At 30.4% G+C, this 132,783-nt stretch overlaps 9 protein-coding genes across 15 annotated transcripts in view; 3 read left to right on the forward strand and 6 right to left on the reverse strand.

The window, feature by feature from the left end:
• The window catches only part of LOC123294282 (phosphatidylinositol N-acetylglucosaminyltransferase subunit A), a 3,746-nt gene extending 189 nt beyond the window's left edge, over positions 1-3,557 (forward strand). Inside the window, exons 2-8 of the mRNA XM_044875408.1 lie at positions 8-135; positions 226-434; positions 1,241-1,605; positions 1,692-1,859; positions 2,115-2,212; positions 2,455-2,626; positions 3,266-3,557. Of these exons, the coding sequence (XP_044731343.1) occupies positions 8-135; positions 226-434; positions 1,241-1,605; positions 1,692-1,859; positions 2,115-2,212; positions 2,455-2,626; positions 3,266-3,557 (1,432 nt within the window). The remainder of the gene's footprint in view (positions 1-7; positions 136-225; positions 435-1,240; positions 1,606-1,691; positions 1,860-2,114; positions 2,213-2,454; positions 2,627-3,265) is intronic.
• Positions 3,558-12,150: 8,593 nt separating this feature from the next.
• LOC123293894 (progestin and adipoQ receptor family member 4) lies at positions 12,151-16,852 on the reverse strand. Its single transcript, XM_044874884.1, has 5 exons — positions 16,403-16,852; positions 13,624-13,839; positions 13,456-13,559; positions 13,031-13,168; positions 12,151-12,497 (listed from the first exon to the last, which is right to left on the reverse strand). The coding sequence occupies exons 1-5, from the start codon at positions 16,740-16,742 to the stop codon at positions 12,252-12,254; spliced, it is 1,044 nt and encodes a 347-aa protein (XP_044730819.1). The 5' UTR covers positions 16,743-16,852; the 3' UTR covers positions 12,151-12,251.
• A 4,746-nt stretch (positions 16,853-21,598) lies between these two features.
• On the reverse strand, positions 21,599-70,230 carry LOC123293886 (dual specificity protein kinase CLK2). Of its 7 annotated transcripts, none has more exons than XM_044874868.1 (13): positions 70,144-70,230; positions 69,357-70,013; positions 66,570-66,703; positions 48,316-48,526; positions 27,889-27,967; positions 26,512-26,578; positions 26,281-26,394; positions 24,844-24,934; positions 23,583-23,753; positions 23,312-23,441; positions 22,996-23,140; positions 22,817-22,922; positions 21,599-22,367 (listed from the first exon to the last, which is right to left on the reverse strand). In XM_044874868.1, the coding sequence occupies exons 1-13, from the start codon at positions 70,213-70,215 to the stop codon at positions 22,164-22,166; spliced, it is 2,181 nt and encodes a 726-aa protein (XP_044730803.1). In that variant the 5' UTR covers positions 70,216-70,230; the 3' UTR covers positions 21,599-22,163. The 7 variants fall into 7 exon arrangements, with proteins under 7 accessions (XP_044730803.1, XP_044730802.1, XP_044730808.1 ...); XM_044874867.1 differs by having other exon boundaries at positions 48,316-48,529; XM_044874873.1 differs by lacking the exons at positions 69,357-70,013; positions 70,144-70,230 and adding an exon at positions 67,127-67,318 and having other exon boundaries at positions 48,316-48,529.
• Positions 70,231-72,026: 1,796 nt separating this feature from the next.
• On the reverse strand, positions 72,027-75,907 carry LOC123293890 (thiamine transporter 2-like). The gene is made up of 3 exons (XM_044874876.1): positions 75,553-75,907; positions 73,909-74,113; positions 72,027-73,318 (listed from the first exon to the last, which is right to left on the reverse strand). Exons 1-3 carry the CDS (start codon positions 75,877-75,879, stop codon positions 72,516-72,518), a joined length of 1,335 nt encoding a protein of 444 aa, XP_044730811.1. The 5' UTR covers positions 75,880-75,907; the 3' UTR covers positions 72,027-72,515.
• Positions 75,908-78,735: 2,828 nt separating this feature from the next.
• On the reverse strand, positions 78,736-82,720 carry LOC123294283 (NADP-dependent malic enzyme-like). The gene is made up of 9 exons (XM_044875409.1): positions 82,601-82,720; positions 82,292-82,450; positions 81,791-81,972; positions 81,360-81,669; positions 80,715-81,120; positions 80,130-80,272; positions 79,895-80,065; positions 79,351-79,474; positions 78,736-79,004 (listed from the first exon to the last, which is right to left on the reverse strand). The coding sequence occupies exons 1-9, from the start codon at positions 82,718-82,720 to the stop codon at positions 78,736-78,738; spliced, it is 1,884 nt and encodes a 627-aa protein (XP_044731344.1).
• Positions 82,721-91,838: 9,118 nt separating this feature from the next.
• Positions 91,839-109,353, forward strand: LOC123293888 (NADP-dependent malic enzyme-like). The gene is made up of 9 exons (XM_044874874.1): positions 91,839-91,918; positions 93,500-93,755; positions 105,110-105,268; positions 106,754-106,935; positions 107,082-107,391; positions 107,723-108,274; positions 108,436-108,606; positions 108,896-109,019; positions 109,126-109,353. The coding sequence occupies exons 1-9, from the start codon at positions 91,860-91,862 to the stop codon at positions 109,239-109,241; spliced, it is 1,929 nt and encodes a 642-aa protein (XP_044730809.1). The 5' UTR covers positions 91,839-91,859; the 3' UTR covers positions 109,242-109,353.
• A 1,364-nt stretch (positions 109,354-110,717) lies between these two features.
• LOC123293884 (gamma-tubulin complex component 3 homolog) lies at positions 110,718-117,083 on the reverse strand. The gene is made up of 11 exons (XM_044874860.1): positions 116,924-117,083; positions 115,633-115,820; positions 115,279-115,515; positions 114,356-114,479; positions 113,879-114,289; positions 113,438-113,660; positions 113,225-113,373; positions 112,981-113,167; positions 112,367-112,502; positions 111,882-112,304; positions 110,718-111,662 (listed from the first exon to the last, which is right to left on the reverse strand). Exons 1-11 carry the CDS (start codon positions 116,994-116,996, stop codon positions 111,246-111,248), a joined length of 2,568 nt encoding a protein of 855 aa, XP_044730795.1. The 5' UTR covers positions 116,997-117,083; the 3' UTR covers positions 110,718-111,245.
• Positions 117,084-118,398: 1,315 nt separating this feature from the next.
• On the forward strand, positions 118,399-123,948 carry LOC123294290. The gene is made up of 4 exons (XM_044875421.1): positions 118,399-118,426; positions 118,500-118,662; positions 119,397-120,396; positions 120,680-123,948. The coding sequence occupies exons 2-4, from the start codon at positions 118,537-118,539 to the stop codon at positions 123,946-123,948; spliced, it is 4,395 nt and encodes a 1,464-aa protein (XP_044731356.1). The 5' UTR covers positions 118,399-118,426; positions 118,500-118,536.
• Positions 123,949-125,233: 1,285 nt separating this feature from the next.
• On the reverse strand, positions 125,234-130,670 carry LOC123293883 (exostosin-3). Its single transcript, XM_044874859.1, has 4 exons — positions 130,623-130,670; positions 127,145-129,151; positions 126,244-127,010; positions 125,234-125,821 (listed from the first exon to the last, which is right to left on the reverse strand). The coding sequence occupies exons 2-4, from the start codon at positions 129,093-129,095 to the stop codon at positions 125,717-125,719; spliced, it is 2,823 nt and encodes a 940-aa protein (XP_044730794.1). The 5' UTR covers positions 129,096-129,151; positions 130,623-130,670; the 3' UTR covers positions 125,234-125,716.
• Positions 130,671-132,783: the final 2,113 nt, after the last annotated feature.

Genomic DNA, 132,783 nt, shown 5'->3' on the forward strand with positions numbered 1-132,783 from the left:
TTTTTAGTATGGCTTCGGATTTCTTCTATCCGAATATGGGTGGAGTTGAAGAACACATTTATAATTTATCACAATGTTTAATCGCTAATGGACATAAGGTGATTGTTCTCACCCATAGCTATGCGGATCGTGTAGGTACGATTTTATATTCTTTGAGAATTCGGGGGGTAGATAAAGATCTGTTTAATAAGGGTATTTTTCAATTCTTACAACATTTTTTTAAAGGCGTTCGATACATGACAAATGGTTTAAAAGTTTATTATTTACCAATAAAACCATTCTATCAACAAAGTGTTTTACCAACAATGATTGCAAGTTTACCATTAATTCGTTATATCTACATTCGTGAAAATATTCAAATTGTTCATGGACATTCAGCATTCTCAGCGCTGGCGCACGAAGCAATGCTTATTGGAAGTTTGATGGGATTGAAGGTAAAAAAACAAAGAAAAGTAGTTAGTTAGGTCTCTCAATACAGAAATCCAAGCGAAATACATTTTACTAGCCCCCTATTGAATAGTAGGAGTTGCAATTCCGCCATCTGGCGATAATAATTTGTACTAATTAAAGCAGGAAGTGGACCCGTTTTCAGTAGTTCCAATTTAGAATACCAGGCTACTCCTTATTTGTTAATCCATACGTAGTCCCCTAATTGTAACGAATACGTTCGATAGAAAGCGATTCTCCTTGATACATTTCGAGTTTTTAGCGAAACTGATTATTATCTTGCTTCACCTAATCCAAACTATTTAGAAGACCCTGTTTCAAAATTTTATTATTTTCTCTTCTTCGCAAATCATTTTTCATATTCCGTACCCCCTCCTCCCCCACCCTAACGTGATCTCGACGGCAAGTGCTAGATGTACTTCATCTCCACCTAATTTCAATAAAAAAACATATATTCAAAATTCAGCCCCCTTAAAATTCACTCTCAAAAACGTTTTGTATAAAACATTTTAAATTTTCTCGAAATTTCAAACAACTATATCTCGGTGAAAAATAATTGGATCTGAATGAAACAAATCCGATAGCTTGCACTTTCTAGTTTTTCTAGAATCAATATCTCAAACATTTTTATCATCGCTTAATATTTTATGCGCGGTGCTGTTTTGTCGGGAAAATTAAATAGTGTTCTACTTTTTTTCGGGGTAGTATAGTTTCGCTTTAATGTAAGATGGGGGGCAGTGATTATTTTAATTAAATCGACAAATTAATTAATCGAATCAAAATTTATTTTTAGACTGTATTTACCGATCATAGCCTGTTCGGTTTTGCTGACACAAGTGCAGTGCTAACAAATAAATTTTTAAATATCTGGCTATCGAATTGTAATCATTGTGTTTGTGTTTCACATACTGGTAAAGAGAATACAGTGTTACGTGCGAAAGTTCAATCGAATCGTGTATCTGTGATACCGAACGCTGTGGACACGGTCCTCTTCACGCCGGATCCAAGTCAACGATCTAGATCATGTATAACAATTGTAATTGTATCACGACTTGTCTATCGTAAAGGTATTGATTTAATGGCAAATATTATTGCAGAAATATGTCCAAAATATCCAGAAGTGAATTTTTTAATTGCTGGCGATGGACCCAAAAGATGGTATGATTCATATTTGATAAATTTATATTTTGGATTGAATTTGTGGATTATTTCATTTTGTTAACTTGAATTGTTTGTAATTTTAGGTTGTTAGAAGAAGTGCGTGAACAAAAAGGTCTACAAGATCGTGTCACATTATTAGGTAGCTTAGAACATTCCCAAGTGGTTCATGTATTACGGAAAGGACATATTTTTTTAAATACGTCGTTAACAGAAGCATATTGTATGGCTATTGTTGAAGCTGCTTCTTGTGGGTTAGTTAATCATTTTATTTTAGGTATCAGTAGTGATATCAATTTTCCGAAAATACGTGAGTTTGGGAACAATCAAAATATACAGATCGATCGAAAACTTTGAATTTTTACGCCCGATAACTTTGGACTCAACTATTTTTCTCTAAAAAAACATAGTTTCGAATAAATTTCAAAAAATTGTTGATTTTTTCCGAAATCACTACATATATTCTCTTGATAAAACAAAATTTTATCTAACTTGATGGGACTATTTAGTTTGCAGGTAGTCTCAACACGGGTCGGTGGCATTCCAGAAGTTTTGCCATCAGATTTAATATATTTATCAGAACCAAATGTGCCAGATTTAATAAAAAGTTTGTATATTTCTAATTATTATTATCTAAAACAGTGTCCATCTTTATTGGGATAACCTTCTATGGATTTAAAACCAAAGAGTAATTAGTTGACAGTCATTTCAACTTTTTCCCAAAACAAAAAGAGTCGCGTTACGATTCGCGAAACGATTATTGTCAAATAACTACTCATCGACTTTCATAAAATTCATAGAAGGTTACCTCAATTAAGATATATAATTAAAATTATTTCTTCTCCGTAGGTTTAGAACAAGCGATAAGCGATTTTAAAGCTGGCAATTTAGTATGTCCATTTTTATGTAATTCTCGTGTTAGTCAATTATATAATTGGGTTGATGTTACATTTCGTACAAATGTTGTATATAATATGGTGGCGTCTGATTCAACTAAATCACTTGGGGAACAACTTGCTAGGTAAAATAATCCACCCTGTATAATTGTCATCAGATTATTGTAAGAATCGTTAGTTTATAATATTCACTATTCTAATCTATTTTAATGGATGTCTCCATTAACACTGCCAAACAAGAGCTGACTATGACGCGTCACTGCGTCTTGTGCGGCTGCAGCTGGAAGGAGCCGTGCGGCTTTATACATGTTTATGCGTGATTAAGAAATAATTATTTGTCAAAAATGGCTTAAAAAGTAGAGGTGATAGGGTATTGATGTCTGTATGAAGGTATGTGCTTCAGCATTACCATCAAGCATCAATTGTTCCAATAGAATTTCTTCTTCAATTTCATCCAGCATTAATAGGCGTAATAGAATATCGCGATCACTCATTTTACTTCACAGTCAAGTATGACAGCAGTCCGCGTCAGACACTTGTGTCAGCCGCAGCATAGGAAACAGTCAAGTATGCGTTTGACGCAGCATAGGAGGATCATACCTTTATTCTAGCCACATTTGGTTGCGTTGCGTAACCGTTACGAGAAATCCCTGCCTATATTACCTGTATCAAGATTTATTATAAACTAACGATAATACTTGCACGTTAATCCGGTGACATAAAATAAATGTTAATTAAACTAAACGATGTGTTATTTGCTGTAGTTATTTGCAGAGTGGTGTATGGCCATTTTTATTAGTTGTATCATTATGCTATTTAATATTACAATATTTAAATATATTTATACCTGTTCAGTATATTGATTTGGCTAAAGATTATCAAATTGATAAGAAAATTAATTATATCACAAATACAGTAAGTAACAACAACAGTGGTGATATTATTGGAATTGCAGATGGATTAGAGCAACATGGTACAATCATTAATGGCAGTGGAGACATAGCAAGCAAAAGTAAAAATAAACATCGTAAATCGAGTAGTGTTTATACATTTTAATTTACAATTATTTTATTGTTATGTATTTAAAAAAAATTAAATTGTTGTTTATTTATGTAAAATTTATTCTTATTGACTCTCTGAAACTCGTGAGCAATAGAGATCATATTTTCTACCACAATATAGTTAGCGTGGAATATTAATAAAATTTATTAAATCATATATCAAAAAATTGCTCTCTAAATGCTCCATGAGATTCCACAATTGCTCCAATTATTAAATTATCAATTATTTAAATATTTGCAATTAAAAATACAAAATTTTATTTTCCAATATCTCAGTAAATTGAGAGAGGAGAGATTCACAAGGAGAATGTCATAAACTGGGGGGAGCGGGAAAGGAAAGAAAAACAAAAAAACAATAATAATAGAAAATAAACAATCATATGTATCGGCGGAAAATATCAAAAAATTGCTCCGTAAATACTCTTTCAGATTCCAAAGTTGCTCCAGTTATATAATCAATTCAATTTTTAAACAAAACTTTCCATTTTCACGAAATTTCCGGAAATTTTTCATCGATGTTATTTGGAAAAACATTCTAAGCAAGAGGTTCAGGAGATGCTCAAAATTTTCGTCCTTTTTGCACTAATTTTTCAAAACTAATTTCATCACAATCTTTTATCAACTTAAAGATTATGATGATTGTGATTATTATCTAGGTATCATCAAAATAGGTGAGTATTTCGAACTTCACGATAGGTAAGTATTTCAAACTTCGTTTGCCATTTTTTTTTGTAATAATACTACTCAAAATTTTCCGAAAATGAGTTTTACTTTTTGTTATAATTTAAGAAAGTCGAAAATATGAATATAATTATTTATTAATACGAATAACAGAGCCCTAATGGTATAATGGTTAGCGTATCTGACTTCGAATAAATAGTCCCTTGGTTCGAAACTAGGTGAGGACATATATTAAAAAAAAGTTCATTAAATCTTTTAAGCAAAATCTGATTTTTATTTTCATTTTTTTTCAAATTTCCACCACAGCATGTTTGCCTAGTAAATGATGAAAAAATTAGTTTTTTTTCGTTCAAAAACTTCAATTTTTTTCACATTTCTACTAGGAGAACATCAAGGACGGACGGAATAAGTAGTACCTGATAGCAAGGTAATTGTTGTCACCTCGTAAGTCAGAAAGTTAGTGGTCTGCACACCCGTGTTTGGTGAGTGTGACCTCTAGTGGGCAGACCAATAACTTTCTGCCAAAATAAAATTTTAGACTTTCGGGGTGAAAACACTCACTCACCTTTCTCCTTATCAGGAACTACTAATTCCCACTTATGTTCTCCTAGTACAAATGTTGAAAAAATTGAAAATTTTTTCGAAATTATATTATTTTTTGAATATAAAAAAAATTAAACTGACCAATTATTTATATTAGCTGACCAATTATCAGCGAATGCTTCCCGATCGCGCATAGGTGGAGTTTTTTCAATCTTTAATAAAAAATTTTCTGATGCTGACCAATTAATGAGACCAACTGACCTTTTATGACCAATTTCTGACCTTTCAGATGGTATAATTGGTCAATCGAAATTCCGCACATGAGGTGCTAAGATCGCGGAGCTCACCAAAAATTATGAAAATTTATAACATTTGTATTAGGAGAATATAAGTTACAAGGGAAATAGTAGTACCTGATAGGGAAATGGTAAGTAAGTGTTTTCACTCTAAAAACCTTTTTCTTTTTTCTGGTAATAATTAGTATAAATAAAACTTTTAACAATTTGTTCGTTTCGTTCCATTTACATAGCGAGTTATTTGCACATAAGGAAAAAAAAAAGGATAATTGTCAATTTGATAATTTGTAGTACAGAAAACATAACATAGTAAAGTATGAATTTTAAAAATTATTTCAGTGAAAAAACTTAAAGGATTACAAAAACAAAATACATCTAAATGCCATCTATGTTAAACTTGTTGAACTAACATCGATTAGTTCAACAAGTTTACCATAGATGGCACCACCATCGAAATAAAATGTTAGTTCAACAAGTTTGCCATAGATGGCATTACCATCGAAATAAAATGTTAGTTCAACAAGTTTACCATAGATGGCACTCCCATCGAAATAAAATGTTAGTTCAACAAGTTTGCAATAGATGGCATTACCATCGAAATAAAATCTTAGTTCAACCAGTTTGCAATAGATGGCACCACCATCGAAATAAAAATTTTGGTTCAACAAGTTTACCATAGATGGCATTTAGATGTATTTTGTTTTTGTAATCATTTAAGTTTTTTTTCACTGAAATAATTTTTAAAATTCATACTTTACTATGTTATGTCTTCTTTACTACAAATTATCAAATTGATTTTTCCAATCCTTTCTTTTTTTCCTTATGTGCAAATAATTCGCTATATAAATGGAACGAAACGAAACGAAACGAACAAATAGTTAAAAGTTTTATAATAATTAATACTAGAAAAAAGAAAAAGGTTTTAGGGTGAAAACACTTACTTACCATTTCCCTATCAGGTACTACTATTTCCCTTGTAACTTATATTCTCCTAATACAAATGTTAAAAATTTTCATAATTTTTGGTGAAATTAGTTTTGAAAAAGTGGCATGTGACATCACAACTAAAAAGAATTATGCAAAGTTAGTAGGATTCAAAAAAAATTCTAATAAGAAAAATTGTTCCAGTGAGGTATGTGGGAAAAAACTAGGATATAGACTAGAAATGGAAAAATTGGTGAGTATATTTAATAGTGATTTGTTTTAAAATTTAATTTTATTTATTAATGCCGAAAATACTTTTAAATTACAATGTGAAAAACTTCTTTTTTTTTTTTTACAAACTAAATGCAATATTATTTCGTGTAATACTATTTCAATCGTCGATTTTATACTTTTGTTTAAAAAAAATCTGTTTACAATTCTTTTTTAAGGACAAATTCGTGTTTCTATGTACAATAACAAATTAATCTGCAGTTTATCAGTGAATTATTTATTATTAAATGTGATATGAACAAGAGTCGTGTTCGCTTTAGTCCCCAGGCTAGGAATGTCGTCAGCCTGAGTGCAAGGAGTTTGCGCAATATTCATTAGACCGCTTAGAAAATTAGCAATCACAGATATCGAAAGTGTTTGTTTTTTACTAAACGGCGCCGTTCTACTCTTCGGCCTGAATGATACACTCTCAAACAAATTAGACTTTCTGAAATTTCGTCGCCATATTTTGTATCTAAGTACTAAAATTCTTGCAGTGAAAACCTTTTTTAATATACCATACTTAGTTCCAACTTTTTGTCAACACACTCTTCCGTTGTATTTTCTTTTTTTTGCGTAAACGCAATGAAACTGAGAAATACCAACAATATTTTTGCTTACCGACGCCATATTAAAAGTGCGTGGGTTTCAGAGCCAAGTAGCAGAAAGTAGAACTAAATTTAAATGATTAGGTTAAACAAGTAGTTAAAAGTTATCGATCTAAGTCATTTGCCTAGCTGTTTGATTGAATATAGTTGAGGCCGCTAGTTGAACGGAGCCGTTTAGTAAAAATATTAGGATGCTAATTGAAAGGCTAATTAAGCCAGTTGGCTGCGGCATACATATGACCCTTATCCTCAGGTTGAGGATATATTCAGCCTGGCAACTAGAGCGAATACGATTAAGATTATTTGCTTGTTATTTGTGGTTGTATTAGCTGAATGACTAATTTCATTTTATTTCGTTTTGTTTTCGTTTTTATCGTCGACCGCGATATTATTAATTTGGTCATTTTTTTAATGTATGTTTTCTTTTCAATACTCTTAGCTTAGGAATACTTCTTTTTATTACTATTGGAACTTATTGACTGATCTTACTTTACACCAAAGACAATGACGCCGTCTAGAAATACAAAAGGCCACGACACCTAACTCATCTCTCCAGATATTGAGAGTGCTGAATGTCTGTAGAAAGTCCTATTGTATCTCCCTGACTTTGACGAATGTATACATAGACTGCCAATATCCATGTAAAACTTCAAGCAAAAATAATTTCTAGAGGCAGCAAAAGGTTGTTTTGAGAGTTCAAAATGGCTGTGTTTGTTTTGTGACGCACAACATAAAAACATCCAGCCAACTTACATGAGTTTTGATATTGGAAAAGCTAGTCTATCTTACACAAATATTGTCTTTGCTTTACATAGTTCTAAAATGAATTAGCGGATAGGAATGGGAAAACAAAATTATAGTAGACCCGCGGTAAATGGGTCTCCTTGTAATCCGACATACTTATAACAGTAATTACAATGCAGATTTATTATAAATTCATGAATGCTTTGTGTCTGAAGTTAGGACTTTTAAGGTACACTTTTTTAAAAAGTTCCATACTACAGAGGGTCTGTGGCGGTACTCCGGTACGGGTCCAACAAATTCGATAATACCTTATAAAATGTTTGTCAAATTACCGTGGGTCCTATAGTTTTTGAAAATAGTAGGTTTTAGGACTGTATTCTCTAGAATTCGATCTATTAATTTGGGTGGTTATTTAAATCAATTTCGGTTACATTTTTAATTAATCCCTGACACATAGAGCTTACGAATTCAGTAAAAAATTAATTCCGTTAAAGGCAGCACAAGACTTTTTGTTTCGTTAAAAATAATATTTGCCCCTCTGTTGGGCTCTACCAAGGCTCATTTTAAAGGTAAAGAAGTGAGCTTGAAGATGCGTTACTCCAATTTACTCAAGACCATTTGTAAAATGAAAAAAATTTTAAGGTTTGTCCTGATAATGTAAGGCGTAATTTAATATGCCCTAAAATTTAAATATCTCAAAATACCTTCAAAAATATGCCAAATACGAAAAAAATTCTTAAATTCTCTAAAAAATGATCCTTAATTTTCTAAAATACTGTGTCTTATTTTTGACAGGAATCGAGTAAATATATTTTTGAATATATAAGTTTTCATCATTTCACTAAAATTGTACGGTTTCCACTATTATAAATATCCTCATATCTCGACATGAAAAATCATACGACTATTTTTTTCCTTTTATATCTGGAATTTCCGATTGCCATAACAACATTTCGAATCCTAAGAGTAAATTGAAGTAACGTATCGTCGAGTTCATTTCTTTGTTGTTAAAATGATTCCCGGTAGAACTCAAAAAGACCACTAGGCTGTATAACAAAGTTTCATGAAGGCAAACGGGATTTTTAAAAAAACAAAAAGTGTAAGAATTTTGATTCTCAAGTCCCAAGCGAAATGTATTGAAATTAGTTTTCTTGAACTTTAATATTATTCAAAAAATTTTAAAAGTTTAAAAACTGTTTTAGTAAGAAATTTTTTGAAAGATTTGTGTTAGTAAAAAGTTTTTGTTGTCTTATAATTGTAGCTGTGTATAGCTTATTTTGTATAATAAAGCGCGTTAATTCACAATTTTAAAGTTTTCTTTGTTTAAATTAACAAAGTTTATTTGAAAATTTGTTTTATTATCGAATTTTTATTTTAAGTGAAAGGAAAAATTCGAGTACATATATCATAACAAGTAAGAATATTCGTTTAAGATGAATTACTAGGGACATCGTTCAACATTCAGATTCAGTCCGTGTGCAGGGGGGGGGGGGGTGGTGGTCAAAATCTTGGTGGCCATTTAGAATTTCTTCACATTAAATTTGAACTTACAATATAGTCCTGTAATCGTAGAGATGCATGTATATTTTGAGCTCGGTACATTCTTTGACATTGTCTTTGAATCGAGTACAGAAAAACAGGTCTTTGGAGAGGTTAATGAACTGGCTGATGGTGCAAAATAGATTTTGATTGAAAGAAGAGGAAACGCTGGAGAAGAGTTCAGAAAATTTTTCAAAATCGTGAGAGAAATCTGCGATGAACACGACACGGAATTGCTGAAGCGAAAGCTTGCGTCGAAACCGACTGAATGCTCGAATCAATCTCCAATGAAATTTACAAGACTCACAAAGATCTCGTAATCACATTTGAATCCACACAATATCCTTATTGGTTGTGACATATGTACTTCGGAAAAGTACTACATTATTAATTATACGAACCGTATAGAATATTTTTATCACATACTTGAGAAATATTGTACTGCATCATAAGTACATGATAATTTAGCGATATTTTAATATTATAGGTACATAATTTAACGTTTGTTTTGTTTTGACAAAGTTATTAACATATTAATTAAATAGTAATAATTTATATATAAATATGAGCGTTATAATGTAAGCATTATTGCTTTTGAATTTATTACTGTATGAAATATTTTTCATATTTATTGCAGGTACCACTTTGTTTTCATCAGAGTATGCTTAAATTATAACGTTTATTGTTTATTCGTTCACTAAAAATGTGTCTAAAATTTTTCTAATTATTAATCAATCGAGTATTCGAGCAGCGAACATGCTGAATAACCTTGTATTTCACTCATGTGCCAGTAAAAACGTCCGATAAAATTCATGCCATTCACTGAAAACTGTTTTTCGAATTTTACTTTTTGAGGGGTAAGATATTGACGGCTAGGAATCCAAGCTCTGCTGCTTTTATCTTAAGAAAAAGAGACAACTGAGATTTTGAACTGAAAACTTTATTGGTTCCACGAGGAGGTTCCACAGCATGGAAAGGCACCTTTTTTGTAACGAAATACAGAGCCGTTTTAACCATATTAGGCGCCATTTTTACTTCGTAACTTAACGTGGTCTATCTCAAAAAATTTGTGTCTCTTCTCCCATTTTTTTAGTCTTCGTAAATCAATTTAAAACGATTCGGCGTCCCTTAAATGTCGCCGAGCTGGACCAAGGCATTACAGGCATACGCCTAAATCCGCCTCTAATCATATGACGATTGTAGTTGGTACGTGAGTGGAATATAAGGTTAATTTAAAAAAAAGATTGACTAATCTAGGTATATCACACGATTTAAATGAAACAATAGTTTATTTCAACTAATTAATTAATTAAAAGAAGGAGGGGAGTTTTAAAATATATATAGTCCCCTGACCATTCAATTTTCTATCCCCAGTGCTTATCAACTGTTTAATTAACACTTAAATTTAGCCTTCATAATATCTCTTTTTTTCTTCTACTTATGCCGAAATTATTTTCTTGAAAAGCTCTAATATTTTTTGAAACAAAAATCTAACCTACTTAACATCAAAACTTATGGTAATTAGGTGAACTTAAATCTTACAATATTCATTTGTAAAGAGTTTCGTTTAAAAAATATTTTAGAAACTACCTTTTATATTTTAATTACAAATTTTTCTCACAATATGGACTGGACCGCCGATAAAGAAACCTAAATGGTACTTTATCTGCCGCCTCTAAAAATGAAACTGAATGAAACTTAAATTTGATTTCGTATTAATATCGTTGGTTAATGCGAAATTGCTCGAAAACTCTTCTAGTGTTTTGTTTCATGTGTTTGTTTCTTTCTTACCACAGACTTACAAAATATTTATAAATGTTAAAGCCATAGACAAATCTTAATAAGACAGCGTAATATGTTTAAAATTTTTAGAAACAAACGTACGCTAGCGATACTTGTGTGGGTTGCTCGAGTAGTACGCCTCGAGTAGCCTTCACGAGATACGCTAGTGTCGCTTATTTCCATTCCATCAATTAGATTAAATTGTCTTCTTAAGGTTTGTCTATGGTTAACGAATTGTTTTAAATATTGAAATAAAAATTTAGGAACATTTAACAGTAAAATCTATTTCGAATTATGTTCTTTCCCACAGATTTAGTCAATATTCTGATTTACTTAACAATATAAGAATGAATAAATGAATTAATTAAAAGTTTTTGGCTGATAAATTTGGAAGATAAAATTAATTTGATTGTCCATCCTTTAGTTTTAGTTCTTTGTAGAATTTGGAATAATATTTTGTGCGTAATTTTCATTCTCAGTTACTTTGTCAGATAAATTAATTTTGATTAAAAATTTGGAATTTGTTTAGGAAGATCAATTTATTATTATGGAAGCTTCTTATCTAATAAATATTCTAATTATGAAAAATAAAAGTTCTAAAGTATTTCTAAATAAGAAATTCTTGATACAAATTCCTCACAAATTTTCCTGCAATCTAAGGAATTAGTTACATAAATATTCAAGTCACACGGCTTTCATAGTTCAATTCGGTATCACAGAACTTCCGACAGTCTTTAAATGAGTGGGCGGAACAATTGGAACATTCCAGGGAATTGTGAAGCCGTCCAGTTTGTTAGAAATGGCAAGAGGCTGTCGGACACAAGCATTAATAGCTTTGCCCTTGAATGCGGATATCTTAAAAAAAGGTCAAAAGCGTCCCGAAGAACTTGACATCGGTTCGAAGGGCCTCTATAAACAAAATTATTATTTCAATAAATATAAAGCAATTTAAATAATCATTATTTCGAAATGATTAACCTACAACTTTCCGATTATTTTTCGAAAGTTGATCAAGTTTAAATTTTAAACACCATTGTCATGATGAAACAACAGTTCCCAGAACAATGGTAGGTATCACTAAAACGTGATTGAAAAAGTAACCATCTCATGAAAACTTGTATATTTTGTAAGTCTATGATTTCGATTATTATTGTTCTCCTATTAAAATAAATGAGAAATAATTGAAATTATTCATATCGTTTATATCAACGTAAAATTAGCATTTATTTAACTTGAAATTAAATAATTACTGTTATTAATTATTAAATTTCTAGAAATATTATGGAATCACTAGAGATTTGGTCAAAGCTCAGAGTGTTCTGTCTCTGAATGTAACGTTGACTGGGCAATGTTCGTAACACGACAATGATGGTTACGTGACATCCATATCAAGTCTAGAACGGTCGCTTGATACATTGAATAAACGGCTAACACAACCAGCACGTGCATTATATTGTGTGAGTTCAGGTACATATCCACTTTGCCAGGGAACCATTTTTCTGGAATATGTAGTGCACCAATTGCACCACCAATTATTGCTACTAAATCCTATAAAAAAATATCAAAATTATTTATGGGTTTGAAGAAAGTATTCTACGAATAATCGTAAAATGTCTGGCCATGAAGAAGTTTTAAGGTAGTGAAACGTCTAGTCGAGAAGGGGTTTTAACTTTGAGCATAGTTTAACTGACCAGTCAGTGAAAAGTATTCCCTTCTTTTATAATAATAAGATTTTCTAAGTCTTCTGTCTGAAATAATTCCACAAGGGTGGAGTCGAAATTGATCAATCAATAACCTCTAGTGGTCAAATTAGCGAACTGGGAATTTGGAAATTGATGACAGACATTTATCATAACCTAGATATTTCGATTCCTCAAGAAAACTGTTGCAAATACTCAGCAGACATCAAATTGGGATAGTTCAACATTCCTTGATCTTAACCTGAGAAGTTAGGGCGTCTCAAGAGTTGATTTCTCTCATCAAAAATGTTACCATGACTTTGATTTAGTAGGGCCATTACTTAACATTGGATCAAGAAAAGAGGGGATTAACAACTACACCTTCTATTGAAATATAATTACCTGTAATATTATATGTGTGAGTGCTGTTGGTGCTCCGCCAGCAAGTTTAGTTACACGCAATGATCCAAGCATTACGCGCATTGTAAAAGGCATTAAAAATGATAATCGACGTTCCCATGGGGACCATGCATTTAGGGCCTGAAGAAAAACATAATAATATTAGAATGGAGGCAAAAAGTATTTGAAGAAAGAATAAGTCTAAATAAGTCTTAGAAATTCCGAAACTCTGAATAACCGTGAATTTCTGAACGTTTCTGTCTAATTCAGAGTTATCCAGACTTTTAAGTCTGAATTAGACAGTCCAAAAATGTTGAGAAATTGAGAGTTATTCAGAGTTCCTAAGACTTTCTCAGAGTTTCAAAGAGTTATTAAAGACTTATTATTTCTTCAAATATTTTTTTCACCAGGATTTGTATCTTAATTACCTTATAAAGGCCCCATAAACTAATAAGGCAGTAAGAAGTTATAATTATCCAACGAAAGAATATAGGAAAACAATAAACAGTTGCTGTTAACATTGGGAGTGCACCTGAAAATAAAGGAACGTTTTGAATTAAATTGTCTTGGAAAAATGATTCAAGCAAAATAATTACCAAAACTCTGACTGATCCATATTCCAAGCATATCCAATTGTAATAATCGATAATAAACAACTTCACCACATCTTAAATTCATAAATAGATGGTACACAAAGCTGCCAACCCAAGGTGATACACTTCCTAGGATATGACACCAGCATAGAAACCATGAATCTGGTCCCCATGGCATTGATTGTGGTACAAATGTGAGTATATATACAATTGGGATTCCTGAAAAACAAATCGAATGAGAATTTTTAAGATTTGTTTCTAAAAATAAAAACTTATAGGTCTGCGGCCAAGCTTACTTTTAGGGTCATTTTAGAAAGGCTGAAAATTTCATAGATGTTAGCCAGAATCACACATATTCTTTGAGTAAAAATCTACCTATAAAAAATTTTATGCCTAGAGATAAAAAAGAGTACCAAAGTTAAATTATAGACGGGTACTGGAAATCGAAAGTTCCGGTTAAAAAGGTTTGAAAAATCCTTTTAAGTGAGGCCAATATTCTTTTTGGATCGTATTAGTAGAGCCTATTAGCAGATATTATAACTCTTCTAATATGTTGAATATAATCGTTATATTAAAAATTTTCTTGTTTAAAGATTTTATGTCAACCGTTCGTGTAACCTTTAAGTGACCTTTTAACAAATAATTAGTTTAAATTCATATTATCAATGTTTATTTCCGTTAAATTTTACTAGAATAAACATTTACTAATGTAAGCCGTGTACCGTGTACCGCGGGTACTGTGTTTTTATTACCCTGCAGTGACCAGAACTTATATAGAGTGTCATAGAAAAGTGGTAAAGTAGTTTCAGCTTTAAAGTACAATTCAACTTTCTGAAATCTTAAATTCTTTCTGGATTAATAGTCGTATCAAGGAATACATAAAATAACCATTCTTAGGAAGTCCTCGATAGCAGCTCCGATTTTTATGATTTGTTTAAAAATGTTTCTTTTTTAATTTAATGTTCCGATTGATTCGCTAATGATAGAAGTTTATAATTTTGAGAGAATATTGAGTCTATACCTACTGTAGGAGTCATTTACAGTTAAAGAATTTTTCGAAATTCATTCACCTAGTTTGTTTGAAAATATATATAAACCGATTTTAAGAACTCTTTCACCCATGCTTCTTTGATTTTGAACCAAATAAAGCTACCCAAGATTTTTTGGGTAATTTTACATCAAAAAGGCTGCTTGTGATTGTTTCTTAAAGTTCACCGTTTTGAGTTATTAACAGTTTAATGTTTGAAAAAATGAATTTTCAGCTTCGAAAATAATCTTTCTGGAGTTTTTCCAAACATTAAACTGTTAATAACTTAAAAATGCTGAATTTTAGAAAAAAAAAACACAAGGAGTCTTTTTGATATAAAATTGTCCAAAAAACCTTGGATAACTTTATTTGTTTAAAAAAATTGACGTTTCTGTGATGGGTTAAAGGATATACAAAAATTCGACCAATAGGATTTCTGGCAACATCTGGAATATTAATCTAAACTCTTTCTGTGGCCTGTTTGCATACTATGGCAAAAATTAAATTTATGCAAAAATAAAAAAAATATATTTAAAATAAAAATACATAATTTTTTTTCTAATTTAAATATCTTCATCATTAGAAGTATTTTCATTTTCATATACTTCTGGCATTAATATTTCATCATCAGAACTACTTTCATTTTCATATACTTCCGGCATTAATACAGGTAAACCAAATTCAGGTGTTTCCGTAATTGTACGTCGAATTAATGAACGGATACGTTCATAGTGTAGCAACAATAAATAATTTCGATAATTTCTACGTACATGTATCCATAAATAAATGATTAACAATATCCCTAATATACAATAACCAAGACAACCTTGACGTTTTACTGTTACGGACCAATAGTTTTCATCTGTATTTAAATTTAAAACATTTGTTATGACACCATTTAATAAAAAACGTGATATATTTGTATTGATTACCCCTTCTAATTCCATAATTATATGACTATTAATTAGCGATTAAAAAAATAATTAGTGAGAATTAAATATTTGTACACATGATATTTTTAGTTAATAATTCACCAAATGTTTGTATTGATTGTTGAATTGCTATGGAAATAATTAATTAAGTTAAGAGCTAAATTTCTATTTCGAGATATATTTTATAACGAAAGAGCCCAGCTAACAAAATTATCATAATTGACCCAAGCTGAAAATTGTTCTACAGATTGTATATTGCATATAAATAACAGTTACTGACTGTCAGTCAGTTAAATTTTAGAAGAGGGCTGGTCAGTCAGCCTTCATGTATGTACAATAAATAAATAAGATTTAGTTATGATTGCCGTGGTATTTAAAGTATTTTCTAGACGCGTTCACGAGTAAACAGTGACGTTTACGAAAAATATTTCCACCAGAGAATTTATAAACCACGGAATTGTTGGAAAATTTAATTAATTTTTAATTTTACACAAAATGATGTAAAAAAATAAATAAAAATTAAACTTTTATTTAACACAATTCATTAGCAACAAAATTTTTAATAAACTAGAAAGTAAAAAATAAATTTTCCCGTCTTAAAATAATTAAAATGAACTGGAAATTGAATTTATCGTTTAAAAATATTGAACGCTTGAAAGTTTTATTCATCGTCACAAAATATATTTTCTACTTAGTTAGTGTAAATTTTATTTTCTAGTCCAACGTGTTAAATAAGAGTTAGTGTTTAAAAAATTTTTTGTCTATTGTATTACAGTGAAACATGAATATAAAATTGATTAAGTAAAAATAAATTAGGACTTACCATGTGTAATAATATTAACAGTTTCATTATGCATGTAAAATAAACTTTTGATTGAGCCCCAAAATGTTAATAAAGGCCTATAGCCGGTTAAAATATATGGATTAAATTGTAAATGTTTTGGCATATCCTTCCATTCTAATAAGTTCACTTTAACAACTTTATGCCGTTTAAACCATATACCCCAATTATCACACATTTCAGATTGTTCATTTTCGCAAACACTTCGATATTCAATATTTTCCATTGAATTATCCGCTGTCTTATAAACATCATTATCCGTGTTTGTTGCAGATAAACGTAATCGTGCAGCATGATCATCTGAATTATTTTCATGAAACATGATCCTTTCAGAGTATAAATTTTCACACAAAAAATATATTTACTAAAAATAATTTGGTTAATAAAAAATGTCGTCACCGAATTATTAATGTTATTTTGGAAGACATTCCGTTTTTTACGAGAATCTTTGTTGAGAATTGACGAGTACCTGTAAAAAAATGAAAATTTATGCTGGAAGCTCTTTTATTTAAAACAACACGAGAATCAAATGCTACTAAAAAAATGTTTTTCGTTACCTTCTAATAGTGTTTAAAAAGAGTACCGACAAGTTTTCATTATCCTATTATAAAATGTTCAAGGAAAATAAGGATAGATATACATTGTGCTATACAGTGAGCGAGTATTGATTGTTTGAATTACTATAAGCGCATACAACTTTGTGCTTTTATACTGTATGACCGTGAGGTAATGACATGTTTAGGTGTCTCATTTTCTCTTTTATACCATCGAGTTTCAACTTTTGCCACGTGAAACAATGCGAACGGAGGGGTGGGGGGAGTTGAAGTTTGGGGATGCCCGATTTTCGAAAGACCTGACAGAATCTGCGTTGACAAATCAGCGACCAAAAATACCTTTTTGATAGTATAATTTGGACGATAAATACTTAGTTTACCATTTTTGTGCTAAAAAGTGGATTTCCCGGCCAAAAAAAGAACGATTTTCGTAACACATGGCAGAATCTGTGATTTTAATTGAAAAGAGAGGAAACGCTGGAGAAGAGTATAGAAAAAAATTCAAAACCGTGAGCGAATTCTACGATGAAAACGATATGGAATTGCGAAAGCCAAGACTCGCGTCATTACACAAACCAACACATGGTGGGAACAGATGCTTCATTCATCCTGAACCTTGTCATCCCCCGAGCTAAATCTTTGTTCTTGCCTGGGTTTACCTGCAGTACATGGATGTAGCCACCTCGGGTTTATAACGAGTATGCGTTTCCACGGCGTAAAGTTTGGCAAACGTCAGACGAAAATCATCAAAATCAAACAATATTCCGGAACCTCACAAATTTTCCTTTTTTCTAGTCAAAAATAATTTTCAATCACCTTCGAAGAAGAATCGAGACACCTTGAAATGTCATCATTTTACGGTCTATTACCGTTAAATAAAATCATTTGATCTGCGGAATAAACAGTGAACAATTATATTAGTCATTTTTCATTCAATGTTCTATATGGCATGGTTTTTTTACATTATCCTTTGTTTAGATTAGGATTTCCTGTTTTAAAAGATTAAGGAATGATAAGCTTTTCCCCCATATTTAAAAATCTTGTTAAAAAGTATTACGTGGAAAAGAAAAATATTTTGTAACACGTTTAAAGCAAATAACTTGACGTTGTCGGTGAATTTGACGTTGAAAGCTTTTTTATCCTTATTTTCCTGAATTTAACAATAATACAGAAGTCCGTTACTCTTGTCCTCAATTCACTAAATTACAGAAGTTTCTTTTTGTTGTAAATAGGTTCAGTATCATGTACTAAATGCAAATACACAAAATCCTTACAAATTTGAAAAGAGGGAGTTTCGCCAGTTTGAGAAAAAACAGTTTTGTCCCATATCTGCGTAACCGTACCTTTCCGCGTAGAAATATATTTTTTGTATCACTTACCGTTAACGACTTATACGACTATTACGATTTATTTATTGGCTTTTTGACCGAACCAAGTCTCTTCTAATAATTTGTTAATTACAAATTTCCTACAACTTTTACTTTAAACATTTTTTTCTAAAACGCGATCAATGTAGCAATAACGGGTACACAAAGTTAATGAGAATTAGGTATGCAAAGTATACTAATATAATGCAAAGTATAATTATAAAAATTAATGAAATATGTAAACAAAATGACAATGAAATAATTAGCAATAAAGAATTTGCCTTTGTACTTCAAAAACAACGATTACCCGTTAAAATTTTTTTTTACGATACAAAAAAAATAAAAAAATTTTACAAAAAACAAGTGAAAACAAAAAATTGACTGAGTTAATTGTTGAAATACCATGTATAGACAGTTTTGATGACGCAATCGTTTGTTTTTTGACGTCCCGTAAATAAAGATTTCCACTCTTAAATAGCCACATACACATAATTGATATTCCCATATTATAATACATACTACAAAATTTTCACCTAATTAGCGCCCTTGTGGGTAAACAGTGATGTTTACAAGAAAATGTTTCAAACAAATTTTTTATAAGGAACATTTTTTACATTTAAACATTTGTTCTATCTCTAACGGTTTACAAGACCCAATTGACCTATGTTGCTCATTTACGAATTCGACCTCATTTTTTATGTCTTAAGTACACTATAAAAATTTCAGCTTGCTATCTTTTTTCGTTTTTGAGTTATCGTGCCCACAGACGGACGGACGGACAACCGGAAAGGAAATGGACTGATTAGGTGATTTTATGAACACCTACACCAAAATTTTGTTGGTAGCATCAATATTTTTAAGCGTTACAAACTTGGGGCTAAACTTAGTATACCTTGCATATTACATATATGCATGGTATAAAAATGTAGGAAGTTTAAAAATATGAACCCAAACCAATTTCAATATGGTTGAGTCATTCAGCTGTTTTTCAGCACTTCCAAAATAATTTTTTTAGCCCTTGAAAGTAAATGAATTGCTGTTCATCTGATGATCAAAGCCTGTATTTTTTAAATAGAAAGAATTAAAGCGGATTACTTTGTGGAAACAGACTACTTTTCCATAAAATGGTTTCAGTGTTTACTGGTTTTTATTTCGAACTTGTTTTGAATTGTCGTTAAGGCAACCATTAAATAAACATAATAATTTTCGAAAGGAATTTTCAAGTTTCGCGTGACGAATTAATAAATTTTTTTTATTTACAATTTGCGTTTTAAATTACTGATATTAAATGCATTACTTACTTATCAAATTAAAAAAAATGATTAAATTTTTTCATAATTTCTAAATGTTTAAAAAAAAATTCCTTAGTAAATATAAATCGTTTAGTAATCATTGCAAGGTTGCAACGAAATTTCGTAGTGTCTACGTGTCTGCTTGGCTGCCGAAAAAATTTTGGATTTATTTTTAACCCTTTTCCTGTAATCTAATCGATATGAACTTTTGCAGGAAGATTCTTGGCGATTTATTTATGATATCAACATAAAAGGTTGATAACTTAATCCAATTTTAATACCAGAACTAATCCAAGCCCACAAAACTTTTTAATTAGGACATAATGTAAGTCAGATTAGTCCTTTAGTCGATTTGTACCTTCTTTGTACCAACTACAAGATCCTTATTTTAAAATATTACAGAAATATAATACTTACCTCTAAATTTGTTGTCCATTCATGTAGTTTGCGCAACTTCCCCCAAATTTATATACAGTATACGAAAGTTCCAAAAAATTTTAACTTTTTATTTTGCTTTTCATTTAGGCCATTTTTATTCTTAATACACTATCTTGTTGTCTTAGTAATTAATGTAAACAAAAATACTCGAATTGATTTCTACGATATCTATCCACAAAGCACAACTTGTCACTAATTAAGTTTTTTTCGTGTTTATTGTCTCTCGTCATTTTCGATCATTTTAAATTTACGCCCATCATTTTAACACTACAGCACACACTGGGACTTGACTGGGTCCATAATTTTCAGCCACTTCTCTCTATCCTGGCAATGGCAGTGTTCATTAATTTATCTTGGATCTACCTCTTTTCCTGGTTCTGTATTATCTGGTGAACGTTCACTTTTACACCATGTTGTCATCATCTGTTCGCATTATTTCTGGGTCAAATTTCTCTATCTTAGCACAGGTCTATAAATTAACAGGATAATTTCCCTTACAAAGATATTTAGCGCAAATTCATCTTGTTTATTCAAGGCACACGTTTCAGATCCAAACATTAGTGCTGGCCTTTGTAAGCATTTTGAATAGTTAGACCTTCGTTTCTTGGGATATACAGGGTGAGTCATTTTAATCTATAATGGCTATTAGGTCGTTTTGTAGTTAGCCAATCTTGAAATAATTTAAGTAAAAGTTGCAGAATTTGATGGGGGGCATCATGTTCTGACATTAGATTGGGCCTAGTTTTTATCAAAAATTACCAGACATTATCTGTTGAAAATTGCATACTTTATATAGATCTACCACTAGGCCTTGTATTTGACAGTCATTTCAGAAAGATTGGATATTTAAGGGCCAAACGAAGGCAAAAAATTTTACGCCAGTTATTTAAACATTTTCTTGGAGTATTCTGAGATACATGTTTTTGACAGTTAATTAACGTCTGGTTCTCAAAATGTACAATGCTGTTGAAAAAAAATGTGAAAGTATTTCAAATGTCGTAATTATTTTATTTACAAATTTTAACATACATTTTTTTATACTTAATAACTCGAGAAAAAACTTAAATTACCAACAAAAAAAAAGTGGATTTTTTCTTATTTTTAAATCGACACTTTTATAATTTGTAAATGAATATTTTTTATTTTTTATTTTATTCTTTTCAGAATTCGATAATAATGTCTGTCATTATTTTCAATATAATAAATATCGCGATTAATTTTATCTGTGTGTAAATATAAAAATTTCACAATTAAAATTCTTCTAAATTAGCATACTAATTACTTTTTTGTGTCAAATATACTTGTTTTTTTTGCTAAGTGGCCATTATTTTGATTTATTTTTTTTTTTTTTTTGTAATTAGAAATATCCAAAGATTAAGCAAATTTTTTTCAAGTCTTAAATATTTTTAATATTAGAAAAAATTGTATTCATTTTTTTTTTAAAGTAAAAACATTTGCCTAACTTATTAAATCTAATTTGTTTTTTGTTTTAAATTAAAAATTACCTTAAATCGAACAAAATTTTTGTATAATAAATTAATCGAGGGGGTGGGGTTGGGGGCGGGGTTGTAAATGGGAGGGTATACTTATAAATCAATCACATCAACTAAAAATTATACATAAATTTGTAACCAATACTCATTTACAGATCATTTTAGTGTATTTGTGTATATTTGGTGGAGAAATTTTACACTAATAACTAATTAAAAATATTTTCCCTTACATATAGAAAAAATTATTTTAGGTTACAGAATTTTCTGGATTAACAAACAGAAATTATCTCTCGTAAATATGGATAGTTGATGAAGAAATTTCAACGTTTCTCTTAAAGAATGCGCGCGTAAAGTAAGAAATACGCTCGATTATAACGTAGATAAAAAACTAGAGATGTTACCATCAAGGTTTTTTTATTTATTTTGGGACTAAGTTTATTTTTTTAGGCAATTACAAGTTTTATTAAAATAATTTTTTTGTTTATTTTGAAATTGGACAAAACAACTTTATGGTGAAGAAAAATTTTGTAGACTTTTCACATATGTCACCAACGTGTTTTTAAAGGCATCGCTCTCAGGTTATGAGAGCTGCCAGACCTTCACCGTGAAAGTGAATGACTTCGTTCGCGTCCTTGATCTCCTGCACCATGTTCTCCAAGTCTTTGATGTGCAGGTATTTTGTTGAAGAATGGATGTCGTAATGCATCAGCCAACGTTATACGTTGAGCAGGATCGTATTCTAACATTTTTTGGATAATATCGAATAATTCTTTATGATCATCATCGTCACTTGTTTGGTATCGCTGAAAATTAGAAGAAATAAAATTGGTAAATATAAAAAAAGGATTAATTTCTAATCTGAGGGAAGAATATATAATCCTAGCATATTCTATCATGTGAAATACTGTTTCGCAAGTCTCCAAAAATTTAACTTTCGAATAGTTTTCGTCTTTTGATCAATATTAAAAGAGATAAAAGCAATTACTGTGGAGTACATCAGCCGATCTTCTCAGAAAATTAGGCCAAAATTTGGACCGTTGAGGCTTTAAGATTCCAATCGAGGAGTCTATGCATGCTTCGAAGAACTGAATCGCCAGGCACTGAATAACACAATCAGACTGATCTAGGTATCGGGCCACTCAGGCGTTAAAGGGAATGGTTCTTTCATATGAGGCTGCCATTCCCATAGTAAGATGCTCCGTAATCTACCAATTTAAGAATCTTACAAAATTTGAAATACAAAAATACTTACAACTAATGGTTTACAATTTTCTCGAACATATCGTCCCGCAGAGCTTTTCTCATCCCAGTCCAATTTCCCATGATAAAAATATTTTGTTTTGGTTTTCCTCGCCATTCTGTAAAAATAATTAATTTTAGTAATTTGTTCAGATTAAATAAAATTAATTTTTGGATATTAAAATGGCTAACCTGTATGGAATTGTGCCTAAAATACGTTCCATCATAGCAAGATGTTCTCTATTATCGTGTGTTTGAAATAACGTAATTCCTAAATATAATTCGAAAATAATACATCCTATTGACCAGACGTCACACGGTTGAGCCCATCCTAATTCTGTAAAATATAACAAAATTTTATTACGTAAAAGTACAAATTTCTAGAGAGTCTTGGAATAGTTTATACTTTTGTAAAATCTTTTAAATGTAAATTATTAGATGTCTCGTGATGAATTAATGAGTGAGTCAGTCAGTGATGTTTCGCTTATAAAAATAAAGATTGATTTACCTAAAATAACTTCCGGTGCTCGATAATGCCTCGTCGATACAATTGTGCTATGATGTTCATGATCAAATGTGGCACTTCCAAAATCAATAAGTCTTACATCACTTCGTTTTACTTTCCTGAAGTCCCGTCTCTGGAAAAACAAAAAAATATGATTAATTATCATATGCCTATATCGAAATGCCTTTTTTTTTTACATATCAATTGCTCAAAGAATCTGGTTCTCTCATTACAAATTAGGGGGAAAAAAGAAAGAAAAGATGTTATAACTTACTTTTTTACTATTATATGTTGTATCGTATTCTGAATCAACAAACAGAATATTTTCAGGTTTAAGATCTGTATGTGTTAATTTATTGTCGTGTAAAAATTTAACTGAATAACACAGTTGGTATGATATATGACGGACATGTTCCATAGGGTATGGCTGATAGTTGTTATCTTTCTGTAAAATAAAAAACAAAAAAATTAAATACGATTAGAACTACTGAAATTTTATTTTTATTTTTTTAACAACTATTGAAATTCGATCCATCGAACTTCGACACACCGGATCTGGCATTCTTCCCAATTAAGTTATGAATATTTCATTAGGATGATTGTCAAAGGTATATGGCTCGATACCAAAATTTCCCCTTGTTTCAGTAACTGTCACATATTTTAAGATCCGTTTGAAAATAAAATATTCTTGAGATCTTTTACTTTTTGAGAATATAAGGGTATACGAATACGGTATTTGAATATCAGCAAGTATCTTTTATGAAAAAAGTCTTTAATATTCTACCATTTTTATTGGTATAGACAGACACTTCGATCGAAAATAAACCGGATCTCATAAAAAATCATATATGCTCGATAGAATTGCAACCTATTCGCATAATCTGGACTAATTTCTAAGATTACGTTCATAGACTGTAAGCTATGCTACTGCTTCATTTTAATGAAAACAGATTCATGTCAGCAGAACCGAAGAAATGGGGCACCTTGACCTGTCATTTTACGGTTTATCAGTGCTAAAATTATTTAATTTTAAATCTCTATCATAAAATACTGATTTCGAAATTGATATAAACAAGCAAAGTATCAAAAATTTAAATTTGATTAATCGAGGAAATATTTTAATTTATTATAACATTTAGGCTTATGACCTCATTTAAGAATGATGTTTTCGAAAAATTTCCTCCTACATTTTACAGAAAAAAATATTGTAAACAATTTGAGGATAACATTCTCATCTTTCAAATTTATTTACGAAATAAAACAAGCTATATGTGACATATTTACGTAAAACAAAATCATTTAATTTTCGATGCATGTTTTTTTTTTTTTGAATTTTTTTCTTGTTTTTATACATTTTTTTTTCATAAATATTACAAAATATCATATAAATAATCAATGGACCAAAATAAAATTTATAAAAAAATATATATTTTGAGTCCAAGGTCACGCACGCTGATATTATAACTAAATAATTAAATATGTATGTTACGATGAAAGTATTTTTAAGAAAACGAAAAGAAACAAAACAAACTTACCAAAAAATCGAAAACACTCAATCCCAACATCTCGAATGCTATACACATATGGCCGTAGTAGTTGAACCAATCCAGCATCCTTACGCACAAACTAAGGAAAAAACAAAAAATTTAATATAAGCAAGAAGAATTCATTATAAAATTTAACTAAAAATTTGACTAATATAAACTACGAAGGTTCGACGAATATTCAGGGATCTTTTTTGTCTCCGTTTGTGAATTTTCCATAGTAATTAAGACCCAAAAGTAGCAAAAATTCAGACATAGTTATTGGAATGAAGTAAAGTCCGACAATTATCGACACCACCTGGCAAAATATTTGTTAGATTACTGCGGGTCCACTGTAACACCAGAAATAGAAAATGCTATATCGTTCAAAATCTTTTATTTCGACAGACGAAAAGTACTCTTAAAGTCGTCGAATGAAATGGATTTTTGAAATATGACTGACAATTTTGTTTATATATATTTAGTTAATATAACCGATAGTGGCCTAAAAAGTCGAAAAAATTGATTGACAATCGACAAATGTTTAGAAAAAATTTTTCGGAATCATTTTTTATTGTAGCATACTTTTTTAAAATTTCTTTTTTTGTGACAGCGTTTGATTTTAAAAATAAAAATTTTTTAATAAACGTAACAACAGACGTATGTTTAAAAAAAAATTAGGCACGCTCTAATTGAAAAAAAATTTTCATTTCAAACGTAATGTCAATTTGAACATATTAAAAAAAAAATTCTAATTCATAGTATAAAGCGAAAGCAATGTATAACGTTAAAGAGAAATAACGATCAGTGTAGATATACATTTAGGATTCCGTATCCAAAAAACACAATTACAGTCTCAATTCTATTAGAAACATTGATTCAGATTTTACTTATTCAGTTGAAAGAGCGAGAGAGGTAATTTAGTGATTTATTCCAGACAGATTTCAAACGTCCTTAAAAAATTATTTATGCATTTTGTTTTGTATGAAGACATCGAATTTTTGGAGAATATGTTTATTATTCTCAATCCTGTGAGAAACTATTAGCTTTCAGTCACTTTGTGAAAGTAGTCCTTCCCTGCTTGAGATCCAGAAAGGTTCTTTAAGCCCTTTGGAGCCTTTTTTTTTATCCAGTGCTTGAATTTTAGTCAGATAAAATTTGAATTTAATGTTTCAATAATTTCACACTTGAAAAGCTCCATCAAAAGCATCGAAAATAACATTTATAGAACCCTCAGGAGAGTAAGAAAGATTCCCTCTTGGCCATCTTCACTTTCTATTGTCTTATCCATTGTGTGGTGGCAGAATATATTGTCAAAGATTGTCGTTGTTCTCTGGAGAAGACAATTGTCTCGTTAAGTGGATGATATATTGTCTTGTCCCAATTCTATTGTGCCCTTAAAGATTCTAACACGTATTCTAAAATGATATTTATAAAAATATTACTCACTGTTTATTGTCAGGATCACATTCTGCAATCTTCTCTAAAGCATTTATTTCTAATTTCGCAGCTTCACGATATTTTTCTACATTTTTAATAATTTTCAAAGCCATATAGTGATCCCTAAACATATGAAAACATATTAAAATAAAATTATTCCAAAATTGAAATTAAAAATATATTATTTTAAAACTGATGGATTGATTTGTATACTGTTTTTCTTATAATAATTATACTTACAATTCCAAATCTCTAACTTTAACAACTTTTCCAAAGGTTCCTTCTCCCAATGTAGCGAGAATTTTATCTGCAAGAGATAATTTAAAAAAATTCTAAGTAACTGTGACAAATAGTTGACTGCGTGTATCAGAGAGCACATCTCAAAACTGTGATTTTAATATTGTAAAAAAAAATAATAAGAACCCAATTTTATGAGACCAAAAAAAAAAAATCAAAAAACCTAATTATACTAAAATGCCCTCTGAATACTGCAGTCAAATTTCAAAAAAAATAATAATTAAATTTTTGATAATTTTTTATAAAATTAATTTCGAATATAATTAAAAATATTTCTAAATGAAAAATTTGAAAAAACTTACAAAATATATTTTTAACTAAAAAATATATATTGGGTTATTTTTATTTTTGTAGGACCTAGCAAATTATCAATTCCGTACTTTTTTATCATTATTTGAGAGTAACGGTTCAAATTATTTATATTTAATTAGTTTCAATTTCAAACAAATTGTACAAGGTGTTACATAAAAATCGAACCAAAAGTTTTGTATTGACGTCCTTTGATTAAAATAAGAAAAAATGCCATGTAAACGAAAAACAGAAAAGTTTTTTTGTAGACTTTGGCTTGGATAAGAGGTCAATTTAACTAATAGGGAACCAAATTTGATATTATCGTGAATCAGAAAAATTGATTTTGAGAAAAGCTCATACCTCAAAAGAAAATAAAAACTTAACAAATGTTATAATTTATAGTACGGGCGCTGGATGGGGTTGATTGTGCAAAATATAAGTACCGCATTTTGTCAATTGATTCTTGTTTAGAAAAGTTTATAGATTAATATTGTGGATCTTGCCAGAAACCTTATTGGTCCAATTTTTGCATATCCTATCCACAGAAACAGTTAAATGACATTTTTTGAACCAAGTAAAAGTTACTCTAGGTTCTTTTCAAAACTTACTTCTATCAGTATGACTTCACTAATTTTATGAATGCAATTTATGTATAATCGGATCAAGTTTCAAAAGTTAAACGAAACGTTGCCAAGAATTGTTAAGTTTTTTATTAATAGGCGCAAACAATTGTTAAATTTTTCAAATGTATATCTTGTGTCTCAAAGACAAAAGCTTTTCGGACTTTCATCTACGTGACATTATTTTTCTTATTTTAGTGCTTTCCATAATAATTGGTAATCTTTTTATGTATTACTCTGAATGATTTTACCTTAAATTTGTTGGAAATTGTGAGTTTTTGTTTGATAAATGAAAAAAAATGAAAATTTTTGAATTGAAAAATTTGAACCGTTTCAGTATCATAAATAAAATTTTTAGTGTACTCTTTGAAAAAAAAAACATTAAATGTGTGTGTTAGTATTCACGAACATCTATCTTGCAGAACATCTCCATTTCGGTATATCAGGTGGCCATCTTCGTCGTCTTCCACCGAGGGTGCTCTCGAGCCCTGTTTAGTCGATGTCGGGGATGTGGTGGCCGTCGATTCATTGATTGTAGAGGTCGCGGTGGTGTCGTTCGTGGCAGTCATCGACAACGGATCATCGCGATGACAGCATTGGATGGCGGGGGATGATGAACAGCATCAGCACCGGGTCGCGGATACATCAGCATACAAGGGTTACATCGTCACCAGATCATTGAAATCATCACGTCATCAACCACACAGCCAAAATGATAATGATGCACCCAACAATCAGACAGAGGGGAAAAGGGCAATTGGAATTGCCAAGTCAAACAAATTTGTTATTTTCTTTCTTTTTTTTTTTTGACTTTTGGTATAGTTTTTTTTATATAAGTACCAAGATGAAGGTATTTTTTTATGTATTTATTTTTGGAGAGTAAATATAAGTGTAGGAATTTGTGTTTTCAAATAGTTTTTTTTTTTTAAATTCAATATTTTTATTTTTAGTCTGAACTTTTTGGAATTGTGAACTATAACCATGCGTCTATTTGTCCATATCTGGAATTTTATTTCATAACAAAATGACTCATTGTAATTATTTATACAACCTTTTAATTATAGCTCTAATAAAATCAATCAATTTTAATCAATAAATACTTTCATCTGAGTCCGGTTATATTCTTTTTTTTTTGTGGTTTAAATTTTATGAAATGATCAGATCAGAAAAATTTTCACGTATGTATTACTTGGTCATGGGCGGACTAGAAGTCTTTTCGAGAGCGACCCATCCATGTCAGGAAATTAAAAAAAAAATTTTTTTAACACATAATTTATAACGAAAGAAACATAGTTTCTACCGGGTGCTCTCAAAACATTTCGCTCTTTAACTTTGATTAATTTTTCCTTGATTTTTATTTAGTCACAAGAAAATTTGATTACACGCGATGAAGTAACGAAAAGAAAAAGTGAACACAGTATACAACAATAAAAATGTATTTGATGTATACTTGTGGACAAAAAAATGCGACACTTCCTTCAGATATATATTGATATATGATATGCTTAGTGCCAACAAATGTCACATTTTTATTGACCACAAGAGTATACTCTCTTTAAATAGTTCGAAAGTTCTAAGATTTATATTTCTTATCTTTTATTCATACAATCATATCGAAAAATTCATAATTTTTAATTCATAAATTCATAAAAAATATTTATTATAATTCCAGCAAAATTTGATCAGGTCAACGTCAATTTTGATAATTCAAAAAGCCTAAAATTTATTTCAAATCTTTATGAAACACCCCCGGATCAATTTTCTAAAACTTTAAAGAAATAAAATTAATTTAAAATTCGCAAAATAGTTTTTAAAAAAAAGTTTTTTTGAGTAGAAACACCGCCCGCTTACATATCCGCAATCTACCGTATTATCACGATGTAAAAAACCGAAGATTTCGAAAATTCAAGAGCATGACCTCACAAAAAAACAACTGATGTTTTTCAAAACACACAAAATTATTTCAAATAAACAGAAAAACGAAAAAGTAAAAAAATCGTATGAAAAACCGTTACTCGAATCACACGTTGTTTCGAGCGACTCGTGTCGCTCTACATACTGCAATGAAATGTAAAAAACAGTACGTAAGGTTGAAGGTCAAACAAATTCAAGGGCACACGGTCAAAATGATCAAAAATCAAAATGTACTCATTGTCAAAAATAATTTTATCCACAAAAAAAGCTTCAAAATATGATAAATTTTTGAAAATATTTATTCTCAAATAAAAAACTCTGAATCATTCCCTATTTATCAAATTAAAAACAATTTTTCACTGATCAAAATCATAATATTTTCTTAAGTGATTGAAATTTTCGATTAATTTCATTTAAATCGAAAATTAAAATCACATGGTTTTTCTAAATCACAAACACCCCATCCAAATATCTATCACATGCTTAAAAAGAAAAAAAAACTAAGTTTTCCATTCAACATTTAAAAAAAGAAAATTAAATGAAAATATTTTAATTAGTAAAAATGTTTACCTAATGTGCACGACGATATCCTTAAAATGTCACCGAACATTGGATACGATTTCATTATTTGCGGTTATTAAAAATGTTATTACTAATCCACACATGATTCAAAAAATAAAACACAAAAATTAAAACGGAAAAACAAATGAAAATTGTGTTAAATGCACTGCGTCAAGTCTGCGAATGAATAATGAAATGCATGATTGATAATAAAAAAAACCTCGACTATCACTTTTTATTTAAATTTAAAAAAAATGTGACTTTTTATTAAAGCCTGGTGTAGAAAGAGCATTTTTTTGAAAATCTGTCAGATGGTCGCAATGCAGATGACATTGCGGTGTGCGAGGCGTCAACATAACTTGTATACGCTATAGTCAGACGTTATGTTTTACGTTAGTACCGACACAACCGAACGATGGTTCTACCATTCCTTCATCGACGGTAGAATACAGGGTCATTAAGAAAATTTGAAACATTCAAAACTTTTTTTTATCTTACGATTGACTTTCTTTGGTGTGTTTTTTTGGTGGCAGTTTTTCTAGGAAAGTTTATCAAAGACCAGCAGTTACCCACTCGTTTTGCTGAATTTTAAAAGTAAAATCAATTGATTTTATAATAAAAAGAGTTTGCGTGTTATGCATGAAGGGGATAAGTGAGATCGTTAATCAAAGTGGAGCGAAAAAGGAATCACGTTGTCCCATACAAAATTGCCCACGTTTCACTCCCTTAGGAGTAGAATTTTGGAATTCTTAATGGTCATACTCTTCAAGTTTCAGATCTCTAAAACAAGCGATTTAGGCTTTGCGTTGATCAGTCAGTCAGTCATTCAGGATAAAACATTATATATATATATATATATATATATATATATATATATATATATATATATATATATATATAGATAAGCTTATGAAGATGTCAGCAAAGGTCGAAAGCTCATTAAAATTCAATATTTTACCTTTTTTTCGATATTCGTGGCTTTTAATATCATAAATTCATTCTAAAAGGTCAGACACCAATAAAGAATACAATTTGGTCGTAATAGGAGAAACTATCGCAAATAACTTTCGTCCAAATCTTGCGTTCTATTTATTAAAATTTATAGATTTTACTGTCGTTGGATTTGTCTGTGTATTATCTTCAAAGTCAAAACGCAATTCATGTCAAAGTGCAAGCAACGAATGATAAAAAAAAATTATTCTTACGTTTACAAATCGTAGCGTGCACTTTGAAATAAATCGATTTGAAGATAAAACGCAGACAAGCCCAACGACACCAAAATCATCAAATTTTAATCAATAGAACGCAAGATATAAGGAAAAATGGAAAAAAAAGTAATTTTACAAAATTCGCGAATACGGAAAATCAGATTTAAGGTTTCTTAAACAAACTCCTATCGAATGAATGAATAAAAAAAATCTAGTGTCACAAACTTTAGCCGCTTATGAAAAAAAAGTGTGTTGGTTATGGGTTCACACCAAATTCGGAACGAACGACATGCTCATCAACAAAAAACTAACTTCTGTCAATCGAAAGGTAAAAAATCTGGAAGTGTTTCCATTTTTCTGAATGGCCCTGTACACAAAGAGGGTAGCACAAGCAATAACACACACCACACACTAGGTCGAAAATTCTCAGTAGTAGTACCCGACAATCGCATGCTTTACACGACTTACAATCATTTTTGTGGGTACTTTAATGTCTTTATGTTGATGGTATTTCATACTATAATTTGTTACGCCATTTATTTTTGGTGGAGCGACCACGGCATTAGTTCCAGTTGGAACTGTTGTATTACTGGCAACACTACGATTATACGCTTCATCCAGCGCGGAATATTTCATTATAAGACTTTGGATTTCTTTACGCTTCGCTTCACGCTCAGATAATTCTTCATCGTTATTATTTGTATCCGCTGTAGAAGGTGTTGGGGTTTTATCCGGAGAGACATATCTTTGATGTTGTTGATACGAGGATGTTGGTATATCAACCGGGTACATTTTAAATAAATTATGGGTAGCACTTCGACGGTACTTTTTATGATCCTCGGGAGCATACAACTTTGAAGATGATGAACTAGGTCCAACTGATTTATCAATTTTAAACGTTGAAGTTTTATGATGTCGATTTGTTAATCTAGGTTGATCATATGCACTTACATACTCCGAATACCCGTAAAACGGTTCGTTATACCCAGAATAGTATAAATTTTTGTGTCGATCAATTCGATGAGGTGTTTTTTCTTGACGTAATGTTGGAGATTTTTTTACAGATGCCGTCGATACATACGGATAAGATTTTTCCGTTAAAAATACATTTGATGTGGTTGCACTTTTCACTAACGAATTACGTTTTGTGGTAGATGTGAGTAGAGTTCGGTCGGGTGAACAAGGTTCAATTGTTCGATCACGATCAAATTCTTCGTTTTCATCATCTTCATCCTGATTACGACGTTTTGCTAATTTATTTAATACTGATGAATATTTATTTTCTAACCGACTTCGTGTTGAACCTAGTGAAGTATCAACAATCGGAGCAGCAGCCACTGATAACGCACTATTTTCAAGAAGTTTTGTAGGTGTTTTAGTGGTCGCTCTTGAATGGTTGTTCGATCGATCTGTGAGCGAAGATGATCCACGGACACGTGTTGCGATTTTATTCAATAAACTCGAACACGAATCGGTTAACATTTGAGTAACACTTGCTGTGGTACTTGATCGCACATATCGATTTCGACGTGGTGCCTTTGGTGAAGTTGTATCCATAACTGGTTTTAGCACATCACTTGTGTAACGACTATGATAATCCGGTGTCCTCGACCACAACGGTGACAAAGTACTTTTTACAAACGGCGGATTCGTCGACTTGTCATATGTTGAGGTACGATTTGGATTTTTATAAAATCGCGAATATCCACTCATTTATTTTATTTGATTATATTTTTTTGGTGTGTGTAATGTAATGGCACTTTGTAATGTTTGTTTGTAACTAAATCCGAGTGTCCGAGAACTCGGTGGTGGTGCTTAGACAGTATGACAGAATCTCCCACGTTGATATTAGAGATATATTTATTATGATATACATATATATTACAAGGATGATACTAACTTAAGATAACCGAGTAGGTACTACTCGCGAAAGTTCGTACAATTTGAATGCCAATAATTAGATTAAGAATAATAACGTCTTACGTCCCACCGCAAGCCACAGCATCTGTGTACACCTCGTTTGTAAGTTCGATATAATTATTGTTGTGGCACTGTCGTATTTTTAACTAAAAATATCAACTGTTGGATACCTAGCGAACAGAGTACGTAGGATCGTTGGCAGTGAACATTATTGAAACGTTTGCTTGTATTCAAAATATTTTTTAAGTCATATTTTTCACGAAAATATAAACTTATGCACTGTTCCGGAGGTAAACGTAAAGGGGAGTATTGGTGCTCTTTAGATCCATTTTGTAACCACCAGAATCTCATTTATGTCTAGGGTTTTTACTCCAATCATCTTAGAGTTTCACCTCGGAATATAACGGAATAAGCTGTACAAACATTTATTTTGCTAGTACAAATGTTGTCTCAAAAGTCACATATGGTCACAGATATTCTAGGTCGAAGGTCTCGAAAATTTTATACAAATTTTGTCTGAAACTTTTGTACGTTGGACCGTTTTTGCAATAGAGGTCGCAGAATATGGTGCGCTCAGCTTAACAAGGGCACTATTTATAAATATAAGGTATTGAATAATTCTTTAAATAGTATTTAATAGTATTATGGAAAAAAAACCGCATTATAGACTGTGATTCACGATTGAACCTGTCTATTATACGGTTTTTTCATCCCATGGGGGCTTTACCCATCTCCATTTCAATAGAAAACATCATTTAATAAGAATCATCCTACTGAGGGGTAAATATGACCATAATGATATATCTCTGCTGCTCATTTTTTTTAAATATTTACTTTGTATATAAATATTTCTTCAATAATAACAGAAACAAATTACGATATTTGAAATGAAATGTTTTATTTTAATGTTGAATTCTAAAATAGATTAAAATTAATTATTTCGTTCATAAATTTTGATTATATGTATAATAAATATTGTATGGTCGTCAATGTGGCCAAACTGTCTATACATTTTAATTATGCGATGGATAACTTTCGTTTCAAATTTCTAATTGTTATCGTTAACCAGTAATATTCTTATTTAGTCTTTAAGAATGTATGAGCATGACAACAATGTTTGATTTAAAGGCTCAAAATTTGTTTGTAGGTAGTCTTTTACTCAAAGAATATGTGGTTAAAATTTCAGCTTAGGTATCCGTGCAAATTTTTAAGAAAAAAAGTCATTAAAAATCGATATAAAATACATTGGCTCTTATGGAGGAATATCAAAAAACGACATATTTTGGAAGTTTTTGATAATTTTCATTTGGAATGAATGAAAACAAATTTAAAAAAAACTTTTTAATAGAAAGTAAACATATTAGCAATGAATTAGAAAAGAAAAAAACTAAGTGTCACCGTCCATATAAGGGATGTAAGAGCAGGGTAGATTAAGGGTTGAAATTATTTTTATCTTATTTTCAACTTTGATGATGAATTTTGTTATAACTTCATGAATGTAGACGAAAAATAAGAATAAAATTTTTCGATATGTGTCTTGGTTTTCGAAATATCGAAAGCTAAATAATTAAACAAAATTTTCAATTTTCGATATTTTGAAAATTAAGCCAGATATCGAAAAATTGTATTCTTACTTTTCGTCTTATATCGTCAAGTAATAATATAAATTTATCATCAAAATTGAAAATATCTATTTTTAAATTTGTGCCCCCACTACCATGCTCATACATCCTTAACAGAATGGAGTTTGAAATCTGGAAATTAAGCTTTTTGTGCTTTCTAGAGCTTTTTACTGATTTAAAAGAGTTTAATTTCAAAATGTTCAAGGGGCGACCCAAAACTTTTAAAAGATGTAATGCTTTTTCTTGGTTCATCCGATCGAAAGCTTTGTTCATCCCAAAAAAAAGTGGAAAATTATTGCAAAGTAACGAAAAGCGCCCTCTTAACATTGTGTGCTCTCTTGGAGTTTCGTATTTTAAGGATTTAATCACACGATTAAGTTGTAAAGTTATTTTTTATATCGCAAGCTTTATTTTTCACGAATTTTACTTCAGGTATCATTTAATATTAGCCAACCTGTTTTAAAAGACATGACACAGATATTTGTGTTTTTCATCATTAATTACATCCAACCTGTTTTAATATTAAGACTTGTCCCAGATATTTGTGTGTTTAAAATAACGACGAGATTTTGTCATTCAAAAAAGGATTATTGAAAAAAAAATGAAGTCATTCCGTTAACTACGATAAATATAACACAAGAGTTATTGGATTAAAAAAAATGTTTAAAGCAGTTGAAAGTTTCATTTGAATATGTGTTACAAATGATTGCAATTCTAAATGTTATAAATATAAGACGGCTTATGTTTAAATTATTGTTTCTTTAATTGATCTTGAAACGACCATGAAATCAGATTTCAATAAATAATATGAATTTTTCTTTCCTTAACACCATAAGTAGATAATTTTATTATTTAAGGACATCTAGAAATATTGTGTTATAAGAGAAAATATATCCAATTCTCAAATAAAACGAAGATCTTATATCGCTTCCAAGGGCCTCTATTAGTAAAATTGTTGCGGCTATTACAGAACACTCACTGGGCGGTAGGCATGCTGAACGCCTGGGCCTGACAGTGTATCACCACTATTGCAGGAGCTGTCACAGTGTGAGCTATCACAGCTCTTACCATGAGGAGGTGGACTTATAGTTTGACTCAGTTCAGCCTCTCTTTGACGACCTCTCTGAGCTAAAGTCCATTGACGTCAAAGCACTCCTGCTGTGTACAGTTCAAAATGGTTCATGCAGTAGTGGGCAATCCTTTTTCGTTCCACAACGGACCCCTTGGTCTAAGTATGTCCCACTTCAGGGCAACCCGTTCTAACCTAACCTAACCATGTAATATAATTAAGAGCCTAAGTGGCCGAGCAGTCTAAGGCGATAGACTTTAACCGTTTGTTTACTTAGAATTAGATTGCGGGTTCGAATACAGGCAGCGGCAATGTGAGAAATTATAATTAATGGGTCGGTAGAATTGATCACATTGTCGTCGCTTGGGTAAGAACGAAGTAACCAACTTCACCCACATCATAAATGTAATTCAATAAAGATTAATAAATAATGATGGGGTTGGTCTCTGTTATAGGCATATATGTCAGAAAAACGGAGGTTTAAACCCCATTATTATCATAAATATGTTATGAAAATAATTCATTCGTACAATTTTCCAAAAATTACTATCGTGATTTGTCGTAATATGCAAAATATTGTTTTATAAAATTGCAATATTTAACCACAATTTATAAGAACACAAACTTGAAATGGTTCAATAAACAGTACGAACGACTTTGTGTTTTGTTTCAATAGCCAAGGTAACAAAAAACACAAAGGAAATCTGATAGATATGATAACTCAGTTAGTTGTTATATTAGGTGTTAGATATCTAACTCTACGCAATTACAAGAAAAAAAATATGTTCGTGATATTGAAAATTTTGTTCCGCATTTAATAGAAAAAAAATTATTGATCCCTTACCAAAAAAAAAAAAAAAACTAATGAATCCTTGAACAGTAATTGATACAAATTAAGGGTATGCGAACACTGTACAGCTTTAAAAATGAACTCATGACATACATATTAGTGCGTTATTCGTCTGCTCTGTTAGACAGTTCAAAGCCTGTTGGTCCTTTCTGGTCCTTGTGATCATATTGCCATCAAATAAAGCTTGAAATGATCACTGTTGATATGTGATGATAACTTTTACAAAGAAATTAAAAATGCCTCATATTGTGATAAAATTCGATAACTTTTTCTGGGCTTAAAAGTAAAGATCACGCGTTATAGCCTCCACCTCTCTTGCTCTCGCTTATCCTTTTTCCATGGCACCCTGCATAGCAGTAGGGATTGTTTTACACAGATAAAATATATGTACAGAATTCAATTTTTGTTAACATGTTATACAGTCTTGATTCATTGAGTGTATCAGAACAGGTGGCCAAATAATTGTACTTCGTTCACAATTTTATAGAAATCTTCAATTTATGTTTCAAAATGATGCTCATAGATGGTGTAGTAAAATGCCATAGACTAAATCTAATTTTTTTTGATTTTGAAAAAACTATATCTTTATAAATTCTAGCTCATGTGTTAATCTGATGTTTTGCGTGAAAATGTAACAAACACCTTGCTTTCACATTTATAATATATAAGGATAGAGATTTAAAAAAACTACATTTCGATATCTTCAGTAGTTTTAGTGTGATGTACGAACAGGAATTTATTTATATACAAAGTGATGCCAAAAAGTTAATTCTACAAATTTAAGTTTCTCATAGGAAAAAAGTCGTATCAGCAAAAATATTGAACGATACAAATGAAAAGAATGCATGCTCCTAGAAAATTCTAGGCTTAGACAATTGAATAAATCGTTTTTATGGTTAAAACATAACTATAAAAAGTTAAAAAATGATACAATACAAATATAAAGCAGATATTATATATTGATCCAATAAACCAAGGTGAAATTATGTTTCAATGGTAAAATGACGATAGCCTCTGATACTAGCCAAGCATGATTCAAGCATGTATTGCACGCATTAGTACAATAAATCACTTATATTATTTTATTTATTTTATCATTCACAATTATTTATATCTAAATAAATATTATATCTTTGAAAGATGTTGAAAACTTTAATTGGTTCTTATTTGATTAAGACTGTACGATCGACAGCGAAATTTTGGAAAAAAAGAACCTCTGTGCAGTCCGCCAACAAATTAGCAACGAGTAACATACATAATAAGAGTAATTAAGATTAGTTAATTCATTACTGATGATGGCTACTTGGTAGTCGAATTACGTATTTCTTAAATACAAAAAAATTGATCTTGGAGGAAATTGGGGCAAAAATCGAAATTTAGGTTGAATGAAGTCCAAATTTGGATTCGAACAAGTCCCGGCGGTTGAACTCTTCGAGGAAATAATTTGCATATCGCTAACTCTAAATAACAATTCAAAATCCCATCTTTAGCAACTTTCCACTACGGATCGTATCTGAAGTGACTCGCTCTCTAGTCCTTTACAACGAGTTGTTTGAGTTGAGTTTGACGACTATAGGAGAAGTTGGTTGGGTTCTGAAGTTTTTAGTCCTCGTGTTCAAAAGTGGGACACTATTCTAGAAATTTTTTCCGGTCTATTTTCTAAATCTATTTGACAACTTAACGTATTTTCATAATTATTTTTGGATATACATAGAAGAATTTACTTTTTCGCGTAGATGGACGAATTTTTCGCTTTCGCTTGTATTCTTAGAGAAACGCAAGTAATAACAAACGCGAAAATTTCAAAATACACCAGAAATTTATTTTAATGATGCCCAAATACAGATTCGAACAACAAACAAAACTGAATTTTTTGAACTGTGAAGCCGGTTTTTTATCATTTTACATTTTAATTCTAAGCGGTAACATAAAAAACTATTTTGCAAAAAAGAAACTTGACACTATATAAGGAGTTTGACACTTAAAAATTATACTGACCACATGTCAAGTTAAAATGAATAAGACTTCGAAAGTAAGTGCCAGAATTTATCGATTAAACAAAGAAATTTACATTAAATAAAGAAAATCATTCTTAATGGAAAATTTTCGTAAAAACTTTAGTTTCTAATTAAAACACAAAGTTTTCCGAAGTATGTGACACTTTGAACTTGATAAAACATTAAAATTAATTTAAATAGAATGACGATTCACAAAACTCAGAATTCAAAATACTTAAAAGTTAAAAATGACTTACATATTTCATAAAAAATATTTCAACATATTTCAAAACTTTATTTGTAAATAGATAAATTTTTTCAACAATAACTCCAAAATCAAAAAATCACTGATACGAACTAAGTCAATGTACGAAATATTGTTTGAATTTGAACACAAAATTTGATTTACTAATCAACACTTATTTTAATATAATAATATTTAATTAAATCATTGTATTTATTTAGACTTTTGAATTCATTAAGTCAAACTACTAAGTGTGGAGTCAATAATTACTTCGATTTATCTGTGTATTGGAATAAGACTTAATAATTATGTCTAGAATATTGAATTACGTCATATTATCAATATATTAGCCTTCATAAATATGTAACAAATTCATTTTTAAAAAAGGAAATAAAAAAAACGCACTTTCATTCATCAGTTTTATGTCGAGTGGTTGGGCACATGATGTAAGCGTGTGTTTTACTTTGATTTCAGTTTATTTTTGGCTGATTGGGGTTGTGTATTGTTTAAAAATTCTTGTTTTTGGAAATTCTTGGATTTAGTTTAGGTAAAACTGAAATTTTGTAGAAAATAAAAGTTAGTGAAGTTTAATATTGAACGTGAATAATAAACTAGGGAAAGTAGATAAAAGTCATTACGCCCGTGTGATAAGAACTACTTAGCCCACTGTTTTTCGTGGAATAAATAGTCTATTACCACACGCAAACAATTGACGGGGTTAATTGTTGAAATACCATGACGCAATCGTTTATTTTTTTACGTCATGTAAAAAAAAAAGATAATCGCTCTAAGATAGCCACAGTTTAGTATATATAACACGATTGTAACACGATTGTGGTGTTACACACACATAATTGAAATTCCCATATAATATATATTATATCATGTTTTAACGTAATTTACGCCCTCAAGGGTAAACAGTGATGTTAAATGTTTAAAACAAAGTTATTTATTTTTTTATAAGGAACATTTTTTACATCTAAACTTTTGTTCTATCTCTAACGGTTTACAAGATGGGTCCTACCGACCCAAAACCAATTGACATGTGTTTCAGCTTGATATCTCTTTTTCGTTTTTGAAATATCGTGTTTACAGGCAGTCGGAAATGGAGTAATTAGATGATTTTATGAACACCTATACCAAAATTTTGTTCGTAGCATCAATATTTTGAAGCGTTTCAAACTTGGGACTAAACTTAGTATACCTTGACTTATACCTAAACTTTTCAGAATTACTTTATTATAGTCTCCTATTAATCTAATTGTCAAAAATTTTATCGCAAATTTTAATAAATAATTGACAATTTGAAGAGATTTGACACTTTTTCTTGGTAAAATTATGTTTGAAACAAGAATTTGAGAATTAAGCAGAAATTACCGAATAACTATCCATAAAATCATTTAGAATTTAGATCGAGAAATGAATTCGTAATTTTCAACAATAAAAGAAAATTTCCGTCATGTTTTAAATCAGCGAATATAAGAAATGTAATGGAGTTTATTTTGAGACAGCTGCTCATGTAACGAAAATTGTTTATAAAACTGCCACATGTTTCATTGTTTACATTTGGATAATTACCTCATTTACAATTGAAAATAATTAATGAAAAGTTTAATGAACCGGGACATATATTGACTAATTAGTCGTTCTGACGATGTTCATTTTATTTAGCAAAAAAAGCAATTTCATTCTAGAATAGCATCCCACAAAGCGGATAAGAAAAATAGGAAAAGTGATCCCTAAAAAAAGCTGCTAAAACTAAAGAGTGTATAGAAGCTAATAAATACCTGAAGCGGTCTCAAATAATTCGTTTGGAATGCTTGTGAAGTGATTTTATTCCGATTTTTTGTTCGAAATATGTTGAATTTTTTTTCATTTTTATTCGAAAATTTTTTTCTGGTCAAACTGAATTTTGATTTTAATTTACTGTATATTAAAAAGTTATAAACCATAATTTATCCCATAATGCAATTTTTCCGAATCACCTTGGATTGGAAACAAATTTTATCAAAATGTTATAAAGACCATGAAAAACTCGGAAGAGCTTTTTTGTTTAGTAGGTGACTCATCAAAGTGTAAAATCATTTTAAAGTATTTACAAATAAAATTTTCAAACGACATTCAAATGTGAATAAATTTTTTTTCTATTTGTAATGAAAATATTTGTTATGGGGCATGCGTACACGATTGCCAATAAACGAATATCGAACGTCATAAAATCGTTTTCTATTTAAAGAGTACTTTTAAAGGCAAATAATAATCGTTGCTTTGTTTATATTTAAATTAGGTTTATATTTATTTAATATGTCTTTATGGTAGCCATGAAAACATGGGCTCTACCAAATAAAATAAAGTTTTGTAAAAATTTTTTATATTTTAAAACTTTTTGCTTCCTGTTTTGTGTATGAACAGATTATTATTTAAAAAGTAATAAAAACTTTTCAGTTTGTTAAATATTTAATCTAAGCACGTATCGGCGCAAGAGTGTCGAAAAACAAAACACCAAATGTTTATATTGATTGGTTATTTTTCTCAAAAAAAGAATTTTCGTGCTTATTTAAGTTTAAGCGTACTTGGTAATACTATGATTTTGGCGTAAGTAGGCCAAATAAAGTAGTTAGTAGTTATAGTAGGCTAAATAAAGTACTAGTTAAACAAGGCTTTTCCTTGCAAAAAAAATTGCTAGGCTTAGACTAATCGAATTAGAATTTGACTCGGGAAAAATTAATAACAGCAATATTCCTTCGAAAATCGCTGGAAGAAGGGGGTTCTCACTGGCAGTCTAAATTTCGGCTTTCGGGATTCCAACAATATTGCGTCATCAATTTTACATGAAAAATGGTCATTATGAAAGGTTTGAAATTAAATTTTCTACATTTTTGGCCCTCATAAATTTTTCCCTAGAATCATTTTTCTTGTTTCGACAGAAAAAAATTTGCGTGAATTTCGCCCGAATATATCGTACATCTTCGATGCTATTACTTTAGAAAGGTGTTACAGCAAGAATGCACTACTTTCTTGATTTTTATCCCCAAGAAATCATAAAGGGGTGCTGAGTCAAACGTTTTAATACTTTTATTTTGATTTTTCGAGATATTCTGAGAAGTGTGTCTTCAATAGTGTAAGACTCCTTCGTCTAGCTGATAAAAAGACTTAAGTTTCGCAAAGCAAATGTTTTTACGTTTTAGTTTATTTATAGAAATATGACGTAGGTAAATTTTTTTGCGAGGCTAATTTTTTTTCATATAAACTCATCAAAACCGGAAATATTTTCGATTCAAAATAACACATTTCAATGTTTTTTTTTTTTAAATATAAACTTTATTTTTTTAATTTAATGTTTTCGTAGTAATGTGTAAATGACTTAATAGATAATTTTACTATGCGAGAATAGACAACACGCAAAACACATCACACATCACACATACAGTAAAGTAAAGTAAATCTTTTAATAAAATTATTATTCTGAGAATAAAAATATGTCTATAAATATAGATTTATATTTATAATTATAGAAACGACTTTTAAAGTGATTTGCCAATCCAAATATAAAACATTATGAAAATGTGTGCATTTAAAAAGAAAGCTTATTCAAGTGCGCGTTCATCATCATCCAATTTTATTTTATTCAGATTGTAATAGGTCTAGAGCCAGTCGTAGTATTTGAGGATCATTACAAGTAGTGTCCCCAGTAATTTACAGTCGTGCTTAAGGATGTATGAGCATGACAACAATGTTTAATTTAAAGGCTCAAAATTTGTTTGTAGGTAATCTTTTACTCAAAGAATATGTGGTTAAAATTTCAGCTTAGGTAACCGTGCAAATTTTTAAGAAAAAAGTCATTAAAAATCGATATAAAATACATTGGCTCTTAAGGAGGAATCTCAAAAAACGACATATTTTGGAAGTTTTTGATAATTTTCATTTGGAATGAATGAAAACAAATTTAAAAAAAACTTTTTAATAGAAAGTAAACATATTAGCAATGAATTAGAAAAGAAAAAAACTAAGTGTCACCGTCCATATAAGGGATATAAGAGCAGGGTAGATTTAGGGTTGAAATTATTTTTATCTTATTTTCAACTTTGATGATGAATTTTGTTATAACTTCATGAATTTAGACGAAAAATAAGAATAAAATTTTTCGATATGTGTCTTGGTTTTCGAAATATCTAAAGCTAAATAATTAAACAAAATTTTCAATTTTCGATATTTTGAAAATTAAGCCAGATATCGAAATATTTTATTCTTACTTTTCGTCTTATATCGTTAAATTTGTGCCCCCACTACCATGCTCATACATCCTTAACAAAATTGAAAATTGTGTATATCAAGAGAGGGTGGGTGGAGGCTATAAAACGGTGGTTTTTACTTTTAAGTAGTTTTTAGTTATTCGAAAAATAAAAAACAGCAACTGAAAATTCCAGTCCGTTGATTGTTAAATACCACACACGGCTGGCCTTAGCTCTATAATTTTATTAAAACACATGGAATATTCAATTTAAAGTGTGAAAAAAACCATACTTTTAAAATTTATCGTCACATTCTGCAGTTGTATGTTTTTAGTAACTAAAGAGATAATTTTTTAATTGCATTTTATTTTCAGTTAATTTGTCAGTTATTTAAAATAAATTTGCGTCTCAATTTACAGTTTTAATTGAGAAATAAAAAGTTTAACGAATTACTTATTTTAGAGATTAGTTTTATCGTTGTTTTCTAAGCTCCTTTTAAATTTTAAAACGTTTTCCCTTAAGCAGACGGTTTTGTAAATCTATTTACTTACTGTCCAGAACATGTTAATGTACTTTTTTTTAAATGTAAGAGTACCTACGAGTTGTGAGAGTTAAACGATTAACTCTTTCAGTTGGTATACATGTTAACAACAAATTTTTTTAGTAAATTGGTAGTTTTATCCTTAATTGCTATGTCCAAAGCGAATACCGATAAATCTACACATATAAAATGCTTTGTCTTGAATGACTGACGGATCAACGCACAGCCTAAACCGCTGATCCTAGATATCTGACACTTTGAGAGATTTTTTTTTGTATAACGTAAGCATTCGGTAAGAAAGGATTTTACGAAATTCTACCTCTAAGGAGGTGAAAAACGGGGACAAAGTTTGTACGGGACAACGCAAGTCCTTGATCCAATCTACTTCAAATGCATAAACATTCTTTAACAGAATATCCAGCGAAGCGGGTGGGTATCATGCTAATACACTCATATCGAAATGAACAAGGGTTAAAACCCTTCGTAATTGCGCCCGAATTTAGGATCAAAATCGAAACCACCGAATAATCGCCATATTCACAGCATTTGGCACTACGTTTTTGTATTTCAATGGCCAGTCCCTTATACCTGTTTTGAAATGTTTCGATCGAATTATTTTTAACTCAAACTACTTGAACAAACTAGAAGTTATACCGGAAAGCGTCTGTTTTTCGAAGACTGGCGGTCTACTCTGAAGTCAACAAACAAACTATTTGATAGATTAACCAGGCATTTTTTTGATCATAAACTTTTTATTTTCTAACCTCTTGTTTAGTTTTTTTTAAATAAAAATTAATTCTTCGTAATTGTCGAAATAGCGACGTATTTCCTTAGGTTAGAGTAGATTTAAGGGCTTGGTCGGCAGTGCCAACACTGTAAGTCCTAGGCCCATTTTATTTAACCTATATTTAAAAATTTATTTAACAAAGCTCAAGTTCCTGACATGTAAAAATTCTTGTTTCATTTTCAAAATATTTTTATGGAAATGATTTTGTATGATAAAATCCAATAAAATTGCAAATTTTTAGAGAAGTATTTCTAAAATCCTTTTTTGAAAATGTGCAAAACAATGAGAAAAATTAATGTAAAGCCTTCTCTAAGAGTATTTTATTCCTATTTATCCTTGACCATGTGAATTTCTTTAAAACAATCAAAATGATATATTTTCCAAGAATGTACAAATTTCAAAGCTGCGCAATTAAAACAGCGCGTGTTTTGGCTGAATCATCATTGACAAAGTCTGTTAATTGCGTCATGGGAATGATAATAAACGATACAAAACACACACGAATACCTTCGCAAATACATGCAAAACAGAAAAAAACACACATTCAAAGAAAATACCTCCTCACTAGTGGGTGAATTCGTATCGTTACCTAAATCTTGATTAGGTTTACACTCGTTTAAAGAATGACCGGATGATTGCCAACCCTTCTTCTGTTCCCCAAACGGAGTAAGTGTATCTTCATGACTCCAATCGAAATTGACCGGCAACGGTGGCCTTGGAGGTGGAACTTTAACATCATCATCATCATGACTCACTTGTTTACTTAAATGAATTTTAGGCCATCCAGACGATGAAGCACGTTGTAAACCACCATTTTGACAAACATTCTCGATGTTTTTCGTCGATTGTCGTCGAAATGGTGGGATTGTTAACGCACTCAAATCATCCACCCTAAATCGTGGTACCTCATTTGGAGGTGGTGGAATTATTGGACGATTTACAATAACCTTACCGGGTTGTTTCATGATTTTCGAGGTTTGTGGTCCGAATAAAATCGAATTTTCATTACGTGTTTGTAATGGTAATTTTCGATTGATTTCACGTGGTGAACTAAACGCTTGTATGCGTGGTGCTCCAAAGTATACTGGACTGCGTGTAGCAACAGGTGCTGGGGGCCACGTTGTTGATTCTGGTGTATCCATTTTTTCGAGTAAACACACACAAGAACTCTCACAGTATTTTTTGCTCACTTTTAAACAAATCACAAACAACAAACACTATTTTAAATTGAAGACGTTTAAGGGAGTTTTAAAAGAAGAGTTGACTAACTTTCTTCCGGCCATTTGAAGCGTTATTGTGCCAGAAGAATCTTCACATAATAATAAAATTATTGTTCATGAATTTTCAACTTTGTATATGATTTTAAAATATAAAAAAAAAACACTAAGCATGAAAATAGTTTGAACTAAACTTATAAAATCGCCAAAAATAGATCAGCACATTCATAATACATACAACAGTGAACTAAAAACTTTACTCATGAATTTTGTGTATCTCTGATCTCTGTGTGTTCACGTTTGTTCTTCTCGTTACCTCTCTTTTCTCTTCCTAAATCGTGTACAAATTTTTACTAATAATTTTACTTAAACGTTTTTTGTTTATTTATTTATTTTTGAAATTTATTATGTTTCGTAATAATTAGGACATTTGAAATATTTTACATATGGTTATTTTAAAATTGACCACTAGGCCAAAGCATGATTTGTAAAAATTGACTGTCAATATTGTTTGAAATCAATTTATAGCCGGATTTGCTTGACGCCAGATATACATAGCTGATTTTACAAATTATTTCACTTGTAGAAAGAAAGTTACATTGTGAGCAAATAACAAAGTCGAGTGTCAAATGAAGTGAAGTTTATAACGAAATAATTTTTATATTTAAAATTGCAATTGCCCAGCGAAGCGGGTGGGTAGAGTTTCTGAGATATCGCAATGTTTGGATATCGCAAAAAGTCGCAAATCGCTGAGATATCGCAAAAACTATTCGACCAGTCAACAAATGCACCCGATTTTTGTACTTTTTGGGTTAAAATTACTTTATATACTGAGTTTTATCGAAATTGGAGATAACAAAAATTGTTAGATTTTTTGAAATTTTTTTGAGGGGTACCCCTTTGAAAAAAATCGAGAAAATCGAAAAAAAAATTTTGTTATGGAATTTGATGAAACTCGGTGGATGAGGTAATTTTGATCCAAAAAGTATGAAAATTAGGTTAATTTAATGATTGGATGCAGATTTTCTGAGATATCGCAATATTTGGATCGATTTTAGGCCGTATCTCAAAAACTATTCGATCAGTCAATAAATGCACCCGATTTTTGTACTTTTTGGGTCAAAATTACCTTATATACTGAGTTTTATCGAAATTGGAGATATAAAAAATTTTTCGATTTTTTGCAATTTTTTTAAGGGGTACCCCTTTGAAAAAATCGAGGAAATCGAAAAAAAAATATTTGTTATGGAATTTCATGAAACTCGGTGGATGGGGTAATTTTGATCCAAAAATTATAAAAATCCGGTTAATTTAATGATTGGATGCAAAGTTTCTGAGATATCGCAATATTTGGATCGATTTTAGTCCGTATCTCAAAAACTATTCGACCAGTCAACAAATGCACCCGATTTTTGTACTTTTTGGGTCAAAATTACCTTATATACTGAGTTTTATCGAAATTGGAGATAAAAGTTTTTTTTCGATTTTTTGCAATTTTTTTAAGGGACACCCCTTTGAAAAAATCGAGAAAATCGCAAAAAAAATTTTGTTTCGGAATTTGATGAAACTCAGTAGATGGGGTAATTTTGATCCAAAAAGTATAAAAATCCGGTTAATTTAATGATTGGATGCAGAATTTCTAAGATATCGCTAATATTTAGATCGATTTTAGTCCGTAAGATCGAGTTTTATAGACCCGATTTTTGTCAATTTCTGGCAAAGATTAGCAGATTATTAGCAGATTAGCAAAGATTAGTTCGATAATTTCTTAAAAAAATTTACTCGTATTGTAAAAGGCTTCCAAGGCCCACTATTTTTCGTGGATTCAATAAATTATTTTAAAATTTCTCGAAAAATCCACGAGTATTTTAACTCGATCGGAACGGCAAACAGAGAAAATATTCAATATTTGCTATAGCCTGGCAATATCTGAAATGCCGAACATCTGTCAATTTTCAATATTAATCTCACAAATGGACCTCTCCGAAAAGCAACCTATATTTTTTTTACTTTATTGTCCTAAATATTTATAACTTTTAAGCACTATTTGTAGTTTTCGACAATGGCAAAATTTTAAAGCTTTTATTATTAAAATTAATGAATCCTTTGATGTTAACATTCAGAATTCCTTCTGATGACAAAGAATAAAATAAATCTAGAAATCAATGCTCAAATTACGGTCTGAATTCTAACTTGATTATTTCATAATTGATTGAAATTTTAAACAGAATTGGTCGAAATATTTAATTTTATAACAAATATACCCATGGTTATAGTTTTAATTTGAGACAGGCAAAAAAGAAACCGAAAATTAAGTTAGAAAAAAAATTAAAATCTTGTATACTTAAAAATAATTACTGTCCTTTCTCAGGACCATTTTTTCTGGAACTGAAGATTTTAATTTCTTTTCATAACTTACAATTCAGTTTTTTTGCATGTCTCTTTTGAATGATGCAACGATGATTGTTCAGACTAAAATATTTTTTGAAGGGGGTTGTTTGGGGGACAACATTGGGATTGTTGGTTTGATTTATATAATCAAAGAATTTTTATAGAAAAATAAAATAACAAGTAATAATACCTACATATACTTTCCAATAAATTCGGATGTGTTTTTTTTTTTGTATAAATGTATTTTTTTTTGGTGTAAGGGAAACATTGTTTGGACACTCACCTGAGGTGACGATTCGGACCGTCTGGATTTCTGGAAACTATCGTGCTGATCCACATCAGCACGATATTTTCTTGATTTGGATGTGGAACGATTATCTCCATGACGATGTCGATGCCGTTTACTGTACGTGGATGAACGACGTAACCTACGTTTACAACGCTTGCTTACTGATGATCTTCGTTCATATTGACGGGATCTTTGAGCTCGCTCGCTACTAATTTAAATGGGAAAAAATTGTTTGGTTAGTATTAAAAATAGTTTCTGGGCTTCGATAAAGGTTTCAGAACTAATGTTTTATGAAAATGACACATTATTACTTCCATTATAATTTGTTAACGAAGCTAATCCAAGATGAAAATTGCAATTGTGATTAGAAAAACTTCAAAACAAAGTGGATACATGAAAACAAGAACTTAAAAATCTTTCCTCAATCGTTTTTTTTCAATTAATAAATACATGAAAAGCTTTCTACCATATTTGCAAGCCTTCAATTGCATTCGTAAGCCTTCGATTGATTTGGTAAGCTCTGGCTTGCAAGTAGGGTTTCTTCTCGAGAATTTCCGCCTCGGAAATCTCGGAATATAGTTTTTAGTCGAAGCGGGAAAAAAATGAAAATAGATTTTTCAACGCTGCAAAAATACGACATTGATTGTCACGGGAGTAAAATAGAGGTGAGAGTTCATATGAAACTTGGTTGTATTTGAAGTTAGAAATGTGAAAATTGATATACTTGCTCATGATTTGGGTACGGAACCCTAAACTGGCACTTGATAGATACCTAAGAACACTCTCCGTCAAATTACCTTTCAAATGATTCCAAACAAATTAAAATCGGCTCATTCGTTTAGACGCTACTATGCCACAGACAGACACACACACATAGCGGTCAAACTTATAACACCACTTTTTTTAATTCGGGGGTTGAAAATACCTTAAATAGTGAAAATGGAGAGGGGGTCAGGAAAAAGATCCCGGTTTTATGTGCCAATTTTTGGGTTTGTTAAGATAATTAATAGGTCTTCAGTTGATTAAATTTAAAGCATCTTAATGTTTGAGAAATATTTCTTTAAAAATTTCCCAGTCAAGTATTGCGGTACAGTGGTTAAGAATGATTTGAGAGACTACGGTTCCATAAAAGGACTAAGCAAAAAAAACTTTAAAGGCTAGTTGATCAATTAAAATGTCCAAATTTATGATCTTTTTAACAATTTTATTTTCAAATCAAGAAATAATATGGATGTTTACTCCACGTGACATACCACCAAATACAGGAAAGAATCTTATGAATAAATAAATCATTAAAGACAGATAGATCTATTTAAAAATGACTAAAATAGAAAATAAGAAAAACCTTCGATGAAAATAAATAAAGTGCAGTTGGTTGGAATGTCGTCTTTACAAATTATAAATTGTTTTGAATATAGAATAGATCTATTAGTTTAAGTTGGTAATGAATGGTATTAGGAACTTACAGCAAAAATAAATGCATATCATTAATTAAATGTTTTGAAATAATCTCTTCTCACAAAATAATCTTGAAAAATAAATTTTATTTAAAATTTTATACCCGATCGATTTCATTTTGACAAATATTTTGATTTAGGACGGGTAACTAAGTAAGTAGACCTTTTATCATTTTATGTGTCAAAGCCTTCTTGGCCACTGTATGAACCATGAAGGTTATAAAGAAGGAGAACGATCGCTATAGAAAATATTGTCCCCGAAATATGCATAAAATAAGTGAGGCGCTGCGATCGCTAAGTTGTATCAATAAAAGCGGGCTGTTGTGCGCTAATTTGAAATGATATATCAATTTGTACATTATGCAACTAACTTCATCTACTTGTACTCATAAACAGCTAACTTCGCAGATACTACTTAATGATGACAGCGCGGCTGGTGGCTGAAAAATGAACTATAAATTCTACAAAATTTCAGGGACAGGCGCGCTAATGCTTTAACACGTAGCGATCGTTCTCCTTCTTTATAACCTTCATGGTATGAACTATTTATGGTAAAATGTCAGTAAAGTCGACACATTTCGATGTTGTCTATTTCTTACCCCCGAACTAAAAAAAAGTGGATGTTATAAGTTTGACCGACCTATCTGCTTGTCTGTGGCACCGTAGCGCCTAAATGGATGAAACGATTTTGATTTTTTTTTCTCCTTTGAAAGGTAATTTAATGGAGAGTGTTTTAGCTATGTTTCAAAAACTAGTTTAGGATTCCGTACCCGAAAAAATTAACAAATTTGCAATGATCTTCAAAATCGGTTCAGTTTGGGAAAAAGGCTTTAAAGAAAAAGGTAATTTAATGGAGAGTGTGCTTAAATATGTTTCAAGTGCGGATTTAGGGTCCCGTACACGAAAAATTTGTCGGATTTGTTAAAATTAAAATTTGAATGAGTTAAAATTTTTCTCATACAATTGATGTCGGAAGATTTAACGAAAATCACTTAAGCCAGACCAAAAACATTTAAAGTTGATCATTTGAGGATTGATTATAGTAGTTGTGTACACACAAATACTGCTGTCAGTCTAGCGAACTCAAGAACAGGAGTCAGATACATACTATCAAATCGGTTATGATTGCCGTGGTATAGAAAAATATTTTTTATGAGATTATCTGAAATTTTTTAAGAGGGAACCCCTTTGAAAAAATTTAAATAATCGCAAGTTAAAAACATTTTCATAAATGTTTGATATTCCGTTCGAAGTTTTTGAGTTTTTTTAGCAATTTATTTAATAAAAGGAATATTCTCATTATTTCAAATTATGTTCAAGTCGTGATGATATTTGAATAATATTAATATGTAATTCTATTCTCTAGAAAATAGTAATAATAAAATTTTAGTAAAACTTTAGCTTTCAATTTCAAAAGTTTTCACTACAATAAAGAAAAAAACTTAAAAAACAATGATAAATGAAAACTGAAAGTATACTACCACGGAATAATGTCATACAGCACAGATTTTAAACAAATGATACCAGAGATACCATATGCGAAGTAAGTGTAAGTGAATGATAAATAATATCGTTGGTGTACTTTTAAATTTTATAAGCAGATATTGAAACTGAACAGGTGTGCTGAATAAAACCATGTAAGGTGTTGCTAAAATCTTTTTAACTAATTTCACTCACAATCAGTATAAACAGATGGTTTTTTGTGCTACTCCAATTTTTTTGTTTTTAAAAATCTTTATATGAAATCATTTTTTAGGATTCCGTAGCCAAAAATAGATGCTGGAGATCAAAGAGTATTGCACTGGTTTCGAAACGAGTATAACATTGAATTAGAAAATTTAACACCCGCTATTGTTAAAGCACTGCCATTTCATGAATTGAGTCTTACGTTATCCCACGAACGTGAAACGATTTTTCAATACTGGGTCCTTAGCACCTTGAATAAATACCGGGTTAGTCTTGAGATTATTAGATTCTAATTTAGTTCAGTTCCTAGCCCAAAAAAATGGATCGTAAACGTAAACGTGAATGAAAATAATCAAAGTAGACTAAAATGTTTTTGAAAGTTTTTCAACAATTGATGAGAGTGTTGTGCAGATTAGTGTCCCGACATATTTTTCGAGCTGGAGACTTGTCAAAGTAAACATGATCTTAAGGACTGTCTCAGAAATGATTGATGAAAAACTGGGGTAAACTATGAGCCACGAAAATTAATAGATTATCCCAGAATATAAAGGCTGATTCAAACTGTGTTTCCTAACTTTAATTAATATAAAAAAGATTAGTATTTTCTTAGTTATATATTTAAACGACCAATTTTTGTATATATATATATATATCTGGAATCTCGGGAACGGCTTCAACGATTTTCATGAAATTTAGTATGCAGGGGGTTTTTGAAGGGAAAAATCGATCTAGCTTGGTTTTATTTTTAGAAAACATCGTTTTATTCGTGTTTCCAGGAAAAATGAAAAAATATGACACTTCCTGACATCTATTGGCCAGTAGTAATACTATTATTTTTTTAATTGGGAGAAAAAGTGAAGGTACGATTCATATCATAAATGGAATATTTCCAAACTAACATTTGCCGTTTGAAAGTATTCTCATAGCATTCTAATTTACAGTGTTGCAAACTGAAATTGGATCACTCTCTAAAAGCAAAATTTGGCCTTTTTTTATACTCAGAAAGGGTACTATATTAATAATATTTCCGGGGATGATTGCTAAGAGTATCACTATTATCGTGATTAAAGAAAATCAAACTTGAGTTTTCCAACAATCTTCAATTTGTTCATGTAATCAATATTTTTTTAAATAATAATTGAAGGTCATAACCTATTTAATTTCCCAAAACTTTTGTATAAAATAAGTAAATCTTTTGTTTAGAAATCAGAATAAAAGTAAAATTTTTCCACAAAACCAGTTAAAACTCATTACCTGTCTTTTGTTTTAATTGTCTTCACACATCAAGTATATTAAAATAAAAAAATATGATACCTTCTTGAATCCAAGAAGATGGCATGGATTCAAATTACAATTGGAAACAATACGTACACATTACACTTGGGAACCCATGTGGCAACAGCGACATACAAAACAGGAGAATGTTGTCGTGACGATAGCGTGCTAGTTGTGCTCGTCTTACGAGCAAACATATCTTGTCGACGCATAGACAATGGATCCGTTGACGGTACCATATTGTTACGCATTGCAAACATTGAATTGAATGGACTTGGTTTTATGATACGTGTCACTGCACGTGATCTACCATGATGTCCAGCAGGTATTATTGTGCTAATTGTTGAAGCACACGATCTACGTGATCCTGGCGATGAGCTACCATCATCAACGTTGCTCAGTCCACTATAATTTGTTCCATAATTTTGGCTATTGTTGTTTTGATTGTTATGGAGTGAAAATGATGCTATGCGTGATGTGACTAATTCCATTTTGGATTTGAGTTTTTTTTTTTTGTATGTTTTCTAAATTAAGTTATCACAGCCTTATTTAAGTGTTGAATATTATATAATTGTTTAAACATAATTAATGTTTAAATTTTTTAAAGAGAGTTTATGCTGAAATTTAAAAGGTTTGATAAGAAAATATGCCAGTTTATTCTGCACCTTGGAATTTAATACCATAAATAATAAGTTATCAATGCAAGATATCGCGTCTATAGTCTTTTCATGAAATAATTCTTAAATTTACATATAGCATTCGTGAATAGATCCTTAAGACCAAATTTTCTGGTGACAAAAAATTTATCACCATTGAAAATACGTATAACAATTTTTTTACTCAAACTAGCAGGATTTTCTCCTGAGCCTCCTCCACACTCCCGCGAAGTAGCAGAAAGTCGGACAAGAAACAATAATGTAGAGGTGATACTTATGGTGTCTCGTCTGTCCTCACGTCGCTTTATCTGACTTCGCTAACAAGGCGGGTTTTTGTCTCCGAGTCAAAGATAACATGATGCACCAAGACTAGTTGAGTCTACCTTCATTTTGACATTCTCGCGATTACTAAGTTATACAGGGATATCCCAAGAGTTACGGTCGCCATCAGTTAGAAAATAGAATACTAAGACGAAAATTTCTCTTTAATTCGATCCGATGAACGGATATCCGTTTCTTACTAGCCCCCTCCTTCCATTGCCTTGCCACAGTGGCGCGCTTCTGATTGGTTGTTAATTTACTTAATAATAGCTAATTACCCATGCATCGGATCAACAAATGGAAAAAGACTTTCTGTCGTAGATTCTATACCTGATGAAATAAGGGCGCCTGTTACTCCTGGAACACTCTGTATAAAACATATTAGATACCAATGCGATTCTTGCGAAGTACCTAAGAGTAATAGAGTGTTTCACTTCGGCTAACTTTGGCGAGGAGAATCCTCGAGAGTGTGAAACAGGGTCTACATTTTAAATTTCCTGAAAGCGTAATTTTTAATTCTAAACAATTTCAAAAAAAAAAAAAAAATTAGATAACAGTGATTGCACAAAATTGAAGGACGATTTTTTTAGCTATATCCGAATAAATACATTACGAAGCAAAATCTACAGTCGTGATGATATCTTGCATAACTCGATTGTTAAAAACATTTTTGGTTTGTTTTCAAAGTAGCCATCATGTGTCTTTCAATGTGGTAATGTAGTGCACAATTTGCGAATTAAAATCGGAATTAAAATTTGTTATTAAGGATGATATTTGAAACTTACTTTCCTAATATTTCGCGACGCAAATTAATATTCAAATTTCTGAAGCAATTGCCCACTCAGTTATAATTTTGGTAAAAATTTGAACATACAAACTTGGGATTAAACTTAGTATACCTTGATATATACATATACACAGGGTATATAAAGTAGCCAAATTGATTTTAAATTTTGAAACCCAGCATAGAAGTTAGAATTTCTCTTCAGATTTGTAACATAATCTACCATAAACATTTTTTATGATAAAAATTTTATTGTTTAATTTTAAGTTACAGAGACAAATTTTTTTGAAAATTATTCAGAAATACTATTTTTTTTTTAATACATCACTTAAATTTACTTAACAACAATTATAAAAATAAAAATTAACTACAACAATTCAATATAACAATTAAAAATCACATTGTTTATCTTGCGACACTTGAGGTGGGTAAATAATTAACAACAGCAGGAAAAATTAAGTAATCATCGAAGTGTTATCATTATCAAATCAATACACAAAGCCACCCATCAGAAGAATTACTTGACCTGTTAAAACATAAGATATTACTGATTTTAATTCAAAGAACGAGCGCTTTTCAAAAAATACGCAACGCAAAATTGCATATGGACGTTTAACCTTACTCAAGTTTTAAAAGTAAATCGACATATCGAGTTCATAAGGTTAACTCTTTAGAAGTACTCTACACCCGGCTTCGATTATCTGTTTCGCCGCACCTGAGTTTAACTATTCTATAATAGGCGTAACGATAAGTATTATATTTGATTAAAAAATCAATATTATAAAATTTTTTATTAAAGTAAAGAAAATTTTAAAATCAATTGAGGAAATGAACAGCGTATGAATTTTTAATTAATTAATGTCTTTGTCGATTCTATGCAAAAATAATGATATTTATTTTTATGACGTAACTATGCAGTAATATTTATCAATTTTTTTTTATATCTAGAAATTATTTCGAAACATATTTCGAATGAAATAAGACGATTTCATTCCTAGAAGAATGGAGTAAGTTTCACTACTAAATTCCTTACACTGAAATTTTCTAAATGCATTTTCTAACGTGGTGTATACTTCCTAGAAGCAACAGTAGAAATTTTTAAGCTTATGATCAAAAGGGTTTACATAAAAGTAATTTAAAAAAGACTTTCATTCCAGAATGAATTTTTGTTAAATACCGAGTTGAGACACAGTTATTTCGAGTATCGTGGTATTTATTTCAATAACTAACCATTTCATCTAATATTTCTTTACAAATAATGCGATTTTAACAGAAAAAATGGAATGAAAGGTGAATCGTTAAAACGTAAATCGTTGAAGAGGTCAGAGGATGTAAAAATTTGTTATTCGTGAAAAAAAGTTGAAAGAAATACTCTGGAATTTATTTTAATTCCAAGTTATAGTTCTGGAAAATAGCGCCAATAAATCGTACCGATTCTAAGTGTTTAATACACTTATAACATCAAAAAATACAAAAAGTAGTAGGAACAATTTCTTGGGATAACTTCAGATACATTTTTTGGAAAAAACTTAAATTTTCCTGGAATTTTGCCTAAATTTTTCATTTAAAACGTAAATCGTTGAAGGGAGCACAGAGGACGTAAAAATTTGTTATTCGTGTCTTGATTTCCATTTGGTACGATATAACGATAATCCAATTATGGTTATTGAAAACAGAATAATTTCTGACTCGCATACAAATTTAAAAAAAAAAGTAAATAAATCGATTACCAGCTGAATGTAAATAAAATTAATTCAATATATGGTCACTTAAATCTGACCATTTACAGGTATTGACACAGATGTATGACAGACCGTCTGTCAGTGGCCCTAAATACATTATTATGAATCATAACACTATTTCACAACGTTGAATTCTACTTTGAAAACTGAACCAAAAAAATTTTTTACAAAAAAAAATATTAAATTGAGATTCAAAACTCACAAAATTTGTTTATCGTATAAAATTATTTAAAAAATATTTCCACTTTATCACAAACATTTTCACTGATTGTTTATAAAAAAATAAATTAATATTTTTGTTTATAATTATTTTTTGTAGTACATGAACATCACTGTACAAACGATTAAGGCAAAATAATATAAATGTGTGCGATGAATGCGGGCTAAGAATGTCTCAAGAACACATGGATCTCTGTGTGCAAAAGTAGTGTTACAACTCTTAGTCCGTGGTCGTCATAAAAGAAGTGGTAAAATCAAATCAAATGTCCATGACGATGTGCTCTTATGTAGATAAAATGTGTAACAATAACAGATATTAAAAGTCTGTATAGGTATTACTTTTTATCATATATATACATAGTGTTTTATTTGAAAGCATACCAGCGATCGATGATCGATCTTGTGGCGGTCACTCATAATTTACGTTACACATTACGGGGGAAGAGGGTTAACAAAATGTGTCAATGGGTAAGGGGGCCAAAAGCTTTGTGACGTCATGCCGAAATCGTAATATTAAACGTGAAAATACATAAACAATATGGTAAAATTTTTCAGGTGAAATGATCCATCAGGAAATTATGTTGATCAAGTGACAAAAAAAAACAATTGACTGACTTAATTGTTGAAATACTATGTATAGACAGTGTTGATTACTCTGTCACATTACACATACATACATGTCACACATATATAACTGATATTCCCATATTAATACACACTACAAAATTTTCACCTAGTTAGCGCCCTTGTGGGTAAACAGTGATGTTTACAAGAAAATGTTTCAAACAAAAGTTGTTTATTTTTTTATAATGAATATTTTTTACATTTAAACTTTTGTTCTATCTCTAACTGTTTACAAGATTGAACCCAATTGACCTATGTTGTTCATTTACGAACTCGACCTCACTTTTTACGTCTTAAGCACGCTATAAAAATTTCAGCTTGATAACTCCTTTCGTTTTTGAGTTATCGTGATGACAGACGGACAAGCAAAATACTTCCAAACGTAATAAAATTAGCTCAAATTGATTGTAAAAACAGAGTTACAATCTTTTAAAATAAATCTGACTTTCCGTATGATTTCACCGAAAGGCATCAAATATTTTGGGCCACTGTGATTACTTACCACGCCCTCCCCTCTTTCTACAAATTGTTATAATGCTCGTGAAAGTTTTAACCTAGAATTTGTGACAGTTTTTCTTGTTTGAAAGGACGAAAAAGCTCACATTAGCCCCGGAAAATCTTATTCTTTCTCATCCGATTTGATTTACTACTCTTTAATCATTTTTAATGTCACGTCACGGGTATGTTTAAGAAGGATTCATATTAACAAAAAATCACTGGAACTTAACTGTGACAAAAATCTGCTAATACTTCTACAAAACGTCCTCCAAAAAACATTTTTTTAAAAACACTCTATACAAATAGGGCATTTAACTCATGACTAAACTTGTTTCTATCGTTAAAATTATGTAGGCTTCAAAAAATAAAACTGCACTACGCACGTGAAGCCTTTTTACAAAATACAACATTTATTAAGTCAGTGATTTAAAATATAGCCTTTATTAACTGAAATCCCTTGAGGATCATACTACAAGAATCACAATTCGATGAATTTTGATCAAGATGAATTATAACTTGAGTTTACACAAAACTCCCACACGCATCATTGGTTCTTTGTCTGGTTAGTTCAATGAATCCTAAGAGCTCTTCAAGATTCATCGTTTCAATTAGTAGCTGTATGTAAAGTAATTTAAGGTATTTTTACAAATATGGATGATAATTCGGTTTTATAACGGGTCAAAGTCATGTATTTAATGCATTCCAAACGGGTCAAAGTTATTTGTTTGCACATCGAAGAGGGTTGATGATCTTTTCAATAAATTGGAAGTCATGCTATTTAATAAAAGAACAATACCGTTTAATAGGTTCGTTGTCTTTTAATTTATTTCAACGTAAAGATTCATCATTTTCAATTTTGGGAATTTTTTTAAAATTATACAGAGTGTTTGATAAAGTAGAAACGAAAATTTGCATACTTGAAAGAATTGAAATAAAGAAAATAAAAATAGGGTATATTGTTATCTTTTGTATGGAAAATCTTTTTATATAATATAGTATATAAAATATATCAAAGTATACAAAGTTTAGTCCCAAGTTTGTAACGCTTAAAAATATTGATACTATGAACAAAATTTTTGTATAGATGTTCATTAAATCACCTAATTAGTCCATTTCCGGCTGTCCGTCTGTCGTCTGTCCGTCTGTCACCACGATAACTCAAAAACGAAAAGAGATATCAAGTTGAAATTTTTACAGCTCAGGACGTAAAAAGTGAGGTCGAGTTCGTAAATGAGCAACATAGGTCAATTTTGTCTTGAGTCTGTAGGAGCCATCTCATAAACCGTTAGAGATAGAACAAAAGTTTAAATGTAAAAAATTTTCCTTATACAAAAATAAACAACTTTTGTTTGAAACATTTTTGATTTTTTTCATCTTGATTTTAGAAAAACACCTGTATAAGTTTTTCGAACATGATATTTATTAATTTATGAACATGAATTAATCAAATTTAACTTATTATTAGTTTGTAAATTGACATGTTTGTTTAACAAACAATTAAAATTTTAAAATATTATCTTATCCACGTTTATAAAATAGGAGATAAGAATACACGAAAAATGCAGTGAATAAATAAAGATCCATAGACCACTGATATATTGATAAACTAACAAAATATTTCGACATTTATTAGTAGACTAGAAGATACCCGCCCGCTTTGCTGGACAATTTCTCCTTTTTAAAACCAAGACTATCACGTTATAATCCTCACTTATCCTTTCTTTAGTTCACAATTTTATGGTTTTTAATTTTTCGGTGGGTAACTCTTCAAAATGAAGTTTTGCCTATCATACTCACTGACATTGTGACTTTCTGTAGGTCCAAACATTATAGTTACCGGATTTTTATACTTTTTGGTTCAAATTTACCACATCCACCTGGTTTCATTAAATTCCGAAAAAAAAAAATTTATTCGATCTTCTCGATTTTTGCAAAGGGGTACCCCTTAAAAAAATTTCAAAAAATCGAAAAAAATTTTTTATCTTCAATTTCGATAAAACTCAGTTTATAAGGTAATTTTGACCCAAAAAGTACAAAAATCGGGTGCATTTGTTGGCTGGTCGAATAGTTTTTGAGATAGGGGCTAAAATCGATCCAAATATTGCGATATCTCATAAACTCTGCATCCAATCATTAAATTAACCGGATTTTTATACTTTTTGGATCAAAATAACCCAATCCACCTAGTTTCATCAAATTCCGAAAAAAAAAATTTTTTTCGATCTTCTCGATTTTTTCGAAGGGGTACCCCTTAAAAAAAATTCCAAAAAATCGAAAAATTTTTCTATATCTCCAATTTCGATAAAACTTAGTATATAAAGTAATTTTGACCCAAAAAGTACAAAAATCAGGAGCACTTGTTGACTGGATGAATAGTTTTTGAGATACGGACTAAAATCGATCCAAACATTGCGACATCTTAGAAACTCTACCTTAGCTTAGAGAAACTCTGCCTAGCTTAGCTAGGCAATAGACCTTTTCATCGATTTGCTTTTGTTTCGGACAGTTGTCAAAAAATTACTCAACTTAAGAAAAATAAATATATTTGATCTTTTTCAAGAAGCGCTTTCTGACAAGGATAGAAGATATAAGATATGTCTTTACTTGATTGAAAACAGTCCGAAACAAAAAAGAATCATTTTGTAAATGAAAAGTCCTATTGCTTACATACAGTTTTTGACTTTGAGAAGAATTGTATAATTAAGTTCAAATATTTAAAAGTTGAATAAACCAAAACATCTAAGTCCTAATATCCATTAAAAATATAATTAAAATTTCATTTAAAAGTTAATAATTTTATGATATTTTAAATAATAATTTGTTGATGATGACACCACCACAAAATGAACTATTATTGACTAGACTGACTACTTGAAATAATCAAAAAAAAGTTTTTATAAATTTTATAGGACATTAAATATAAAAGATTGCCTTTGAAGGATAAAAATACTAATAATCATAAATCATAATTAATATAAGTAATGTACACAATAATACCATATATAGTTAAATCAAATAAATAAATATAAATACTATCAAACAAGAACCTTCATTATTTTGTACTCGTACGTTCTACGTTCTTACACACAAAATAATACGCGATATTGTTGAGAAGCTCGATGTATGAAATATTAGCCCAAGAGATAGATATTTCATTGTTTAAACAGAATGATTAATTTAAATTATACAAAAAAAAAACTGCAAAATATTAGCATATATTTTTATATTAGTGTCAAATAGTAAATTATAAAGCCACCCCTACACGATCAAAATTATCTGCAATATTTGGATTAACAATATGGAAGTGCTAATCTTCATCAATCACTTTTCTATACATAATCCCTATCCCTATTCTTATCCCTATATATTATAAATGTGAAAGTAAGGATGTTTGTTTGTTTTTTACGCTTTCACACAAAACTATCCAGCGGATTTGAATGAAACTATACAACAATTAAGTCACTCAGAAATAACTATTTTCTACTTTTTAGTACAATAAAAAACAGTCTAAACAACCTGGCGAGGCACAATAAAGTCAATATTACCTGGATCCCCGGACACTCTGGTTGGAACGGTAATGAGAGAGCAGACAAGCTGGCCAAACTGGGAACTGCCATGGCTCCCACTCAAGAAAAGCTTGCGAGGATGCCATACTAAGAAGGCCTAACAGATTAGAAGATAATCTGAAAAACCAGCAATTAAAGGCATGGACCAGCTACGAGGGAGGGCGAATCGCCAAAAGCCTGTTGGGTGAAGGAAACTCGCTCGGTAACAGAGCCGAGGAGATCTTGAAACTAAACAGAGCTGATATTAGAGTCATCGTAGAGTAACTCACAGGGCATGATAACCTGAACAAGTTCCAACATCAGATTGGAAAAAGACAATCTCCCGCGTGTGACAGATGCGGAGAAAATTCAGAAGAAACATCGATTCACTTTCTCTGTTACTGCCCGGGTATACTGCTGTATGAGCGCTCATACAGCAGCGAAGGAAATGGTTTGGTCCGGCCATAGTCGAACCAGAAGAAATTAGGAAACTCGACGCTAGGCAAATCCTGGGTTTCAGTACATCAGTTGGTTATAATAGCCACTTAAAAGTGTAGCGGGGATAGAGTACAAGGGTCTATTTGGTTAAGTGCTCTGAACCATTGCTTCGAGGTCCGATGCTCGAGCATGGCCCGCTAACCTCCATACTCATACTCACTCATTAGTACAATAAAAGCTTGTTCTTTAAGAAATAAGTTTTTTGATTATTTATCGCTTGGACTATAACAAGTAATATATATATATATAGAATCTTGTACAAACATATGTGCATACATGCCTACATGTATCAGAGTAATACGTTTATTTATTACTAATTAGTAACTATTATTCAACTCAAATTAATTTATTATAAATTATAATTATTAATTTTTATATAACATAGCAGCACACTTAAATTTAGTTTTAAATATCATTTGTCAAAAAATATTGATTTCAATATATTTGTGATGGCCAATGCCATTACCCAAATTAATTGTTCATTTTTATATGGAAATTATGCAAAACTCATAAAAAATGATTTTAATTTGTAATTAATATCAATAATTAGCTAAATTTTATCAAATATTTAGTATCTTTGACCTTGGAATTTTGGTAAAACGAATATAATGGAGAGTATTCATGAGTTTTTAACTTTCCAAAATATGGAAGTTAAAATTGCAACCTGTTCGATTTTCGAAATTCGCTAACAACTTAAATCAATTTACAATCAGTTATTGTTTTATGGTAGTCCCCTCAATATTCTAAAATGACACCTACTAATTTGATAGGTCTGTGAAGTAACAAATCTTTCTATTTTTCCCATAGCCACATCTCCCGAATTAGGTCTCAGATCGAAATTTGTTAAAGAACTTTTCCATTTGTCTTGATAAGCTTAATTTACTGGTATAATTTTATGCTTTCAATAACAGAACACGCTGTATATATATATATACAGGATGTTTTGCTTTTTACTTGACATTTGCTTCAAAGGAAAAATGTTAATTTCAAAGGCACACATCTTATACGGGTATTGATGATTGGTTAATTACAAATCTAATGAATAAGAAAGAAATAATCAATTTTGTACAATAAAAATTCTCGAACCTTGGAATTTTGGCTCTTGTACGTAAATAATGAATCAAAAAGTAAGTTAGAAAGATCAAGTGAAATTGGGCACGAATCACAGGCAGTGATATAACTGAAATTGGTCACTGGTCGGTAATGTTTATTTTTTTTTTATAAGTTCACCCAAACATCAATCAACATTGGCATTTTTTCAATAACTATCATTGCCAATATTTTCAAGAATTTTTTTTATCAAATTATTTGAGTAATTGAAAACTGATTATGCACATATGTGTAATTTCCTGGTGTAATTAGGGGAATTTCCCCTTAATCTACTCTTCATTAATAATTCAAGGATATGAATTTAGAAGTAATTATAGGTTAAGATCTAAATTACAAATTATTTGTAAAATTTTCCTTGAATATTTCATTATAATTTCCACTAATTTGTTGGAAAGTAAATCAAAATTTTTCATTCTAAATCTTAGATTTTACTCTCATTTGCGAAGAATGTTCGAATAGAAGCTATTTAAATCAAGTCATGAAAAACAAAATTGTAATACCGTTCAAAATTTGGAGATTTAAAACACGACAAAATCAAAAATACAAAAAAAAAACATTCTGTTCGGGGGTATGATAAGAAAAGGTAGAATATAAAATCATTGCAAATCCAAAAAAATTTAGATCTTGTGTTTCAAAGCACGTTGAATTAGAAAATGCAAATAAATGTCTGCTACATTGTCGTTAGCCCATCCCCTTACGAAATTTTTTTAAGATAAAAGGTTGCATCACATATTATTAAGGAGAATAAAACGGAAATTGAAAGAGCCAACGAGTTTGGTAACTAATTTTGAAATTTTTGGAAAACAATCTATAAAGAAGTATCCCAGGGGTAACGAACGCTTTTGTTGCATCAGGTAGTAAATAAAATTTTCATGCGAAAAGTCCTTTTCCATTTTCTGATCCGATACACTCTCGCGTCTCACTCTCGGAGTTTTACTATTATCTTGCCGATGTAGCGCGCTTCTGATTGACTGCCTATTTTAATAAACAGCTAATTATCCGTACATAGAATCAAAATATGGAACAGGACGATTTTGTCTTAGAATTGTATTTCCTATCTGATGCAACAAGAGGCGTCCGTTACTCCTTGAACACTCTGTATAGTAACTATAATAGAATTCATAGGTGTTGCTACGAATTTTTGATAGTATTTGGCTGAAAATTTTATATTTAACTCTCATTGAAGAAAATAGTACAAAAATTGTCGCTGGGCTTTAGTGCCTCCTCAATAATTCTATTGTATCGACGCCTATGACAAGGATTTATTTTTAAAAAAATCAAAAATAAATCATTCTATTAACAAATTTTTCTAAATATTAAAAAAAAGTTAATTGCAATTAACTGAAAAATGAATAAAAGTGACCTCAATATTATTAGATAAAGAAGTTAACCATCAATCAACATTGCAAGGTTATAAAAACAAATATTGCTAAAAATAGAAATGTATTTTGACTTGACTTGTTCTTTTTAAAACAAAACAAAAAACTCACTAGGAGATATTTGGTTCCCCAATAAAACATATGCACTTGTTATTTAATAGTTAATAAGACAAGAAAAAATTAAGTTATCAAAGCTATAATTAAAATGAATACTGAACTCCCAAGTCATTTCTGGATAATTATTTTTAGTATATTTGTAGGAGAGATTGTATTTATCTAAGTGCATTAACGTTTTTGTTATCTGAATTATTGTTTACGAAAAAAGATATCATGTATCGATTTGTGACAGGGAGCATCCTTAAATAAACAATGTGGCCCCATATACAGGATGACTTTTTTAAGTTGACATATGCGTGAAATTCGTAAAATAAGTTCAATCGAAGAAATGCTTCAAACGAATAATTACCCTAAAACACTAGCTTTTTAAGTAGCTTTTCAAGATGTTTTAAAGTAGACTAATGCTACAATATGAGACTAGTGTGATCTCTATAGACCTAATAGTTTCCGTGATAAAGCCTTTCAAAATTTTTTTTTTATAATTTTTTTCGACCTTCGCAATTTTATGTAATATAATGTCGTTTTGAATGAATTTTGACAATAATTAACACTAGCACACTCTGTCGGAGGTATGTGGAACTACATCCCGCTAGAGTAGTTCTACATATCTCCGACAGAGTGTAGTAGTTCCAGTGACGTCTAAAATATTACAAAATATTGCAAAGTTAGAAAAAATGATAAATTTTGAACAACTTTATCTCTGAAACTATTGGGTCTACAGAGACGATTCTAGTATCGTTTTATAAAGTGTCGGATAGTATAATTAATCAACCGCATATCCGTCTAATTGGACTCCCTTCGAGAAAATGCGCCGTTTTTGTACAGTTATAAGGCGAAACACAATAAAAAAAGATGTTTATGAATCAATGGCATCATACCCTGACGGACTTTGGGGCTAATATTTCGATTTTTAATTCTCACCAAAGCAAAAGAAAATAATGGGGTAATTTTTCAACAAAGTATCAAATATAATTAAAGCTTTTTATTTAGTTTATCTCAGAAACAGTAGTGCTTAGAAAAACAAATATTTATATACAATTAAGCCATCATATGTGCAACATATTTATTTGATATGCATTTAATACCGGAAGTAAAAATTATCACTTCCGCAATTCTTTTATCATAATGATTATTACATTAACTTGATACATTACACCTCTGTATCAAATTCGGTAGTTCTGATTCTTTGCAGGGTTGTTTATGATGTTATTTCAATGAATAATCCAAGTTTACCTCAAGCACCGAACGCAATCACGTCAAAAATCGAAAAATACGTGAACATTTCAACTTTTTTGCAGATTTTTCGATTATAAGGGGTAAAGTAGACTAAATTTGCAACAATATGAGAGTAGAATCGTCTCAAAAGGTACTTCAAAAACAACTCCTTGATGGTTATAATCGAAAAAATCTGAAAAAAAGATGAAATTTTCACAGGTTTTTTTGATATTTGACACAGTTGCGTTGGTCCCTCGAGGTCACAAACTTGGATTATTCATTGGGACAATATCTTAAACAAGTCTGCTAAAAATCAGAACTACCGAATTTGACATTAGCTCTGATGTATAAAGTTACGTCGATTAATTTTGAAGGGATTTATCTCGGAAAGTATTGAGTCTACAGAGTCCATTCTCATCTCATATTGTAGCATATTTAGTCTACGTTAAAAACTTCCTGAAAAGGATTTACCAAAAAACTAGTCCTTTATTAAGGTAATAATCGGCAAAATCCAAAATGTTCACGGATTTTTAACAAAATTCCGTTCAGTGCTCGGGTCACAAACTTGGATTAGTTATTAGACCCCAACATCATAAACAAGCCTGTAAAAAAATCGGAACTACCGGATTTAATGCAGATTACTCTGTACTTTCGGCTCCCCGTACTTTCAAACCACAAAGTTACAGTATTAGATTGGGTAGAGCCTAAATAGCCGAGCGGTCAAAGGCGTTAGACTTTGACTGTTCGTCTATTTAAACTTAGGTTGCGGGTTCGAATCCAGGCAGCGGCAGTGTGAACAATTTATAATTAATGGGAGTACAGAATTGATCACATTGTCGTCGCTTGGATAAAAACGAAGTTACCAACTCCACCCACATCAATATGTAATTGTAAGTTAAATAAATAAAGATTAACAAATAATGATATGGGTGGCCTCTGTTATAGGTGTATATGTCAGAGAAACGGAGGTTAAAACCCATTATTATTATTATTATATTGGCAAGGAATAAACATAACCCAAAAACAATCATACGCGTTTTTAAAAAACGCGTCATTTTCATAAAACATGTTCACGAAAACCTAAATAGTAAAAAATCAACAAAAATTCAAAAAAATATTTACCTGTTTACTTTATTACTATTATAATTATCTTCTCCAACACTTTCCAAAGAATTCATACGACGTCTTTTTAAATTTGATCGCGATCGAGTTCGTGACCGACTACGCGTACGATGACGTCTTCGAGATCGTGGCATCTACAAAAACGCAACGAAAAAACATATTTAGATTACAAACAAAACATCAGGGAATTGAAATATTATACATTTATCGAAAAAAAAAAAAAAAATATTATGATGAATATATCCAGGAAGAATCTAGAAACATTTTTATTGAAAATACATTTGACATTTTGAATTTATACAAGAAAATTAGTTACCATAGAAAATTTATTGAATAAAATTATATATTTTCACTGTTTTTTATCAAAAACTTAATCACAACGGGCACACTTATCAAAAAATATACAAAATTTTATTAAAACAAGAAATCTGTAACACCAATATGTCCGCCATTTTAAATGACTTGAACATGGTTACAAATACCCATTTAATTTAAATGAATATGGATGATCTTTGTCAATAATTTTTTAAATAAAAATCAATTTTAAGGGTACTTACAATGTTTATATTTGTTGGATTTAAATTAAACCAAAAGTAATTAGCTAAACGTAAAACACAATTCCAAGTTTTTGATGCAGAACCTTGAATTAGTTGACTGCGTAACAGTGAACTAAACATTGATCCAAGTGTGTCGTAAAAAAGATGGCTAGTTTTCGAGTCAACAGCCGGCGTCACATAAATTTCATTTTTATTTTATCAACATTTTTACAAAACTCACGATTTTTTTATAATTTATATTAAATAAATTGCATGTAGGATTAAAATTGTTAATCAGTTTTATTATAAAATTAAGTATTTTATTTAACTATCATAAATTATTTTAGAACACAATTGTTTATTTATCTCTTTCTATTGAATCCAAACATCATTGCAATGTTTACCTACGTACGCCATAACTGTTTAAAAGTACAGACAAAACAAAATCTCTATGAAGTTAGCACTTTAGGACTTAATGCAGCATCCATTAAGTTATTTAGTTTTAGGTTTTTTAAATAAACTTTCTATATAAAGTATTTCAATAAAGACCTATTCATAAAATATAAACACAAATAAAGAAAAAAGGCTTGTCGCCATTGGTTGAATAACTTCTTTATATCAATTTACTTCTATAGTAAATTAAAACTTACATTCTGTAGTAAATTCCCTTCTAACATAATTGGCATATTTAGTTTGCTTGAAGTTTAAAAATAACTAGTCTATGAATTTATTGGATTTTATAGCAATTTCAAGTCAAATAATTTTATTGCTCGTCCATTTTTAACCTCTACCTTAGTCACTTTCGGTTCGAGATATTCATAATTCTAAAATTAGTATATGAAGGTCCCCTTATTTCTAAATCAAGGTGCCCTTTCTTAAATCTCTGCCGCTTTAGTCAAGAAGCAAGAGGCAAACTACAACTTTTTTAAATCTATATTATGGAGTTTAAACTTAGTGGATAAGTTCCTTCGATCAAGGTAGGATTAACAATGTTGAGGCCCTTAGGTAAATTCTCGTCAGAATGCATATTTTTTTTAGTCTTAGTAAAGATTATAGAGTGTTTAAGGCCCCTTGTGGGTCCTTTCTCATACAAATTTGTTTTTCCTCCCTGATTTTTTTGTCTTCACAAATCAACTTGGCACCCCCTTCAACTTTTGGGGTCATAAAACAAATTTCTCCTTGGCAGTTGCCTACTCTTCCTAATGCCTATTGCTTAATCCGACTCTGTCTCTCATAGCTAAATATGTACTTAGAAATAAACAAACAACAATATTTTTATAAATAATTCAAGGAAGGTGACAGCGTTTGGGCAGTAAAAAAATACAGCATAGTTTTATCTATGGTATACACCGTTCATTGACACTGTTGCCAATATTAATTTTTTTTGTTCATAATAAACATTTTTCTCGTATGTCGTATGTTGCACGAAAATTTAAAACAGGTTAGTAATATCAATTGATCACCTCAATTATATACTTTCTTTTAAATTTTAATGAGAAAATATTTCCTTTTATAGATGAAAAAGTTTAAACTAGAAAATGAATAATCTTAAAATTGAATTTTTCAATAAAAATTATTTGAGTCTGATTATTTAAAAATGAGTAACATATGAACACCTGAATTTCCTACCTTCGGACCCAATAAGATAAAGGAAAATGAGGAAATTCTTAGGTATAGTTTAAAAACAAGGATAATAGATTTCTAAAAAGTTTAAAATGTCTAATTTACTGAAATTTTTTCATAATTGACGGTGAATTCTTATAGAAAAAATCAGAAAATGAAAATGTGTGCCATCTGCAGGCCTGGACCATCGTCCAGGATCTCGCGGTAAGAAAGATCTCTTCACACACAAGAGCCGGAGATTCAAAATAACGTGACGACGAAAGCTGAGATCGTTCTCACAATTAAAATTCATCAAAAACTATTTGAGATCAACTATGGCGCAGGATATTTCGCGTACTTCTGATTTCGACACTGTCATCGACACATTTGCAAAACAAAATGCTCGCAAGGTTAACTTTTACGCCTAAAAAGGTCTCGCATGACCCAGGATCTTGCGTTGGCTGACGCCACTGCTACTCGAGAGAACGAAAATGGTAGTCACTTGTCTGTTTCGAATTTCGCGTTTGTTCAGGCAAGATATAAATGGAACCTAATTAACTGTGCCTGTCAATTCTCCAACGATGTAGGCAATATGTATTACGTAAATGTATACTATACGTATAAAAGCAATAATTAGTGAATTACTTACTAAATCACTCTCTTGGATTCCTCTCCCGGATCCACACTGACATGATTTTGAATGCATAATAGGTGGTTCATTAGATTTATGTTGTTCATTTTCAGGTTGTTCACTATTTTGACAACTTTTTGCGCTTGATAATCGCGTACTTTTTTTAATCAATGATAAATTCTTTTTAATTTCACATTGTATACTTTTTGCTTGTTTATCGATCCCTCTTGAAGCGAATTTATCAACTGATCCAATTCCAATAGCATCTGTTGTCCGATCATTACGGGTCCAATTCATATCCGTTTGATTCATCCCAGGAAGATCATCTTCCCTTATTGTAAATGAAGATTCATTTTTTGGGTTTTTCTTTTTATTTCGATTTAAACCTCTACAACGTTTACAATCGCATTCAGCGCTTGATATGGAACTTATGGAATTATCAAATGATTGTGATCGACTTCTTATCCGCTTCAATTTGTCCCGGGCATTACTTTTTTTCAATTTTTTTACCGCGTTAATTTTGTTTTTTACAGTAGTCGTTCTATATCCTTTTTGGTTAATAACACGAGTAATTTTTTTTATATTCTCGCCTATCAATCCATTTTTATATCGGCCGTCTTCTTTAGAAATAAATTTTTGGAATAAATCAGGATTTATCGGATGGTCACCATGTCTCTAGAAATAAATTTTATTCAATTCACATATGAAAAAGTGAATCGCACATTTCCCTCGTAATTCCGTTAATTAAAGGGAAGAAAAATTATTGTTAAATGTAAATAAGAGTTAATTTAAAAATGTTGAATACCTTCTTTATTTTATTTTTTCTCTTCCGATGGTCTTCTCTGCGATGTTCCGGGCATCGACATTTTCGTGCCATTATTTACTTCGATGAAAAAGAAAACAAAATTTTTTGATCAAAACATAATTTATTACGGCTTGATTTTTATGTACGCTATAGTTTCAATATTCGAAGGAAAAATATACGAAATTCAAATATTTCATATTATCGTCAAACAATTTGACATTTTCCAACTATATGTTTTAAAATTCTTTCACAGTTTTTATTTTTAAATGAATATTTATTGTAAGACAAAAAATTTACAACTTGATAAAATGGAAAAAATCTTTAAAACATCATATGTCAATAATGTCAAAATAAAAGACTGATTTTTTTCCAAAATTTTTACTACCTAAGTTGGATAATTAAACAATATATCAATTGGTGTTATTTTAAACAAAATTACCAAAAACTGTGAACTCATAATTGGGATACATTTACAATTTTGGATAATTAGTTTTTTTTTTAACGAATATTAAACAATTATTAAAAATGACGATTTATTTGCAAACGTAGGCAATGAAGATTGTTTTTATGTAATCACTAATGCCTAACTAGTTTTAAAAATAGTAAGCATGCCGATCGAATATTTTAATCTGCCTTTTTAAGTTGTAAAGTCATATAAATCCTTATGAAAACTGTAGTACCAAATTTTCCTCTAGGATAACCTTCGCTTTCCCTCAAATTTCGTATAGGCGAAGAAAATTGAGTTTTTCTCGAATTTCCTTATAAAAAAAATAACTTTTGTTTTAAACATTTTTCGCCATTAAAAGAACAAAAGTTCAGATTACATTTTTACTGGAAATGTGCTCGCTATAGATTATTGAATACTGAATAGATAAATCTTAATTCTTGTTTGCATTTTAAAATGATTTGACCGAAATAGTTTTAATTTAAAAAGTGAATGTGTTAACTAGAATAATGCATTTTTTATTTTGCAATATGTGACCTACTTGTTCTCACAACAAGGTAAATCAAAATTATTAAATCATTGTGAATTATTAATATTGAAAAGAAAAACAGTTTAGTCTGCATAGTTAGATCAACCATTTCATAAAGGATCCAATTGTCACTTAAATAATACAGGTTATATAGAAGCTCGTTACTCTTGTCCATAATGCACTAAATTATCGGAGTTATTTTTTTATTGAAATAGGTTCAGCATCACGTACTGAATGTAAATGCACAAAATACTTACAAAAATAGGCGGGGGAAGTGCCTCCATTTTATGGAAAACTGTTTCGGGATATATTTAACAATTGGCAATAAAGATATTCAAATTCAAATTCGAGAAACCCCACCTATTGGGGATAGTAATTCGTACTAACGAAAACTGGAAGTGGACCCGTTTCCAGTAGTTTCAATTTAGACTACCAGGTTACTTACCATTTATCAATAACAATTTAATTGATAAACAAGGGGATTTATAACGGTGTTTGTTTTTATGCTTAGGATCCCTAAAACCTTCACTATTGATCAAGTTCAATGATCGTGCTTAAAATTTTTTTGATTTATCTCTAGTATCTTGTTATTGTTTTTAATAAATAAAAAAATGTATTGTAAAAACAAAACTAGATTTTTTGTTAAGATTAAATGGTGGGAAAAATGACTAATACAAGAAAAAGTATTTAACATTACAACAACAACAAAAAATGAAGTAGCCATAGACATGAAAAACTGGACCGCATACTCAAATCCATCACGTATTTTAACTATTTGTAAAAGGATCCTTTTCGGATCAAGAATTAACTTTGAATATAAGGTCTATGATAGGTTTTACTAAACCTGAAAATTTTCGTACAAAATCATTATAAAACTGGAAATAATTTAACGGTACTATCAAATAAAAATTTACTAAAAAAATATCTTTATTTTTTATTACATACCTATAAAATCAGAGATGTATTCAGGAACATTTGTTTTATCTTAAAATCTTAAATTTACAAATTGAGCTGCTATTTTCAAATTATATTGAGTATTTACAAACAATTAAACTAGTTTCAACAATTAAAGTACATTTTTTAAGTGATTTTGCCACACTATATGAAAATCTAGGTAAGACAGCGCCGGATTTAGACACTGGACCCTATGGGAAATAAAGTTTTTTATTGGAAATTTCAATGATGGTCAACTTTTGTTCTGTTATTAAAATTAAAGACATTGGATATCCATTTTGTGAAAATCTACGTGTAGATGAAGCTGTTGAAAGTTTTCTGTGCATTTGTAGACCTCCACAAAATTTTTGTACACAGGTCTCCACATCGGTAAATCCAGCGATGAGGTAAGATTTTATGATTTAAAACGTTATGTCTTTAAAATGTCACATCAAAAATATGACATCAGGAAGCAATTGTGTTAAGTGTAATACTTTCTGTTTGTTTTGAGGATCGTTTCTTAAATAATACATGTTCGAAAATATAAAATACTACAAAAATACATGCAATTGCGATATGGTATCCACCATACGTCAAAAATTGATTATGTGGTCCAAAAGCCAGACCATTATCGGAGACAACAATCTGTATTAAAAATACTTGAAATATTAATGCAAAAAATGTATTTATACCAAATATTAAGGCATAACTATCTTCAGGTATATCCGATGCGACAATAAAATTGGCGACTGTGATCATAACATGATACAAGGCCCCAAATATGATATACCCTAAATACGAAACCCAAATACTGTCAGTTAATGCTGATGTAATTAATCCACAGCCGCCAATTGTCGAACATACGGCCAATATAATTTCACCATATTTATCCCAATCGATTTTAACCATTCCAGCTACCACAGATCCAAGTGCACCAATTATGGTTAGAATAGCTGTAACACCTGCGTTGTACATGTTTTTCTCAATATTTTCTGTACCCTCTTCCGTTTCGGGAGATAATGTTAACCATAACGGTTGTATGTAACTTTCCACTTGTAGAAAACCGCATGTTGCCATTGCCCACCATAAAGACCATTTTATGATTTTTAAGTTGGTATACGCTGTTTTTGTATGATCCCAAAGTAGTGAGAATGCAAGCTTACTTTTCTTTTTGATACTTAAGTTACTTGTTTCAGGTGAGTTGAAGTATAAACTTTTGGATACTGATGGTAATAAAACCCAAGACCAAAATGTGGCGCATATCATTGCTGTAAAATATACATGACTTATGATTTTTAAACATTTTCAAAATAAGTGGACTTAACAAATATACCACAAGAGCACTAAACATTACAAAAAGTTAACTGTATGCGCCCTTAGACAGGTTGGATTATAGTGGCTGCCATGGGATGGGACACACTTAGACCACAGTCCGTTGTCCGGCCACTACTCCATGAACCAATTGGGTGTTGTTTAGGAACAACAGAAGTGTTTTGATGTCAACGAAGTTAAGATCGGAGAGGTCGTCAAAGAAAGACTGACTCAAGCGAGTCCATCTCCTCATGGCAAGAGTATAGACAGTGACAGAGAATATGAAACATCTTTTCTTCCCCCTTCCCACTGTGACAGTTCCTGCAATAGTCGTGATACACTGTCAGGCCCAGTATCTTGTAATAGCCGCAAAAATTTTGCTTATAGAGGCCCTTTAAAGCGAGACAAGATTTTCGGAACGCCTGCGATTGTACTCAGACCATGTCTGTCTTGTAGTGTCACAAGACAAGGAGGCACTCAACATCACTTTAATAACTTTGGACTTAAGTAAAAACTTAGGTAATAGTAAAAGAATATTTTCTCTAACCTGAAAAACTTAAATAATTTAATTGCATGATGTTTAAAATATGAAAATAAATAAAACATTGTGCAACCACAGCGGATGTAAATCGACCAGATAAAATAGCGATTCTCGTACATGATGTAACAAATTGATAATGTTCTTTTGGTACTTTTGCATAAATATATGTATAATATGCAACTTCAGCTGCCATAAAAAATCCATAAATAACCTGTAGACAAAATAAAAATATATTATTTTATTATTATCCATAAATTATTGATATGGAAATCATTAATTATAATTAATTTGCTAATTAACATAGTATATATTAATTTAATTATTATAAACAATCTATTATGGAATTTTTTTTCTTATAACAAATATAAGTTTTCATTTTTATAGACTTCGTGCTAGGAAGAAAGTAGTGCTAACTTATTAAGTAGTTGTTATCACCTCTAGATCGCAATAGTTCTAAAATTTTCTCGAAAACTACGAGTTTTTTGAATATAGTTCATTCGATCATTAATAACTCTTTTTAATATGTTAAGAAATATCCCAACTCTCATTTTTACCTCTTGAACGAAGGTGAAAATTGAAAAACCTTAATTTTTGAGTAATTAAGATCATTTTTGTTTTTGCCCAGAAGCGTAAAAGTTCTGTGTTTTTTTATAGAGATTGTTTGGCGTTCACACCAAATTCTTAACGAGTGAATGAGTTGAAGTTTTTAGCCCTTTCGTTCAACAATGGGACACTATTTTCGGGAAAATTAGAAAAGGCTCATTGTTATCCCTAAATGCTGAAAAGTAAATAATAAATTTTTCTGGATTGCTTCAAGATTGGTTACTTATAGTCAACAAAATATTCGCAAGGTCACGCTGTACGCAATTTCGATAATTAATAGGTGAATGCAAATTCTATCACATACACGGGAATTATAAAAAAGCAATAGCTCCATGAGCCATGACTAGGAAATTCGCTAAAAAAAAATCGCATGGTTGTATGATCATGCGTTTAGGAAGCAAATGATAATCAAGTTAAGCGCACGCGTATTTTAACACAAATATTAATTTTTTTATCTAAAAAAAAAAACAGTTGCATGGTATTTGTCATGGAGGCTATAAAAAAGGAGAACGATCGCTATAGAAAATATTGTCCTCAAAATATGGACAAAATAAGTGAGGCGCTGGGATCGCTAAGTTGTCTCATTAAAAGCGGGCTGTTGTGCGCTAATTTCAAATGATCTATCAACGTTTAATATACGTTCATATAATATCATTCAAAGGAAAAAAAAAGCAAATAATGAAATTATTATTAATTATTATTATTATTTACTAATGAATAAATTATAAATTATCTATTCTACTTTATAAATTTATATCTATACTACTTTATAAATTTGAATGGCACTAACTTCATCTACTTGTACTCATAAACAGCTAACTTCGCAGATACTACTTACCGACGACAGCGCGGCTGGTGGCTGAAAAATGAACTATAAATTCTACAAATTTTCAGGGATCGTTCTCCTTGTCTATAACCTCCATGGTATTTGTATTTATTTGACATTTAACATATTTTAAGGTTATTTTTTTAAAATGTTTTGCCGGGTTTCTTCAACTGTGAAGTGCTAATAAAAAAGCGCTATATTTAAATAGTGAACTAACTTACTTCGACAATTTGTATAAAAATTACACCACGTGCCCATAATAACAACGACCAAATAACAATACCCGAAACACTTAACGATACAATTAACGGCTTATAACGTAAAAAATCGGTTATTAAAAACACAAATATTAATAGAGCAATATAACTGTATGTAGCAACCGGATAGATATCTTGCATCACAGCCTCTTCGGTTAAATTGTGCCATTGTGTACTTGTCAAATATTCATAAATATATGGTTCTGATGGTCGAAATTCTTTTAAAAAACCAAAAACACCCAATAACAATGCAATTTTAAACCATGTTGTCATAAACTTGATTTTAACCATTTTTTTTATTCACTAATTTACTAGTGTTATTAATTATGTAATGAAAATATATTTAAAATGAAACCACCTTTTTAATTACGTTTTTATTACTGATTAAATAAAACTGATTATAAATATTATTTAAAAATTTTTATAAAACGGAAATAGATATAATTTAACATTTTTAAAAACATTTATTATGATTTGTGTTCACTGTCAAAAAGTTTCAATTCAATCGAAAGAAGAGTGTTTTAGTTGTTTTAAGAAATCAATCGATGACGCACGTCTGCTTAAGTCAAATTGTAAACAGAGCTCGGATATGTGCGAATTTATAAAACTTATTACATATAATTATTATTTTTAATTAGTTTGTATCTAAATATTTTTATTGCCAACGTTAAATAATCCTGTCTACCATAGATGTCTATACATAGTCTAAATCGCTAACCTCATGTTTGCGATGTCAGTTTTTCGCTAGCTATCACTAATGTGCTTAATTCCGGGACCAGGTCTCCACATTCTTGAAACCTATTAGAGCTAGGTTCATTTTGATCACAAATTTGAAAAGTATGATCCAAATTTAGTAGGATTACATACTTGGTTTATCAAAATTGGATAAAATTTGAATGTGATAGAGCAAAATTAAAATTTTTGGATTCTGATGACGTCATAAAGTTAAAAAATTCGATTTTTTTGATAAAACAGGCAAATTTGATCCGATCTTATTGGAATTTTTTTTTGAAACCCACTAATTTTGGGACATTCTTTTCAGCTGCGATGTCAGTTTTTCGCTAGCTATTACTTATATGTTTAATTCCGGGACCAGGTCTCCACATTCTTGAAACCTATTAGAGCTAGGTTAATTTTGATCACAAATATGAAAAGTATGACCCAAATTTAGTAGGATTACATACTTTGTTTGTCAAAATTGGATAAAATTTGGATGTGATAGAGCAAAATTAAATTTTTTGGATTCTGATGACGTCATAAAGTTAAAAAATTCAATTTTTTTTTGATAAAACAAGCAAATTCGATCCGATCTTATTGGAATTTTTTTTGAAACCCACTAATTTTGGGACATTCTTTTCAGCTGCGATGTCAGTTTTTCGCTAGCTATCACTTATATGCTTAATTCCGGTACCAGGTCTCCACATTCTTGAAACCTATTGGGGCTAGGTTAATTTTGATCACAAATATGAAAATTATGACCCAAATTTAGTAGGATTACATACTTGGTTTATCAAAATTGGATAAAATTTGAATGTGAAAGAGCAAAATTAAATTTTTTCGATTCCGATGACGTCATAAAGTTCAAAAATTTGTAGGTATAAAAAACTATGTTAATTACTTAATAACAGACAATATAAAAATTAATGTATAAACAAATATTTAATTAGCTATTTATCGTAATTATCTGAAGTAAACCTTTTTTTTAATTACTATTTCAATTGTCGTTATTGATTGCAGATTGATACATTATTTTCCAACGTTTTTAAATAAAAACTATCTTATCTGTTGCTAATTGCTTTAATATTTAAATTAAATCATATTAAGGATATTAAGGACCACTTTTATTAGATTCTATCAGTTTTTGAGTTTATATGAATGAATTTTATAAAGTACACAAAACATTAATGAAGTATTTTATGATAGTAATCTTTGAAATCGAAAAAATAAAGGAATAAACCACTTTTACAAATTTTTTATGACACTATTGGGAAAATTAATTAGAATTTTATTAAAGAACAGGAGCAGAAACCTTTGCTAAAACTAAAATTTTGTTATATAAAATGAATAATAGAAAAAGCAAGGATGATTTCTTCCTCCCATTTTACAGTACCGCCCAATGCCAAAACCTTCATATAAATTTCCTTATTAAGGCTAATCAAATAGAATCCATAAACAAACCGTTTTGTGGAATTAATTTCCAGCAAGCTGGAAATCGTTTTAATTTACACGCATTTGGTCCTAAATGCGTGTAATCCGAGTTAGTCCAATCCCAGGAGGTGTGCAAAAATTTTGGGAGCAAATTAGATGCAAAATTTGAGGTAGGCTTTCAATTTTTTACAAATTACAAAAAGAAACTATTCCTTATAAAAAACTAAACAACTTTTGTTTGAAACATTTTTTCGTTAATATCGCTGTTTACCCGTGAGAACTAGAAGAAACCATAAAAGGACTTCAATTTTTAGGAATTCATGGACTTTTCAGCATTACGATGAAAATATTGCTCACGCATGCTATTTCCTCAGTCAAGCGAAAAAAGAGATAAATTTAGAGAGAAAAATTTTGCTTAAATGTTTACATGAAAATCACAGTACAGTATTGAAAGAACAAAACTGTATGCTAGAAAAAGTTTAAACTAAGCGTTTGCCTTCAAGATGTACAGACTAAATTAGTGTACCCCAATAAAATAATATCATATCATGGCCATTGTAAGTCAACAGCATTTTTAAATACGATCCACGATAAAATTAATCTCATAGATCTCTAAAACGTTATTTCCTTTATGCAAAACCTTGAAATTTATCAGCATTATTTAAGTCTCTATTGCTAATTGTATTCATAGGTAAAATAAAAGGTTTCATCATTTTCCACTTTATCCTTCCCCTAAAAACAGTCGAAATAATCAGAAGTGGTATTAATCTTAATAATCGCAATCACTTTTTGATGTTAAATATAACTGACAATCTTATACATCGAAAATCATATGCTCCAGCTGGACTAAAGTTTGAGAAAATTTCGCCTGTGCGAGTATCCTGCTTCATTTCTTTTTGCATCCAGCTATCATAGTCTCTTGTTTATAGTCGAGATATTAGAAATGCGATTATTTATAGTTAATTTATTTAATAACTTTATAATTACACTAAATTAAAATTATTTTTTTGTAGATCCCTTTGAAACTACAGGTTTTCTTTCCAAAATTGATTGAGATTGTTTGAGATCTTTATCTTCTTCCATGAGTACTTCCTTAGGTTTAGGTTTTTTTGTGTACAGTTCTTTTTCTTCATCACTTACATCTGACGAAACAACTTTATATGGTATGTCATAGATTGCTGCTCCATAATATGGATACTTTAAATTGTATTGTTCTTTGACTATGGCAGCGGCATAATCCTTAGGTTCTGGTAAACTAGTTGCCAGTCCTTTAAAAAAAAAAAGAATTCATTTTTTTTAATAATCCATTTTGAATATTTATTAGTTAAATTGGTCTTTATATACCAGCTCTGGCTAATAAGGCTGGCTCAAGGGAGTCAATATCCTCTAGCAAGAACTGGGCAGTGACAGAGAAGATGAGACATCGTCTCTCCCTCCTCCCCACTGTGATAGCTTCTGTAAATTAAAGTATAAAAAAATTAATTTACATAGCTCGAATTCATTGCCATCCTGCCCTGATGTAACTCAACATAAATTTTGAATTTTTCCCTTTTTGATCGGGTCACGTGGTTTAAGAATGATCCCTTACTTTTACTTATTTATACGAATACAAACCGTTTTTATAAGCAAACTCCATAATACATTCGGCAATTTTTACTGAACAATCGCGTATTTCTGAGATAGGAGGTAATATAGTTCCTTGTTCCAACATCTGTTCCGTGACTAAACTTGCAACTGTCTAAAAACAATACACAAAAAATTTATTGAAATCCTTTGATAATTATTCCATTTAGGGAAACTTTAAAAGTTTCATTTTGTTGCAATGTCCTCTGTACAAATTTTGTTTTCCATTAGATAAATACCTAGGTAGGTACAGGCTATTGGGAAAATCATTTTGTCATGCTAAAATGGGTAGCTTAGAATAGAACTACGATAACAGGCTCAAACTTAAAACGTCATCTGGATCATCCAGATCTACGAGTTTCATATTTTTGTCTTACAATAGAGGCTGTGGCCTTTTGTATCTCCGGGATCCTCGGCTGTAGTCCAAGAAGACCTTAAGTAAATCCCCCTCTACAAATCACTGGTTTTTGTTAAGATTTATGTCTGCCATATTGATATCAGTGACTTTCCCAATATTATAAATAATTTTACAAACCTTAGAAGCAATTAAAAATATTCTATCGGGTACATTTAACATTCCTGTACAAAGAATTCCTAAACCAATTCCAGGGAATATATAGGAGTTATTAACTTGACTTGTATGATAAGTTTTACCATTGTATTTTACCGGAGGAAAAGGTGATCCACTACTAAATATACATTTTCCCTAAAAGCCAGAACTTAATTAAATTTGTATATAGATGATAAAATTGTTATTCTTAAAAATATACTTTTGTAGCTTTGATTGCCTCTTCTGACGTACATTCTGCTTTATCCGTTGGATTACTTAGGGCAAATATAACGGGTCTGTCATTAATTCGAGCCATTTCTTCAAGTACTTCTTTTGTAAACCCACCTTTATGTGCTGATACTCCTAGAGATAATAATGAAACTGTTAACCGCCGGATCTAGAAGTTCTAGAATTTCTCAGAATTCAAATATAATCGATTTTTTGCAGTCTCTGTTAATTATTAAGGAAATAGGTGAGGTTAAGTTGAAGAGGCTGTCCTGGGCTGGGACACACTTAGAACATAAAGACCGTTGTGATGCCGAAAAAGGCTTGGCCCATCTCCGGCCACTACTCTTGAACTATTTGGAGCTGTGTCAAAACAGCAGGAGTGCTTTGGCATCAACGGCCTTCATGGCGAAGAGGTATTCCAAGTAAGGCTGGCTCAAGGGAGTCAATCTCCTCTAAAAGCAAGTTTCAAATTGCTCAACGAAAACCGTATACTTTTTCTTGTTTTTGCTTTCTCTTTCTCAGAGCAACACTATGTCCTTAACTATTATCAAAAGTTATCAAAATTAAATATAAGTACCAATTATAATTGATGGTTTGATTATTTTGACAGCTTCCAAAAAACTTTTGGTAGGTGGAACATTTTTTACATAAGGTTCTTGACTAGGGTTTGGTTTTGGTGTTCGAGATTTTACAAGTAAACCATATAAATCATCCATCCATATACGTTTTTCCGCTTCACTTTGAGATAATCCTTCCGATTGCATTGCTTGCACTAATAAGTGAGCAATACCCAAGGCTGCAGACCCAGCTCCATGAAAAAGTATTACTTGGTCTTTTAGTGGTTTTCTCAGTACACGCATTGCTGAATATAATCCTGAAGCAACCACAGCAGCAGTTCCTTGTATATCATCATTAAACATACAATAATTATCTCTATATTTTAGTAATAATCGGAGTGCATTATTTTGTGCAAAATCTTCGAACTATTAATAACAAAATTTATTATTACTAGCAAAAAAATTATTTAATTTTAGAAAGTTTGGAGGAGGAGAGAAATATTCCATTCCAAAATACTTGAATAACGAAATTTGGAGCTTTCGAAGTCCCTAATCTAAATATGAAATCTTTTCGTCGATATATAGCACGCTGCGCAGACGAGAAATTTCTTCGGTCAAAACTATTTCAGTTTTGTAAATACAATAAAATGGTTTTAAAAACCTGCCTGTATTAAACATTCACGACCAAATCTTTGAACGACTGCTGCCATAAATTCATCCAAAAAATCGTCATATGCTTGACCAACAACTCTTTTTTGTCGAAGCCCTATATAAAAAGGGCTGTTTAATAATTCTTGATTATTAGTACCCACATCCAAGGTAATTGGTAAGCATAAATGTGGACACACACCAGCCAAAGCTGTGTATAATGATAATTTTCCAACAGGAATGCCCATACCATGTGACCCTAAATCGCCTAAACCTAAAATTCTTTCTCCATCAGTTACAACAATAACTCGAACATTCTCGTCAGGCCTTTAAAAAGAAAATAAATTATAATCAGCATAACTTGAACTTCATATGGCTTAGTAGCGATGGATTGAAGGGACGTCGGGTTTCCTTTTATTTTTGGCACTTTGGGCACGATTATACTTACCAGTTTTCGAGAATTTGAATAATATGACCTTTATCATATATTGTAATGAAAAGACCTCGAGGTCGAGCAGCTAAAAATCCATAACGAAGACATGCCAACCCCACTGTTGGTGTGTACACAATTGGTAGACAATCTTCAATATTTTCAGCAACAAAATTATAAAAAAGTCTTTCGTTTCGATCCTAAAAAAGTAATGCTAAGAAAAGCATATCTAATCTATCTTATGTCCGGAATTCTCGACGGTTTTTGTTTAACATAGCTAGACGGGAAAAAGCTAAAACGATTTGCTGATTGAAAGAACTTTTAAGCCAATATTAAATTATTAGAAAATTAAATCTGTTAGAAAAACATTTTTGTTTAAGGCTATAGTAATTTTAAAAAGGAGCCAACGTGGAGTATCTTCTAATTTAAGAAGAAATTCGCTGTGATGAGTTCATTTTTTAGTTTTGACTCTAGCATCGTATATTCCGGACATGAATATTAGCCGTAAAAAAAACTTACTGCAACACCTATTAAATATAAATATTTTTCCAAATTCGTCTTAAAACCACTAAAATTTGTCTTTGTTAATATTAATTGTGTTCTTAATGAACGAAATCCTGGTGCTAAAAGACCTTGAATTCTTAAAGTTTGTCTTTCATGCATGCTGAATGCTTGACCCTAAAATTAAGTTAGCAAAATTAGAATATACTCTCAGCGAAAGGGGGAGTATCAAGCTAGTTATAAATAATTGAGTGTACCCAGTACGTTTGGTATCACAGTCAGTTTATCAAAGAGTGACTATTTTTAAGATTTTATTCGAGTTATTACCTTGTTCATATGTGTCTCTCGTAAATGATCTAGTCCTGATAATGAAGATGGTAAAATTATTGGAGTCTCTCTGTATGAATATTGGCGTACTTTCATATATTTGTTGCTAATATTAAACATTGTTCTTCGTAATATTATAGTGTCATGATTAAAAACTAAGGTCCACATTTTAATTTTGCTGAAACATATTATTTTAAAAAATTTTATCAATTTAAAGTTCATTTTTAATAAAAAAAATTTGATGTTGACGGACATGTCTCAAAATGGACTATAATTATGTGATATTATGAATACTTATACCAAAATTTTGTTTGTAGAATCAATATTTCTAGGCGTTATAAACTTGGAGTGCCCGAATATACTCTCATATATCAGATTAGTTTTACCCCAAAAATATTCGGTATATAATTAATGGCAAATCAAAAAACTCAACTAGTTTAGTATATTTTTTGGGGGCCAATATTTTACTCGACTTACTATTTTGAAACTAGCGTTTCGCTTTCAATAAAAATTAAATTATCACTTTAATGTCATTTATCACTTCTATATGAAAAGTACTGTAATATTTTCTGAAGTTTGATTGGGTATTCATTTTTTTATAATCTAAGCAAAGTTGACTTGAATTTTTATAAAATACAATTTAATTTCCAAACCTGTTAAAAAAACCGTCATAAAGTTTTGTCTGCTACTATTTTTCGCCCTTTATAAAAAATTGATGCTTTAATTTACCGTTGCTTACCGTTCCTTTTATTAAAAGTGAAGCTAACTGACTGATTGATTAAAGTATACTAACTCTAAGGCACTTCTAGGCATGATAGAAACATACGGTTTTTTGCATTCAACACGATATCGTTTGAAATCTACAGCAAAAATCGAAAAACTTTAACTTTTTCATTGCAACCTCCCCCAAAAATGGGAAAAATCACTCAAAAATAACGATTTTCTGTTCAATACGTCCTAGAAAGATGGTCTTTTCACCAATCGACTCGAAATAAAGATCATTCGAAAATCAAACCGACAAATATCATTGAAAACATCGGTACAACTCGGATTATTGAAAAAACCATCCCCCAAAATAGCCATTTATAGTTCATTCATGCTAGAAAGATGGCTTTTTCACGAATCGGCCCAAAAAAGATCACATTAACAGAATTCTTCGAAAAATTTCATTATCATTATATAGACTAGTTACTAATTTTATATTTCATCAATTTGAACTTGTTGCTTAGACCATCAGTTTGGTTACATGTTTCTATGGAGGGTAGAGATAAGGAGAACTATCTCTGTATATAAAAAGTGTCCATCGAAAAGCAGCAAATAAGGGTGGCGCTGTTTTAGCAAAAGTGTAAGTTTTAAAACAAATGCTCAAAGTAATTAGAGTAAGATAAAGATCTAAACAAGTTGTTCGAGAAGGATAGAGAATTTCACATCAAACACCTCCTGCTACACAAGCGCCATTCTGGTCAATTTTGTAACTGTTATTTGCTGTTTTTAGATGGACACTTTTTTACTTTAACTCCTATTTAAGATAGTTCTCCTTATCTCTATCCTCCATACATGTTTCGTAGAGTAAAGAACGTGATCAGAAATCTGGTGATCAATATAGTCTGGTGATACATTCAGATTAAATAATAAATTTAATATAACGTTAATAAATCAACCTATTAAGGCGTGATAATATGACACCAGATTATAAGAGGTCGACACCATCAACTTCACATATTGTTGATAATTTTTTATTATTATTATCATTTGATATTTTCACATAAAAATACTTTGTTTATTGTTATTATTTTGGCGTTTTTTGATAATGTATATGCCAACCACCGCGACCGATGCAGATTGTGAATCATATATATATATATTTTGATATTGATATTTATTATTGTTTTATTAATTTTAATAATGTTATTGTTATTTTTGAAATAGACATTCATTGTTTGAATATTAATCAAAATGATAACAAGGATATAATAATTCATAGAGACCACAAGTTAAATTGATAGCAAAAAAAATGAACGATTGAAAACAAAAATTCAGGATAAAAAAAACAACAACTTTAGTTCTATTTTTATAAAAAATGAACTTCCGATCTAAATTAATTATTTCCGGTAGGAACCAACAGTTGAGAATATATTATCATTCGTCCGAGATAAGAAGTTTAATCTCTTTTCCTATGTTTTTTACTTTTGTTATAAATAATCCCTATTCCAGTTTTTGAACGAATGATCCCGATAAAAAGGATGTGATATTAGAAGGCCGATAACTTAAAAACGAAAAGAGATATCAAATTGATTTTGGAACTTGGGCAAAAAAAAAAGCGTAGTTTTTTACAATTCTTCCATGCTAACTCTCATCAATTCCCTTAAAACTTTTTCTTTATTTACTCACAAATATGAAGGTGTTTTTTTACTTGAGCCCCAATGTATTGATTTATTTACCTTGTAAATGATTTAATGAGGACCTAACCTAACAAACACCCACGATAAAATTTGATTGTATTATTAATATTTAAACATGTTTTTTTTTTTAACATTAGATTAATTGTTTGATCCAATTTAATTTCTTTCAGAATTATTGAATTATTTTTTAAATTATGTTGAGCAACAGCTACAGATATACAAAATATTGTACGTTTTATGGATGTTACAATCTACACGACCCTATTTTTGGATTTTGGGTAGTACCAAATTCGATTTTAGCATTGGGTTTAAGTTACATTCTATTAGTTAAAACAATTAAAGTTTATTAAAAATCAATTTCATTCACCAGCTGAATAAACTGACACCTGCAATAACTAATTGTCCCATAATTATGACTAAACAGGACATAAACGTTAATTATAAGTTAGTACGTGATTAACATGTAACAATAGTGTTGTTACTACCATACCTGAATCAGGAACTATTATCTAATTAATGCATATAATTAAAAATAAAATCAAAATACTACATAATAAATATAAACTTGACCTAAAAATCATTTACAACTACTCTTAACTAAACTACACCAATTAAAAGTCATCTTAAAACATAAAAAAGTCAGGCAAAGAAATACAATTCATGTCTAGGTCTTGTTATACTAAACTAAACACCGCCCTAGTATAAAATTCAATTTTTTTTACACCTAATTAGTTTAGGAGTTGACATGCATTTTTAAGGAAAAATCATGGGCGTCGATAAAGAGGGCAGATATTAGCAGATGCCCCATAACATTTGGATGTGATTGAGCAAAATTAAATTTTTTGGATTTTAATGACGTCATAAAGTTAAAAAATTCGTTTTTTTTTTATAACATAAGCAAATTTGATCCGATTATATTGGAATTTTTTTTGAAACCCACTAATTTTGGGTCATTCTTTTCCGCTGTGATATCAGTTTTTCGTTATCTATCGCTGATGAGTTTATTTCCGGGACAAGGAATCCAATTTCTGGAAACCTATTAGAGCTACGTTAATTTTAATCACAAATTTGAAAAGTATGACTCAAATTTAGTAGGATTACATACTTGGTTTATCAAAATTGGATAAAATTTGGATGTGATAGAGCAAAATTAAATTTTTTGGATTCTGATGACGTCATTAAGTTAAAAAAATTCGATTTTTTGATAACACAAGGAAATTTGATCCGGTCTTATTGGTATTTTTTTTGAAAACCCCTAATTTTGGGTCATTCTTTTCAGCTGTGATGATTAACTTTATGACGCCAACTAACAGGCGGTCAAAATTTTTACATAAAAATGCATGTCAGCTCCTTAACTAATAATCGTACCGATCGATTAAACAATTAATATCAAGATTACTGCTGAAGGCTAGTATTTAACATCTTCAAGGTCACATTGAGACTTTATGAGATTTGAATCATTCACTGTTCACTATTTAGAAATGCATAACCCAATTTACAATTCATATGAAAAAAAAAACTATAATTTTGATAAAATTGTTTTATTGATATTAAAAAAAAAAAAATTAATGTACAATAAAAACCATAAAATGTTTTTTAATTTAAATGTATTTAATATTTGAAATATTTATGATTTTATATATTTATTGGAGAGGTTTTTGGATCAATTATTTATTTATGTGGAGTGCATACGTAATAATAAACCAATTAATCATATTTAATATTTCTATGTATTTAAGAGCCACAGATGTCTGATAAGTACCTTTTATTGTTTGGTAATGGAAAAGACCTCGCACAAATTAAATGTAATCTACATTTTAGTCAAACCTTTTCAAATTTTGGCAAATGATAGTTTAAGTCATCCTATAGAAAAGTTCCCATGGTCACAAGTCATGAAAATGACAGGATTTCATGTTATAGCTAAATTAAAGTTGGAAAATGTACTTATTTGCATAGTATATTCCTATGTGTGTATAGGCAAATACATATACAGATATGTATAACTACATGCATACGTGTGTTTTTTAATGCTGCATTTTGGTCAAACCTTTTCAAAATTTGGCAAATGATAGTTTAAGTTTTTCTAAAGTAAAGTTTCCATGGTCACAAGTCATGAAAATGATAGGATTTCATGTTGTAGCTAAATTAAAGTTGGAAAATGTACTCATTTGCATAATATATTCCTATGTGTGTATAGGCAAATACATATACAGATATGTAAAACTACATGCATACGTGTGTTTTTTAATGCCAGAGTGTTGTTTTTTAATTCTTGTTTTTTTGAAGAATATGTTACGAAATTCGAAGAAGAAGCAGTGTTAAATGTTCAGTGGATCAATAATATGAATTCCAGCGTTAAGATCAATATTCTATACATACGTTCATGATTTTTGACAATTAAATTACCTTAATTTAGTGATAACTTGAAATCCTGTCATTTTCATGACTTGCGACCATGGGAACTTTTATTCAGAATGACTTAAACTATCATTTCCCAAAATTTGAAAAAGTTTTACCGAGGTCCTTTCGTTTGATACCTTTTTTAATATGTTTTAATACCGTTATTAAGCGTTTTTGAAATAGAAGGCGCAGAAGATGGATGTTTCAGCTAAATTTTGTACATACTAAACTAAAACACAGATTATAATTTTTATTTTAAATTAATCTGTGAAGTAAAATAAATTTTAGATTGAAAAACATTCCATATACTTTGAAATGTCACATTTGTATATAATTATTACAATTACATACAAGTTAACTTCCATTTACCCTTTTCTGTATACAACTTATGACTTTCTTAAAAAAGTAATGTATGATAAACACACAAGACAAAAAAAATAGAAAATTGAAATTATGTATAGTGCGATTGTGATGATATAACTTAACAATGACCTTCATTAATGATAAAATTTTAATATTAAAGTAATATATTTGTATAAATTTATTGATTAGTAGAATAAAACGGAATTAGAATATTCATATTTATTTAATAATGATTTAATTGTTTTGAGAATTGATTTAACTTTTTTGGTTGTTATTTGTCCACTTTAAATAAAGTACCTACAAGGTTAAGGACGAATACATAATAGGAGTTTGAGAGTTTGAGGGAGGAGGAATGATTTTCTATAATTTGTTTTTTTAAGTTTTTTTGACGTCAAAATCCATACAAAATTTAGTTAGAGAGATACTATCATTCAACCTTCTTCTTTGCTATCCAAATGCGGTATTTGCAGCGTACTTTATACAATACCAAATTTGCCCATATAATACATACTATACAATTTGCGCATAGTTTGCGCTCTCACGGGTAAACAGTGATGTTTACGAAAAAATGTTTCAAACAAAAGTTGTTTATTATAAGGAACATTTTTTACATTTAAACTTTTGTTCTATCTGTAACGGTTTACAAGATGGGTCCTACGGACTTAAGACAAAATTGACCTATGTTGCTCCTTTGCGAACTCGACCACACTTTTTACGTCCTCAGCACGCTATAAAAATTTCATCTTGATATCTCTTTTCGTTTTTGAGTAATCGTGATGACAGACGACAGACGACAGACCACAGACAGACAACCGGAAATCGACTAATTAGGTGATTTCATGAACAACTATACCAAAATTTTGTTCATAGCATCAATATCTTTAAGCGTTACAAACTTGCGACTAAACTTAGTATACCTTGGTATATTTCATATACATGGTATAACAATTCAAACGACAATATTTGGAAAATAAAGGAATAAAAGAATATTTGAAAAATTTTAAGTATTTTCAAAATATTTATAATTGTAAAATACAATACCAAGAATTTGAATAAATTAAATCATGTTTAGGTTAAACAATAGGCAAAAATTTACATAACAAAATATTAAATTTCCTTTCTATATGGGTACGCATAAACAAGAAATTAAAAAGAAAAGGGTACAGACCGTGAACACCATGGGCGTCGTTAAAGAGGGGCATGTATGGGCAGCTACCCTCTCTCTAAATATTCACAAAAATGATTCAAAATTCTACTGAATTCAAAATTTCATCTATCGGGTGGGTTTAGTATGAAATTAGAACCTTCTGTTATAGTTTTTGAGAAAAGGGAACTAAATTTTGCCTTAATTTGAACCCTCACGGGAAAACAAGGTAATTTACAAAAAAATGTTTCAAACAAAAGTTGTTTAATTTTTTATATGAAACAATTTTTACATTTATACTATTGTTCTTCAACTTGCGGTTTACAAGACCAAATGGACCCATGTTACCTATTTAGTAATTCAAACTCACTTTTTGGGTTCGGAGCATAAATATATAAATAAAATATTAAAAAAAATTACTTAAATATCAAAATTTTGTTGGTAGCATCAATATTTCTAAGCGTTACAAACTTGGGACTAAAATACTCTGATATATTACATATATAGAATTGAATATCGTGTAATAAAATTAATATGTTCAATCAAAATGACAATGAAATTAATAACGCATAAATCATCCTGTACTGTAGAACTAGATTGTTGTCTTGATTCCCTCTCACCGTCACCATGCAGTCACCTCCTAGTGATGATGTCAAATAATTTGTTCACTACGAGTTCATTGTAATTTGCAATGTTTACTACCAATAATTTTTAATAATAATAATAAATTTATTTACATCACAAAATATTATTGGCTATTTGTAAATGAAATTAGGTTCCCTATTCAAATTATAGACCGTACGATAGTAGCAGATTTGGGGACCTCATTTTTTCAGAAGCTGAATTTTCCTTGATCATTGGCATGCTTTTCATTGGCACGCATTTTTGGTTTAGAGAAGGGCAAATCACTAATGTTTCGCCTAAAAATTTGCGGGAACAGCTGCTTTCCCTTGCCCTGCATTCCCTTCGATACGGTCGTGTTTACAGAACACTTCTAAAACGCAGACAGTTGCCTCATTTCCTTAGAGAATCAAATTCTTATTTCAATCATCCTGCAACCCTTGTGTATAAATTTTATCAATGCTAGGCTTCTATTAGTACGACCCCACTTATAACTTTGCAGGCGGTTAATTGTTGCGTTAATTTTCACGCAAATGAGTTGGTATTCATTTTCAAGATTTTCCATAGTACTTTAAAAAGTGTATGATATACTTTTTTCAAAAAACGTCAAATTTTTCAGTTATTTTTTACGTTCAATACTCCAATAGTTGTTGCCGGCGAAAAGGCACTTCTCTTTGACTAGCTGTATTTCGACAAATAACGCACGAAAACAAATGAAATAGTACAGTATCTTTTCCTCTATTTATAAGCTAAATTTTCTGTACAAAGTTTTTTCGTAGGATGTAAATTTTTCTAGTTATTTGACAAAAAATGAAAAACGTGATTTATTTCAATGAAAACGGCGAATTTCAATCGCCAATAACTCGGAACGTATTGACTTTTCGAAATATAATTTAATGGCACTTTTTGCTTAGAATTGTTCCCGTTTCGATCCCCATTGTCATTTATTCACCCTCTAGAAGAAAGAGTTATAACCCCCTGGGAAAAAAGCAGTACTCGGCACCATGTAACTCTTGATTCTTGGAGTCTTATCTACTTTCAAGTCTATCGGAGTTATAGGAAAGAATTTAGAGGTTTAATCGTCGTTAACTGGAGTAAAGAGTTTCAGAGAAGTTTTTGTTTAGGTCCATAATTAATATTCTAGTTCAAAATCCGTTCCCATAACAAAAATACAGATTTTATTGTAATCTTTAGTTTGTTGCAGTTTATATTTAACGCTGCCTAAAATTTATATCGAAATTATTCAAAAATTGAAATAATGATCTTTTTAAGAGTGAGTTTAAAGAAGAAATTCCGTAATTACGTCTACTTCAATATTTTCCATTAAAAAACTATCACTTTGCGATTTTTAAATACAATATTGTTGATTAACTAAATAAAAAATTACTTCCTGAAAATGCAAATTAAATATGCAAAAAAATGCACAATTTATTATGCCATAAATTAAATTTAAAACCTAAAAAAACTCGTTTCTATGTAATCACGAATTCAATTTTAATTCAAGAACGTCAAACATATCAAGATTCCTGATATATTTTACGCAAAATTATAGTTTTCGTTACTTTATCAACAATTTCTTAGATTATAATCTTGCGTAAAATCAAATATAACATAATCGAAGAGCAAAAAATACAAAACAGCGTACAAACTTAAAGAAATTATGGATGAATTTAATATATTTTATCGAATTTTTGGGTAGAATTTTGTTGTAAAGTGTTTGCTTGTAAATAGAAGGCATTCAAGTATAATTCCATTTATATAAAACGGTTAGTTTGCATGATTATTACGAACCGTATGACCTACGACGACGTCATATCAGCTGATCAACGTGTATTCATAAATCATAATTCATAATAAAAAATAAAAAACAATTCTAGGTATAAAAAAACTTTATTTCTTTTTAACTTCATGTGTGTTTTTCGAAAGCTTACATCCATTTCCCATTATCATTTATTACTTACCGTCCTTACCGTGAAAAAATATCACCCTACGATACTTCTAACCTCAAAATTTTTACGTAATTTTGGTTTAAAAAATAAAAATATTATTTAAATTTGTATATATTTGTTTTGAAAGTAATTCATATAATGTACAAAGTTTTTATTTTTATTATTTACTTACGTATTTATTTAAATAAATAAAAAAACTTGATTTGATTAAAAATGATTACAAAATTCATCACGACAATAGCATGCGCATAGATGAATAAACACGCTGAAAATGAATTAATTTAAAAAAAAAATATATCATTCGATTTTATTATAAGATTGTAAGTGAACATTTCCATAAATATATCAGTGAAAAAATAATTTTAGAATAAGTTTTAAAAATGTATAAAATATTTAATAGTTCTATTATTCGAAATAATAAATCGATGAATTCGACAATGTAAGTAAGTCGTTCCTTTTCTACAAAAACTATTCATCTATATTTGCATGTTAACGTGTTTCATGTCATTTACACGTGTATGATATCATTGATGTGTGACATTTAAACGTGTAAATTATTTAAACACCATTCGTAATTATTGACTAAAATAGTTCCTACGTCATCATATATGTTTGTCCTTATCTGTTACCAAATTCCTTGCCTATACAATGTGTGAGACGAGGAATCTTGAAACAGATAAAGAGAAACATACGAGTGATCTATTTGGTCTGTAAATTATTTTGGTCTATTGGTAATTCATAAGGAGCGTGACTTAAAAATATGGCCGGATTTTCAGTTGCAAAACAAAATGTCATTTAGCCGAAATTGATTTAAGCGATTCATGACAGTTCTAATTGTTTGGAAGAAAATAAGCACATAATCGCTTCTTAAGGACCAATCGTTATATTGAGAGGAGCGATTTTACAGAAAGATATGAAAACAGCTTATTCCGAAAATGTTATTTTGCTTGTTTGGACTATTCTTTCAAGAAACAGAGCATTTAAATGCAAATTGGAAATAGATAAAACCAAATCAAAATCGTGATTTTTGACAGTTTTTCGACTTTTTCAAAACAAACTAGTTTAATGCAGTAAATTTTATAATATGTATATTCAAAGGACCCCGCACGTTAAGATAGGAAATGGCTTTCTGTGAAACTTTTTCAAATCGCTCCCAAAATGATCTTTGGATCATTCTGATCAAAAGCTCTTACGGGCACAAAATAACGAGGAGTTTTCGAGCTACGAAGCTACGCATATATTATAGTTTTAGTATATGGCTAGGAAAATGCCTTCCTGTGAAAGAATTTCAAACCACTCCCACAATGTTCTTAAAATCGTTCTGATCAAAAGCTCTCAAGGCCACAAAATTTTTTAACAACTAGTTTTCGAGCAACGAGCGATCAAAGCTACACAACTTTTATAGTTATAGTCCCTATATGACTAGGAAAATGGCTTTTTTTGAAAGTTTTTCAAACCGCCTCAAAAATGTTCATCGTATCGTAGTAATTTTATCGTAAAAATGTTCATTTTGATCATTCTCGCCCCCAGGATCCTACTCGCTTACTTTTGCGACTATAGCTTTATTCTTAAGAAAACACTAAGAAGAGCCAATTTTCACCGGACATCAAACCCAAATCTTCCTGCTTTTCCAGCTTGCACTTTAACATTTTGTAACCTCGGACGAGAATCAGTTTCAAATAAGTCGATTTTTAAAAAAAACCGGACCTTTTTACAGTGATACTCAAGCAACGTCTGAATGCAAATATCAAATGAATGAATTTCCGGCCATTTAATGAGTAATCTTTCATGAAATTTACACGTGAAACGTCACCAAATCGTATGATGTCATTAATATGTAAATAACATGAATCAATCGACACGTTAACGTGTACATAGACACCTAAAAAATTAATAGTTTATTGCTTTACCATTCGCACCACCAATCATATGTATCTATCTATCTTTATCATTTGTATATAACTCTTTTATCTTGACTAGTGTATGCGTATAATACTTAACATTATTAAATTTTATATAGGGAGTCTATAGCAGCAGGGTCGAAGAGCTACACAATATCAGAAAAGTCGGTGAATATAAAACCACTATTCAATAATTTACCACCATCAGTATCCAAAAAACATCAAAGTACATTTAGTTATAATTGTAATAATAATAATAGTGTAACAATGGATCAATGTAGAAGAGATTGTTTAGGACAAAAACCATTTGCAGACACAGTTTCACCAAATACATTATCAGGAAGTGATTTTATAAATAATCCACGATTTCATAAGGTAAGTCAAAAGTTTTTTTTTTAAATTTTTGTTAATTCGGGTCCATGTTTTTTTTTTAAAAAACGGTATTCAATTGTTGAATATAAAATTTTTCATTGTAATATAATGAGCTTGCATAATTTTTAATGCATTATGCATATTTGTAATTTTTTAAAGAAATATTTTCGGAAAATTTCGATTCATTTATTTGTGGAAGTTTCTGTTATTATTAAAACTTATTTTTCAATAAAAAAGTTGTTGTAAAAAGCTTAAAAAAGAGTGAATTTTAACACATTGTTATCTCAAGGTGTATTTTATATACTTAGATATAAAAATTTTTTGTGGTGTCATTGGAAATTTTATGACTAAATTAAACTTTACTTTTTTTTTTGTTGAAAATTCTGTTATGGAATTTTTATGTAACTAAGTATTTCCTACAATAAAGCTAAACAAGTTGCCTAACTTGAATCAATATTATTAATGTAATTAATTACCCAGGTAACGAAACATTGTTATGTAAAAATGTAAAAAAAAACCGCTCACCTGATTTCGAAAAAATTAGCACACCTTATTAAATAAGTGTTTGCATATTAGGAAATTTGTTTTTTGCATTATCATAATTGCAAATATTTTTTTGAGTGGCTGCAATTGAGATATTTGAATGTGAAAATAAAACACATTTAAAGGGTATCAGTGAATAAACTTGTATGAACCGGCTAATCATGTAATTATTCATCAAAACATGACCTAGTGAAACCTTTTGTAGATTGTGTGACCTTTTTATTTTTTATGAAAAGGTGCGGTCATTTTAAATAATTCTTCATTTGTCCTTAAACATTTGAAGTTTTGAAAACTTTGAACTTGACATGACAGAACAAACAAATTTAATTTATAGGCAATTTATTAATCAATTTTGATTTGTCTTTCAAATGGAAGTCAATTTGTTTGTCACTTGTTGAGGGTTGCACCGTTTAGCTTGATCATGAAGTTTTATCTAAATTTTTCACTTATTCAGGTGTAGAAGACCTCTTTCCAGTGGCGTAGCTCGCCTTAGAGGGGCCCTGTTTCAACTTTAGTTGGGGAACTTAAATGAACGGTACAGATTTCTCACCAAAGAACTTAAAATTTCGATTTACTTAATTTATTACGAGAATCGAAATCTTTAGCGATAATGAAATAAGTTAAGAGTCTTAGGGATCCCTCCATGGAAATACGACAAGACCTTAGATTATTTTAAGTAGACTGTATCGCAGAAATAATATAAAATACTTGAAAACAGGTTTTTTGTTTAGAAAAATGTAAATAAAAAAATATGGCAGCTGCTTTTTAAGGGAATAAAGACCCTCTATAAGTTTTTATTGTTCCTAAAGGAAATGCCTCCTGTTATAAATAAGAGGTTTTTTTGTTTTTGTATGTTAAAATGACTTCCAATTTTTTAATATGCAAATTTAAAAGTATTCGTTTGACGTAACTACCTTTATGTACAGAGTGGCACCTCCCACGCTTTAACTCGGAGAGAGAAATATAATATTTTGGTCCACTGGTAAGCCCTCTTATTTTATTTGCCGTTAGGCCTTTTCTAATATTTTATGTGAGTCAGAACAGGAAATTAGATAATATATTTTTATTCAATGCATTTAGTTAGAGGGGTAGTGGGCGGCCGACGGAACTTAATTGAAAAAAGCCTAAAATTTGTTCAGTCTGTTGTACCTACCGACTTCAAATGGCACCCCCTGCTTTGTTTTACATCATTTGAAAGGGCATACAATTCTCTATTCATATACGATAAAAAAAAATGAAATCTATCGTTTTTTTCTTGAGATAAACTTCACAGAAGATAGAAGGTATGAAATCCATCTTCTGGGTAGTCTATCTTCAGAATCAATCGATCGATTTCATTTTGTTTATCATGGTTGAACAGAGAATTTTATGCCCTTTCAAATGAGATATAACAAAGTAGGGGGTGCTATTTGAAATTTCAAAGTTGGGGTGACTAGAGATGAAGGGGTCAAACCTAAAATTCTCTAGGTACCTTTTTTTGAGGTTTCCCCTCGATATCTAAATCGACGTGTTTTCACTCAAAACAATAATCACATCAGGTCAAGAGTTATTAAGGGTGAATATTTTTTTGTTTATGTCGTTTTAATAATATTTTAGATTTTGACATGTGGCGTCCAAAGCTTTTGACAACCACTCGTCACCCAATGTCAAATTTCGTTGTACCCCCTCCCTACCCCTTAACGAATAGTGTAATTAATAGATGGCTCCTAATTGGTTGATACTTAATTTCATGTACAATGTACATGGGTGACACTCTGTACATAAAGGTATCAATAATAATTTAATTTAATAAATAAATATATATAAAATAATCAAAAATAATAAATAAATATGTAACACTGTAACAGTATTGCGAGTTGAGTTGTGATAGATAAGCAAATTATTATTATTTTTATTATTATTATGATTATGATAATATATTTATTGTTATTAAATATAATCTTTAGACTGTAAAAAATTATAAAAATGACCTCAATAATATGTGTAACATTCAACATTTTACATTACCTACCATTCAATAAACCACCCCATGTCATCGATTCTATCAAGGTGATACAACCTGATAAGTGATTTTTATTATTGCAAAAAAAATAAAATGCATTGATAAAAAAATGTTTAATAAAAATAAAAATTGATTTAGGAAAAAGTTGAACCAGTTAAAAAAATTATTATCAATTTAAATATGAAGTCGGGACTCAATCACTGAAGAACATGAATAGGTTACATATACAGTGTGTCCCCCGGATAGAGGTAAAATACGTGTGAATTTTCTTATTTTGCATTTTAAGAAAAAGTCATTCTTTTTAAAAAATTTTGCTTATTCTGAAAAGTATTTAGGAATATGTAAAACTTCTAAATAATGTAGAGGGTAGCAAAAAATTTGGTATCACTTTTTTATTTTTGGAAAACTAGCTATCCTTTTTATAAGTTGACAAAATGTTACTAAGAAAAGTTGCTCGAAATTAACAATTATGATTCCATACAAAATTTCAAGAAAATCTTTCCAACTTTGACAATTCCATTCTTAGTGAATGTTTATTCGAGAAAATAAATTTTCTTTTTAATTTTCTAACCTAGTCCACAAAAAAATATACTCTCGAATAGTACATGTTAATTGATTTATTATTATTTTCTTTCTTACGTTTTTTTATAATTACAACTTTTGTGCAAATAAAAAATGATGCTATAATTAAAGTACACGGATTTTCTTTATATTTTGTATAGAGCCATAATTGTTAATTGCGAGCAACTTTTCTGAATAACGAATCTGAATTTCGTCAACTTATAAAACGGGAAGGTAGTTTACCAAAAATAAAAATAGTGATACCAAATTTTTGGCTACCCTGTACATTATTAAGAAGTTTTAAATATACCTACATACTTTTCAGAATAAGCAAAACTTTTTATAAAGAATGACTTTTTTTCTTAAAATGCAAAATAAGGAAATTTACTAGTATAGTTACCTCTATCGGGGGACACACTATATTTTGTGTCACTCACATAGAATAGGAGTGACGGATTTGGTTACGTCCTAGACCGGAGATCTAGAGGACCTGGGTTCGAATCAGTGGCGGATTTACCAGCAGGCTGAGTAGGCTGGAGCCTAGGGCGGCAAATTTTAAGGGGCGGCAAATTTAGTTCATAAATTTTTTATTTCGATTGACAAAATTTAGAAAAAATTATAATACACACACAAAATACGAATTTCAAAAATTATAGAGGAATTAAAATATTCAACAAAAACCGAAATATAGTCCTATATACAGTGCTAAATAATAAATATCTCAAAATCTCTGCATAAACAATTGCTAAACGCTTTTGATTATAATGTAATCGAGTTAATCGTATCAAAAGAATATACAAGAGAGAAGAAAAAAAGACAACCAAAAAGAAAACAAAGATTCGATGAAACATCCGATGAAGATATTGGAATAGCTGCGAGTGATTACTTCAGGGTTAACACATTTCTCGTTGTCATAGACAGACTCATATCCGAGTTAGCAAAACGACAAGAGGCTTATCACGGATTTAACGAGAAATTTTCATTTCTTACCAAAATAAGTGAGTTGTTACCATCAGTTCTGACGGAAAAAGCCAGTTTTTTAGAAAAAATGTATCCTAATGATTTAGAAACAGACTTAGTTCAGGAATGCGTACACTTTCAAAGCTACCTTTCATCTGAAAGAATTTCAATAAAACCAATTTCTGGATCATTAAAAAGTCTGTCTTTATTCCTGCGAGATCAGAATCTAGGAAGCATTTATCCAAACTTGGATATAGTACTTCGTATGGCTCTTTGTACACCAGCGACAAATTGTTCAGGTGAAAGAAGCTTCTCTTGCTTGAAGAGAGTAAAGAACTACCTCCGATCGACTTTAAGTCAAGAAAAGCTAAACGCTTTAGCTCTCTTGTGCATAGAGTCAGAGCTAATAAACAAGATTTCGTACGACGATATAATAAATGATTTTGCGAATTCAAAGTGTCGCAAAATAGTATTGTAATGCTTTTATAATTTGACTTGAATTATAATACTAACAAATAATTAAGAAAGGATATATTTATTGTGTTGTTTTGTAACTGTAAGTGTAATAATAAATATTTATCAACGTTCGCCAAATCTAGATTTTTTGTGTAAGCTTTATTCCTATTACATAAGTATTGTATAGTTTTAACACATACCTTAACTTACTTTAAAATTGGTACATGTTTGAGATATTTTTTGCATAAAATATTGTTTTTTGATAATTCTTTGCTGTAAAAATAATCAAGGATCTAACACGGTACCATAGTTCTCGATGATACTAACCACACGGGAAAAGTTGATGTAATGAGGATAATGGAGCACAAATCATAAAGTTGCAATTTTATTGATAGATAATTGATATGATTGTGAACTAAGATATCAAAATTTAGAGGCGGCAAAAATTGAATAGCCTACGGGCGGCAAATCTCTAAATCCGCCACTGGTTCGAATCCCGGCTTCTGTGTAATTTTTTCATTTCTTTCTATTTTTAAAATGAAAAAACGTAACCTAATTAGTTTATTTCCGGTTGTCTGTTTGTCTGACAGACAGATTTTTATAGCTTGCTCGGGACGTAAAAAGTGAGTTTAACTTCGTAAATGAACAACATAGGTGTCAATTGGGCTGGCTCCGTTCTAAATTCAGTTCAATATTTTACGATGAGCCCTTTTTTCCATACACCACAAATTAAAAATGAAAATCATCGGCTATCCTCTAGGTATAAACATGTGAAAGATATATTAATCAAAAATTATACAATAACTTGAAAAAAATCTTTATTCTAATCATTAAAAATGATTCACATGAACAGAACCCACAAGGCAAAGTAAAAACCACAATATTGGTATAATAAAATTTTTTACCTATATTTCATTAAATAATTAGAAACAAGATTCAAGTTTATGTTAAAAAAAAAAAAACATGATAATATCAATATCAGCCAACATCACAGCTGACACAACATTCACTAATCACTATCACTTGTGACTTTTAATGTTATTCAATGAAACATTGAGCATTGATTTAAAAAAAAAAAGTGGAATATTAGTAGGTTATTGAAAAACGAATGTTAATTTTAAAATCTAATATCATGAATCCATTAATCTTGGGAAAAGTTGTGGGGTTTCTGTTTGGCGTAGCCAAAACAAAAAAAAAAAACACTTTCTGAGCCCAAAAAGTGTTATGCAGAAACAAAATTTCTTGGAATATTAAATACATAAATTATCCGCGTAAATTCCAATATATAGGTTATTAACGAAAAAATTATATAAAAATAAAACCATTAAGAACAAAATTTAATGAATTTAATTAACAGGAAAATAATTACAATTAAAAAATGACTATTACAGGATATTGAAAAAGTAATTGTAGTTAGTTAAATTGAAGAAAATCCAATTATATATCATTATAATTATTTTTTTTTAATTTCAAATGCGTTTACAAATGTTTTATTATTTTATAAGATATAAATTTTATAAACCATGACTTACAAAATATTGTTTTATTACAATACTTTTAGTAGTTTTAGTAAATAAGTTAAGTAGGTAGTTTAGTCATTGAAAAAATTAGGTTTTTAATTCTGTACGTAAAAATTACTGGGCGTATTCAGTTAATTTTTAAAAATATTTAGATTATTTATTATTGCATAAAATCTTTGCTTTTCTTGTTTGTTTAAAAAAAATTTATACATTAAATTTTGTTAAATGAGTTTGCCAATGATCACAGAATAGTCACAAACCAGAAAAATCGCGAATTTTGAAGGAATAAAATTCGATAACGTGTTTTTTTAAGATTTTATCAGTATGGTTTAAAAGTTATTTAAATAAATTCGAAATCTCTGTTTTTGGAAAATATAAGGTAAAGATGACAAAAAAACCATAATAGGTACTCACAAAAAACCAAAAGTTCCTGTGACGACTGAGTGAGTAGTTTTCGAGATATCCTCGAAAATTATCCCAAAATATAGTGCTTCATATAAAATTTCGGGCGATAACATAGAAAACTCGACCAATCGTCAAATGAATTCGATTTTTGTATTTTTTGCGTCTAAATTATCCTATGTAAATGTCATTATTACCGAACTAATGATGCATAAATTAAAACAATTACCAAAAAATCGCAACCAGAAATAATCATGACTCAAATTTGATATTAAATTAAATTCCCATCAAATTAAAATAAAATCATTAAACCGTAAAGAACTTGATTTGCTTAAGTTACATCAAAAATACAATTCGATTATTTTTTTTAAATGTAATTAGAATCAAATTTTAATGAATCAATTCGCTTAAGTATGTTATTACATCATTGGAACACATTAAAAATACGCTAACGGTATCAATTTTTTAAGGTTAATTGTAATATACTTGTTTATGAAAGTATATAAAAATTTATAAATATTATTTTTAATTCGTAGCGCAGGAGATGCGTTAGCTAAGCGAATTCCTTCAGAAATTGCAAAAAAATAACATATTTTTCCTTAAATCGAATATTGTATTTTTAATTTTTCAAGAATTTTTATTTCGGAAACTAAGCTCTAGAGAAAAAATCACAAGAATGAAAAAATTCAAAATTTTGTACTTTACGCACCCCCCACCCCTTGTTTGTTATTAACGAACAGGACCTTTCAAATACCAAAACCCTTCTTGATACCAAATTTTATCTAAATCGGACTTAAATTGCGACCGCTAGAGAGGAGGATACATACACCTAAACTTATAGATACATACATACATGTATAAATTTTAACGATGGTCATTTTTGACATCTTTTAGGTTGGAACGATTAACATTTGAAGAAATTTTTTTAAAATTCCATCATCAGTTCAAAGGCAATAGCTCCATTTCCTTTGGATATTCGCTAAAAATAATGAATACAAAAAATAAAAAATCTCGACTGCATAAAATATGAAACAGATACTGATTAGCACCCAATAATCAATCGTTAAATGATAACATACTGTCGATAGATTTCAATCTCTAACTATGTAACATATAAGCTCGACTAGATGATGTCATTTAAGGATTAACTTATTCTAGGCTCATAAATATTTGTTTCTATGTTCTTAATGCATAATTTACGCAGTCGGGTATTCTTTTTTTTTCATTTTATACGAAAAAACAATTTTGGGTTAAACTTTTCAGTCCGTTTTTGCCTAAACTGTACGATTTGTGGAAAAATGTTACAAACACAAAATGTTACTTTTTTAATTAAAGAGAATTCAAAAAAATACACTCAAACCAGGACTCGAACCCGGACTTCTTGGATTCATGTCAAACGCCCTACCAATTAGGCTATTCGAGTTCTAGACACGAATGAAATTTTTTCAACTAATTGAATATTTTTTACAACAACTTTGTAATTTAAAGTGTTCATCTATCGATTACCAGTTATGGATTAGAGCGACCTTGAAAACCTAAGTCACGTTTAACGCCTGCGTAAGATGTGCGGCTACACACCCATCATTTTTCGCTTGAAGCATTTTTATCGATAAAAGTTATTTTTCGAGTTTCAAGCAAATGTCAACTTAGAATAGACACCGTGTATATGTACATACACTCGAAAAACATTACCCTCCTTCTGGGGCAGTCAAGTAAAAAATAATAATTTAGCAAATAGGTAAATGAAAGTAAAAGCAATTTATAATGAAATAATAAAAATGAAAGTTATTACAAACTTTATTTTTTTAAGATTTGTTTCAGTTGAATTAGAAGCGTATAAATTAAATTAATAAATTAAAAAACAATTTTAAAAAATAAATACAAAATTAAAATAACATTTAGTTTCCCACAAAAAATGTAATTTATTTATTTTTTTGATAAAAACATCAATCACGCAATTTTTATTTCTTATTTAAAAGACAAACAAATTTTTTTAGAGATCTAATGTTAGTTCCGCTTCGGTAACATGCTACATAATTTGTGTATCACTCACTGTTCAAGGAAGTTTTTTTTTTGCAAGGCAACCAATGAACTTTGAATAAATTTTCAACACCTGTTTTGTGAGTGAATCATTGAATATGACTTGACATTTTTTATAAAATTTCTAGTCAGTAGTGGATCCAATAGAGTACCACATGATTGAAGAGCGATATTTATATTATCAAATTTATAAGCAACACTTGCACACAATATATTATATATTTTTGTAGTTGCGTGGTATTGTAAAGCTAAAAATAACTCGTTATTTAATTATTTAGCAATTTTTTTATATTCTGAAAAACGATTTTGGCACATTTTACGACCAGTATTTCTATATTTCACCAATTTGAATTATTTTTTTAATTTTATGACATGCCTAAAACAGAAATCACGTTGTCGATACGTAAAGTCGATATTGAGTATAAACCTTGGCCTAAAACACACCTCCATATAGCATATCTTAAGTTAAATCTGATTCTAAGCTTATCTGACTCAATCTAACACACACCCATATTTAATTGTGACGATTGATTTCTCAAAACAATAAATAATAATAATAATAATAATAATAATAATGGGGTTTAACCTCCGTTTCTCTGACATATACGCCTATAACAGAGGCCACCCACATCATAAAACAATAAATAAATCAACACCTGTTTTTATTTTGCTGATGCAATTTTTAACGTGATACAAGCCACGGGCAAAAATTTAATCATCTAATAATTAAACATTTGTTTTGTTTGAATAAAAATAGAAAATAGTAAAATTTAAAAATATTTACTACACTACTTTATAGAAATAGGTAATTTATTTTTTATCTGATAAATTTTTCTGACTACTTGAAGGGAATTAAATTTGATTTATAATAATCAATAATTATTATTATTAATTAAAAATATTACTGATTAATTGAATCGCGCTATATAGGTATTCTTTTTTTGACTTTGAACTTTCGATTATAAATTATAAAGGAATTTCCAGTACTGGAATGTCGTAAAGATAAAATACACATCTGATACGTTTCAAAGTACAAAGACAATTTCGCGATTTACGACACAAAAAATGAATTGTAGATATCTTTTTTTATTTTAAAGTAAGACCAGTGTTGACGTTTGAAAGACAAAGTGTCCTTGCCTTTAGCCTTGGCTGAAATATAGATTTCCGTAAATGTCCTAAAATTGATCCGAGATACAGTTTTTTTCATAATTTTAACCCAATTGCCAAATTAATTCGATTGTTTAATTTTTCGGGTCAAACTTACCTTATAAACTGAGTTTTATCAAATACTGAAACAAAAATTAAGCCCCATAAAAAAATTGAGAATATTTTTTCGTTTCCGATTTAGATAAAACTCATGTTTTAAGGTAATTTTGACCGAAAAAATACAAAAATCAGGTTCATTTAACGTTTGGAAGAATAGTTTTCGAGATAACGTGAAAAATCGATACGAGATATCGTTTTTCTTCAAAACTACTAGCTTGTAACTATAGTTAAATAGTGGAAAAAGTAATGAATTGTATTTTGGATACAGCTCTGATCGTAAAATTGACCTTTCATCAATTAAACATGCGATATTAATTTTAAACTTGTAAATTCTGCCTGAGCTCATAGTCCACTAAATAAGAATGTCTATTTGTCTATAAAAATATAAATAAATACCTATTAGACAAAAGTACAAATTCCATTTATTAAAATTAACAATAATATTTTATTTTATTTATTTATTTTTTTTCAAAAACAATCAATATTTACATTTATTAAATAAAAACTTATAATCCTGGAAAAATACATACAATACGAACAAAAATAATGAACAATACATTATTTTAATCTGGAAATGTAATACAGTCAAACCTGGATAAGCGAGAGTTCAAGGGAACACTATCTCATTCTCGCTTATAGAGGTTTCTCACTAACCCGAGTTTCTCGCTAATGCAGGTACATGGGTAGCGCTTCTCTCTTATTTTTATTGTAGCTATATAGTTCCTCCTAAATAATATAAATAAATAAAGCTCGACTGTCATTTATAGAGGTATAGATAAGTAGCAGTCTCACTTACGGAAATCCATGAAGGAAAAACGACTCTCTCTTACAGAGGCTTCTGTTTCTCGCTAATAGAGGCTTTGGGAGCTTAAAATGACGGGTCCTATCTATTATCATCCTCACTTATAGAGTTTTTATAGAGGTTTGACTGTATATTGTAATAATAATTTATACATACACGTACGAATCAAATTTCATATGATTATTAAAACAGGTGATATAATTGTTAATTATGTATTTAAATTTCAACAAAAAATAATAAATTATTAAACTGATTATTAAGCAAAACAAATATTAGCAATAATTATTAAAGTACTAAAATTTACGCTATATACAAAATATACAGTATGCCCCAAATTCCTTTATCATCCTGTAATGAAAAATATCCTGAATCGTAAATTTAATACAGACAAGTGAAAACAAACAATTGACTGAATTAATTGTTGAAATACCATGTATAGACTGTGTTTATTAATCTGTCACATTACGCATTCATACATATCACACATACATAACTGATATTCCCATAGTACAATATTCAAACCTTATTTGTTTTAACTATAGGCAATTTTTTTACACAACTATGTTCAATTTAGTATAAAAATGTCTACAAATATATACAGAAATAAGGTCTTAAAAACTTGTTGAGGTTTTCATTAGTATTTTTTTGTTTAAAAAATACTTTGAAGTACATATTTTTTTTCATTTTTGTATTCGTTATGTGCTGTGATAGTACGGATCCCAAAAATCCTTTTTATAAAAAGGATTCCTTCTCGTTTCGAATTTCTTTTTCGTTAAATATTAATGTTGTATCTTTTTTATTCCAGGGTTTAGCTACTAGCATCAAAGAACGACAAATATTAGGTATCCATGGATTATTACCTCCAGCTGTTCGAACACTTGAGGAACAATTAAAGCATTGTGATCTCGAATTTGAACGTTATACAGAAGATATTAACAAATATGTATATTTATATGGATTATTGGTAAGTATACTTTTTATTTCACTGGTTAGTATTCGAAATTTAATCCGAATAGTGTAACTTCTCAAACCATTCCTTACAGCTCCTAATATTGTTGATTCAGTAAAGAAATTGAGAAATAAAATTCTTCTCTAGCTTTTAGATTTTCTTTTCAAAACAAACTCTCCTCTACATTTCCCAGTATTTAGATTTATTTTTGACTAACGATAATACCCTCAGTGTACAGGGACGGACTTCTTTGTAGGTAGATATTACATTAAGTATCATGAAATCGTGATAGCATCTATAATAATTGATTTAAAACAATTCATTGTGAGAGAGATTCATCACAAATGGTCAAACAACTGTTAAATTGATGCGATGTTTATATTGTCCTTGACAATCTTGAATTCCTTATATTACAACATAGAAAACTATAATGTACAAAAAAAAAAAATGTCGTCAACATTTTACAAATATTTGAATATATTAATTTCATTACTAAATATTTCATATTATCAAAAAGAAGCTCTATCATTTTTTTATATAACTTCATGTCACACAAAAAAGAGAACAAGGGACTCATTGTTAAATTCCTCGCATTTTAAAATAATGAAGGAAAAGTAATGCGAGGATAAACAAAATCATTTCAAATCGTTTCTCAGAATTCGCTTTACTATCTTTAATTTTAAAACATAAATTTTCTTTAAAATATTGAAAATCAATTAAAAGAAAACCTTGACAGTATACCTATAGATAATTTTCTAACCTTGTTATAAAATAATTTTTAATAAGAGTTTTATATTTTTATTAAAAAATAAAAGTTATTATTTAATAATTTTAAATTATATAATTACTCATTTACAATTCATAAACAAGGTTTTCTAAATCGATCCGAAACACTTACAAGGGCAAATAGAGGTCGTAGGATTGTTATAAACTTGAACTCACCACGTTGTATTTAAATTCAACAGAAAATAAATATATTTTATGATACTCTTTTTAAATCTGAGCAAATAAAGAGAAGAGTGCGGAAATCCGACACCTAAAATCTAAATACCACCAAGTGTCTACTTTCGTTCCTTTGTGCAAAACGAAGTTGCCGCCTACTGCCTCTGCCGGGAAGAAAAATAGTATACACACCACGGGAACAAGTAAAGAATGTCTCCGATCGCAAGTTCATTGTCGCTCGAGTCGAAATTTTGCTGCCTAGATGTGTTGTATATTATTTGTTTATTAAAAGTTCATTTTGCCAAATCTGCCTTCTTCATTTTCTTCCAGGTCACCTTTTCGATCTGCTCTCTTTGATCGTATATCGAATTTCCCCTCAAGATTTTAGCAACTATAAATAGCAAGCAGATAAATTTTTTAACTCTGAAGAATTTCGATCCACTTCCTTTTCTAAATACACTTTTCATTTCGAATACCACAATTCGTAAAATAAGAGTACCTTTCAAAGGTCTTTTTGGAACAGCAGTGAATAACATTAATTTTCTTTTTTTTTTATAGCAACGAAATGAACAACTATTTTTCAGTTTTATTATGCGAAACGTAAGAAAATGTATGCCAATTGTGTATACACCAACCGTCGGTTTAGCTTGTCAAAAATTCAGTGAATTATTCTACAAACCTCGTGGACTTTACATCTCGATACACGATAAAGGGCACATTTATGAAGTACTTCGTAATTGGTAAGTTTTTTAGCTTTTGAACATTTTAGCCTTAAAGTTTATGTTAGAATCAGGCCCGTGCACACGGGAGGGGTTCTGGCGGTCATTCTTTACACAACTGCCATAAATTTTTCAACTCCCCTCCTAATAAAGATTTATTTTTGCAGGCCAGAAGCAGACGTACGAGCAATAGTTGTAACAGATGGAGAACGTATTTTAGGATTAGGTGATTTGGGTGTAAATGGTATGGGTATTCCTGTTGGTAAATTATGTTTGTACACAGCATTAGCTGGTGTCAAACCACATCAATGTTTACCAATCACATTAGATGTAGGAACCAATACTGAAAGTATTTTAAATGATCCATTATATATTGGTTTAAAACAAAAGCGGACTCGAGGTCCTGAATACGATGATTTTATTGAAGAATTCATGCAAGCTGTTGTTCAACGATTTGGACGAACCTGCTTAATTCAGGTAATGAATCTTTTCACTTTTCATTGGACCATTATTTTTCTAATAACATGAATATAACGATTATAAAGATTTAACGTCATAATGACTCTTGACGCTGGCTTTGAGCGTCCAATTGTAAAAATGAGTGACAAAAAAGTTTATTAACGTCGAAAGTTACTATTATTTTACATTAGCTCTAAGGGGCTGCATCTCGTCTCTCCTATACTCTTTGCTTAAGTGTAGGTCTTTTCAATTTCGTTATATCCAGTAGTGACTGTTTGGACACATGTCCTGTCTTTTTGGATAAAATTTGTACACTTGTAATTAATGATTTGAATTTGATTTATTTCAGTTTGAAGACTTTGGAAACTCAAATGCTTTCCGTCTATTAGATAAATATCGTGACGATTATTGTACATTCAATGATGATATTCAAGGGACAGCATCAGTCGCTGTTGCTGGTTTAATCGCATCATTACGTATCACAAAGAATAAATTATCAGATAATGTTATCCTATTCCAAGGAGCTGGTGAAGCTGCTCTTGGTATTGCTGAACTATCTGTTATGTATATGGTACAAGAGGGTTTACCAATGGCAGAAGCAAGAAAACGTATTTGGTTGGTTGATTCAAAAGGTTTAATTGTAAAAGATCGACCTGAAGGTGGTATTTCATCGCATAAAGCTAAATTCGCTCACCCACACGCACCAATTAGAGATTTAAAAGATTGTGTACGTGAACTTAAACCAACAGTTCTTATTGGTGCATCGGCTATTGGTGGTGCATTCACTCCTGAAATCCTTCAACAAATGGCTAAAAATGCGGCCAGACCTATCATTTGTGCTTTAAGTAATCCTACAAGCAAAGCTGAATGTACAGCTGAAGCTGCTTATACTAACACAGATGTAAGTACCGGAAAATAATCTTAACTTGTGTTTAGAAATTTTACCAGTAAGCTTTTGGTTGGACAACATCTATTTATTGTCCTTGTCATCTCGAAACGCAAGCTTAATATTTCCTTATTCTTTTTTTAGCACTTTTTCATTACGTTAATTTATAATTTCAGGGTAAATGTATATTTTCAAGTGGTTCGCCATTCCCTGACGTAACTTACAAAGGTAAAACATATCGACCTGGTCAAGGAAACAATGCATACATTTTCCCCGGTATTGGACTTGGTGTCATTTGTGCTGGTGTACTGTCAATTGGCGAAGATGTATTTTTGGAAGCTGCACGTGTAAGTATAATTTTTGTGATTTAATCGCTAAAATTAGAACCGTGGGTAGGATCTGGTGCGATCCTTGAAGTCCGCACGAATAACTTCCCAGCATAATAAACATAGTTATAAAAATTAAAACTCGATTGACTCGAAACGACTCTACCGAATGTTATGAAAGTCTTTTCGAATCATATTGCCGTTAATACGCTCGATCAACATCTCAACGAAGCCGATATTAAATTTTCTCGTTTAATTTTAGATCGAGAACTTTTCTATAAATTATTAAATTAATTATTAATTTTTCTAGACTCTTGCAAGTTTGGTTAATGAAGATGATTTAGCACAAGGATCTGTATATCCACCTTTGGCAGACATACAAAAATGTTCCATCAAAATTGCTACACAAGTTGCAAAGAACGCTTACATTAATGGTATGTATATTTTTATATTCCAAGTTCCATTCCCGCCCAAGTTTATATGAAAACGAGCTTTTTCTCAAAAATTTATAACGTTTTAATATGTATAAATAATTTACAGGTACCGCTACTGTACGTCCAGAACCAAAGAACTTCGAAGAATTTGTTAAAGCACAGATGTATAACCCTAATTACTCATCTTCGTTACCAGCTCAATATTGTTACCCAGAAAAGTAATTTGAACAGAATACCTCTTAATGGCGCGATGATTGTCTACAAAGATAGTACCAAAAGATATATTATTAAGGATAAATTATTGTTGTTCAACCTTGGGTTTAATTAATTAATATTAATTGAAAAATAATATATTTTTTAAAATATATTAAATAATTTATAATTCTATTTCTATATAGTTACCAAGTTCTTAAGAAAGTGTTTTTTTTTTTATTTTCTATTATAAACTTTTATTATTAAATGACTATTTTATTATGCACGTTGGAAATTATTTATTTTTAAATAAAAATTATGAAAAACAATAAGTTATTTTTTATTTACACCACCTAAAAACAGATTTTTACCTCAGAAATCGTCACTTGAGAATCTTTTGGGTTCGTTGTTCACGAATCCAAGGTCCATAAACCTTGACCTTGTTGACTAGACTATGTTGCTCATAAGAGAATTTTCAAGAGAGAGAGCTGGGGTACTGTTAAATCTAAAAAGAAATAAACAATTGTTTTTTCTAATAATTAGCAACGTATTTAATGTTTTTTTCTTCAAAATGTTTCTACAATTATTATTTACATTAAAATTTATTTACAATTATTTAAACATTAAAAAACATAATTCTAATTAACACGTTAATCTTACAAATCCATTTTGGCACATCTTTTCCTACTTATCATCAGATCGACCTAGAATTTGATATATGCTTGTTCTAGATTTGTATACAATTATAAATTCAAAATGGCATAAGATTTTGGTGTCGGAAAATTTAGATAATTTCAGATGGCACAAGAAAAGCGTGTTTTTTTCAAGTTGTAAAGCTAAACAAATTTATTTTTTCCAATTTTCTAATAATTTAAAATGTTTACCCACTGGTTTATCTTTCCACGATAATAGTATGGCCTAGCAATAAAAAAACAATTAAAATTCAATTCTCAAAACTTTTGGAAGACAAATAATTAAAACTTATTGTATTTAAAAATATCAATGGTTGGATGACGTATGATCGACCCAGTCAGTTGCGCGATAAGACTATTATAATATATCTGCAAAATATTCTAGCTGTCAAAACGGCAGCGATATATAGTAATTCATCGTGGATAGACCTAAATGAATAAACCGTAAATGGCACACGATTTTTACAATCACAAATTTTCAGGGATGTGAATTTCAAGTGTTAATAGGAGACTAACTCGTTTCCCACAAAGCTAGAAAAAAAAACTGTATTCAAAATTTTCCAAATTGCTTATCAAAATCCGATAGATTTTCCCCACTACTCTCTTTCTGATATTGAAGCTCGTAATGTATGTTCAGACACTTGTAATCGGCAAAATTTTCTGGCTGGTTAAATATACTTCTTAAACTATTGAAATAAATGGTCCGAAACATAGGACAAGACTTTATTATATTATAAAATTGATTATTCTTGTAATATTTTGATTGAAAGCAGCCAATTGTAAGAATTATTTAAAAACAAGTAATGAGGAACAGGCTTAGGTATTTATTGGATTTTATATAATATTTAGAAGGATGTAATTTGGTTAGGGTGATGGGGCAACCGCGAAGTGCCCACCAGAAAGGTACTTTTTTAATTGACCGATAATAAAACATTTTCTAGCTTTGTGGGAAACGGGATAGTCGGATAAATCACTAGCTCTTAGACTATTAGTGAGATGGCACATGAAAAACGTGTTTTTTTAAATTAAAAATTATTCTCAACTGTTTAAAATGAGTATTAATTTTTTCTTTTAATGAGATTACGTATTAACTCTTTTTCTAAAAAATTTTTTAAATAAAGAAAGTTCTATCTTTTTTTTTTTAAACATGATAATAATATTTTAATAAATAAGTATTAAAAAAAAATCATAATTAATCGATACAACATCACAAACCCGTTTGTTTGTTTAAACGCTGACCAACTTTATTATTAATTTGTGCACTGCTACATTCAACAAATATCATATCCCCATCTTGTATGATATTATTCTCAATTTGCTCGTCACCAAGCGAAGCTGTATGTCACTTGATCATTTCAAGTTTCTCTGTTGTTGAATGATTGGAGGTTGATCGTGCTTTACGTGACAAACGTTTGTAATGACCATTAAAATCCAAACGAAAGCTTAATAATTGTAAACTCATGTCTGGTTGTTCGGCAAGCAATGATAAAAATTTACGTACATGTTTTTGATAACCATTTGCTAATATTCGTAAGTAACCTTTCATTGTTACCAAATTTTGTTGGAAACGTTCTTGACGCTCTCTGCGTATGGTTTCATCGCGTGCTTTTAAGCTAAAACCACCTTGTTGAGTTTCTATTAGTTGTTCACGTTCTCGTTCAGCATTTAATTCAGCATGCGCTTGTGCACATAAACGTTCTTCAAACACTTGTAATTGAATTATATGGCTGTAAATAATTCGTAATTGGCGGCTTAAGTCCTGTAAAAAAGAATACAGAATTACAGATAAATATTAGGTCTATAGAGACCATACTAGTCTCATATTGTTGCCTATCTATTTATGTAATAAATTATGTAACATTTTTAACAATGTTGCGTTCGGCGTTCGAGGTCACAAACTTGGATAATTCCTTGGACCAATATCATAAACATATCAGAACTACAGAATCTTGGAAGTACAAAATTGAAAATGACTAACCTCGGATTCAGGATTTAATAACGCACCAGTTCGAACAGCATTTAAGAAATAATTATGCGCCTTAATTACATCATCCAAAGAATCAGCCGTGGATAATTTCTTAGTAAGTTCTTCCCAATTACATTCCAACACTTCAAACAGTACATAATATTGCATTTGTCGTACTAAATGTATCATTTCCGCTGTTAAAATATGCATTAATTGCATAATCGATGCCATACCAGGAAGACTACGATATGTTTTTGCTGTTGTTGTTAAATTTTTCCATAATATTGATAATATAAATTCCATACGTTTCGAATTCCATAAAGAATGAAATAATGCCATATATTGATCTTCACATGGTACAAATATTGTACCAATTGGACCATTTGTATGATAAATTAACGAGAAGACATCCCAACCATTATCTTGTTTCGAATTCTAAAATAAAATTTCAAAAATTAGTCTTGTTTCTCTGAATCATTGAAATATTTTTAAATTACCGGAATAATTTTAACATCGATTCTTGCTAAAACATCTGGATCTTCGTATTGAGCATTAGTAGATCGTATTGCAGATTCCAAAATGGCTGATAAATTATGTGGAGTTAATGATGATGCTGGACATGATAATTCTGGCCTTTAAACAAAATAAATTACGTTAAAAATGCTGAACTTTAAAAAATTAGTAAAAGAAAAACGATTAAAATGTAATAGACACTTCCAGTAAATTTTTCGATGCACAAAAAACACGATTTTAGAGCCGCTTGGCTGTCGGTGAAGATTGTAATGTCCCTGCACCTAAGGGTGTTCAGTCTTAGACATTCACAAACCTCGTGAATAGCCATCACTTCCGCTTAATACACACTACAGTGAACCGGCAGCCGAAATGATAGACGCAGATCAAGATCTTCAGAAAAGATCCCACAATCCACCTTCTTCTCTAACTTAGATCCGTCAGTGTAGAAAACAACGCCCTTTGGCTTAACAAGTTTCTCCTCTCAATCCTTGGACTTTAACTAAATTTTAAAACAAAAAAACGGGGAAAAATTTTTTGTGGAAGTATCTATTGAAGAGGGTTGGTGAAAGCCGCGGAATAGATTTAGTATCATACATACATAAGCATCTCCATTAAATGCCGAATAAAATCTCCTTGACCCAATAATAAATAGCTTTTAATTGCGTACAAATGATGCATAAAATTATATTTATTCAATAAAATATCCAAAACTTTCCGTGACGTATCCTTATAAACGGTTTCAATTGCTGCATGTAGAGCTGAACTTCCCATATACAACGATTCCACTAAAAATTTCAAAAACATCTAGAAAAATCGTATAATTTATTTTAGAATTCACTTACCATTCGATTCATCAAATAATTTTTTGATTATTGGTGAAATTCTCGGTGGATCTTCTTTACAAACTTCTCGTAGAAAATCGATACTTTTTCCAGTGGCTAAAATTTTTTCAGCTTGCTCACGTGTGATGAAACTTGGTATCATTGCTTCCCTAAAAAAAAATCGCCAAATTAATAAAAACAAAAGTCACTTCTTTCAGGGTGATGTAAATATACCTAAGTTGATATTTTTCATGCCATAATCTGTCACCAGTGATATCTGGACGAGCTTCAATAAAAAATTCCGCACATGGATCTTTTATTTGACCATCGAGTACCCACAACGAAATAGAATTTAAAAGTGGCCGACATACTTCACTTAAAATATGTTGAACTAATGCTTGAACGGGCGGAGCCCCATGATTTAAAAAACCGTATACACACGATATTAAATTTCCACCTAAACAAAAAAGAAACCTTCGTAATTAAAAATTTTACCAAGAGAATCGAGCGTAATAAACCCATTTTTGACATAGACCTCATCATTTTAAGCTATTTTGAAAAACAAGAAAAATAATAACTGGAATTTTTTAAGGTTCAATTCCTGGACCTAATAACTCGCTTAAAAAATAACTTAAACAAAATTTGCAGAGTGTGATGGGGGACATAGTTTCTTACCCTTTTTATATTGAATAGCATTTCCAATCGATACCAACCACATTAAACGTTGCTGTGGTTCAAGTATCCATACTAAAAGTCGCCGTAACGATAATCGTTTATCCGCAGTAGTTAATTGTTCTTGTAAAATAGCGATTAACTTATAAAAACTTGTTAGCTCATTACGAAATGCGCTCACTAAACTTTGATACATAATGCCAAATTGTCGTTCGGCATTATCACAAAAATATTTTACACGATTATGTAAATATCCGACTTCTGTTAATCGTAAAATAATACGTTTTTGACTTTTTGTGACATCTGATTTAGGATCTAAATGAAATCCACCGCTTGGATCTAGACGTAATACTCTACTTTCAATTCCTTGTAAGGCAAATATTAATTCTTGCATGAGTTCATATTCTGTTGCGTCTGGAATAAAAATAATTTTGTTGAGTGCTTATTTCTAAAGTAATTAAATTTCGAATTAATACTCACATAAATTATGATTATAATGATAATTTTTAAAATTATCTTTCTTGAATTCAGTGCTGCTAGCGCTGCCACTGTCTGTGCGTTTAACACAACAAAGTTGGTTACGACTATTTACGCCTAAAGATTCCTAAAATGACAATTACTAGGTTAATACACTTAAATTTGGAGAAGGAAAAGTGCCGTTATTTTGAGAAAAACCATTTTGTATTTCAAAATAATTGTTTAAACAATAAAATTCTAATAATAGGAATATTCATGAATAATTTGGTTCAAATATTTTTCTACCGTAACTTTAATGACTGGACATTTCAACTAAACCATTATTTTAGTAATTAATATATTTTTAATTACTTAAAATTAATTAATAAAAGTACAAATTCAGTGAGCGCATTTAAAATTTCAAAAACGGAAATTCAAATTTGTATACGGACGTGACATCATAGTACGGGCTTGTCAAATTTGTTGACATACTGTATGATATTAATTACTTACATTTTATATGGTATTTCATTAAATTATATTATTCTACGGTTTTTTATTAGAAAACTTAATAATAACGAGTGTAAATTCTATGTTGTAAATTCATTTTTTTAAAGTGTAAATTATACATTGAACTGTCACCAATTGACAGATCACGTACGTATACGTCATCAACAAAGAGCGCCAAAAAACTGCGTTTAAATATCTCAAAATTATAATGTATTTTAAATATTTTTTTATACTTAAATGCAGCATTTTTAAACAGTATTTATATTTTTTTACTTTGTTATAACGGTGTAAACAATGAATTAAAAATATATGAATATTCCCTATTGTTTATACTCCAGTAAACGAGGCCTAAACCTCTAAATTTTCTTCTACAGCTCCGATTTACCTGATCTAGATCTAGATCAATAGTTTTATGAGAAAAAAATTATTATAATTACCACATTTGATGATTTTCGAGAATCAAGTGAACAATACGATGATTTCATTTCAAGTGGAAAGATTTTCTCCAAATTACAATGTAAATCCAGTTTTCTATGTTGATCCAATTTTGATTTTGTATTAATTGTATGTAGCTCCCCCATCGTATATTTTGCTTCGATATTATCAACTGCATTCACTTCTGTCGATTGTGCGTACAAAAATCGTAAAATCGCTGTACGATCTTTAACGATCGTCTATAAATATAACAAATAAAAACATTTTACATTCAAAGAATAAATAGTGCCCAAAAAAAAAACCCTAACAATATTTCAAAAAGTGTACAAACAACTTTTATTTGAAACTTTTCTTACCAATTTATCCAATTTGGTGAGTAATGTATGAAAATTGATACCATCATCGGGCGTATTAAGTAATTCAATTTGTTTCTGTACTTTATCAATAATCATAAGCTCATTTGGTATAACATATGGCACTGTTGATACAGAGAGACCTTCTAACATTAATTTGGCAGCGGTCCGTTGGATATAATCTTTATGTTCTATAAAAAACAGACAGAGATATTATAAAATACCAGAAACAAGTACAATTTTAAAAACCTCCGATAAATTTTTCAGGTACGGAACGCTATACTTGCCTTTGAAACATATCTAATAAAACTCTCCATTAAATTGCCTTTTTCCTTGAAGCCTTTTGCAAAGTGAGCCGATTTGGAAGATCATCGATAATTTTTAGTTTTTTTGGTACAGAACCCTAAATTTGCACTTGAAACATAGCTTAGAACATTCTCCATTAAATTATTCTAAAGATGTGGTTTTTTAACTCTCGAACCAAAAAAAATGGGTGTTTGGCCACTATGTCTGTCTGGCTGTGCCATCGTAGCGCCTAAACGAATGACCCGATTTTTTTGTTTCGTTTAAAAGGTAATTTAAAGGGAAGTGTTCTTAGCTATGTTTTAATTGCAATTTTAGGGTTCCGTACCTGGAACAACTAAAAAATAGGCGACGATCCTCAAAATCGGTTCAGTTTGGAGAAGGCTCAAAGGAAAAAGATAATTTAATGGACAGTGTTCTTAGATACGTTTCAAGTGTGAGTTTAGGATTCCGTACCCAAAAATTTCTCGGGGGTTTTTAAATTTTCAAAGTTGTCGATATTTATTATGTCAAGGGTAGGAATTCATACTACTAACGAGACATTTTTGTTCGCCTTTTTGGATAGAAAATAAATTTTCGTAAAAAAACTATATACAGGGTAGGACATTTTAATCTATTATGGCTCTAGGGATATCTGTGTTAAAATAGTCGATTATTTTGTGGATTGTCAACAAATTAATAATTTATAAAATAACTTTCCTTTGGAAAAATTACACTTTCGACAGAATTTTCTAAAACTATTAACGAAGTAAACAGCGTTTCTTTTTGTATGCTTATTCAGAAGTAAACGTAATTCAGTAATTGGTAAAGGAATGTAGAAATAATCATTTTCAGCCTACACAAAATAAAATTAAACTATACTTAATGTGAAAAAATTGACCATTTATAAATTATGGAAAGGACCACTTCACCAAAAACAAATCCTAAATTTCGAAGTTGAAAAACCACTAAAAAGATGTTATACTAAATTTAGAGGTGTGTTTAAAATTACCTGGACAATCTTTAGTAAATACACTACAAATTTTCTCAAGAATTACTGAAATTATTTCAACTCCACCATCCATTTTAATATTGTATTGTTTTTTTAACTATTTTCAAAACATTAAATTTATATAAGAATTCAAAATTTTATAATGGGTATAGAAACCCAAGTTGTATTTTTTCTATGGTAAAAACGTTAATTTCAATTTTTGACAGTTTTGATGTTTGTAGTACGGAAGCCTGAATGGCTCACAATCAATTTCTAAGGAAGTGGCGCTACATTAGCTTATTTTTTTAATTTGTACTACCCACCTGTCCAATCGAATATATAATCAAGTACCGAAGGCTTATTGAACGAAAGCTATTTTGGAATTCAACTCCGGCATCCATTACAACAAACGAACTTACAAATGTTTCAAAGTCAAAGTTCATACGAAACTAAAAAGGGTTGCGAAGATGAAGAAAATGGTTATCCTACCCAAAGTAGCAGTAATTCTCGGGAACAGCATGAATCAAGTGCAACTACTAGTAGTTCTTCTGGCATGGAAAATGGAAGAAAAGTGGTTAAGAAACCATTACCAACAGTGGTTCAATGTTCTCAGAAGTACAACGTGGATATTGCCGGTGCTCCAGCTAAAGAACTATCAACAATTTTGGAAGACACATCTCGAAATGTTGAAACATTGGCTCAAAATTTACAAGCAACAAAAATAGATGATCAAGAAGAACATAAGACGTCATCGTCTTCAGAAACATCTGAGGAACAACATGTAAGTATCGATCCACAATCTGCTTCGTACTTAAACCAATTTCACTCAATACCCGATGTCTCACAAAGTAGTTCTTCTAAAGTTTTTATGGAATTAAGTAGTACTAATAATGTGTTGCAAAGTTTGGATTCGAAATTAGGTGTTTCTCAAATAAGCAATAATGCATCTTCATCGGATAGTTTAGATGAAGCGTTAAAACAATTGGGTTTGGGATGGGCGAACACCACCTTACGATAATCATCACCGACTAACATCTTCAAAAAGGTTCGTTTCCATAATGCCACAAGTCCACTTGTTGAAAGTGGACTAGTGACTTTTTTAAAAGTCGGTTTCATACTTGTGGGTAGTACACATTTAAAAAATAAGCTAATGTAGCTCCACTTTCTCATAAATTGATTGTGAGCCATTCAGGCTTCCGTAGTTTGGAACTTCGATTCTTTTACACAAGTGACATCTATATATTTTTGAATAAATCATTTTATGGAATTCCAAAATTTATGTTTTTTAAGAAAAAAATTCTTTGTTTTTTTAAGGTTATTTAATGTTTTTTTTTTTTTTACAAATAATTCATTATAAAAATATATTTAACGAAAACGTTTCACATTGAATATTTCATAAATAAATGTTCTAGCTCGTTAAAATTAAGTAAATCATTATACAAAAATTTATTTTTGACGTTTATTAAACAGTAAAAACCGTTAGAATTTCAAAAAATAAAAGATGTAATCATAAATAATTTTACGGTAATTATTATACCATTATTTGTTTTAATTATAAACCATGTATTTATTAATTTTATCGTTTATTTTAAAATAGTTAATTCGAATTTTGCTCGAATTTTTGTTACTTAATTATGTCAATTAATGTAACTGTTACTGGAAATCCAGTTGCTGTAAGACGGGGACAAATGTTTATGTCCGAAATCGATAATTTTAAGAAGAAAGAAACTTTACGACGACGAAAAGCTAGATTAGAACAGGTAATTTATAATTTTAAGCTCAGTAAAAATTCAATTCAAAAATGATTTTCTTGAAGATATTTTGATTTTAATAATTTTCTACGATTTACGAACTTAATCTCAATCGAATCACGCTTAGTATACACGTATACTTAACTTGTTATATATTAGATTTCTTAGACGTCCTTAAAAGAGCTGGTGCTTTTTTGCTGGACGAACTTGCCAGAAATGGCACAATGCTGTCGGACACAAGCATCAATAAATACCCGGGTACTACAAGACAGATATGGTATGAGTACAATCGCAGGCGTTCCGAAGTTCCCATATCACTTCCAAGGGCCTCTGTTCGCACAGTTGTTGCCGCTATCACAGGACACTGGCTGGGCGTCAAGCATGCTGAACGCTTAGGCCTGTCAGTGTATCAAGCATACTGCAGGAGCTGTCACAGTGGTGACGAGGAGGAGATAATGTCTCATATTCTCTGTCATTGCCCAGCTCTTGTCATGAGTAGATGGACTTACTTGAACCAGCCTCTCTTTGACGACCTCTCCGACCTAAAGTCAGTCGACGTCAAAGCCCTCCTGCTGTTCTTAAACAGCTCCAAATGGTTCATGGAGTAATGGCCGGGGATAGGCCAACCCATTTACGGTATCACAACGGACCCTATGGTCTAAGTCTGTCCCACCCCAGGACAGCCACTCGAACCTAACCTAAGCTAGATTTCTTAATAAAATTTTGGATAATGTTAAATCCAGGTGCGACAGCAATCAAAGGATCTAGCATCGAATCTACGTGAAAAAAATAAAATTCATACATCAAATTTATTATCAAATTTGGAAAAACAACAAGCGCAGACAATACAAAAATTAACAGCGAAAAAGCTACTCAACTTACATCAACAATACGACGAATGTTTAGGAAATATAGGCGAAGCTCATCGATTAGCAGCAGAGGAAGGATCACCTTCACGATATTTAGATAAAAAACGAAAACAAAATTTTAAAAAATGTAACGAACGTGGTAAAAAAGCTTTAAAAAAGCTCCATGAAGATATACAATCGAACGAGGAGCTTACACAAAAATCAAAAAATCGGAAATTATTAAATCGTAACATTGAAAATGTACGTTCTGGTATGATAACACAGTTAAATAAGTCTAAAACACCGGGTAAAAAGGCGAAGAAAAAGGATAAAAAGAAAAAACATCAAAAAATGAATGAAAGCGATTGTGAAAATCGTGAAAATTCATACCATGAAAATGTTAATATGGATACTTATCGTATCCCAGACAAAATTGATTCTGAAGAAAACATTTTTTCTAGAATAGCAGCGGGTGACCATCTAAGTCAAACTGACTTGTCACGTCGTCGTATTTGTTCAGATCGTGTTGAATCTGTTAAACCCCTTGAATCTACTCGAGTCATTTCTGATCGTATTGAATCTTCTAGACCTTTTGAATCATCTCGACCTTATGAAACTTCTCGACCATTATCAACAAATCGCATCGAAGAAGACTACAATCGATTGGTTAAGTCATCAAGACCAAACTATGTTCCAGAGTCGAATGTAAGGATATCATCATTACCTGAACCTGACACACGATTATCACAATTGATACAAAGTCGAAAACAACGGCAATCATCAAAATCAGCCACTGAAATGGAGTTTCAAGTTAATAATAACGAATATAACCCAAGTGATTATAAATCTACGAGTTTACCCACAAAAGATTATTCTTCCAAACCATCGCCACCTGGTAAGCTTCTATTAATTTAATATTTCCTCCTTTCCTCTGGAGTTTTTTCCTGGAACTAGAGACACATGCGTAAAGAGTGGTAAACTAGCCAGCTTGACCTGTCACATTCTTTATCGTAAAAAAGTGATTTTGTTGAGAAACAGATTCATTTTTCTATTAGCGCGAAGTTTTTTCCTGGATCAAACTTGTTTTTTTGTTTTATTTCCACGATTAATTAAACATATGTCAGTTCTTTAATTTTTTTCGGTGTCATTTTTATAAAAATAATATTTTTTGTTCATAGTTTCGAGACCTGTAATTCCTACGCCATGTGAAAATCCTGAAGTTCCACTATTAGAAGTGACCGATGTAACAGACGAATCACTAAATACACAAAATACAATTACAAAACCACCAAAACCGGTGCAACTTTACGATCATAAAACTCGATTTACTCAACAATACATTCCAAAATCTGATATAGTACGAAAAACATTCGCTGATAAGGGTGTTGTATTTCCTTCGGAAGAGGAAAAATTAGCTCTATGTCGATTAGAACGACAGCGTCAATTTGAAGCTAAACGACGTGGTCGTGAAGCGTTGGAAAGAGAACGTATTAAACGTGATCACGATCAATTATTATCGGAATTAGCAAATATTCGAAAAGGGGAGCAAATTGTAAATACGTATACGAGAAATAAAGATGGCCATTTGTCCGAAGCTCGTTTACGAGATAAAAATACAAAGCATCAATTGAATATTGAAGCTGCATTTGAAAGTATTTATAAACCACCTGAAGCACAATTAATTACAACTGAACCTGTGCGGCAACCACCAACGAAGATAAAATTTATTAATTTACCTGAATCACCGGAAGAAGTTAATGTAAATGTTGGGAAATGGGAAACAATTGGTCCAAGTACTAGTCGTCAACCTAAAGTAGATACAACAGTATGGGGAGATTCAACGTCTCAAGTTGGTACCGATCGCCTAACTGGGGGAGAAACAGACACTCTACGTAATTTACTTGAACGAGTTTCTACGCAACGTAAATTATTAAGAAGAGAATTAGCTAATTTTCAAAGCTCAGCAACTGTACCTGAATCTAAAAGTGTAAGTGTGCAATCCGAAGAAACCAAAACTTCCAACAAACCAAAAAGAAAAATTATTAAAAAATCTAGTGAATCAATTCGTAGTTCCTTAAAAACAAAACCGACAGAAGTTTCTACGAAAGCAAAGAAAAGTGAAAGTCGTGAGTCCACTAAAAGTCGTACATCAGGATCGGAACAGTCAACGCGAATTTCAAGTGAGCATTCAGATAAAAATGAAGAATCGAATCAAACTTTAGATAAAATACCAACGAAACAATCAACAGAAGAACTTATAGCGGAAAAAGAGAAAATAATTGATTTAAGAGCCGCTGCAGGAGGATCTGCAACCGCGCTACAAAATTTACCAAGTGAAATAAAAATTTTAGTACAAAAAGATTCTGAGAAACCTGTTAATATAAAATTACCCGATTCCAAAAATAATATGAAAACTGGTGACGATGTGGGAAGTGGAATTCAAATAATAATTAAATTAAATGATAATCAAAGTGCTCCAATTACGACGGACATCGAACAAATTACAAGTGGAACAAACACTCAAAGTGTTCCTACTAAAATTGCTGCTACTTCACCAGAAATTAAATGGGTTTCAGCTCTTGAGAAAAAACCTGAGATGAAAGAAAGTTCGACTAGCACCTCCTATTTTAGTCCACCGGTTTTATTTTCAGTGGCCAGAGAGGATAAATTTCCATCAAATAAGAAAAAAATTGCTTCAAGGGAGAAAATTCCTGAACATCCAATACCTCCACAACCTAAAATTCGTACTACAGGATTTCGAACTTCAGATATTTCGACACCAAATCAAAAATTGGATGATAAAACGAAAGAGTTAATCCAAAAATTACTAACAATGTCCAGAGGTAGCATCGATCGATTGGAAGTAAGTTCAAGTGATGTATGTACCCCGGACTTAAAAGTTATACAAACTCGAGAGAATTTAGAAAATTTCCTTTCCGATGCCGATGAAACACTTCTAAATGAACTTTTCCAAATGACTGGAAACAGTTCAGAATTAAAAACTGAATCCGAACGAAGTAAATCATCCACCTTGGAATCAATAGCATCCCCAGAACCATTACTTCAAGAAGGATATACTGAAGTGATGAAATTCTGTACGCAAAGAATTGGTAAATTAACAGAATTGATCGATCAAATTCGAAAAGAACAGATTAATCCATTTTCATATAACCCAGAAACCACAGCTCAAACCTCATATTTACGACTTCCATCGTCCCCGGATCCTTCGACAAAAGAACAATCTGGAGAGAAACAAGTAAGTTCTTTTAAAGATATTCTAGGCGTGAAACCTGTGCAATCGAATATACAATCAAGTACCGAAGGCTTATTGAACGAAAGCTATTTTGGAATTCAACTCCGGCATCCATTACAACAAACGAACTTACAAATGTTTCAAAGTCAAAGTTCATATGAAACTAAAAAGGATTGTGAAGATGAAGAAAATGGTTATCCTACCCAAAGTAGCAGTAATTCTCGCGAACAGCATGAATCAAGTGCAACTACTAGCAGTTCTTCTGGCATGGAAAATGGAAGAAAAGTGGTTAAGAAACCCTTACCAACAGTGGTTCAATGTTCTCAGAAGTACAACGTGGATATTGCCGGTGCTCCAGCTAAAGAACTATCAACAATTTTGGAAGACACATCTCGAAATGTTGAAACATTGGCGCAAAATTTACAAGCAACAAAAATTGATGATCAAGAAGAACATAAGACGTCATCATCTTCAGAAACATCTGAGGAACAACATGTAAGTATCGATCCACAATCTGCTTCGTACTTAAACCAATTTCACTCAATACCCGATGTCTCACAAAGTACTTCTTCTAAAGTTTTTATGGAATTAAGTAGTACTAATAATGTGTTGCAAAGTTTGGATTCGAAATTAGGTGTTTCTCAAATAAGCAATAATTCATCTTCATCGGATAGTTTAGATGAAGCGTTAAAACAATTGGGTTTGGGATGGGCGATCACCACTTTACGTAAGACCCAACAAACAATGCAATTAAGTTCATCAAGTTCATCGAATTCATCGAAAAATGTAAGTAAACGTAAACCTAATTTATCTGATACGAACGTAAGCTTAAAAGATTTATTACGACAACAGCATAAACGGCAATTATTACAAACGACAATTGAATCGAGTTCAACATCAATTGAAAGTTTTGAAATTTCACCAACGATTAAAAAATTACTCGAATATTTACCATCAACATCAAAATTGCCAGAACAAATTCTAAAAGAATTCAATAAACCGGATGAACCTGGTGGTCGAACATCGACACCAGTGAATTTGAAACGAAATTCTGTACCTGATTTTATTATGAATCAATCGGATGATATTTCGCTGATAAAAAAACCAAATAGTTTGGATAGTTTTTTGAGTTTAACAATGCCAGATTGCTCTTTGGATGTTAGTAAAACAATGCAACGAAGTGTTAGCAGTTGATCAAAATTTTGTACCAAAATTTTTTTGTTAAATTTTGAAAATTATTTTATTTATTTTGAAAACCATAGACTTATAATAACTTTTGAATATGAGTATGCACTTTTAAAAGTACCTGTATTAATCCTAAATTAAAACCTTGACATCTTAGGAATTTGGATGTCGATATTCATTTGTTATTATAAATCCATGGAGAAAACTTAATTTTAAATCAACCTATAAATACAACGATTTGTAAGTGTCTAAATTTAACTTAAGTACTTTTATCCAGTCAAATTAGTCCATAAAATATAAGCAAGGTTACAAAAATTCCCATAGAGCTAGAGCTAAATATGATTACGAGAAGTATTACGATTTAAACAACAAATCATTGTGTTTATAGAATAGACTTTATCATAAATGGGCTACTGATCCTCTTATAAGCTCCAGCAAACGCGTATTTTTCAATTAGAAAAAGCGTGTTAGTTTATTAATAGTACAAAGTTAAATAATAATGACAATTACCCGATATTTTCACATCTGGATATGAAGAAATTGGGTTTAAAAATTTTTTATTAATATTTTTATTTTAATCCTGGATTTATTTTCATCCTTTATTTTTAGAAAGTAAACGTCCTAATACCCATTCCATTTCAATAATAGTTGTGTGTTTATAAATAAAAATATATTTTAATTAAATCTTTTATAAAATTATAAGCAATTGAATTATTTATTTCATTCTAATAAAAACTCACCTAATCCAGCTTTACGAAAATTGAAGAATGGTATAATTTTTGACTTTGAACTCGAATAACTTTTTTTTACCGATCGTAGCGGGACTTAGATATAAATTGGTTTCAAGATTAAACGCAGACAAATCCAACGACACCAAAATCATAAAATTTTAATGAATAGAACAGAAGATATGAGCCTAAACGCAAAAAAAGTCATTTTCCAAGATGACGGCGAAAGGGTTAATTTCGCGAATACGCAAAATCAGATTTAAGATCTACAAACAACCCCCTAACGAATGAATGAATAAAAACTTTTGAGCCAGCCTGTCACTGCACTGGATGATAAGATGAAAAAGTAAAATTTGAAATAAAATACAAATACTTTTCTTAAAAAAAACGTTTAATGTCTAAAAATTGGCAGATTTAAACATAAATTAATTTACAACTTAATTAAACGAAATATATTTAAATTAAAAAAATGTGTTTTACGTCATTTACGAAAATGTGAATATAAAAAATGAAAGTTAAAATATGGATTGAAAAAATAATCCAAAATGATAAAAAAAATTGACCAGATATGTTTAATTTTTGGTATATTTAAATATATAAATAAAATTTATGCAATTATTATAGGCATTCGAAAATAAAATCGGATACTTTTAGCTGTCTCATCACAGAACAAAGTTAATTTATAATGACGTCATTAATGCCCTAATATGCACATTTATGTCCCAGCCAGGATAGTTTTTAAAAAATATGATAAATCTTGAATCGAGTTAGAGGCGGATTATCCATAAGGCAAAGTAGGCACGTTCCTACAGCCGCAATGTTACAAATACGCAACCATTGGTTGGTCGTCTAAGAATTTATTGACATTAATGACACAATTATACGGAAAAAAAATTTGAATTATGCAAGAATCTTCGTTCGTTTAAACGTTCAGATTTTATTCTCAAATGCATATAAATGAAATTTTCATACATATCATAAAAATTGTTCAAATATCATCCATCCAAACGTGTCAAAACATTTTTTCAAACGCGACAAACACAATAGTCTCATATAAATTTAAAGCATTTTTGTTTATCATGAGGTATTCTTGTTTTAAACAAAATCGAATCGGCACGATATTGTGTATTCAACAATGGTGTATAACCGAACACCTGCAAAAAATAAAACATATTAGCAATCTAAGAGGTTAGTATAAACATCTATGATAAAAATATACAGAATGTTTCTTAATTGTTCCTCATTTTTCAAGGATTAGTCAAAGCAAAATAGTTTAAAATTTTAAATAATTCTCCCGTCTGGTTTTTTAACTGGATAATTAGGAGAACAGTAGTAGTTTTTAAGAAAACATACTTTGGAAAATGTAGAAAATAGAACTTAAAAACTACAATTTTTCTCCTTATTATCCCGTTGAAAAGTCGGACGTCATAATTATTTTATAATCTGAGGTATTTTCTTACGTATTCACTGCAGTAATGATTCAGATATTGTAATAGTAACAGGAATTAGCTATGTGTTGCCTCCCAAAAGTCAGGAATAATTATTCCGAAACACTCTGTAGATAAATAAAACTTACCTGTGTGAAAAAATTTATACATTTATGTCTCTCCTGAAAATGTGTATCATCTTCAGACAACGAAACGGGACAGCCTGGACATCGAAACGTCCAACGTGATGTAACTTTAACCGGTGGTTTACGGGTAATGTGTGATACTAGGAAATTCATAGCAATATCCTCACAATTCATATATTCATCCACTTTATCTCGAATAGCTTGCGGTAACCAATGCCAATACATATACATGTAATATTTATGGACGAATGCGGCTCCCGTTAACACCATACTAAATTCACAACTATAATTTGAATTGTACAACCAACTATTTTGATAATTTAAATCCCATGCATGAAATCGCCCTGGAAAACCAACAACACGATCGCGATGTTCACGCCACACACGAAAACCGAATATAATTTCATCGTGTCGCAAATGGGCATCATCGTCAACAGATAAAACTGCTTCAGTTTCGATTATATCTAACGGTAAGAAACGATTATTTAAACTATTCCGTGATGCTTTCACAACTGATACAGGCACACCGATGTCAGGCCATCGTAAATCTTCTAGTGGGGGTCGAAGTGAATTCCAGATAACGACAACTTTATTTAAGTATGGTAAGCCACGTAAACGGCCTATTGAGTTGATTAGAACTTGTTCACGTTCATAAGTGAGCATGACGACAGTGAATTGTTCTCGAGGACTGTTACCACCCAATGATTCACAAAATTCTTTCCCAGCGCCCCCGGCTCCTTTACCAATAGGTCGAAATCCTATTTCTGAACCTAAAAAATAAATAATATGGAATTAGTGGTCTAAAAATATTTTCTCTTTAGGAGGAGTGTAGTGAATTTCGGCACAAGCTTATTATAATGTTGAGAAAATAACACCGATTAATTCATTTTACTCCTAAACTTACCTATAAACTTTGCATCTGAAGGCAATAATATATCGAACGGTAATTGCGGATAAAGATGAAACGGATCTCCCCAATCATTCCATATTTCATGACCTTGAAGTAGATGTAACGTATAATTTCGTTTAAAAGCAGGGCTAGGGTATGGTGGTTCCAATGGACCTAAACTTTCTTCGGGTTCCGAATCTTGTACAATAGTATCCGTATGCAACGGTTGAAATGTCGAATTAAACACACTGACTGCAGTAATATCTTCTATTGGTTTTGGTGGTATTCCTAATCGATCTCGAATCGTCGAAATAATTACATCAATTGTGCTTTGAACCGAACTTAAATAATTTTCCCATATCAAACGTCCCTGTCGACGCATTGATAACAAATCGGCATCGGATACAGAGCGTAATAAAAAGTGTAACTCGGTGACTCGAGCTTTTGGTAAAAACAAAACTGCTCGTTTCCATTGGATCACCTCGTGATAACTTAAAAGAATTTGATCTCCTCCTAGAATCACAGGAATGGCTCCAGAACGTAAAGCTTCGTAAATACGTGCTTGTAATAATGTGGTCGAAATATAATTCGAAGGACTTGGTGCTAAGATAAGCACAAATGTACTTTCCCGTAAAATCGCACGCCGCATACCATCTGTGCCACATAACGACCAATCTTCAATAGAAGCCGTCCCTTTTTCTTCGCTTGCAGGAATACACTCAAATTGGAAATTAAATTTATCCGACTTACTATTTACCGCCATTTCTCGTAAATGTTCCAGAATAAATGAATCCAAATGCTTTGTTTTTTCGATTTCTTCAAAATATTGATTCGTGACTTGATTAACATGTTCTGTCGGTTTTGATTCTCCTTGGAAGGATAATAAATATTTACGTCGTGCTGGTAACATAGATACACATTCTTGCCATACATCACCCCCTGGTGGACCTAGTATCGGTGGGACAATTAAATCAAATCCAGGTCGATATTGTGAATCAATAAATGTTGATTGTACTAGAATACTTCGACCCACATCAAAATTATGGAAAGCATCTCCAGAACCAATCGATAAATCACGTCGTGCTAAATTTATTAGCACATGATTTCTTCCATCTCCACCCCAATAAGGTAGTTTTTTCAATTCTTCTAAATCTAATACATTTTTATTGGTCGCATTCTTAGAATTGGTAATAGGTAAAGCTTCTCCAACTAAAACTAGGAAAATACATGCTTCCTTCGGATCATGTGTATAATGAGGATTATACCCCAATGTCTGCTTTAACGTGGTTTTCAAAAATCCATCTACGTCTAACCCGTCTCGAACTACGGGATACATGTCTGGTTCGTAGAGATAAACAGGGAATCCTGAAGTCAGTGAGCATCTCGAATAATCGAAACAACTATGCATACGGCAATTACGAAAAGCATGTGGAGGGAGTGGCTTTAAAATCGTTGGTATTTTATCTGCAGTTAACTCTTTAGGTGCAGCCAATTCTGGAGTGTTTCTATGTAAAGCTTCTCGATGTGCGACTTGTGCTTGTTCTACGCTAATTTTCAATCGTTCTAAATCCGTTTGTTGATGCGCTAAATCTTGTTTTAACTGTTCAATTTTCTGCGTATACGCTGTTACATCCGCTTGTAAACGTTGCCTGCGCGATTCTAAGTCACGTAACTCGCCAGATACAGAACTCTTGATGCGCAACAACTCTTCAATACGCATACGTAGTTCAGATGCTTTCATTGAACTATAATCTTCGAATATTTCTAATTGACTGCGTGAACGATGACTACTGTATGAGTGTGATGTCACTACGACGTGATCTTCGCGTGGTAGATGATAGTGGATGATTAAAGGTACAAAAAATATGGCTACTGCAACTACTATTAATATACGAGAAAGGCGAACATGTTTTAGCCATAAACAGATGCGGGCTGCTGTGCCACCCCCATTTGAAATAGCTGTCATTTTTAAAGCTGCGAATATGTTCGTACAGTTTGTTATTTTTGATTATGGCATTTTTGCTGAAAATAATACAATACCTTTATTAAATATAATAGTTTAAGAGTTCAATTAAAGTGTTTCGATGCGAATATGTGCTTATCTTTCTACGAGATGTAAAATATAGTACTGCATAGAGGAACGTCTTCGCAATGTTCGATTATTTTCGATCTTGTGTCTATTATATTTGAAATTACTGTTTAGTGTTTTGGATCTTATTTGGACTTGTTTTTACAGTCTTTACAATTATGGAATCAATTTACAATCGCCATATTTGGGTTTAGCAAAAAAGTTTATTGAAAAGACTTGCCTCTATCCAATACTATTTCTACGGACTTTTAGTATTCAGAAGCATTATAAATTATAACTACAGTTGAATTAAAGATTCAAATTACTTTTTAAATACGTTGCATGCAATTATTTTGGTTTCTTCCGTTCGAAATACGAATATTGACCTCCTGACGAGAATTAGCTAAATTTTAATGCTACAATTCGACATTCTCATCGAAAAATCAAACAAATCTTATTTTTAAAGAATTACGGTCTCGAACAAATTGAATAGAGTGAAATTATAAATATTCAGCCGTAGATTTTGTTTTTAGTAAGTATACAGTGTGTCGTAGATGAAATTTTGCACAGTCATACAGGATGATGGGTCACATTTTGTAAGATACCTAACCGAAATCGGCTCTACTTGTCAATTTGTAGATGGCTGAGTTTAAAGTTTTGATTTCGGTTAATTATCTTAAAAAATGTGACCCATCACCCTTTATGACTGTGCAAAAATATGAGGGTGTCTTCATCTTAAATGCGAAACATTGTATAAAGGCCTCAGTAATATAAAAATTTTTTCTTTTTAATGAAATTTTTTCATTTAATTGAAAAATAAAAATGTTGCGAAAACCATAACCATCTTACGAGTTTTTATTTTATTGTGATAGTGGAAAAATTGTTGTTTAGTGCGTTTTTTTATGTAAATTTCGACTATGGAAGTGGTGATAGATGTAGAGTCAGGCAATGGGAGAAAATCTCATTTCAAGGCAATGGGAGGATTTGGTTAATTCTGTTACGTTATATTATTCTATGGGTCAATCCTAAAAGACCTCTTCTGTGTTAATTTTTTGGGGAAATCAATAAGTAAACATTCGTAAATTTTGCTCATATATCTCTTAAATAATTATGCAGCCATTTTTGGCTACACAAGTTTTTGATTGTTATAAAAGATTTTGAATTAATCTCATTCTCATGCATTGATCTTAATTACAGGAAATTATGTAAAAGTTATTAAATTAATAATTATCCCTTCCTTATTTAAAAATATGTGCGATTAGTGGTGAGTTAAAAACTTCTTTCAAATTGCATACACATGCGAAAAATTTATTGCAAAGTGCGTTTGTGATTTATAATAAGATTTCATTGCTATTTTAATTTCCGTTAATCTTTTCGTAAATTAAAATATCAATAAAAAAATTTGCCTTTAATTAATTTTATTACCTTGTTAATTTATATATGGCAACTTCGAAAAAAAAGGTAATAAGTAATCAATATTTAATAAAAATTATTGATTAATCCATTACATTTTTATCATTTCTGTAGGTATATATTTTTTTTTTTATAAAAGTATCAAATACATACAATATGTAAGATTCATTTCATTATTCACAATTAAAATTGAACTTAAAAAAATGATTACAATTAAACGTAAATGAATCGATGTGTATATTTTAAAAACATTGCTTAAAAATTCTTTTAACACTGAATTGTTGAACTTTATAAAATGTAAACTTTAGAGTATCATTCTATTTTGTTTATATTTTGCTTATATAAAAAATTGCTGAACTAACAAGAATTTGACATTAACCTCCCTAGAAAAAATTATACATGGCGCCTAATTATTAAAATGCTACTAAAAGATCATAGATAAAGAACTCATGATTAAATTGGGTTGAGTTCAGATATATTTTATAGTAGAGAGTGATAATTCAACTAAACTATAAAGAACAAGAGTTAACTAGATGTGTAGTATTTAGAACACTATACAATCTTTAGAATTTCAACCAATTGCTATCTATTTATGTCAAAATATTGATCTAAAGTTGAGTTTATGGTAGGTTCAACCTTAAAAATTTTATACTAATAGAAATGACGGATACGGCATTTGTAATACGCATTCCGTCAAATATTACATATCGACTAAAAAGAGATCATAGATAAAAACTCATGATTAAATTGGGTTGAGTTCAGACATATTTTAAAGTTTCTTTAGTCGGTATATTACCAAAACCGGATTTAGGGAATATCAACCGAAGTTCTAGCATAAAAGTTTATTTAAAAAATTGACTATCAGTTGTCTATCTACGGATCTTAATATATAAAACCTATATACATTAACTCATCTTTCGATTACATTATCCGTTTTATAATCAGGTGAGGTTTAAAAGATTGTTAGTAAAATTTTTTGTTCTAAGTCAAAGTGGATAAATTAGAATTTATATTTAATGGCTTATCCAAGTTTATGTGTAAACAGAAAATTTTTAAATTGTAGTAATAAACCTATAAATAAAAATGATTTTAGCATTCAAAAGGTCAAAAATTGATATAGAACACATGTTGCACAAGTGATGACAACATTGTTTTAGTTTTTAGATAACTCAATGAATATTGAGAAATTTAGAGAAATCTTTATCATTAATTTCATAGAATCAGTTTTGACTCATCTCCTATTATATGCAATAAAGGCAACGTAACATGCAACTTTAGATAAGTTTCGTTGTTGGAAAATGTATTCCAACAAGGTATAAAAAGCGGTTAAACAATTTTAACCTCTATGATTTTAACATTGTAGCCTATCGACAACCATGAGACCATGATTTAAAGCCTAAACCAAGCTTAGAATTAGAAATATCGACGGGCAAACTTTACCCACTAGGTTTCTTCACCTTTTCAGATAAAAATTTACTGAATACCGGTATTATTTATTTATTAGATCTTTCTGTTTAATACTATATTCAAAAATTAAACAACTCATCCACGTGTTTTGATAACAGACTTCAAATCAAGAACATAAATACTTAGGAAATCCATATTATCAGTAACTTTGTAATAATCACATGTCGATTTCGGATCACCTTATGTTTATTTATAAAACAATTCAATGAATCTTTACGCTTCAATGCCTCATTAAAAACAAAATAAAATTCCATTCTTAATTAAAGATAACAGTTAAATTTATCAATTCTCAAAAAAAAAACGTCATTTTTATACAATTTATGGAATTATAGACTGCCTTCCAGATAACAAAAGAATAAATTATTGTGAAAGGAATGATCTAGAAATCTATTGCTTTATATATTGTTAAATTATATCGATTTAAATATGCAGTTGCATAATGAAAGGTTAACTAGAGGTTATTTTTATGATGTAATATTATTTAAATAGAAAAATTATTTAAATTAAAAGCGAAAGTTAAATAAAATTTCCATAATTTCCCCCTTGGTACGTATATAGTAGTAAAAAATTATTGAATCGGCCCTTTATATGAAAAATTATAATTTTATCATTGTTAATGCATAAAGATAACGAATTATCTTTAATAAAAGGCTCACCCAATAAAATTAACAGAAAAATTTTTCTGGTTGGAATCATTAAAAAATGT

The sequence above is a fragment of the Chrysoperla carnea genome, chromosome 2 (genome assembly GCF_905475395.1).
Source record: "Chrysoperla carnea chromosome 2, inChrCarn1.1, whole genome shotgun sequence".
NCBI classification, from domain to species: Eukaryota; Metazoa; Arthropoda; class Insecta; order Neuroptera; family Chrysopidae; genus Chrysoperla; species Chrysoperla carnea.

Excerpts from the sequence above, each read along its gene's own strand:
- LOC123293894 (XM_044874884.1), bottom strand. The coding sequence starts at position 16,742 with ATGTTTCATGAAAATAATTCAGATGATCATGCTGCACGATTACGTTTA. Across the intron at positions 13,560-13,623 it reads ATGGATCAGTCAGAGTTTTG|GTGCACTCCCAATGTTAACA; the intron begins GTAATTATTTTG and ends CTTTATTTTCAG. Across the intron at positions 13,169-13,455 it reads GTTTATGGGGCCTTTATAAG|GCCCTAAATGCATGGTCCCC; the intron begins GTAATTAAGATA and ends GTTTTTCTTCAG.
- LOC123293886 (XM_044874866.1), bottom strand. The coding sequence starts at position 32,875 with ATGAGTGGATATTCGCGATTTTATAAAAATCCAAATCGTACCTCAACA. Across the intron at positions 27,968-31,630 it reads AAGTACCCACAAAAATGATT|GGCTCGAGAGCACCCTCGGT; the intron begins GTAAGTCGTGTA and ends TCGACTAAACAG. Across the intron at positions 23,141-23,311 it reads AGCACCGGAAGTTATTTTAG|AATTAGGATGGGCTCAACCG; the intron begins GTAAATCAATCT and ends TATATTTTACAG.
- LOC123293890 (XM_044874876.1), bottom strand. The coding sequence starts at position 75,879 with ATGGTTAAAATCAAGTTTATGACAACATGGTTTAAAATTGCATTGTTA. Across the intron at positions 74,114-75,552 it reads TTTTTATACAAATTGTCGAA|GTTATTTATGGATTTTTTAT; the intron begins GTAAGTTAGTTC and ends TTTTGTCTACAG. Across the intron at positions 73,319-73,908 it reads AAATTATTTAAGTTTTTCAG|CAATGATATGCGCCACATTT; the intron begins GTTAGAGAAAAT and ends TATATTTTACAG.
- LOC123294283 (XM_044875409.1), bottom strand. The coding sequence starts at position 82,720 with ATGTTTAATATTAGCAACAAATATATGAAAGTACGCCAATATTCATAC. Across the intron at positions 82,451-82,600 it reads GAGAGACACATATGAACAAG|GGTCAAGCATTCAGCATGCA; the intron begins GTAATAACTCGA and ends ACTTAATTTTAG. Across the intron at positions 80,273-80,714 it reads CAAACCATCAATTATAATTG|GAGTATCAGCACATAAAGGT; the intron begins GTACTTATATTT and ends TATTATCTCTAG.
- LOC123293888 (XM_044874874.1), top strand. The coding sequence starts at position 91,860 with ATGTATAAAATATTTAATAGTTCTATTATTCGAAATAATAAATCGATG. Across the intron at positions 93,756-105,109 it reads ATAATCCACGATTTCATAAG|GGTTTAGCTACTAGCATCAA; the intron begins GTAAGTCAAAAG and ends TTTTTATTCCAG. Across the intron at positions 105,269-106,753 it reads TATATTTATATGGATTATTG|CAACGAAATGAACAACTATT; the intron begins GTAAGTATACTT and ends TTTTTTTTATAG.
- LOC123293884 (XM_044874860.1), bottom strand. The coding sequence starts at position 116,996 with ATGGATGGTGGAGTTGAAATAATTTCAGTAATTCTTGAGAAAATTTGT. Across the intron at positions 115,821-116,923 it reads ATTTACTAAAGATTGTCCAG|AACATAAAGATTATATCCAA; the intron begins GTAATTTTAAAC and ends TGTTTTTTATAG. Across the intron at positions 112,503-112,980 it reads CATTTAATGGAGATGCTTAT|GCCAGAATTATCATGTCCAG; the intron begins GTATGTATGATA and ends TTTTGTTTAAAG.
- LOC123294290 (XM_044875421.1), top strand. The coding sequence starts at position 118,537 with ATGTCAATTAATGTAACTGTTACTGGAAATCCAGTTGCTGTAAGACGG. Across the intron at positions 118,663-119,396 it reads GAAAAGCTAGATTAGAACAG|GTGCGACAGCAATCAAAGGA; the intron begins GTAATTTATAAT and ends TGTTAAATCCAG. Across the intron at positions 120,397-120,679 it reads TTCCAAACCATCGCCACCTG|TTTCGAGACCTGTAATTCCT; the intron begins GTAAGCTTCTAT and ends TTTTGTTCATAG.
- LOC123293883 (XM_044874859.1), bottom strand. The coding sequence starts at position 129,095 with ATGACAGCTATTTCAAATGGGGGTGGCACAGCAGCCCGCATCTGTTTA. Across the intron at positions 127,011-127,144 it reads TTCAGATGCAAAGTTTATAG|GTTCAGAAATAGGATTTCGA; the intron begins GTAAGTTTAGGA and ends TTTATTTTTTAG. Across the intron at positions 125,822-126,243 it reads GTATAAATTTTTTCACACAG|GTGTTCGGTTATACACCATT; the intron begins GTAAGTTTTATT and ends TATTTTTTGCAG.